This window comes from Tamandua tetradactyla, chromosome 7 (genome assembly GCF_023851605.1).
Source record: "Tamandua tetradactyla isolate mTamTet1 chromosome 7, mTamTet1.pri, whole genome shotgun sequence".
Classification (NCBI taxonomy): Eukaryota; Metazoa; Chordata; class Mammalia; order Pilosa; family Myrmecophagidae; genus Tamandua; species Tamandua tetradactyla.
Window position 1 is genome coordinate 113328621 of NC_135333.1, and position 139532 is coordinate 113468152.

Genomic DNA, 139532 nt, shown 5'->3' on the forward strand with positions numbered 1-139532 from the left:
GCTCAGAGAGGTTAAATGACATGTCTCAAATCACATAGCTAATAAGTAAGGGAGCTGAGATTTGACCTCGGATCTGTCTGAACCTAAAGCCTATGGTCTTTCCTCATATATTTCCTAAAAATAGATCTGAACTGTCCTATCTTCACGTGGATACATTTGCCCTGCAGCTGGTAGAGGCAGGAGTCCCGGTTGCTTAGGTTAGCTCTGGGAACGTGGGGGGCATGTCTCTCTGCCTGTCGCACTGTGCCAACCCTTTCCCAATACATGAATGCGTGCGTGCGCGCACACACACACACACACACGCGCACACACGCACACACGCACACATGCATGCAGGCGCACAGGTCCCAGCAGGCCGAGGCTGCCCTCCCGGCCCGGCTGGGCCCGCCCACTCCCCACAGCTCCACCGGCAGGTGAGCCTGCCCACACCTGCTGGCCTCATCCGGGAGGGGCTGCGACAAGTTCATCTTCCTACCCGACTCATTCTGCGTAACCAGGCTGGGCCTTCGCAAGGGAGAGAGAAACTTCCGGAGGTGTGTGAGGCCACTGGGACTTTTGGGGTATTTTTTTCCTAAACAGAGCAGGGTTTCTGAACTCCAGAGCCTGGAGCTTAGGCTGCACGGCGTAGGAAAGGTTCTGTTGCCCCTAAAGAACACTTCCCTATTGTTCTCCAGTGTTCTTTTTTTTAAACTTCATATATTTAATTATATGCCCCCGATTTCATTATTTTCTGGACAGTGACCTTTGATTTTTCAAAGTTCCCCATTCCCTGTGGTAAGTGCAGTGGGCTCTCTGTCTTTCTACCTTTCTATCTCATCTCTGACAGACTATACCATGATTCTCAGCCTTACCTCTAAGGTCTTGGAGTAAAATCACAACATTTGCATAAGATCAGCTGTCCCATGTGTGTGTGTATATTATATATATATATATATATAATTTTATTTTATTTTTTGTCCCATGTATATTGACCTTCTGCTCTCCTCCTCAATGCTTGAGTCTCCACGGAAAACTAGACGCATTTAGAGCCACCCCTCCCCATCTCTGCAGAGGGAAGGGAGGCCACAGAAGCCTCGGCTCAGCAGAGTTCCCTGTCGGAATGATGGGCTGGACGAGGGCGTGGACCTGAAGGCCTGGCTCGCAGCTGGAAGCTTGTACACATTTTGCCATTAGGAGCAGAGTTAAGGTCCTCTCCCCAGCTCCATCAGTCTGGGTGTCTGTCTCCCCTCTGAAGCACCCGCATGATGTCCTTGGGGGGGGACTTGGAAACCATCCTGGAGGCTTTGATGCCCAGCTATCTCCATCCAGCTGGTAGAACCCCACCATGCCTGGACAGAAACCTCCTTTCAGGTCCATACCAAACTGCGTGGATTGGAATAGAAGGTTTGACACTTTCCAGCTGGCTCCCAGTTTCTCACTTCTCTAAGAACTAGCCTTGAAGCCTTTCTTTAGAGGAGCCGCATATCCATCCGCAGGACAGTATGGGCTCCAAAGTGGAGGTGAGCAAGGAGTAGAAAGCCTTCGGACTTAGGGAGAAGGAGGGCAATGGAGGGCAGGAACAGAGGCTGATGGGAGAGAGCACAGCAGTAAGGAAGTGGGAGAGAGAGTGGGCAGGTCAGAGTGGGAGCCCACAGCCCAAACATGTGATTCCATGTTTGTTTTATCCTCTGGGGCGGGGGGTGGGTTGGGGGGAGGGGGCATCCCTGTGGTCTTGAGTACTGAGTACCTGTGCATCCCCTCCACCCCCAGCCCGGCCCAGGCATGCTGGGCATTTAGTAAGTGCATGCTAGGGCTGGTGGTTATGTTGATGAGATGATGGCACAGCACTCAGTCTGCAAAGTCCAGACTTCTGTCTCTCCCACCCCCTGGGAATTTCATAAATAAATCCCTGGACCTGTTCCAAGAAGAATTTCAAGGCTTCTCTGCGTGTGTGTGTTTCCAGAAACACAACAATTTTTCATGATGCCTGGTGTGCAAACTCCTAAGCAACTTGGGACAGGAACGGGGGCTGGGCATGGCAGAAAGGGGACGGCTGGGGTCAGGCCGGGCCGGGCCAGGAAACCAGCACGTTAAGAGAAGAGTGTAGGTTGTTGCTGAAGCTGTGCAGCTGGCGGCTGCTAACCTGGCTCCCCAGACGCCCAGTCTGCCCCGGGCTCAGATTGCTCAGCCGCTCCTCCCCCACCCTTTGGCTCTGGCGGTATCCTCCACCAGGTTTTTGCAAAGTGCTGGGGTCTTAAAATAGCATAAAGGCACACACACACACACACACACACACTCAGACTACAGTGTCAATTCCTGTACGACAGAGTAGTGATCAAAAAGGAGGGAGAGTGGAGGTATCTTCCAGAGCAGAGAAGTGTGAGGCCAGGCAGGAAATAGGGCTGAGCACTTGGTGAGGAAGGTGATGGAGGAATGGTGAGGAGAAAACGAGAGTGCCTGGATGTGTGTGTGTGTGTGTGTAACAGTGTGGCAGGGCCAATGGTCTGGAGTGTCTGTGTGTGTGTTTGCACATAGCTGGGATCATGAAATCAAAGACCATGTTAGTGTGACTACCATTTGGCAAGAACGAAGAACTTGACCTTAATCATTGCCAGGGTCTAGCAGGGTGTCTGACACATACATGCTCAATTCACGTTTCAAGGATAGATAAATGATGGATGGATGAATACACAGATTTGCAGAACATTTAATAGCAAAAAGGCTAGTCCACCTTCAAATGGCAAACTCAGAAATGGGCACCCCAAAGTTAGAAGATTCAATCAGTAATACGTATTTGCCAAATATTGGGAGAGACATGGAAGTGATTTCTGTCCTGGTGGGGTTTATAATCTGTCCAGGGAAGATGAGACTAATGCATATGGCACAATTTGAAGGCAATATATTACTGCATACGGTGGTGATCTTAATGGTGTGCTTTGGATTCTAAGTCCATGAAAGGTTTGACATGCAAAGAGAAATTGCTGGAAACCAGAAGCGGGAGGGAAGGGTTCTGGGAGGAGGTAGGCTGTGAACTGGTTTTGAAGGATGGGTAGAACTTCTGGAGCTGGTCTTCTGGCCAGTGCTCACAGGCCAAAATGATAAAGACCCACTCAAACCAGTGGAAGTGAAAAGAGGGTTTTCTGGAAAGATAGATGAGAATTTCATGGAACCCAGTATGGGAAAATGCTCGGTTAGGAGAGTAAATGTTAGCCTCTGTATGCCATTTTTATGTGTAGGGGAAGTAAGACTGGATAGATAGTAACTGCAAGTTTTATCTCTGTCTTGAACCAGTCACTTATCTTTTCTAGGCCTCAGTTTCCCCATCTGTAAAATAAAGGGGTCAGATTAAATAATTTCTAAAATCCCATCCAGGTTTTGAATGCCATGATTTTGACTTGGTGTTATAGAGAGTAGGGAGCCTGTATATTCTCAAGAAGGCATATGACAAAATGAAAGGGGTTTTTTTGGAAGCACAGGTTGGGCTGCAGTGTGCTGGTGGACTGGAGGGAAAGTGACCAAGAGGTCGGGAGGTTGCAGCACTAGCAGTACCAGAGGTGTGTGGTATGAAGTTCTGCTCATTGGAGTCACCAAGGGCATGGGGAAGAGGGGGCCGGCCAGCCGGGCACAAGCTCAGAGGTCCACACACAAGGAGGATGACTGGGTGAACAACCCCGCTTGCCCACTGGGCGTGCCCAGAGAGAAACAAAAATATGAATCATCAAGGCTGAGAGACCATGGAACCTGTTTATTGGGGGTGGAATGAGGACTGTATGAGGGTTAAAGAAAATTCTGGAGTGGAAGGTGAGAGGAAAAAGTCTAGGGAGGCTTCTCTTCAAGAGCACCACAGCTCGACACCAATCTATTGGACCACTGAGCACAAACTGTACTCTGCTGGCTGCATCAGACCCATGATACTGACCGGGCCTTTGGGCATCTCAGGCCCAGAGTGGTTTTCCCAACCAGCTGCTCATCTCCAGCCACCGGGCACCTTCCACCGTCTAAGCTGCCCTCCATCTCAACTCTTTTGCCCGTTTGTGCTTCGTCTAACTGCTATGTTCCCACCTCCCACACCTTCACTCTTTTTCTCTTTTGCTCCCATCTTTTTGCTCCTACCCAGGGCTGCTGGGCATTTCCAGAGGAAACTGTACCACCAAAGAGGCTTGTTACAAATTTATGTTCTGCAATCTTGGCTAGGACCCAGCATTCGTTTTCTGTTTTTCTATGTCCCTGGGCATCACTCTCATGCCCCACAGTGGATTTTATAAATCCTCATCACTCTCCTTAAGCACATGTACCATTATCTACCATATCGCCCCAACCTTGTTATAGCAAAACAGGCCATGAATGCAGCTTCACTGAGAACATCAGGATGAGCCTCCCAAGCCTAAACTTGTCTCTTTGTTCACTGAAACTCACCTCCTCCTGAGATGGTACTATTCTCCTCCAGGCCAAGACTAATCCCTAAATCTCTGGATCCTGATCCTGCATTCCCCTCTACCCTAGGTTCTTGCTCCATCACCGACTCTATTTTTCTTCCTGTGTCTTTGAATTCTTGGCTCCTTTCTTATAGTCTAAGCCCAAGTTGTAGCCTCTCCCTTCTCACTGAACAAACATAACAGGTGGGCTCTTCCAGATAGGATTTGTTCTTCTTTCTTCCAGGTACTACCAGGTGACATTGCCAGCCCTGAACTACATGAATCTACATTAATATGGGGTAGTTTTTAGACTATTTGGGTAGTATGAATTTGGAATGAAAATTAAATTATTAAGGCTGGCTTGTGATTATGAATTCTCAAGAAGATTTTTCCCTATTCTCACTCAGAATCAAGGTTCAATTCAGGCAATTTTCCTTGCAGTCGCTGGGAGGAACGAATTCCTTCTACTTCATCATTAGATTGAGTGTATTTTCCTTTGCGGGCCACTGTTTTACGCAAAGACCCTTTTACTAGACTCCCCACCTTGGGCAGGCCTGGATTTTGTCTTCTTTTCCCTGTATCCTTCTCACCTTTGAGAACCAAAGTTCAAATTCACCTGGTTCACAAATGCTGTCAGGGTGAAAGCCAGCTGGGTGTTGTGCTTCCCTCTTCTTGTTCCTTAGTTTTTGGCTTGTTAGCATATTCTTTTTATTGCTAGTTTGTAGAGCATTTTGAGTTATTTTCAGCAGGAGGTTGGGTCAGGAAATCTAGTCCTCAATGCTGAGGGAAATCCAAGCCTCCCCTTCCCATCACTGCCAAGTTCTTTTAAAGAATAGGTAGCACTCAGTCTTTCTAAAGCTTCACTTCATATCCACTTGTCAGGCCCTTAAAATTGGGTCTCTACGCCGTCCTCCACTGAATCTATTCAGGTAAATGTCATCAATGGCCATCACATTATCAATTCCAAGGGACTCCATTCTTCATTTTATTTGACTGCTTCTCAACATTAGATGCTGCTGACCTCTTGAAACCTTCTCCTGCATTGGTTTCCAAGGTTCTACTCTTTCCAGGTTCTCTTCCTATTTCTCTGACTTTTCATTCCCTGTCTCTTCTTTCTCTGCGGGTCGGTGTTGGTGTGTTTCCAGAGTTCTCTCACTCCCCTGAGCTGTTTGAACAGTCCTAATAGGCTGTTGATTTCCAAATCCACATCTCCATGGCTCCCGGTACCTACAAGAGGCCCCTCAAAGTCACTATGCCCCAGGGGAGCTTCACTATCTTTCTCTTAAAAATCTTGTTCCTATTTCACTGAATGACGCCACCAGGCAGTCAGTGACCCAAGTCAGATTATCCTGGAATCATATGAGGCCTCCCATTTTTCTCACTTCCCTTCCCCCCACCCAGTCAATCCTGTGGTTTCTACCTCCTTAAAAATCTCTTGAATCCATTTCTCTTTTCCACCTTCATTGACTTGGGTCAGGTCCTCCTCCTATCTTTTCTGGGCAACAGGAATTGCCTCCTCTTTGGTTTCCCTACTATCCTCTCAAAGTTCTAGTTCGCTTGGTTCTGCAAGTTAGTTTTTCTAAAACGCAAATATGACCACTTTACCCCCCTACTTAGAATCCTTCCAAATACTGGAGAAAGTCTCAACTCCTCCACTTCTGCCTTTCTCTCCAATATTACCTTTTGGCTGTCCTGTCCCCAGCCCTCTACAACTTGTACCCTCTGTATGTTCTGTGCTGCTGGCGTTTCCACTCAATGTTAGGCAATTTCACCTCATCTCTTGCTCATGTTGCTCCCTTAGCCAGGAACAGTCTTCTACAATTCCTGCCTCCAACAACCCTATCTACAAAGGAAACAATTTTTGATCCTCCTAGGGTGACCTGTAACATGGTCTCTTCATGAAACCTTTCCCAACTCCTTAGCTTGTTCCTGCAGAATTGAATCATCCATGCCTTCCTAAATGCCTCTGCTGTAAGAATCTGCTGACCCTTAACAAGCTTGTGTCATACCATATATAACACTTTGTTGCTCTTTTTCATATTTGTCTCTATTAAATTGTAAATTCCATGAGGCAAGGATCATGATTTAAATATGTTTATATGTTATTCCTAGATACTGAAGGTGCTAAATAAGTGCTTGTGAAATAGATGAATGAAGAGGACCTATTGCCTTATTGGGATTATGACTCTGCTGCTGACCAAGGCAAAGTCAAGGTTTAGGGAGGTAAATATCCTGCCAAAAGTCAAAAGCTATCAAGTGAGCTAATGCGGGTGGCATTTGGTCTGTAGATCCAGCAGTATGCATCCCTAGGCTGAAGACTTTAGGTATCTGGCTGACCTTGCTGTCTGGGAGGATGTTAGTCAGGGTTCTCTAGAGAAACAAAACCAATAGGAGAGATCAGTAAATATGAGATTTATAAAGGTGTTGCAGGCAACCGTTGGAATGGAAGAGTCCAAAGTCTATGGGGCAGGCTGTGAGGCTAGAGGCTCCTACAAAGGATCTGGACAAACTCCACAGGAGAGTCTCTCTTTTTACTTAAAAGTCTTCAAAGGATTGGATTATCTCATAAGGCGTGGGAGACACGCCTAAATTCATCTCAGATATAATCAGCCACAGATGCAATCAACTGGCTGATGATTTAATCAACCAGCCATGAACTATCCCTGTAGCAACAGTCAGGCCAGTGCTCGCCTAACCAAAGAACCAGGCATAATCATTTGGCCAAGTTGACACCAGAACCTAACCATCACAAAGAGTAAAGCAACAACGTCCCCTGGCCTTTGCTGTCAGAGTCGTGCTGCTCAGTGGTCAGCTTTCTTTTTCCAGCTGTACGGGTTGGTTCCCTAGTTCCATCCCCACCACAGCGAGGAGCTCTCAGGTTGGGTAGAGTATAGTTTGGGAAACCAGTTAGACGAACTAGAGTGGGGGCCCTATTGGCAGGGAGATGAGGGAGAGCAGAATAAAAATGAGGTGTTTACTCATCCACTACACTGACCTGTAGACAGTGCTTCTGCATGATTTTGCATGAGTGTGTGCGCAAGCGTATGTGTGTGTACTGTCTGTGGAGTATGTCTATAGTCTTGTTTTTTTCTGGATGTGAGCTCTTCAGGTTGGTGACAATGTCCAAGGTGAGGATTTCATTTAGGAAATTTCACCCCTACCCCAATGGCTATTCTTCCCACCTCTAGATCTTAAATGATGAAAACGTGCTTAGGTGAAAAAAACGTGTCCAAGATCTCAGAGCTGGTAAAGAAGAGAAGTAGATGTCAGATTTAGAGCTCTCTGCCTCCAAATACCCTTCCTTTTTGTGATCTCAAACGCTTTCTCAAGCTAAACATGTCTTTTCAAAAGACATTAGGTGACTCGGTTTACTTTTTTGTAAGCATTTTTCTAAATTTGAAAGTGACAACTGTTTATAAAATATTTAGAAAATATTGAAATGTTTGAAGATGTAAAAAATAATTCCTGGCAAAAACTACTGAAAATATTGGCAATTTCCTTCCAGTCTTTTTTCTGTGCATATACATGCAATCAATCAAAATAGAATAATGCTGTAAAATAGCTTTATGTTTTGCTTTTTCACTTACCTTTATCTCATGAACATTCTCCTGTATCAATAACTAGCGTTTGTAAATATGATTCTTATTTCATTTTGCTTTCTTAAATTTCAAAGTACATAATAACAAGTTGCTATAGAACAGATTTCAGAGTTTGGTATGGGTTACAGTTCCACAATTTTAGGTTGTTCGTTCTAGCTGCTCTAACACACTGGAGACTAAAACATCCATCGATATAATGACTCAGCAGTCATACTCTTTTGTTAAATCCTATCTTTGTCATAACTCCTCCTCTTCTTTGATCTTTCTCTCAATATTTGGGGGGTATTTGTGCTGTGCCCATTCTAACTTTTTCATGTTCAAAAGGGCTGTTGTTAATATGGGATGGGGGGATGGAACTAGTTGATGTTTTGGAGAGGCTGGCCCCTCTGCATTTCAGGACTTCTCTGACCTAGGAACCCATTAGGGGTTGTAGGTTTCTGGAAAGTAATCATAGTGCGTGAAACTTTTGTAGAATCTCCGACGGAGCCCTAGGTGTTCTTTAGGGTTGGCGTGAATGGTTTTGGTTGCGGTTTGGCCAACCATGGTAAATGGCAATATCTAGCTGAAACTTGAATAAGAGTGACCCCCAGAATAGCCTTTTGACTCTATTTGAACTGTCTCAGCCACTGATACTTTCTTTTGTTACAATTCTTTTCCCCCATTTGGTCAGGCAGGGATTGTTGATCCATGGTGCCAGGGCAGGCTCATCCCTGGGAGTCATATGCAATGTTGCCAGGGAGACTTTCATCCCTGGACGTCATGTCCCATGTAAGCAGGAGGGTAATGATTTTCCATGCAGAGTTGGGCTTTAGAGAGAGAAAGGCCACATCTGAGCAACTGAAGAGGTCCTCTGAAATTAACTCTTCGGCATAACTATAGGTAGGCTTATCTTCTTCCCTACATAAATAAGCTTCACAAGAGCAAGCCTCTAGATCAGGGGCTTGGGCTATTGGCTTGGGAGACCCTAGTGTTTGAGACAGTATCAGGGGTTTTCCTGGTGGTAAAGCTTAATACTTCCATATTTTTTTCTCCCATCCCTGAAGGGACTTTGCCAATACTTCTTAATTATCTGCTTAATATACTCTGGGATGTATCTGGGCATTACATTAAGCTATACAGAAATTACAAGCCCTCATTCCAATTATGGGGTCCATGTGTTTGGGTTGTTTAAATGATCTAACCAGTTGGATTGAGTTAGATTATGTGTTATAGACGATTTAGGTTTTGGACAAAATAAACCTTTCTTCCTTTGGTCTCAGTGGATAGGTAATGTTCTAAAATACAGGCAATATATTCTGAATTATGATTTACCTTAGTCCCAATACAATCGACTCCATTCTTATCTCTAAATGAAGCCTGATCTCTTTTTCAGCTTCTTTAACGTTGTTGTATGTGGCATTGCTGACTTTCAGACCTGTAGAATTCCCACTCTGAGTCTTAGGTGTCACCCAGTAACCCAAAATTCCAAGGAAATGCCAGATTTTACATATATAGTACAGCCTCTCAAAATCAAGAAATAACAATTACAGCTCTGGACTAAATATGACTGCTATAAGAGCTTACAATCTAGCCCCAATTTTCTTATACTTATTTCTAAAAGAGACCATACAAAATTTGCTCTTTTGTTTCTAGCTTATTTTGCATCACATAATGGCCCTCAGATTCATTCACCTCTTTGCATGCCTCACTACTTTGTTCCTTTCTGTACTGTATAATATTTGATTGTATGTATACACCACAATTCACCATTCTACTTTTCAACCATTGTATCCTTCATCTATCTCCATCCATTGGGCATCCTGTATAATCTCCAAAGTCAACAATCCATGCCTCACATTATCCTTACTTAGTTGCATAGTCATCATCACTTTCAATTTTAGACAATTTTCATTGCTCCCAAGAGAAAAATAACCAATAAACACACCCTCACCAAATAGAATATCTAAACCTCCCATTAATTCTGGCCCTTCCTCCCAATTATTTACCCCTGGTAGTGCTGTGGTGCTGTTGATGTCCTCCTGTTAAACCCACAACATGCAATAGTAGTTTTTCCCCTATACTCCAATATTATTTTTTCTTTGTACAAGATTCATACCTTTGAAGTAGTTCATACAAGAACTTATTTATATTTGTAGTGTTAATAGGTGGGATACATGGATCTATACAACCTCTTTCAATCATGTTCACCTTCAATATGGCAATATTACTTACAGACCCACTAATGAACTGCCTTCATGTCTATCCATTCCCTTACATTTAAGTTCAACTTCATTGACTAACTGTTTGCCCAATATAGCTTCTGTATATCTCTATGTCCCCTATATTCTATATTACAAGCCTCTGAGTTTACCTTTAACAAGGTCATTAAAATCATACAGTTTCTATCCTTTTGTGTCTGGCTTATTTCACCCAGAATTATGTCTTCAAGTTTCATCCATGTTGTCATTTACTTCAGGACCTCATTTCTTCTTACTTCATAATATCCCATTGTATGTATGTACCATATTTTGTTAATTCACTTGTCTGTTGATGGGTACTTGGATTGTTTACATCTTTTGGCAATTGTGAATAATGCCACTATGAACATGGGGTGCAGATGTCTGTTTGTGCCACTGCTGTGAGAACTTTTGGGGTATATAACGAGTATTGATATTGCTGGGACATAGGGCAATTTGATACTTAGTTTTCTAAGGGATCGCCAAACTGTATTCCATAGTGGCTCTACCATTATACATCATTGTACATTCCCACCAGCAGTGCATAAGTGTCTTAATTTCTCCACATCCTCTCCAATATTTGTAGTTTCCTGTTTGTTTAATAGCAGCCATCTTTATGGGTGGAGGTGATATCTCTTTGTAGTCTTGATCTGCATTTCCCTTACAGCTAATGAAAATGAGGTTCTTTTCATGTGCTTTTTAGCCATCTGTATTTGCTCTTTGGAAAAATATCTATTCATATCTTTAGCCCATTTTATTTTATTTTTTAGCCCATTTTAGAATTGAGCTGTTTATTCTTTTGTTGAGTTGTATGATTTCTTTATGTATACAGGATATCAAACCTTTAATCTGATATGTGATTTCCAAATATTTTCTCCCATTGAGTTGGCTGCCTCTTCACCTTTTTGACAAAGTCTTTTGAGGCACAAAAGCATTTCATTTTGAGGAGTTCTCATTTATCTATTTTTTCTTTTGCTGCTTGTGCTTTGGGTGTAAAGTTTAAAAAGCTAACTCCTAATACTAGATCTTGAAGATGTTTCCCTATATTTTCTTCTAGGAGTTTTATGGTACTGGTTCTTATATTTTGGTCTTTGATCTACTTTGAGTCAATTTTTAAACGTTTTTATTGTGAATATAACTTACAAATAAAAAGTAAAAAATAATTAAAATAAGGAGCAATAATTTTCAAAGTAAATTTTTTATCATTTTGATTTATTTTTATTAATATATATTACATATTCACATGTCATGTAATCACCAAAAGTGTACAATTAATGGTTCACAATATCATCATATAGCTGTGCATTTATCATCACAATTGACTTTTTTTTCTTTTTTGTGAAAAATAGTATATTTACAAAAAAAGCAATAAATTTCAAAGCACATTGCAACAATTAGCTGTAGAGCAGATTTCAGAGTTTGGCATAGGTTACAATTCCACAATTATAGGTTTTTATTTCTAGCTGCTCTAGGATAGTGGAGACTGAAAAAAAAAATCAATATAATGATTCAGCGATCGTACTCAGTTGTTAAACTCTACCTTCTCTGTATAACTCAACCATCACTTTTGATCTTTCTTCCACTCTTTAGGGGTATTTAGACTATGTACATTTTAACTTTTTCATGTTAGAAGGGACTGCTGATAATAGAAGATAAGGGGACAGAACTAGTTGATGTTCTGGAGAAGCTGGCCCCTCTGCATTTCAGGACTTACCTGGTCCAGGGACCCATCTGGAGGTTGTAGGTTTCTGGAAGTTTACCCTAGTGCATGGAACCTTATATAATGCTCTAGGTGTTCTTTAGGGTTGGCAGGAATGGTTTTGGTTGGGGGTTGGCAAGTTATGGTGGACAGCAATGTCTAACTGAAGCTTGTGTAAGTAAGAGTGACCTCCAGAGCAGCCTCTCAACTCTATTTGGACTCTGTCAGCCCCTGAAACCTTATTTGTTACACTCCTTTTCCCCTCTTTGGTCAGGACGGCATGTTGATTCCATGGCACCAGGGCCAGGCTCATCCCTGGGAGTCATCTCCCATGCCACCAGGGAGACATTCACTCCTGGATGTCATGTTTCACATAGTGGGGAAGGAAGTGGTTTCGCTTGCAGAGTTAAGTTTAGAGAGAATGAGGCCACATATGAGCAACAAAAGAGGTCCTCTGGAAGTAACTCTTAGGCGTACCATAGGTAGGCTAAGCTTCTCTGCTGCATACATAAGCTTCAAAAAAGTAAGCCTCAAGATCCAGGGCTTGGCCTATAGATTTGGGTGTCCCTAATATTTGACACAGCATCAAGGGTTTCCATGGTGGTAAAGTTTAATAATTCTCTATTTTTCTCTCCCATCCCTCAAGGGACTTTGTCAATACTTTTTGATCATCTGTTTAATATACTCTGGGATGTACCCAGGCATTAAATTAAGCTATACAGGATTATAGGCCCTCATTCTTATTCGGAGCTCCCTGTGTTTGAATTGTTTATATGATCTATCCAGAAAGGTTGAGTTGGATTATGTGCTACAGAAAATTTAGGTTCTGAACAAAATAAACCTTTCTTCCTTTGGTCCACTTTGAGTTAATTTTTGTATAGGCTGCTACGTAAGTGCCCTCGTTCATTCTTTTGGGTATTGATACCCAATTCTCCAATGTCCATTTATTGAAAAGACTGCTTTGTCTCAGTTCAAAGATCAATTGACCACAGATTTGGTGGTCTATTTCTGTACTCTCGATTTGATTCCATTGGTCAATACGTCTATCTTTGTGCCAGTACCATGCTGTTTTGACCACTGTGGCTTTATAATAACCTTTAAAATAAGGAACTGTCAATCCTCCAACTTCGTTCTTCTTTTTTTAAGGATATTTTTAGTTACTCAAGCTCTCTTTCCCTTCCAACTGAATTTGATAACTAGCTTTTCCAAATCTTCAAAGTAGGTTGTTGGAATTTTGATTTGCAATGCACTGAATCTGTAGATCAATTTGGGTAGAACTGATATCTTAACTGCATTTAAACTTCCTACCCATGAGTAGGGAATGTCTTTCCACCTATTTAGATCTTCTTTGATTTCCTTTAGCAATGTTATATAGTCTTCTGTGTACAGGTCCTTTACATCCCTGGTGAAGTTCATTCCTAGATCCTTGATTCTCTTAGTTGCTATTTTGAATGGATTTTTTTCCCCTTAATTGTCTCCTCAGTTAGGTCATCGCTTGTGTAGAAACATTACTGATTTTTGTACATTAATCTTGTGTCCTGCCACTTTGCCGAATTTATTAGCTCAAGAAGCCTTGTCATAGATTTTCCAAATACAGTATCATGTCACCTGCAAATAATGAAAGTTTTACTTCTTCCTTTCCAATTTGGATGTCTTTTATTTTTTATTTTTCCTGCCTGATTGCTGTAGCTAGAACTTCTAGTACAATGTTGAATAATAGTGGTGATCAAGGGCATCCTTGTCTCGTTCCCAATCTTGGGGGAGAAAGCTTTTAGTCTCTCACCATTGAGTATGATGCTGGCTATGGGTTTTTCATATATGCTCTTTATCATATTGGGGACATTTCCTTCAATTCCTACCTTTTGAAGTGTTTTTATCAGAAAAGGATGATGAATTTTTTAGAGTGCTTTTTCAGCATCATTGAGATGATCATGTGATTTTTCCCTTTCGATTCGTTAATGTGCGGAACTACATTGACTGATTTTCTTGTATTGAACAATCCTTGCATTTGTGGTATAAACCCCAATTGGTCATGGTGTATAATTCTTTTAATGTGTCATTGGATTTGATTTGCTAGTATTTTGTTGAGAATTCTTGCATCTATATTCAGTATGGAGATTGGCCTGTAGTTTTCCTTTCTTGCAGCATATTTACGCAGTTTTAGTATTAGAATGATGTCAACTTCATAAAATGTGTTAGATAAGTTTTCTTCTTTCCTCAATCTTTTGGAAGAGTTTGAGCAGGATTGGTATTAGTTTTGGACTTTTCTTTGTAGGAGTATTTTTGATGACTGACAGTCTCTTTACTTGTGATTGGTAATTTGTTGAGATCTATTTCTTCTTGAGTCAGTGTTCTAGTTTGCTAGTTGTCAGACTGCACTATACCAGAAATGGAATGGCTTTTTAAAAGGGGAATTTAATAAATTGCAAGTTTACAGTTCTAAGACCGAGAAGATGTCCCAATTATAAGTCTATAGAAATGTCCAATCAAAGGCATCCAGGGAAAGATACCTTGGTTCAAGAAGGCTGATGAAGTTCAAGGTTTCTCTCTCAAGTGAGAAGGCACATGGTGAAGACAGTCAGAGTTTCTCTCTCATCTGGAAAGGCACATGACGAACACAGTCAGGGTTTCTCTCTCATCTGGAAGGGCACATGGCAAGCACGGCGTCATCTGCTAGCTTCTTCTCCTGGCTTCCTGTTTCATGAAGCTCCCCAGGAGGCATTTTCCTTCTTCATCTCCAAAGGTCGCTGGCTGCTGGACTCTGCTTCTCGTGGCTATGTCGTTCTGCTCTGCTCTCTCTGAATCTCTTTCATTCTCCAAACTGTTTCCTCTTTTATAGGACTCCAGAAACTTATCAAGACCCACCCAAATGGGTGGAGACATGTCATCAGCTAATCCAGTTTAACAACCACTCTTGATTAAATCACATCTCCAGGGAGATTATTTGATTACACTTTCAAACATGCAGCATTGAATAGGGATTATTCTACCTTCATGAAATGGGATTTTGATTAAAACATGGCTTTTCTAGAGGACATACATCCTTTCAAACCAGTACAGTCAGTATATATAGTTAATGTATTTCTAGGAATTTGTCCATTTTCTCTAAATTGTAGCTTTTTGGCATATGATTGTTCATAGTATCCTCTTGTGCTCGTCTTTATTTCTTCAGGATCTATGGTAATGACCCCCCTCCCCGTTTCTGATTTTATTTGCATCCTCTCTCTTTTGTTCTCAGCCTAGCTAGGGGTTCATTGATTTATTGATTTTCTCAAAGAACCAACTTTTGGTTTTATTGATTCTTTCTATTGTTCTTTTGTTCTCCCATTCATTGAATTCTGCTTTAATCTTTGTTATTTCTCTTCTTCTATTAGTTTTGCAATTAGTTTGCTGTTCTTTCTCTACTTCCTCCTGGTGAGCCATTAAGTCCTCATTTTTTGCCCATTCTTTTTTAATATAGGCATTAGGGCAATAAATTTCCCCCTCAGTACAGCCTTTACTGCATTCCATAAGTTCTGATATGTTGCATTCTCATTTTCATTTGTCTCCAGATATTTACTGATTTCTGTAGCAATTTCTTCTTTGACCCACTGCTTGTTCAAGAGTAAGTTATTTAATCTCCATATATTTGTGAAAGTTTTGGTTCTTTGGTGGTTATTGATTTTCAGCTTCATTCCATTGTGATCAGAGAAAGTGCTTTGAATAATTTCAATCTTTTTAAATTGTAAAGACCTGTTTTACACCTCATCATGTGATCTATCCTGGCGAATGTTCTATGAGCACTAGAGAAGAATGTATATCCTGGTGTTTTGGGGTGTAATGATCAATATAGATCTGTTGGGTCTAATTCATTTATCAAATTTTTAAGTTCTCTATTTCTTTGTTGATCCTCTGTTTGGTTGTTCTATCTATAGAGGAGAGTGGTGTATTAAAGCCTCCCACTATTATTGCTGAAATGTCTATTTATTGCTCCCTTCAATTTTGCCAATGTTTGCCTCATGTACTTTGGAGCAACTTGATTGGGAGCATAAACATTTATGATTATTTCTTCTGGTGAATTGTCCCTTTTACTAATATGTAGCATCCTTCTTAGTCTCTTATGACATCTTTACATTTAAAGTCTATTTTGTCTAATATTAATGTAGCTACTCCTGCTTTCTTTTGGTTACAACTTGCATGGAACATCTTTTTCCTTACTTTCACTTTCAATCTATTTGTATACTTGGGTCTAAGATAAGTCTCTTGCATGTAAACATGATTTTTAATTAATAAATAATGTTCCATCACATGGATAAATCCATCATTTATTTAACAGTCTTCCATTATTGCCTGTTTAGTTTGTTTTCAGCTTTTTACAATAATAAATTTTCATCAGTTAACATTTTTCATAAATATTCATCCTCATCTTTATTATTTCTTTAGAACAGAAAGAGGATAATACTGAGTCAATGGCCATGAATGTGTTAAGATATTTAATACATCATGCCAAATTGTTTACCTAAAGAGTTCTACCTACCAACAGAACGAAAACGCCTCACACAACACCCTCATCGAGTGTCATTGAAAAATCTTGGTATGTTTTGAAAAGGAGCATCTCATAATTCAATTACACAGTCTAGTGGATTGCAGAGGGCAAGACCCGGCAGGAAGACCAGTTAGGAGACCCTTACGATGATCTAGGTGGGACGTGAAGAGGGCTTGAGGCTGGACAGTAGGAGTGGAGGGAACGGAAGCATTCACTGGACTCGTTGAATATTACATGGGAGTGGGATATGATACCGTGATGATGTGCCGCGTGGGATGCAAGAGAGGGAGGAGGATGCATGTCCTGCTCTGGCCTCCAGTGCTCACTGGGTACCTATCCTTGAGCTTGGCGGAGGCGCGGCCCCCTCCCACCCCTTTAAAGCGGACACTCCCCTTTAAGGCGGGCGCCCGCGCGCAGCTCCGGCCCCGCCCTTCGGGGACGCGCGCGACGGCCGCGGCGCCGGCTCCTCCGGGAGCGCACGTGCCGGCGCGGGGCGGAGGAGAGGGAGGCGGGAGCCCGGCCGCGCGAGGAGGGGAGGCGCCGGGGGCGCGCGCGCGCGCTCTGGGCGCTGCTGGGCTGCGGCGGCGGCGGCGGCGGCGGCGGCGGTTACTATGGCGGAGTCGGCCGGAGCCTCCTCCTTCTTCTCCCTTGTTGTCCTCCTGTTCGTGGGCAGCGGCGGGTCCGGGCCCCGGGGGATCCAGGGTGAGTCCCGGGGTGGAGGGCGGGGGCCGGGATGGAGAGGGCCTAGGGAGGGCGAGGCCAGTAACCGCGGCCCCTGAGCTACAGCGCGCCCCCTCCCCACGCACACAATATGGCCGGGCGGGGGACCCCGAGGAGTCGGGGTGACCCTCGGTCAGCTTCCCCCAATCTCAAGGCGCGGCCGCCCAGCTGGGACCGAGCTCACGCCAGGCCCCGGGGGACCCGTGCCCCCTTCTAGGCGTAGCTGGATTCGGGGAGCTCCCGGTGGTCGCGCGCTTTTGCGCCCCATCATGTTCCATGGAGAGGAATCCAAGCTTCCTTCCCCAGGATTTGGAGATTCATGGTTTCTGTCGCTCAGCATTTCCAGAGCCGGGGTGGGGGGAGGCTTTAGTCCCTCCAGATGCTTCGGGGGACTCCTTTTCTCCCGCCAAGATTGTGGGGTTCGGGCGATGGGGTCTTTGTTATTACGAGGTATTTTGATGTTGAGGGTCTTTGCGCACCTCAGAATATAGGGGAAGGCGTCTCTAACCTTTCTTTGAGATCCTACACTTGGGGTGTCTCTTCCCTTCCCTGCCCCTCCTCCCTAATGTTCTGGGAAAGGGAGTCACATTTCCCCTTCGCCCAGTCCCTTGAGTTCAGGGGGTCAAACCCTCCTACCCCCAGTACATATGCCCTGTGGAGGCTATTTGGAAGAAATGGAATGAAAAAGCCCCTTCCCCTTTCTAGCTTAGCTTTGGAATCTCTCTAACCTAATGAAATCTAGCTCCAGAACAGTTAATCCGAATCTAGGTGTATTTGCTTTCCTCCTCCTGCCCCTACCCCACCCAGCCCCACTGCACCCCAGGAGGCCCATTCTGTTAATTACTTTGTGGAAGCCTTTCAGGTGAAATCCTAGAACCTGCTTTCAACCCCCACTATTATTTAAAGATCCCACCACTGGGACGGCTCCCTGGCCCTTGGTCAGTGCTTATTTACCTCCCCACCACATCCCTCTTCCTAGCCCTCCCTCCCCACGCACTTCCCCACCCTCACACACCCCTTACCCCTCACCCCCAGCCTTCTGCTCGCCTGATAACCACCCCCACCCTTCCCACCACAGAGGTGGGTACCTTTCTGAGGGACGCTGCACACCCGGTTGTGTTGTTTATTAGGCTTTGAGGACTGAGAAGGGCCCATGAAATCCTAAAATATTTCATTGAAGAGAGCCCTCCCAAATGTGTTTCACGTTGGGGTAGCAGATGAAGGCTATATTTGGCAGTTGCACTGAAGTGATTATTGACCCACAGATGGATCTGGGAGAGACCATCAGGATTGTATTCACTCCCGAGGTGCAAAGCCTGCTGCTTGGACTTTTTAGCAACCCCTAACCTTCCAGCACTGGGAGATCAAGTGCATGTTCTGTGGCTCTCCTCTCTGCTAAAATAATGAATCTCAGGTGGTTTCAGGCTCCCTTAATAAAGTAGACAATCAAGAAGAGCCATCTTCCCACTTTGGAGTCTCAGAAAACAAGTTCGTTATCTCCAGCTTCAGTATTTGCTCCTAGTGGCGTCGCCTGTGCAGTGGGGTCTTTGTTCCCTTGGCTGACGCTTCTGCTCCGCACCTCGCGTGTGTTCCCTGGGCTCCCTGCTCCGGGGCGTGGGTGACTCTGCCCCGAGGACTGATAGACATGGTGAAGGTGTGTGAACTGAGCCTGACGTTTGTGGGGAGAGAATGGTTTTCACGAACGAGGGTGTTTGCTGGGCCTAATTTGGACTGTGTTTTTTGAATACATAGCATAATTGTTTCTTTCCCTAGAGGGCTGGTAAATAAGGAGACTCAGCCTTCATGTTTGTCATTTTATATGTGTATGAAGAAATCTTTAAATTCCTTCCTTAGGAATTTTTATCCTGCCCTAATAGATCTAAGATTTTTAACAGCCATTTCCCTGCTGATTTGGTGTAGTGTCGGTGGGGTTTTTCCTCTCGTTAGGATACCTAGTTAAAGATGTTTAATTGATAGCCAACTGTGCTGAATGGGCAGAGTTCATTTTTTGAAAACTTTCTAAGATGAATGTTTGTTGGGATGAGGATGGGTGGGCATAATAGGGAGTTAGTTTCTTTTTTTTGGGGGGGGGGGAGGTAAGTTGGAAATTAACTTGTGTCCAGCAAACATTCTCGAAGGCCTTTAAACTTCTTGGCCAGACAGTACAGTTTTTTCCCCGGACACATCTAGTTGCCAATAGTGCATGCTACAGAGACCACTGTTGCAAAAGGCTTAAAGTAAAATGTTGGTTCTGGGAAAATAGAGGCTGTGGGGGTAACGAGAAATAGTTTTTTTCCCCCTCCATGCATTTCCCCTATTTCATTCCCTTTCATGGGCTGGAGGAGAAGCAGAACCAGGCAGCTCTGGTACATGGTACTTGGAAACATCCAGTCAAGGATAGATCCTTCTATTAATTAATGAATTAATTAACTAGGACTTAGTAAAAGGCCAGCGATAAGGAGAATGAGTTTCAGGTTAGACGTGGCATCCAGTTGATAGGTGTACCATCTATTAAGGCCCCAGCTTTGGCATTTTTGCATTAGTATGTAAAAATGTAAAATGGATTTAGCAGCAGGAGAACATGACATTCACTTCTTAAGAAAGAAGCAACAAGAGAGACATTTTTGAAGCCTGACAAGAACATTGTGACTTTCTGTGAACAAGCTAAAAACTAATTTCTGATCAAATCTTGTCATTTTGTCAGTGGACATAGATTTGAAGAACAGTGAACGCGAACTGTTATACAGAAAACAGAGAATCTATGAGTAGTTTTGTTAAGACAGCTCCTGGAACGGATGTGATAAAAACATTAAAGTGGCTACTTGTGGTTAAAGGTGAGAGCCAGGTAGAGGCAGGAGGCCGGTTCACACCCCAGAACTTTGCTCTCTACGGGTTGTCCTTGAACACGTAAGTTAACCTTTCTGTGACTCTGCCTCAGTTTTCCCTCTGTCAAGTAAGAAAACAGCCCGTGTCATTCTTATTGGGACATTCGTGAGACTGACTTACTGATAGCCAGTTGGCTGGGAGGTATTTTTAGACACAGTTTTTTTTTCATCCGGGAACAAGCAATGTTGGGATACTTTTTATCTTTATAGGGCAGACTAACATACCCTCTGTGATTGCTAGAAACGCCACATGTCGCAGGGTGATTAATTTCTTCTTCTCTGTGCAATTTTTAGGCCCATTTCACGTTTCCTCGAGTGAAACCTGTCTTTGACAGGCTCTCACATCTGTAGACCTGGCAGTGTACCTGTGCTAATCAGAGAGAGTCCGGAGGGAGTGACCTGTTTGAGGCTTTATTGGTTTGGCAAGGGTTGATTCTTACGCAACTCTGGGGATGTTTATGGCACTATGTAAATGTTACATAAGCACACAGAGGCCGAGAGGTGGCCAGGATGGTGACTGAACACAGGAAGGTTAGACTGAGGACTTCATCTGAAGGGACCTTGGGGATCTGCAGTCAGTACAGGAAGAAGCTGCATTTCATTTTCCTCTGAAAACCTTTTTAGATGATTGTGTCTTTCAGGTGGACTGCTGTGTTATAAATAGTTTTATTCTCCACTGGTGAGCTAATTGTAACCTTGCTACCAAAATACGAATCAGTAAACCGAGGAGACGAGGAGACATGCTGCTGCTTCCAGCGTGTCCTGTTGAAGCTGCTTGTTGCATTTTGGAACATGAGTTGAATTGCGTTGCAGTCTGTTCTCATAATAACTCAGGAGTACAGGGTGTTGCGGTGAAATAAAACTCCCAGTTCATACAGTTCATACTCTTTAGATCTTCTTTTTTTGAAGGTTAAAGTAGAATACTAAAGTGGCTCTTTTAATTTTTGAGATCCTTATTGTTTACTGTTTAGTTTTTGCTCAGAGCAGCAGTGAACACTAATTCTGGAATCCTGTCTCTGTCTTGCATTCTTGTGTTATTTGTCAATTATAGTAGGAGTTGATGTAAGAAGGTCTTATCTCATTTTTCTCTCTGTATTTATAAAAAGAACATTCTAGAGTCCTCTTTCTCATCAGTCAGTCCTTCTGGTGCTTCAGGCATCTGTGGCCCATCAGTTTCACCTGCACTGAATGCTGAAACCTTTTAAGTAATCAGCGACTGTAGATCAGACGGTTTCCCTGAAGTTTAATTTGCATTTTTCTCCCTCTGCAGGAATTGCCTCCAGATCAGGTTTGAATACTTGCGCTCAGGTTTTGCTCTCAGTTTCTCCATCTCATGCATAGTTTAACCGAAGATTGGGCTTTAGAGGTACCATCTCTGCTCTTTCCTGCTGGCTTGTCCCTCATGGATAAACGATACACCATGCAAAAATACAATTCCAGAATGTATCTTTCTTTCCTTTACTTTGTAGAATTGCCAGAGTTTGGGTAGCTATGAAGTTTCATCCCAGGCAATCTTGGTTTCCGAGACAGTGCCACTTCAGGCAACCCTGGTGGTCTTTTCAATTTCCTTCTCACTCCATCCAGTCTCAGGCCTGCATTTGTCTTGCTAAATATTTTTAATTTAACATAATGAAAGTAAAAGCCTTTCCCTTTAAATAGTCAAATCACTCCTAGTATTCACACAGTTATAGAGGAGATTTCTTTATTCATTCTATTGGTTATGTGCCCAAAACAATTCTAGGCAGGGGAAATAGAGAACAAGATAGATGAAAACCTATAGATGAAAAGCTGTAGAACTTGCAATTGGAGGGGGGCTTAGACTACAAAGAAATAAGTAAGCAAGTACATTATCAGTCATGATTGCTGTGAAGGAAATAAAATGGGATGATATGCTAGAATTTGCCTGGAGCCACCATTTCATATCTCTCTCACCTTCATTGTTTTATCTGTAAAATAATTTGTTAGAACCAGATGAATAATTGTGGTACAGATAAAATTGCATTATATGGAATTCCAAGGACTGCCAAACAGTTTCACTGAACCAGAATTTTAATATTTAGTTAGAAGGCCTATTTCTAACTTGTAAATAAACAAATATATATATGAGTGCTTACTGTGGTGATCTAAAGATTCGTTTAATACATTTTTTTGGGTGCTTGCCATATGCCAGGTGGTGTTGAGGGTGCTAAGGAGATGGCAGTAGAAAAAAGAAGACAAAAATCCTCGCCCTTATGAAGGTTACCTGTTGGAAGGTGAGATAGACAGTAAACGAATAAATAAAATATAAGGTGATTTTGCCTATCATACCTTTTTGCCTCCCCCCAAGATTTCCGGCCCTTTTTCTCACAAGCATTCTCCCAGTTACTATATCAAATACTAAACTAATCTAGGTACCGCTATAAAGAGATTTTGCAGATGTAATTAAGATCTCCAAACAGTGGGCCTTAAGATAGGGAGATCCCAGGGTGGGCCTGACTTATTCGAATGGGCCCTTTAAAAGCAGGGAGTTTTCTCTGCTAATTGTGAAGAAGAGGAAGAAGAGATTTGGAAGAAAGCAGTGTTGTAAAATGCCTAAGGGGCCACATGGTAAGGAAATGTCGGCAGCCTGTAGGAGCTGAGAGTGGTCCTTGGCTGACAGGTAGGAGGAAAGTGGGGACCCCATTCCTGGAACTGCAAGGAAATGGATTTTTTTTGCCAATAGTCAGTGAGCTTGGTAGAGCCCCAAGTCCCAGATAAGAATGCAGTCCTGGCTAACATCTTCATTTTAGCTTGTTGAGACTCTGAGCAGAGAATCCAGTTATGTTGTGCCTGGACTTCTGACCTTCAGAGACTGTGAGGTAATTCATAGTTATTTGAAAAACAATATGTTTTTATATATACACACACATCTACATATATATGACATATATATTATGGAGAGTCAGATGGTGATGTGAGGAGAAGTAAAGGTAGGAAAGGGAGATAATGAGAAATATTCCAAGATGGGCTTGAGGATACTTGAGACCTGGTAGCCATCTCATCCATGAGCCTTTCATGTGGAAAGAAGTCCTTTGATCGCATCTTTCACCTACTGCACCTTTTTTCTAGATATTTGTGAGTATTTGGAGGGTGGAGGGGAGTATAAGTGCTTTGGAGAGAAGTTTTTTTCCAATGGTTAGGATGTTTGAGTTGAAGCATTTGTTTGCTTTGTTTTGTTTTTTAGTAGGTATTTGTGGAGAACCTGCCTTCCGCCAAAGTCTTATGTGCTGTCTTGGGGTGTGCTTGTATATTCCATTCTACATTTGTAGTAAAGCTGGAGTCAAATTAAATCAGGTTCGTTTCTGATACAGTATGTGCTTCTCCCCAAGCTGGGTTTTGAGAGGGATACGGAGCAGAAAGTCTGTCCTTGCCCTTTAGAAGTTTACACACAAATTTATTTTCTTCTTGTTGAACTATCACAAAATTGTGACCCTTCTCATTCACTAGAATGACAGTAGTTATAGAAACATCTGATTTGCTGAATGCCTACTATGTAGCCAAGCATTATGCTAAACACCTACATTCTGTCATTTCCTCTGTCCAGCTGTTTTCTGAGATCTTGTTGAAACCCCATTTTACAGAGGCAAAAACTGGGGCATAGAGAGGTTAAATAGTAGGTTTATGGCCTATCTAACCCCAGAGTAGGTGTTCTTAATACTGTATTCTATATACTGTGATTACTATTAAAATAATATAACCAAACTCCTGCCTCCACTCTCCCACTTGTCCTCAGTCCTACTGCTGCCTTAATTTTGGAAGCCATGTCTTCTCGGTCTGCTGGTTCCATCACTTTTATCTGGTTTGATAATCTACTCTAGGCCCCTTAGCCTGGAATCCCAATCAGTCTAATCTGGCTCTAGTCTTTCTTTCTTCTTTCGTCAATTGCTGGAACTTTAGCATTGTTGTCACATCTCTTAGTTTACTGTAGACCTGATATGCCACGTATTTTTCATGGACCTTTCCTGTTCCTTCTCTTTAGAGTGCTTTCTCCCCAGCTAAATCTAGCATTCATCAAGGTGGGACTTTCTTTGTCCTCCTGAATTCCCCCAGTCAGTGATTCCATCATCTCTGTTTTTCTCTTTGGTCCATATTAGTAGCTGGAAGTTCACTAGTTTTGTAATTACTGGATCCTCCCACTCTCCTGTACTCTACCTGCCCCCCTACCCTGAACCCGAAATTGATGCCGGGAATTGGCTTTAGCCTGTCACAGAGCCTTGAGTATTTTAAGTCCTTAATAAATCTGTTTAGCTTAATTTAATCATTCCTTTTCCTTCCCCTCAGCAAAATCTTAGGTAAATAATTCCAATTATGTCCTGCTATAATTTTATTATCTCTGTAGTTTTCATCCCAGTCACTCAAAAATACTGCAAACATTTGTGAATTACATGCAACATAATGATCTCTCTTCCTGCTTCACCTTTTTCATCTCTCTTTATTCTACCACCTACCCATTTTATTCCAGCCACATGAACTTGATCTCAACCTCATTTGTTTTATTCTCAGCCTTGGCTGTTTTTTTTTCTCCTTCATTGACCCAGTTGCCTGAAACAATCATTCCTAGCCTTCTAAACTGTGACATACGCTGTCTCTTCTCTACACGTCTGTAGTACAGTAAATAGGTCAGAAAGAAAATACTTCAAGTACCAGTGATAAATATCCTCCCCTGTCCTAATGAACCAGAGGTGTATCTGTTTAAAGACAAGGAAAATAGAAAGAATGGTTTTTACATGTCCATTATGAACTTTAAACAAAGAGGAAATACGAAGTTACTGGTGGAAGGTCTAAAAAGATGGTTGAGTGTGTCCACTTAGGTCCTAGGAATATTGGACACACTCATTGCAGTCTTCTCTTGACATTTTCTTAGGCAGCAGGTGAGCCCTTGCTAGATGCTCAGGTATTTACAGTCAGCCATAAATTAAGTTGCAATGACAGGTCTCCTTAGCATAAACATCAAACGTCTCTTTTGAGTGAGAACAAAGCTTTCATTCTCTAGACCTGAGGCTTAAGGTTGAACTTGTTTAAACAGCTCTCTAGGGTTGGGTTTGTCTCCAAGTAGAATGTCAGAAAGGCAGTTTGTAGAATGAATATAGTGTGGAGCTGGCTTTTCAAACACCTTTCTCTTATGCAAACTTCTTTCTGAGACCTTTTCCCAGGTTGGAATTAAATGCCAAGTTTATCAAGTGTTTTATTGTTAAATCTATGCTCTCCCCCCCATACAAATAGCTTCCTTTATTAAGTCTGTTCTGTTTTTTTCATAAGTGCTTTTTATCAGTACATTTTTTTTGTTTCTCTTGATGCTGCTGAACCCATAAAATTTGACTTCATTATAAAACAACTTGCAATAAGTTCTTGAGTACTTGAGATCTTTTCATTTTTTGTTTTAATGTACTTTAATAGACTTTTTTAGAGCAGTTTTAGGTTTACAGAAAAATTATGCAGAAAATACAGAGTTCCCATACTCCCGGCTCCCCCAGTTTTTCATATTAACATTTTGTATTAGTGTGGTATATTTGTTATAATTGTTGAATCAGTATTATTGGAATTTGACTGAAGTCCATAGTTTACATTAGGGTTCACACTTTGAGTTGTACTGCTCTATGTGTTTGGTTTTTTTTTTTTAAATTTTTCACATAATATATACCACATAAAATTTCCGTTTTAATCACTTTCTTTAACCACTGAATTATAAATAGGAATTGGTTACATTCACACATGAATTACATTAACCACCATCCCTTTCCAAAAGTTTTCTATCACCCCAAAACAGAAACTCTGTACCCATTGAGCAATAACTCCCAATTCCCCTTCCTACCACCCTTGCCCCTGGTAACCTATAATCTACCTCTGTCTCTATTAAATTTCATATTCTAGTTACTTTATATGATAAATCATAGAATATTTGTCCTGTTGTGTCTAGCTTATTTCAGGCAACCTGATGTCTTGAAGGTTGTAGCATGTATAAGAACTTCATTTTTTTTTAGGGCTGGCTAGTATTTCATAGTATGCGTATACACTTTGCTTATCCAGTCATCTGTTGATGGACACTTGGATTGCTTCCATCTTTTGGCTGTCATGAATAATACTGCTATGCTGTACAGGTATCTCATTAAGTCCTTACTTTGAATTCACCTAGAAGTGGGCTTGCCAGTCATGTGGCAGGTCTATGTGTAACTTTTTGAGGGACCACCAAACTGTTTTCCACTGTGGCCGTACCATTTTACCTTCCTGCCAGTAGTGTGTGAGGGTTCCTATTTCTCTGCATCCTTGCCAACATTTCTTTTCCATCTTTTCAGTAATAGTCCTAGTGGGTGTGAAGTGGTATCTCATTTTGGTTTTGATTTGCATTTCCCTAATGGTTAATGATGTTGAACATCTTTTCATGTGCTGTTGGCCTTCCCTGTATCTTTGGAGAAATGTTCAAGTCCTTTCATGTTTTATGATTGGATTGCTTAAACTATTTTTTAAATCTAATTTTTATGATTGTTTGTGAAAAGTAGAAAAAGTAACTTGAGTCTTTTCTACCACCAGCATCTGATTGCTTTACTTTATTGCTGCAAAATTTTTGTTCTCAGTTAGGGAGAACTTTGGCTGGTGGGCAATACCAGTTCCCAGTTATTACCCTCCACTCCACCCCCCCATACCAGCCCCCCATACACATTTTTCCCAGGAGAACCAATCATCCCTCTATTTTGTGGCAGTTTATTTAGTTCTAGACAGCTCCTTTTTTTTGAACCTGATTGAGGATTTTTATAAATATTGTCCTTATCAGTAGTTGGTGAATAACTTTGAACTTTTTTGTCTCTTTTTGGTGAATAACTTTTAATTTTTTCTTTGTCTTGTTTCTTTTTAATGCAGTGGAACCCTTTTTAAAATGAAAAATTTAGAAAGTTGTATAAAACAGATAAAAGGTGAGTAATTGGGCAGAGTCCCCCTCCTCATAAGCTATTAGACTAAAATTTATTTAGCACTTGGCACTGTGCCAGATACCATTAAGAAAATGATGAAGAAAAGGAGGGCAGTGGTTCTCTCCTTGTGGAATTCAAAGGTTCCTGGGACATCTTGGAAGAGCCTAGGCTCCAGGAAGAGCACAGGTTGAAAAACACTGTACCCCCAGGATTATTCTCCCTATTCATGTAGTATGGTTTTTGTGTGTTTGGGGGTGGGGGGTGGGCAATTGAAACTATGCATATTGTTTTGCAGAGTTTGTTTGCATTAACAGTAGCTCTTGGACATGGATCTACACTATTTTTTTGTGTGTGTGTATGTGTGGTGAAATACATGTAACATAAAATTTACCCTTTCAATCATTTTAAAGTACACAATTCATTTTCATTAAGTACATTCACAGTGTTTTGTAGCCATTGCTGCTATCCTAATTCTGTAACTTTTTTATCATCCCAAAAAGAGACCTCATACTCATGAACTGTTACTTCCCCTTTCCCTTCCCCTTAGCCCCTGACAACTATAATTTACTTTCTGTCTCTATGGACTTGCCTATTCTGGATGTTTCATGGAAATGGATTCATTCATCATTATTATTCATCAGCTCTTGGATCTGGCTTCCTTCGCTGAGCATGTTTTCAAGGTTCAACCGTATTGTAGCATGTAGCATATCAGCACTTCGTTCCTTTTTATGGCTGACTAATATTCCATTGTGTGGATAAACCACATTTTGTTTATCCATTCATGAGTTGATGGATATTTGGGTTATTTTCACCTTTGGCTGTTGTGAATGGTGCTGTTATGAACTTTTGTGTACAAGTTTTTATGTGGTCACAGGCTTTCATTTCTCTTGGGTATACCTAGTATGAAAGTTCTATGTTTAGATTATTGAGGAATTATCGTTCTGCTTTCCACAGTGGCTGCACCATTTTACATTTCCACCAACAATGCACGAAGGGGTTTAATTCCCCACAAAATACTTATTATTGTCCTTTTTTAAAATTACGGCCATCCTAGTGGGTGTGAAGTAATACCACAGTGGTTTTGATTTGCATTTCCCTAATGACTAATGATGTTTAGCATCTTTTCATGTGTGTTTTGGCCATTTGTATATCTTTGGAAAAAGGTCTAAGTCGTTTGCCCATTTTTAAATTAGGTTGTTTGTCTTTTTGTTGTTGAGCTGTAGGAGTTCTTTATATATTCTTATCAGACATGATTTTCAACTCTTTTCTCCATTATGTAAGAGGTTGTTTTTTCTTCTTGATACTTCCTTTAACGTGCAAATTATTTTTTTAATTTTGATGAAGTCCAACTTTTTTTTTGTTTGTTTTGTTTTTGCTCATGCTTTAATCATATCTAAAAAACTTGCCAAATTCATGGTCATACAGATTGACCTCCATGTTTTTTTCTAAGAGTTTTAGAGGTTTTAGAATGTAAGACTTAACTCTCATATTTATGTCTTTGGTTCATTTTGAGTTAATTTTTGTATATGAGATAACTTCATCCTTTTGCATGTGGCTATCCATTTGTCCCTGTTCCATTTGTTGAAGAGATTCTTCTTTTCACATTGCTTGTACTTGGTACCCTTGTTGAAAATCAACGGGCCGAAGCTGTGTGAATCTGTTTCAGGACTCTGAATTCTATTCCACCGGTCTATATGTTTGTCTTTTTGAGAGTACCACACTGTTTTAATTATCCTATCTTTGTAGTAAGTTTTTAAATCAGGGAGTTTGAGTCCTCCATCTTTGTTGTTCTTTTCAAAATTGTTTTTGCTATTCGGGACCTCTTGCAATTCCATATGAATCTGAGGACGGCTTTTCCATTTCTGCAAAAAGGCTGCCAAATTTTTCTTTTCTTTTTTTTAATTAGAGAAGTTGTAGGTTTACAAAAGGAGCATGCAGAAAATACAGAGGTCACATATTTCCCTCCCCCCCACAGTGTTCCTTGTTAACACTTTGCATTAGTGTAGTACCTCTGTTACAACTGAGGAAACAATATTATTATAATTATACTATTAACTATAGCCCATAGTTTACATTAGGGTTCACTGTTTGTGTTGTACAGTTCCATGTTGTTGTTTTAAATTTTCATTTAAAAATCTGTAGGTCATTTTGGGTATGGTATTCTTTTTAAAGACTACAAGCGCATCATTTCATAGATGACATATAGTTTAATTAACCTCATGTTAGTGAATAAGTTAGGTTCTCAACATTTCATTATAATATACAATGTTGCAGAAAACCCACGTGTAAAAAAAATAAATACGTTAGGGTGGCCACGGTGGCTCAGCAGGCAGAGTTCTTGCCTGCCATGCTGGAGACCCATGTTCTATTCCCGGTGCCTGCCCATGCAAAAAAAAAAAATAATAATAATAATAAATAAATAAATACATTAGTATACCTATGAAACCCTTGAGGAATGTGCATCAAACATGTAATAGTAATTATCTCTGGGGTAGGAATTAAGTGGGTTTTCAACTTCTACATTAATATATTTCTGTGATGTTTGAAATTTTTTAAAATAAGGAAGCATGAATTATTTTTGTAAGCAGAAGATCAAAACCCACTAAAGATAAAATTAAAAAACAAAACAAAACCGTAACTTGGTATGCATTCTTCATAATAGTGTAAATAATGTTTACAGTGATCGGGACCCTCAGTACCTAGTGGAATCCCCCAAAATGAAATGTTGGAATTAGAATGCTTATTATTAGCAAGTGAAGGCCTTAATCTATTTGTCTTACTCTCAGAAACTTGGTAGAAGGAGAACCAGTAGGTTTGGAAATGGTGGTCTAGAGACCCTGTGGGGAAAATGGGCTCACGTGTGAGGCAGACAACATGGGATGGAAACTTACTCGAAAAAGACAATACCCTGTATCTCTCAATGGGGTCTCTTCCTTTTATGATTTAATTGGACTAGTAGGGATCTGATGCAGACTTCCGAGCTAGGATAATGAGATCGGAGAAGCTACACAATTAAGGCAGATAGTAATGATTGGGAATTTGAATTACCCAAATGTGAATGAGAAATGTAACACAAAAGGTTTGGTTAAGAAACCACTTTAGAATTAGGAGGTTTTAGGAATACTAAAGAGTAACACTAAATCTGATCCTACATATTAAATAAAATCTAGAATAGGAGATAATTGTAAGTAATCTGGAAGACAAAATGCGCAGTTGTTCCTAGAAGGTGTGTGTGTCAGAGACTGTACGTGAGGGTGAGGGGGTGCCTGCATGTGAACTGGAAGGTAGAAGAGGAGAAAGCTTCCTTCAAAAAAAAAAAATTTTTTTTTTTTAATGAAGAATGAGTACTAACATCACAAAGAGAAACACCTGGATATTAGGTACCTTGTGAGGGAAGTACTTAGCACCTGTGAATATCCAATTCGAAAAATTGAACCTGAATCACATGAAGCCCCGGGGTCTAACACTAGTTCATAAAAATGCAGAAGAGAGAGGAGCATGTTAGATGATACCATAGAGGCTCAACCGACAAAATCCAGAAACAAGAAACTTTGGAAAACAGCCTGGTTTCTACAACAAATTACTCGCAAGAAGGAAAAGAACACTAGAAAGGAGAAACTTATAGATTTGATTTAAGAGACCTGTCAGCCAGGTGCATCAAAGGACCTTATTTGGATCTGGGTTTGAACAAACCAACTGTTAATTTTTTTTTTTTTTAGGCAATTGAAGATCACACATCAGTTGGATAGTTTATAATAAGGCTCTTGATAATTATTTTAGGTATGATGTCGGAAGCTGGACAGTGTGAAATATAGCTTTAAAAGATTCCAGTAATGAAAGATTAAGGGTATTTTTTAAAGCATCAAGAATGGGGCAGGGAAACTTCTAGAGAAATCAGTACCTGATTATAGTGGCAATAGCTAACATTTAATTGTACACTCAACATATAGGCATTGTGCTAACAGCTTTTTACACTGAGTATCGTTATTCTTTACCTTTGAAGTAAGTCCTATTGTTATCCCCTTTTAGTAATTGGGCAACTGAGGCTAGTGAGCTTAAGAAACTTTCTGTGTTACTCAGCTAGCAAATGATGGAGCCAGGAATTCAAACCCAGGGTGACAATCTCTGTGAAATTTTGTCCCCTAAAGGTGTTGTCAGTGACAGAGGATAAAGCAGAGAAACCAAAAGCATTTTTTACTTCCTTTTTAATTGAGGTGCATGCTATGGAAATACAACCCGCAACTCTCTTGAAATGGACAGGTTGTTAATACTGGCTTTCTCTCAAGGTGGTTAAAAAATTAAAAACCAATGTTGTCTTCATAGTTGGTGTCAATAAATGTTATTTCATTCTGGATTTAAATAGTGATAAAAGTACAGGGTGTTTTAGACCTGATTAAAGAACTAGATCTTTGTGACAGATTGTATTTTCCTAAATGACTGCGACAATTTTCTCTCATCCCACATGCTCTTCTTACAATGTGGCTTTGACATTCCTCCCATCCACAGGTGGGTATGCATTCCCTCCCCTTGAATTTGGGCAGGGATTTGACTTATAGGATATGGTGGAAGTGATGCCTTGTGACTCTTAAGGCTAGGCCACAAAATGAATACATTTTCTGCCTGGTTCAATCTTTTAGAGACCTTGTCTGGGGCAGCCAGCCACCCTGCTATGAGGAAGCCTAAACTAGCGCAAGGGAAGGATAGGTCCACATGAAGGAGAACCAAGCCCCCTAGCCAACAGCCAGCATCAACTGCCAGACGTGTGAGTGAAGGATTCCAGTCCCTTACCTTCAAGTCTTCCAGCTGAAGCCTCTGTCATTGTGGAGCAGGGACAGGCTTTCTCTGCTGTGCTCTGTCCAAATTCCTGATCCACAGAATCCATGCATATTGTAAATGGTGGTTTTATGACACCAAGTTTTGGGATAATTTGTTATGCAGCCTTAGTAATTAGAAGAATAATCCCTTTAAAGGACTCTAAGGTTAGCATTGTAAATGACCATATTTTGGACATACGTTTAGTATGAGCCTACTAGCATTCAGTCCTGGACATGCAAAGCTGAATGGGACTGTCAGTTTCTTCAAATGGCCGCTCAGCCTGAAGACCATCATTAGATTAGCTTATTCCTGTCTGTAGAGAGATTTCCAAGGAAATCCTGGTTGCTATGCTGGAGGGATCTATAATAAAATGTAGGGCCACTGAACCTAAGAAAACATTATCACCCAGCGTGGGGAAAAGATGGCAGTGTGGCGTTTCTAAGGCCTGGATAGTCTAGTGATTTGGAACTTTTTAGGAGGCAAAGGTGTATATGAATAAAGAGAACTAAGAGATATAATCTGGACTTTCAAAAGATCTTTAATAAGGGCCATACATGGTGGTTATTTCAAAGTCATGAAGGGACCAAGGAAACTGACGTTATGTATAAAGAGCTATCTTTAAATGAAAGAGGGATAAAGGGCCACTGCAGCAGTATCAGAGTTGCTCATATGAAATAAGGAGTCCATTGCAAAACCTTAAGGTTTTCAATAACAGTTATTTTTGGCTTAACACACTAAATCCCTGGAGAGTAACTACAGAAGATTGGTGAGGTTCTTTGAGTGAGCAGAAAACCAATGTAGTGCATTTGATGTGAGGGTAAGAATGCATTCAGGGTGACATTCCAGGGTGGTGGATCTAATCCCTGGAGATATGCTCAGTGCATTTGCAGTCATGAAGGCTGAGAGTCCTGGGTCTTGTCAGAAAGGACATTGTAGAAGCAGAGTGGTGGTGTGGAAAAGGTGTATGCTTGGGGTACACAGACCTGAGTTCGCAATGTGGCACCATTCTTTACCAGTTTACCCTCTGCAAGGCCCTTTAGTTTCCCTGGGACTTTTATTATCCCTAAAGTGGGGCAGCTATACCAGTCCCAATTGCCTCTTCCTTCTGAGTTCCTGTGGGGATCACATGAGAGAATGAATGTGAAAACACTTACTAAAATAACACAATATGACTATGCAGAGTGTTTTCTTAATGGAAATAAGTCTGAAAACATCATACCCTGGTATAAAACTGATGCCTCCGATCCTGATATCAGAGTTGTGTAGAGTCGTGGTCTGTGTTCTATCCTAAGGAAGCTGGGGAGGCTTGGAAAAGGTCCAGGAAAGGATAATTAAAATAATCGTGAGCTGTAATGGCTATTCTTATCAGTTTGGCCGGTATGACAGATGCTTTCATCTAGAAAGATGAAGGTTGAGGGGCAGTTTATGGTCAAGCTATAAAATCATGAAGAGTAAAGACAGCAGAGGCTGATTTAGTCACCAAATCTTAGAATAGAATAGAACTAGAAAGGTGCCCAGTGAAATTTGAAAGAGACAAGATTTGTGTAACTGAACAGTACAGTGCTCCACAGCTAGTACTAAATGTATGAAAGTTGTCCCCAAGGAACAATTATTAGAAGTTAAAAATCATAAATACTTAGCTTCATGAAAGTTTGATCCGTTTGTGGGCGTTTATCTGTTAGGACAAACTTGAGTGTTTTGAGGTGTGCCTCTGACTGTTTGAATGTTCTCCCGTGTTCTCTGCCCTGTCGACATGGGCTAGGCAGAATATTAGGCTGAATGGCCGAGAGTCGTACCCAGTTTGGCGGTTCAGGTGAGCTATGGCATTCCTGAGTTTCCTTGCAGTCTCTCACAGTGAGTAAGAGAGAGCTACCAACCCAAGTAGCCTTGTTTGCAGTTAGGTTATCTTTCTTGAGACCTCGCTGGGTTACATGCCTTTATAATATGCAGCTAAACAGAATTCTGCCCAACTTGAGACTTGTAAGCATTTTTCAAAACAAGACCTCTCTTTGCTGAACTCTAACCAGCACCACTCCTGTTGACTCTTGAGAACACTTTGGGCTCAAACTAAGACTCTATAAAGGTTTCATGCACTAAGTTTGCTTTCCTGGAATCTGTAATTCCTGGTGGGTTCCTAGGTCAGATAAATCCTGAAACCCTGAGGGACCAGCCTCTCCAAGATGATCAATTAATCACACCCCCTGTCCTTTAGTGTTGACACCCTTTCTTAACATGAAGAAGTCAGAAGGGGAATTGCTTAAAGATCCCTATAGATTGGGAGAGGGATCAAAGGAGAAGGAGAAGTTATAACAGAGAAAATAGGATTTAACAAATGAGTATGATTGCTGCATCACTGTATTAGTAGTCGTTCTAGCCTCCAGTGTTTAGGAGCAGCTAGAAGGAGAAAAATCTGAAGTGGTAGAATAATAGCCCAAGATAAGCTCTGGGATCTGTTCTTCAACTACTTGTTGAAGTGTGCTTTGAAAAGTATTGCTTTTTTCTTTGTTTTGTATATATGTTATATTTTACAATGAAAACATGAAAAACCACACAGCCTCGCTAATGAATCAAATTTGTACTTACATATACCACAGACTACTTTCTAATCACACATTGGAACCACATTCAAATCCTGCCAGGATGATTTTGTCTTTAGCTCAGGTTTAACTGACAATCCCAAAATGATCTACAGCTTCAGTGTAATCCTTTTTTTACAGAAATGGAAAAGTCAATTTTCAGATTCATTTGGAATTGCAAGGGGTCCCAAATAGCCAAAAATAATTGTGAAAAGGGATAACAAAGTTGGAGGGCTTACCTTCCCAATTTCGAAACTGCTTGCAGAGCGGTAGTGTCAAGCAGCACGGTACTCTCTCATAGTGCTGAGCGCACAGACTGCGGGAATAGAATTCAGAATCCTGAGACAGACCTCTTTATCTCAGGCCAGTTTATTTTCAACAAGGGTGCCAAGTACATGGAATGGGAAGAGTTTCTCCAACAAATGGTGCTGGGGCAACTGTATAGCCACATGCAAAGGAACGAAGTTATCTCGTATGCAAAAATTAACTCGAAAATTGATCAAAGACATAAATATAAGTGTTAAGACACATTCTAAAACTCTCAGAGGAAAAAATAGAGGTCAGTCTTTATGACCGTGGATTTGGCAATGGTTTCTTAGCTATGACATCAAAAGCATGAGCTACAAAAGAGAAAATAGATAAATTGGACTTCACCAAGTTAAATACTTTGTGCAAAGGACAATGAAATGAAAGAAAAGGAAATACACTGTACAGGTTGGGAGATAGTTGTTGCAAATCATATATTTGATAAGAATATATAAAGAACTGCTACAGCTCAACAACAAAAAAGACAAAACACCCAATTTAAAAAGGGCTAAGGACTTGAACAGATGTTTTTCTCAAGAAGAGAAACAAATGGCCAGCACGCACGTGAAAAGATGCTGAACAGCATTAGTCATTAGGGAGATGCAAATAAAAGCCAAAATATGGTACCACTTCACACCCACTAGGATGGCCATAATTTTTTAAAAGTTAAATATAGAATATACCATATGACCTGGCAATTCCACATTTAAGTATATACCCAAAGAAATTGAAAACAGAATCAGATATTTGTACTCCAGTGTTTTCACAGCAGCGTTATTCACAGTAGCCAAAAAGTTAAAACAACCCAAGTATCCATCAACAGGTGAATGGATAAACCAAACGTGATACATACATGCAAGAAAGTATTATTCAACCTTAACAAGGAATATGATGTTCCTTTCTACAACATGTATGAACTTTAAAAACTATGCTGAATAAAACAAGCAAAATGTATAAGATCAAATACTGTATGATTCCACTTATATGAGAATATCTAGAATAAACAGATTCACAGAGACAGAAAATAGATTAGAAGTTACCAGGGAAAGAGAAGGGGGGGGACAGGAATGTTGTTACTTGCTGGGTACAGAGGGTTTATAAATTTTAGAAATTGAAATAAAGAAATCTATGCGAGTGGGGCTTTCACTCTGGCCAGTTTGTAGCTTATTACAAACTGATTTGGTTTTCCAAGTTGTGTTTTTTCTACTATGTAACTCTTTGGCCATGGAATGAGGAGAGTTTTAGGTATGTATGTTGTTTATATATATGAATATAGACTGATTTAACCTGATACATTACTATGAGACAGATTATAAGGGATTGTATGTGTGTTCAGATTGAGCTTTCCAAAAATAATTGAATTTAGGGTTGCGATGTAGTGTATACTAAGTTTGTAGTGAATTCAGATATTTTAATAATTTTATTATCACTTATTTTGTTTCATTGAAAAATGAATATCAACAGAAGACTAGACAAAAGGTCTTGTCTTTGAAGTCCAGGAAAAGGTCTATACAACGCAGAGCAGAATTTCCAGTGTTGGGTCAGTTATCCAAGTGGTGTGAGTGAAAAAAAAACTAGACTGAGAGTTACAGCTGGAAAGGATTTTAAAGACTATCTTCAGTCTCTTCTTTTTGGTTAATCACGGGGAAAACAAGGTTCAGGGAGGTTAAATGACTTGCCCAAAGCCAAGCGACTAGTTACTGGCAGAGCTGAGTCTTGAGTTGGGATTTCGTGTTGTGTAACTTGTCTTCCTGTTCCAAACTAGGGTGTAATGAGACGCTTTTTTTTCTAACTTTAGGTTTTACACTGAGAAGAAATTCTTAATATGTATCGGATACCTACTATTTGCTATATGCTTTTTAATATAGTATTTCTTGAATTCTTACATATTTTGTGAAATAGTATTAACAGTCCCATCTTACAGCTTAAGAAACTGGGGTACAGGAAAAGGCATGTGGTTAATATCAGAGCTGGTGTTTGAACATAGACCTTTGTGTCCTGCCACAAAGCTCCACTGTGGCTCACAGGGACAGTAACTCAAAGAAACCTTTTCAGGGGGTGGGATGTTAGCGATGGTTATCTTAAAAAAAATATACCTTTTTCATACTTCTCACTTAGTCTGTAAAATATAGAGACATACCCAGATATGTGTGGGAAGCCTGTTTCAGAACACTCCCCGTACTCATCAGATGTTTGGCTGATCACCATACCACCTTTGTAAGATGAATGGTGTTTTCTGGTTGGGCAGTCAAGGCCCAGATAGGTTCGGGGACTTGCCATTTCCTTATCACAAAGCCGCATGGCTCAACTCCCAGTTCCGTTCTTCATCTCATCTAGCATAGATTTCACCACTTCTGTATTTTCCTGTCTTACATCAAGATTGTTTAAGTACTTCCCAAAAATAATGAGCCACGTGTGAGTGTGTTCATTCTCCAGAATGAATCACTGTGAAAAAAGGCCTTGAACCAGCCAAAGGAGCAGAAATATCTGGAATCAGACTCCTGACTATCCTGCCCCCAGTAATGGATGGATTCTCTTTTTAAAAAGGCCTCGTGTGTCTCACTGTGCTCAGAATAGTCCTCTCTTGAAGTTGTTAGTTTTCCCTTTCTTACTTCTCAAAATAGAGCAGATGCTGTTCTCGCAGCCGGACGTGACAACACATGCATTGAGAGGTGTGTTGTCCACAGGCAGCCTTTGTGCCTGAATGTCCCCACCACACACAAAGGGGAGTTGGAATTAGCTTTCTTAGATTCCAGGAAAAAGGGAGCAGTCAGCATTCCAGAGTGGCTTTGGTTTGGATTGAGTGTTCTGAGAGTTGAAGAAATAAATTAAAGTTAAAACTGCATTAAAAAAATTAAGTTAGCAAGAAAAATAAAAGAGAGAGCAAATGAAGGTATTTGAGAGGAATAGTCTTTCTTGTGTTTAGAGGGAATTTATGATTTGGATTCTACTCCAAAGGATAGCTACTTTAAACTTTCTGCCTTTAAAAAATAACACTGCCCAAATTCTCCAGCAGGTAGCTGCACGTTTTGGAATACCTCCCTGAAGAAAGGGATCTGATCACACTGAAAAACAAACAAACAAACTTGACAGTCCGTGCAGTGAAGGTTTATGCTGTTTACCTGTCAGTGCTGTGTCTCCTTTGTTTCCTTGGGTGGGAATAGCAAGGGATTGTTTCATTTATAGAAAGCCCGAGGAAGGAAGGATTGGGCACTGAGATATTTAAAATCTGGATTGGGACTCGAAAAACCAAGAGATGCCTTCCAGTATATTGGAGGAAGAGACAACATAGACTATTTACAGCTTAAAAGGGATGAATTATGATGGGGTAGTTTTCCAAGAGACTGGTCATAAATGTGTCTTCTCTAGGGGACTTAGTTGAATATGTTTATACTTGGCATTCAGATAATATTCACTTCTTGTCCAACCTGGGACTGGGGTGGGCCCTTCCACCTCCATCCCCTGATATTCTGAGTAGCCAGAGCCACACTCCTGCCCATGCCAAGAGGTCAGGCCTAGGTTAGGCTCATGGGAGACAGTGTTGGGGAGAACCAACTGCTGCTGTCTGTGCTATTCTTGTTAAATGGATAAATAAAGGATTTCAGATTCCAGGACTGCTGAACTAGCTTTCAGAGGCGCCAAATTCATTTACAGTAATTTCCTGTCAACAGTGCACGCTGAGGTATAATACACACCCAGCAAAACCCATTAGTCCCAGAGATCATTGCCGACACTGCCTATTTAAAATATATATACATATGTTTTTATTTTAAAGTGATACCCAGGGGCCTTTTGGGGTAGCTTAAATTTGTTGAGTGCTTTTTATGCATCATCTCATTTTATCCTCAGAACAAGCTTTATGAGGCAGCCACTAATATTATCTCCTTTGGAGTTAGATGGTACTGGAGGAGAGAAAAAAGCAGTAAAAAGTGAGTGAAACTGCTAAAGGAATGAACAGAAAAGGTTACTCACTTCTGCTTTTATCTTCGTTTCCTCCTCTCTTCTCTTTTTACCCCAAGCAGTATAGTCTGAAATAAAATGTTCAAGTTGTAACTGTTTTCTCCTGAATTGAGAGTGTATATATGATGCTTTTGGCATTTAGTAGTTGAATGGATGTGAGCTTCCCTTTCCTTTCCCGTGGAAAATATTCAAAACCACTCGGTGTTTGGATTTTGATCTGTGGTTCATTTTAGTGAAGTTACTGGGGTGGTGTGGTATGCTTAGGAGCTATGTTTTATAGTCAGGATGCTCAGGAATAAGTGCTCCCCAAGCAGGCCAGCTGAATGGAGACTTGCAAAGAACTGTGCTTTCGCCATGCTGGGTGCTGTGCCGGGTCTGGAGATAAAGAACAAGCAGAGACCCGCCCCTAAGTGCTGTGACAGAGGCTGTGGGCCCAGAGTCTCATGAGTGGGGCACTTAACACCAGGTACAGGGAGGGGGACAACAATGGAGTGGTTAGGAGAAGTTTACCAAGGTAGGTGATGTTTGGGTCGAATTTTGAAGTAATTGTTTGTAGCAATTAGCCAGGAAAAAAAAGAATTACAGTGGCAGAATTACCTGTGCAAAGGATTAAATGTGTGCAAGCAATCATATTACATTCCGGAAACTGTGGGCATACCAGGTACCCGAGAAAAGAGATTGGGAAGATGATGGCTCCAAAGAACTTAGGCGGTTTGGGGGAGGAGAGCCGAGCGGGGAGGAATCCTATATCTTCCAGAGGGATGATGACTTCCTCTCATCTATAGGTTATATAAATTTGAAGGAAAACCTCTTTCCCAGACGCATAATAGTTTGTAGTACATCTAAGGCAAAGTTTAAAAGGTAGTTTCTCTCCCCGATAAGCATAAAATAGAGCACTTATAGGAAAACAGTGAGGCTTAAAAAGCCTTGTTTGTGAGCTGAATAAACAAGCAGGTGTTGTGCCCCATTTGGGCCCTTCTATAAAAGCTCCCCATTTTGGAATATCAAGTATGCCAAGAGATGATATTCTATGTCTGGCAAAGGGCCTCTGATTAGATCCCACCACCAATGTTGACTCCCACATTTCCTGCAGCTCTGCTGTGTGCCTGCACTAGCTGCCTCCAGGCCAACTACACCTGTGAAACAGATGGGGCCTGCATGGTTTCCATCTTCAACCTGGATGGGATGGAGCACCATGTGCGCACCTGCATCCCCGAAGTGGAGCTGGTCCCCGCCGGGAAGCCCTTCTACTGCCTGAGCTCAGAGGACCTGCGCAACACCCATTGCTGCTATACCGACTTCTGCAACAAGATCGACCTCAGGGTGCCCAGTGGTGAGTGGACACCCTTGTTGGACTTTGGCTCATCTTGGAGGTAGGGCACCCCTGTCATTTCATCCTTCTCTACTCTTCCCCAATCCCTGTGTTTAATAATGGGTCAGGGTGTCTTTTTGATGTTCCCCTAGGTGACAACAGAGGGGATTCCTCCCAAGTCAGGTTTGCAGATTGAGGGGTCAAGGAGATGGGTGTTTTAAGGGGTTGAAAGCTGGGTTTTGGATAGTGGCTGAACAACTCTAGCCAACTCTGGTCAAGAATGAAAGAGCCAGGCTGGCCAATCACTTTAGAAGGGTGTGGGACTGACTCCTGAGCTGTGTGAAGGGGTGAGTGTGACAACCTGTGGCAAGGGACTAGAATTGGAAGAGAAGGACAGTGGTCAAGACTGGGTAATACTGCATACTACCCCATTTGCAAGTGTGCCATCAAGGGGTTCTAAGAAGGTGTTCCTGAGGAGATCAGTAGAGAGGGAGAGAGATTAGAGGGACTGTTATACCTGCAGAGTAGAAAGTGCAAGTTGAGGGAAGGGCGAGGGTTTGAGGTGGGAGTAGTGCCATGAAATGCTGTATAATTGCAAAGCCAGCTGTAGGTTTGACTGCTGATAGGCGCCCCTGAACTCAAGTTCCGTGTTTGTGAGTGTCTCAGCAGACAGATTACTCCAGTAAGACTGACTAGATCAAGGGAACGCTGAACACACTAATGGAAAGGGCCTTTTTTCACTTGTGGGGGAGGCTCTGGGGGTAAATAAAGCCACAGCTTCCTCTCGTTTTACTCTCTGTTCTTTCCCTTCCCTCTTGCTTGTCCCAGGTCACCTCAAGGAGCCCGAGCACCCTTCCATGTGGGGCCCCGTGGAGCTGGTGGGCATCATCGCTGGCCCAGTGTTCCTCCTGTTTCTCATCATTATCATTGTTTTCCTTGTCATTAACTATCATCAGCGGGTCTATCACAACCGCCAGAGACTAGACATGGAAGATCCCTCGTGCGAAATGTGTCTCTCCAAAGACAAGACGCTCCAGGACCTCGTCTATGATCTCTCCACGTCAGGGTCCGGCTCAGGTACTGAGTTCTTCAGGGCGTCGTGCCCGTCCTCGGCCTTCGCTGCCCTTTCCCCACAGGGCAGCGTGTGGATGGAGCAGGCCGGGCCCTGCATTTGTTTCTACCAGCATTGAGTCATTAGGTTTCATAATTCCCCTTCTTTTGGAGTCTGACGTGTAATAATATAAGATACTGTATTCACAGGAAACCTTTCCTTCCCTGAGGTTCCAAAGGTCAAATGCAAAGCTAGCTCTCTATTCCAGAAACCCTACCTCTCTCAGAGCCTCATACCTGTAGATCTATTAAAATTCAGCTGGTTCCACCTGAGCAGTAGAGTGCTCAATTTCAGGGCCCCTGTGTTGAAACAGGAGTGTGCCGGATTCCTGTGAGGTGGTGACAGCTAATCATTGATCTCTGGGCAACCACAAGGGGAGTTTAAGGTCATTGAATGAAGCTTAGAGTCGGAATTTGGTGAATCATTGACTTGTACCAGTTGTCCAAGGGTGTTTTGGTGGAGGTTAAAATACAGACAGCTTGGGCTCTTGTGTAGCATCAGCACCATTTCCTGTACCGCTCTTGTTAACTGAGTCTTACTTAGACGAAGGATTCAGAGCAAACACTTGATCATGAGGCCAGAATTTACAGTAAAGGGAATTGGGGTTGTTTAGGCCTCAGGGTATTAGATTGGCTAGTTACTGGATGTGACCATGATTGCAAAAGATTCTTTTCATGAAGCTAAACAATTATTTTGGTGACTGTTATTCCATTCTGTATTAAAGAAAAAAAAAAGAAAGAAATCATCCACAGAGATGACTGTTGCCATTCTAGCTAAAACATACAGGATCTTGTTTGTGAGGATTTTGTGTTTTTTATGTATAAAGTCTCCATGCCATGTGACAAGACTTGTTTTGTAGGGAAATTATGCCATCAGTCATGGCCAGACATTTCTCCTTGCAAACAAGGAATACTTTGAGCTGTGACATCTGAATTTCAGTGGTTTTGCCTTTATTAAGCTCTGCAGCAGAGAGCCAAAATGATGGATATATTTAAAAGCTGCATATTTTAAGAAAGAGAAAATGTATGGCTTGTTCTTTGCTGAAAGAGGTAGGGTAGTAGTTGGAACTGCCTAGATGACTCTGTGACTTGATTTGCTGCAAGCAGAGAGGGGCTCTGGTTTTTTGGAGTCTTTTTAAGATGAGGATTGGCTGATGCCAAGGAAAGACCATGGTGGTTGTGTAGTCATCTGGAGCAAAATAGCTAGTGACTATTCCTCTCTGGGTGGTGCAGTCTGTCCTCAGAGTAGGGTATGCAGATCTTCCAGGGTATTGGAGTTTTAATGATGTGGTTTTTAAAGTAATAAGTCCATGCTGCCTATGTGACTTTCCATTCATTTTAACAAATATCTGTTGAGTACCCTCCAGGTGATATAGGGCAAACAAAGATGATAAAGGGACTGGTCCAAGATTGGAGAGGAGAAATGGATGGTTGGTTGGGAAGAGACTCATAGAAGAGGACTCATTTGAAGGGGTCTTAAAGGATGAGTTGGAATTTTTGAGAGAGGTGAGGAGGCAGGAAACATTCTAGGCCAAGAAAAGTACCTTGAGTGAAAGGACAAGAAAGCCTGAAAGTTCATGATGTGTTTAGGAAATGAGAAGGAGGCCACCGTGGCGTGCTCGCTGGGAAAGGTAGGCTGAGCCAGGTGTGAAGGACCTTGAGTGATGTACTTCATCTTCGAGCTTAGAGAGAGCTACTGAAAATTCTTCTGTGAGCAAATGAATATGTATACTTTCCTTTGGTAGGAATTTTGACGGTGTGGAGGATGGATTCATTCATTTGCCAGCCTCCTGTTGGGGAGGGTGGGGTGTGGTAGGGCTGTGTGTGTGTGGGTGTGCGGGGCAGGAGCAGGGCACGCTGGGAGGCAGAAAAACCAGTTGGAAGCCTTTTAAAAGAAGGGCCTGAGCTAGGACAGGCTCAGAGAGGATGGAGAGGAGGGGTCTAATTTGAGAAACATTTTGGTGGTTCTATACAGCTGTAGTTAAAAGCACAAACTTTGCCACTTACTGCTTGTATGAATTTGAAAGAGTCACTTAACCTTCCTCTTTGAGCCTTAGTTTTCTCTTCTGTAAAATGGGTTAAATAATAATGTACCCACCTTATAGGGGGTATCTCATAGAGGAAATGCTATACTTCATGTAAAGCCCTTGGCATAGTGCCTGATAGCAAGCATGTAATGGTAGTTCACGTGCACAAGACTTAGGGATTAATAATAAATCTGTTTATCTGTTTATTTGGCCTGGGAGAAGGGAGTGAGTGTGTCAGTCAGTCATGATGTAAGGGTGATTGGATAGATAGGGAGACATTGTATGAACCAAATAAAGCAATAAATGAGGCCTATGAAGACAGTAAAATTAATCTTAGAATAAGCACAGATAGTACCCATTCTCCATCCAGAACTCAGAATCACCTGAGGAGAACTTTGATCTCTTTGGAGAGAGGTGGGATTTCTTGCAGTGTAAGGAAGCAATGATGGTTCTACTTTCTTGGGGTGCGCAGCACTGCCCTCTAGTGGGTAACGAGCAGAGCAGTCAGAAGGTGGCTCCAGCCCACAGGCCCTACTTGCATCTTCTGTGCTCTTTCCTCTTCCATCAGAATAAAGCACATGTGGGTGGATTGGCCCACAGGTGGCTGGCTGAAGAATTGGTAAATCTGGCCAAATGTTTACATTAAAATCTGTCATTCATACTAGCTGAGAGATGAAAGTGCTCAGATAAGGAACACGTGATCACGCATCTCTCTCTGTGTTCACTCCCATTCACCACCAGGCTTAGCCTAGCCAGGTTATCTAGAGGTGGTGCAGGGGCGCCTGCGACTCTCCGTGGTTAATGAACCATGTAGAATGGAGACACTGTGTTAAGGGCCTTTCCAACATAGCAATGAACAGTAGGCATTGCACAATTTAACAAATTTACAATGGCAGGTTTCTTTCTGTTCTTTTGCTCACAGGGCTGCCCCTTTTTGTCCAGCGCACAGTGGCCCGAACCATCGTTTTACAGGAGATTATTGGCAAGGGCCGTTTTGGGGAAGTATGGCGCGGCCGCTGGAGGGGTGGTGATGTAGCTGTGAAAATTTTCTCTTCTCGTGAAGAACGGTCTTGGTTCCGGGAAGCAGAGATATATCAGACAGTCATGCTGCGCCACGAAAACATCCTTGGATTTATTGCCGCTGATAATAAAGGTAAAGGTCTGGGTTTGGGTGCAGGTGTCCCATTGCCAGCAGCATTCCTAGATGCTGGGGTTACTGGAGAGATTGAATAGGATGTGTAGCAGCACAACTGTATTTGCCTTCATAGTTATTCTCATAGAAAGAGAATCTGAATAAGATAATGGTTTTCAAACTTTCTAAAGACATAAATGCCCTGCATTTGGGAAAAGCTTATACTGAAGCCCAATTTATTAAGCAAATAAACAAGATGAACCCCCTCATCCTACCTGGTCAGTTTTCCTTCTTTTATACTTGCCCAAAACCCCTGTGTCATATCTGCAGAGGTTCCAGTAAGGTTATTTTGAAAGCACTGGAATGAGGAATTGTAGCCTCAACTCCTGCCAGGAAAGGACAGCCCTGTAGGGCAGAAAGGCATGTCGCCCACATTCTGTGGCATGACCAGCATCATGCATGTGTTTCTAGTGCAGCAGGCACAGAGGTGGGATGGCCTGCTTCCTTTGGGAGTGCCAACCCAGTGGTCTCCAAGCTCAGCTTTGGGCCTGGCCTGTACTTGACGTCCCTTACTTCCTCCTTCTTCTCCCTTCTATTTTTGCTTTAGTTTTTGGGTCTCTCTTATGTGCCCAGGCACATCCCTTTTTTTTGCAGACCTCAGTACCTAGCAGAGACAAATAAAATAGCAATTGATACAGGAGGTAAGCACAAGCTATTCCAGTGAGCATGAACCTGGCTGGGGGTGGGCACCAGGGGAGGCCTTTCCAGGGAAGTCACACCCAAGCGTGATGGAAGCAAAGTGGCTGGCAAGAGTTGGCCAGGGGGAAAAAGCCCAGTGGGAAAGGCAAATCCAGACATGTGTGCAAAGGAAAAGTGTTGGGGGTGTGTGTGTGGAAGTATTGGGAATGGCTGCTGTGGCAAAAGATGTGGGCGTAGAGGCAGGGAGAGCCGGGTTATGATGGGCCTTTTTGAGAAGTTTGTATTTGATTCTGAAGATAATGGGAATAATTTAAATTTCTTTCATTAACTCAGCAACATTTATTGACTACTTGGGTTACACACACACACACAAAACAAGACACAGTCCTGCACACACACACACACACACACACACACACACGCACACAACAACAACAACAACAACAAGACACAGTCCCTGCCCTCACAGAGCTCCCAGGAAGAGGGAAAGACACTTGGGCAAGTAGTGTCCCTCAATTGAGAAAGGGCCTCGATGTGATTGTATTACATTCTAGAAGGATCTCTCTGGCAGTTTGGGCACAGTCTGCTCCGGTGACACAGAGGTTTTAGAAGTCGGTGTCTGTAAAGCCTCAGGAAGATGCATAGTATCTATTGTTCTTTCCTAAAACAGCAGCAGACTGCTCATTCCTTCACTGCTCCAGGGGTTTGTAATGGCCTCAGCTGCCCCCAAGCTGAAGATTCTTGGATTCAAATTCAAGGGAAAGGGGAAAGGGAGGATTTTTATTCCCTCTGAGTAAGCTATTCCTTTTTAAAGCAGCATCACCTTTTAATAAAATTTAAATCTTATGTATATTTTAGAGGATCAAAAGATGTCTTCCCTTTTAACTCAACTGCAGAGACTTCAAATCAGGCTGATTTGAATGTAAGGAGGGGTATGTTGGGAGGACCCCTGACTTGTAATTAAATGAAGCCAAGTGCTTTTCTAGGAGCCACTCCCTTTATTGATTCTGGCAACTTGTGTGAGTAGCGATCTGGCTGTTGAAATCCATAGTAGGGCCAAGGAAAGAAGGAAAAAAATCTCACTCCTTCATTCTTGCCTTTTTAACATGATACATTGTTTGGTGTCCTAGAAATAGCACCAACTTAGAATCTGGGAGGTATCCATTCAATTTCCAGTCTTCCTATTGACAGCAGCACAGCATAATTAGGTTACCAGCTTTTGGGTTTTTGTTTTCCCCCTCCCTCCCTCCCTCTGCCCTCCTCCTTCTCTCTACTCCACTGTGTTCCCTCTCCTCCAGTGTTTAAAAGAGAGAAGATAAAAATGTATTTTCTCCAACTTCCATTGTTCTTCTGAGGATAAGATGACCTCTCTGGAGTATGCTATTCATGAATTGACAAGAGTTTTTGTTTTTTTTTTTTTTACTGGGATATAAGAATGAGAGCTCATAAGCTGGTAAGCAATAGACTTGAAAAGAAACATTACAGATGAGACAGGCACGGTGGTTGGGTTGTGTTCAGTGTGTCGTTGGAGCACAGAGGAGAAACTGAAATGCCTTCCTGGGTGGAAATGCCTTCCTGGGTGATGGAAGTGGACACCACCACTTGTAGTTACCACCACTTGTAGTTGCTAGCATGGTGGTGATTATGTCTTGTCAGGATCAAACACGACGAGCAACCTAAACAGATGCCACTAGTTACTTTCCCTGTGTGCTTCCTAGTCTATGGGGGATAGCCCATGTTTTCACATTTGGTTTAAAAAAGGTAATACCGTCCAGAATCTTGCAGCTTACTTACAAGATATAAGGAGGCAGATCCAGGAAAGAAATATTCCTCTGTCCTTACTGGAGCTTAAAACCGATAGATCAGATGGGCATAGAGGGTGGCAGCAGGAGGTGTAGCGGTAAGAAATGTAAATTCAGGAGTCTGTCAGGATTTTGTGGTGTGCACATTTTCCTCCCTTCCTGCTTAATCATTTTGCTGACAGTTATGCCTTTTCTGGAGCTTGTCTGTGATTCTCTGCAGATAATGGCACCTGGACGCAGCTGTGGCTGGTTTCTGATTATCATGAGCATGGCTCCCTATTTGATTATCTTAACCGGTACACAGTGACCATCGAGGGAATGATTAAACTGGCTCTGTCTGCTGCCAGTGGGCTGGCACACCTGCACATGGAGATCGTAGGCACACAAGGTGAGTGGGTCCAGCCAAGGAGCAGCAGGTGAAGCTGGGTTTGCCCCTGATTTAGTCCCCAGAATTCTTTTTCACTGGGAAAGTCAGAGCTGAACCTCAGGAACTACAGTCTAACCAGAAGGAGAGAGGTTTGCACTTACTTGCATGAGAACAAGAACTCTCTAAAGGAGTTTGCTCTTTATCTTTTGTCTTTAGAACTCCCTCAAGGGACTCTATACTGTAAATGTTCAGTTATTTGTCATCCAGTTGCCTGACATAGTTGTTTATGGATGAGCTAGTGTTTATTGAGGAATAATTGTTTCAGAAGCCACAGTAATAATGTAAAATAATGGAACTAAGAAAATAAAACAAGCTAATGTGCACAGGAGTATCGGTTTGGTAATTTCGCAGGTTCATTGGTAGGGACAGCTGGGTTAAAGACAGCTTGGTGAATTAGACGCTGGGATTTCCTAATCTAGGAAGACTTTCCTGGTGGAAAAAGACATTTTGCTTTCCTTTTTGTTGACTGTGATCTCATCTGTTTAAGAGAGCCTTGGCAGGTGTGTTCCCCAATGCCTAGTTAACCAGGGAACAGCCTATCCTGGCCACAATAGAAAACAAACTATTAAAGTTTGTTCCTGTTTGTTGGCTAAGCAGTGATTATTAGCAGTCCTCATTTTCAGACCTGTTTGGTTGTGAACATAGCAAGTTTTCTTTGAATTCTTTGGTAGCTCTGTACCTGGGCATATTAGTATTAGTTCAGGGAAGACAAATAGAAGTGATAACATTACCTAATACACCTGCCCTCCTAACTGCTTACTACATTAATGCATTTAACCTTCACAACATGCCTGTGAAACATGAACAGTCAGCGTTCTCATTGGATGGCTGAAAAGACCAGAGTACAGATGGGTTGATTCTCTTTTACAGGGTCACTGGGCTAGTGGGAGGCAAAAGCCAGAATTTGAACCCATACTGTCTGGCTTCAGAGTCTATACTTTTAACCTTTATCCTGTATTTCTTTAAAGAGCCATGGTTTTGTTTTGTTTTTCTGCCAGGGAAGCCTGGAATTGCTCATCGAGACTTGAAGTCAAAGAACATCCTAGTAAAGAAAAATGGCATGTGTGCCATCGCAGACCTTGGCCTGGCTGTCCGTCATGATGCGGTCACAGACACCATTGACATTGCCCCAAATCAGAGGGTGGGAACAAAACGGTAGGAAGACCCTGGGCCTCTTTCCTAGTTTAGCAGCTGTACTGAGTAATGTGTGTCCTTTCCTATAAACACATGAGAAGGAGGGACAGGAAAAAAAGAGATGTGGTCCTTGCTTTTAGAAAGCGGAAGTCAAGTTAAACACCTTCTCCTGAGGCCAGAAAGCTACACAGGATGCATCTCATGGACACAAATGCCAAGAGCTTAGTTTCACAGGACTGTACACATGGTGAGGGGTGAGGAGGAGGATAAAAATTGAAGAAACAAAGCAAAATGTGCTTTGTTAATACCTAATGTAGGAAGAGACTCTGGAACAGGATTTGGAAGGGAGGTATGCACCAGGCTTCCCCAGGGGAAGAGGGAAAATGTTATAGTCCCAAGGAGCAGCTTGTACAGAGACCCCTAAGGATGCTGGGAGTGTGGTCTGCTTGGGGTTAGAGAGCAGGCCTGTCAGAGTTAGGAGCAGAGTTAATCTGGGGTGGAGATTGGGGCATCCATAAAGTTCATGAGCCTGTTTCCTGCTCCATCCAGAAGTGAAGTAAGAAGTAAGGAATTGTAATTGCAAGATTGACTTCATGAGTTAAAAACTGGAATGCCTTTTAAAAGGGTGGACAAAGGGGTTTGTTTACCCACTGAACCTAAGTGAATTTCACTAATTTGCACCACTGCTTTTTTCCTTCCTTCTTATCTGAATCATTGCAGCTACACAGTCCCCAAAGTGTGAGACCAGAGATGATCCCCTGATTTGCCTTACTGTAGCAGCTGGGGGTGGCTCTGGTAGTGGTAATTAAGGTTGACTTTGACAACTACCTAGAACTAATTTTCACATGTCTGCAATGGGGTAAGATATCAGAAGAAGTTCAGGATGAAATTTAAGCTCAGCCGATCACTGTGGCTACGTTCGACAAGGTGAAAGAGCTCAGTAGCAACCAGGTCATTTGGGCTATTGCTGCCACATCGCCCGTGGTGCAAGTACCTCTGCCAAGAAATCAAAACATGCTTAAAATAAACAAATCTTGATGGTTAAAAAAGTAGAGACATGAATAAGAATATAGCCAAATCTGCTGAAGTATTCAGATTTGAATCCAAAATATACGAGCAATTGCAGTGAAGAGAATTGATCCCTGCCCCCTCCCCAGGGGACTTTCTTAAGGTGATGCTCTGCCGCTGAGCTGAGGGGTGTCTAGTCCTACATGGAGAGGGCCCCTGAATCAAAACTTCGATATAAAGAGAGAAATCATTGCTTAAATCTACCTGTGCATGATCCTGTTTCCTTTGCTGTCACAGATACATGGCTCCTGAAGTACTTGATGAAACCATTAACATGAAACACTTCGACTCCTTTAAATGTGCTGATATCTATGCCCTTGGGCTCGTATATTGGGAGATTGCTCGAAGATGCAATTCTGGAGGTACCTTTCTTTTTTGTCTTCTCTTACTCCCTATCTCCCTTTGCAGAATGTGGGATCACCTGAGGGTGCTAGTGTTTTACTGCCTCCTTTCTTTTGTGGTGCATTGTGCCATTTTTTTAATTGGCCCATGGAGGTGGCAAGTGCCTGTTCCATTCCTAGAATTGGCCAACTTCTTCAAGATGAATGCAAGACCCCTTTACTCGAGGAAGTATATTCTAATACTCTGGTTCCTAGGCCATGTTCCTTGGAAACTCTGGTATTTCATTGCTGCAGTAATCATGGTAATTTCTCAGTTTGCAGGATAAAGTTTACTAATGTATAGAATTTTCTCAAAATGAGGTTTTTTTCCCTCCCATAATTCTTTCTTAAATCTTCGATACATGCAACTGCTTATCCATGTAAGAATTAGTAAAAGGTGGTATGTGATTTAGCAGAAAACAATTTTTTATCGTCAGCTTAGTATATCAACCTTTTTTGACATACTTCGCAAAGAGCACGGTGACTCCAGGTGTTCTACCATGTCAAGTTCAAGAACCACCTTCCTAGTATAACCCTGTCCTCAGCCGTTTATCTCTTATGTGAGAGATTCCAGGTTAGTGAAAGTGGTTGAATTAAAAACAACTGGTACAAAAACCAAACAACAACAACAAAATCCTGGTAAATCTTCCAGCAGAATCCTTTTATGTGTTACTATTCTTATTCCTCTATATACGTTTGGTAAGATCCAAATTATGGAGGTGCCTACAAGTATTATCCATGGAATTGTGAATCTTAATTTCTGACCAATATATACATATAAAACAGGATTAATAAGAATTTGGTTGCACACGTCTTAAATTGTGAATAAGTTAATCTTTTCTTTCTTATGCCACCTGGAAAATGGGGCTAAGTATATTTTATTAATAGATGACATTTATTCAGCACTTGATGTGTTATAAACTCACTTAATCTTGACTATAAACCCACAGGTACTATTGTTGTCACCATTTGGCAGAAGAAATATCACAGAGAGGTTAGGTGGTTGGTCCAAGGTCGCATAGCTAATAAAGCTTCAAGCTCCAGCAATGTGAAGTCAGATTTCAAGCTCTTAACTGCCCTTTAGATAATTAAAAAGTCAGACTCTGTTTAAAATTCTGTACCATTAGCTCAGGACAGTAGGGATTTTCCTAAGGAAAAAAAAAAGGCATGTAAAAAGTTTCATTGATTTTTTTTTTTTTTTTTTTTGCATGGGTGGGGTCCGGGAATCGAACCCGGGACTCTGGCATCTATGAATTTGTTTTTTGTTTTCTGTTTTTTTCTCTTTGGGGGTGGCAGTTGAACCTGGGACTCTGGAATGATTGAATTTGTTTTTTTTGTTTTTGTTTTTGTTTTGTTTTTGGGTGCATGGTCCAGGAATCGAACCCAGGTTCCCGCATGGAAGGTGAGCATTCTGCCGCTGAACCGCCTGTGCACCCATATCATTGAATTTTTTTAATTAACTTTTTATGATGGAAAATATTTCAACTTGTTACTATAAGATAAGGACTTACAAAGGCAATAGTGTTATCACATTTTTTTTTTAAATGAATGTTTATTTCTTATCATCCAATAGTCAGTGTTGAGATTTCCCTAACTGGCTCCTAATTTTTTAAAAAGTTTGTTCAATCAGGGTCCAGATAAGGTCCATCCATTGCCTTTGATTGATTGATAGTCTCTTCAGTCGCTTATAATCTAAAGGTTTTGTCTTCATTTTTTTTCTTTCTGCAGTTTGTATATTGGAGAATCTGGTTCATATGTCTTGTGAAGTTTCCTAGCCTAAATTTTGTTGATTGCTTCCCCATTGAATTAACATGGTCTCCTGTTTCTGGTATTCCCGCATATCTGTAGTTATATCTAGCAGCTAGAACCATGTTTGATTTTTTTTTTTTTTTGCAAAAGTCTAGGGGCTGTTCTTGTACTTCCATCACGAGTCACATAATGTTTGGTTATCTCTCTTTTGGTGATATTAGCGACCATCAGTGATCAACGTCAAATCCAAGTTCATTAGAGGTTGCAAATGTCAGTATTCTGATTTTATAAATCTTCATGTATTAACAGGATTCTTCTTTAAGGAGACACTTCATCTGATTAATCTATTTGGTTACCACATTGTATAGTTTGAATAGGAAAGGCAGGATAATGCTTGATTCTTTCTATTTATTTACCTCTTTATCATTTTTCAGAATGAATTTGTTCCCTAGCATTCTACGAAGATGATTGAGGGTTTTTTTTTAAGTATCAGTATGTTTTTAAAAATATTTGTTTCCATTTAAATTATTAGTCTTATTGTTGCTTAAATGTTCTCATTTTTGGCCACTTGGGGGCTTTTCAGATTGATACCTGAGTCCTTTTGTCCTGACCCAATAGTCTTTGTTTGCTTGCTTTTTGAAAGTTGTTCCTGGCTAAGCTTGTGTATTTCCTGTTCCGTTCCTAGAATTGACCAACTTCTTCAAGGAGCTTTGTTTCATTTCAGTGTGAAATGATATTTATAGACCGCAGTGTGGGTGTTGTCTTTGGCTTTTGAGTAATCTCTTCCTTTTGTTGGTAACTCAGGTAGACATATTCTTTTCTCCTAGGAGTTCATGAAGAATATCAGCTGCCATATTATGACCTAGTGCCCTCTGATCCTTCCATTGAGGAAATGCGAAAGGTCGTATGTGACCAAAAGCTACGGCCCAACATCCCCAACTGGTGGCAGAGCTATGAGGTAAGATGCTGCCTTCTCCGCTTTTCTGTCTGCCTGAGTTCTCTGCCTCATAAAAGGATTTCCCTACAGCTGGGCCAACCCTGACAGATACCCACTGAGTGTGTGTGTCAGTGGGCCTGTGCTCTCATTTATTGAGACCTTTGGGGCCACAGTCCCTTATCCTGGGCACTGTAGGGTGCTGTTTGAATTGAGGGCTAAAAGAAAAGGTTTTGTCCCCAGGACACAGATAAGGGAAGTTGTGAACTAGAGACCCAGGAGCTATGAGATCTATTGATCTACAAAAATAGCTCCAGTGCCCCAGGGGTGAGCTGAGTTTTGTGGAAGTGTTGCAAAGAGGCATCCACACAAAGAAGCTCCTCCGAGGGTTTGGAAGAATGAAGGAAGAGGACATGTTTGTGAGAGGAGTGGCCTTTCTAGAACCTCAGAAGACGGAAGGAAGAAAATGTGTGAAGGGGTTAGGATGGAGATCTTGAATTGGGGACAAATAGCAGTGGAGGTGAGGGGGGACATTTGATGGAAAGAATGGAAATGAGGATAAATTTATGACACATTCCTAATAAACGTGGAGTTCTGGGGGCTTAAGAATCTTCAGGGGAAAGACAAGTTTGCCTAGCTAAGTGCAGAAGCCTTTTCACTCTGTGACTGTTTTTGAAGACCATAACCACTAGAGGGCATTTCTGCATTTAAAAATAAAATTACTCAGTTGATGCTTTCCTGTTGCATAATAGGGCAGCTTTTTTCAAAATGTTCCTCCCAACTCTCAGGTTAGGGCTTATTACGTCTCAGGGCCTGAGGGTGAGGCTGAGAGACCTTGTCTTGAGCCCCACCCCGTCCCAGGTCATGCTGTTCTAGTTTTATATCTTGGGGCCCACACAGGAAAATGGGTTCAACTGCTAAAAATAATTTTGAAAAGCACTGGCCTAGGGCAGTAGGGGGTCAGGTTTGTAGCCCTCAGGAACCAGTAGTAGTCTGTAGTACCCTTTCCCTTTCCCCTCTTGGCCTGTCATGGTCTCCTTTGTTGTCTGGGAAATGGCAGAGTGCTTTTAAGCACTTCCCCCCTCCTCCTTCACTGCTTCCTTTCCCTGTATATGAATCATAGCTTTACAGGCTCTTTTTGGTTTTTTAAAAACATAATTAGTAAGCAGTCATTCTTACCAAAGTATTCTCTAACTTGAAGTGATTTTGAGGTGAGATCTGTTGCTGTTTGGGGGCATTTCTTTCAAGACAATCCAGATTATGGGAATGGCTGGCTGTACTTGCTTCCAGAAGGGTTTCCACTCTCCATTCTACAGCTTTGCCCTCTCACCTACACAACCTGTCCCTTAAGGCAGGAAGAGCCAGGGGGAGAGGAAAGCTTACAAAGTGTTTCCCTGACATCGGGGAGGGAAGGGGATTTGTAGTCCAGATCCTGGACTGCGGAAGAGGCAGCAGGGAAATGAGCAAGGGCCTAGAGATGAGAAAGGCTTTCACCAGGCACGGTTGGACTGACGCCCCGGGTCTCTCTGTGTAGGCCTTACGGGTGATGGGGAAGATGATGCGGGAGTGCTGGTATGCCAACGGTGCAGCCCGCCTGACCGCTCTGCGCATTAAGAAGACCCTCTCACAGCTCAGTGTGCAGGAAGATGTGAAGATCTAACCTGCGCCTTCCCCTTACATGCAACCCTGGGCAGCGAGAACCACACACAGCTGCCATGCTGAGCGTCCGATGGAGGCCTACCTCTCGTTTCTGCCCAGCCCTCTGTGGCCAGGACCCCTGGCCTGCAAGAGGGACAGAGCCCAGGAGACTCACTCATTCCCATGTTGGATGTGAGACACAGACAACTTTTCTTTTTACCTCCTAATGGCATGGAGACTCAGAGCAAATCATGTGGAGAACTCAATGCCACGACTTGAACTGGTTGTAATGAGAAGTCCTGCAAACTCCGGTGCCTGTGGCATACAGCCGGGAGTGGTGAAAGGGGTGGCCTCGGAGGAGCCAGAAGGAGCTGAGTTGCTGCCAGTGCTGAGCCGCACTAAGGGTTTCCCTTCAGGGACCAACCCACAGCACACTGAGGCAGCCCAGAGGAGCCAGAAGGAGAGCCCCTCTCTCAGGCAGCTCTGACCCAAGTGCTCCCCTCCTCCCCCACACGGTCATCTGCAGGGATTGCCAGTGGAGATGGACTCTGCTGCCTGTCTGTCCAGCTGTCCGTGCATGTGCCGAGGTGTGTCCCCTGTTGTGCCTGGTCCATGCCACACCCTTCCACGTGTGTGTGTGTGTATGTGTGTGTCTGTCGGTGTGCACTTACCTACTTGAGCTTTCTGTGCATGTGCAGGTCGGGGGTGTGGTTGTCATGCCGTCTCTGCGTGCTGGTGCCTCTGTGTTCAGTAGTGAACAGCATCTAGTTGCCCTGGTGCCCCTTCCTGGAGGTCTCCCCCTCTCCCTTTCCCCAAAGCCCCCATGCTACGGCAGTGCTCCCTTCCTAGAAGGCTGCTCTGCCCACTCCTGTGTCAACACAGCTCTTTTCCATTTCAGACTATGGAACCAAAGCTGGCCCAGTTATCTATGGCAGGAGAGATTTTGGGATCAAAATGTTAGGGAACCAGGTGGGGTGGGCAGAGAGTCTTGGCGGAAGTCTTGCATGCTGTGGTCAGCAGCAGCCGTGGGAAAGGAGCCAGCCCAAGGGTTTCATCCTCAGCGACAGCAAGGAAGGGCTGAGGAATTTGAAGTCCAGATCTTGGGACTCAGATTGGAATGTCACACTTGTCTTTTAGATCCCAGATTCTGGAAACAGCAGTGTATATTCTGGGTGGTGGTGGGTTGGGGGGGAGGGGAAACGGGGGAGGGCAGAGAGCGGGGAGGGACTCTGGGATGGGAGGGAGGCATCTGCATGGGTCTCATTTTACTGGATTATCTGATCAGGGTGGAGGGAAGATGGGAGATTTGATTCACTTCAGGGGCCCTACTGGGGAACAGCCTGAGCTGAACATGTTATTTTAATCTGAATATAGTATTTAATGAAGTCTAGGAGCACGGCAGTGGGTGGTGATTTGGTCAGCATATCTTAGGTATATAATAACTTTGAAGCCATAACTTTTAACTGGAGTGGTTTGATTATTATTATTATTTTTAATTTTATTGGAAGGGTCTGGATTTTAACTTTTTTTATTATTAAGTTTTTGTAAAAGGAAAACCATCTCTATGTGATGATTACCTCTCACTCTTTGTTTTTAAAGAAATCCCTATAAAATAACCACAGAGAAATTCTCCAATCAAACGCACACAGCTCAATCACACTGGAAATGTTTGTTCTTGTACCTGAGCCTGTCCCCAGGCAGCCTTGAGATTCCCTCTGTGCCCTGGGGGTCAGGCTCTCCTGTACTCTGTTCCTCCCCCTCCCCTGTCCCCAAACCCACAGAGAGGTTTTTGGCCCTGGGCCCTAAGCCTTTTCTGTGCATTGTCCGGCTGGTTATGCCTTCCCCTCCAGGCATTTATTCAACAAATGTTTACTGTGTGCCTGGTGGGTGCCAGACACTGTGCTAAGCGCTGGCAATACGGCTGTGAACAAGACAGGCTTGCGTCCTCCTCTTGGAGCCCTGAAGAAGGAGGTGATTCAAGTAAGTGGACCCCTGCTTTGAGACCAGAAGATTTCACAGTTGGTTTTGAGAGCCTTTTGAGCCTGGAATTAATAGCTCTCCTGTGAGCCCACCGTGGAGAAAGGATGCCCTCCACAAAAGACTGGTTGGTGGGCAGCGGGAACTGAGGTTCAGAGCCCCAGATGAGACCCCAAATCACTGCATTCATTCTGAGCCCCCTTCCTGCCCCCAAGGGAGGCACATTGTGTGTGCGACCTAAAGCATCCCTGCCTCTTCAGCCCAGCGATTCTCTGCCAAAGCCTATGGAGGAGGGAAGAGCCCTCTCCCAACTGACCTCGGTCTCCCCGATGCACCTGGCATTTCTATTTATTTTCCTGATGTATTACTTCTTTTGTTGCATTAAAGGAGATCTACCCCTGATCCTTTAGGCCAATTTACTGGCCAGTGACTAATTTTCCTTGAATACTAATTGTGTCATTAGGGGGACCTTTCCCCACCCCTGCTGGTCCACAACCAGTCTGCCCTGCAGCAGAAACCTGGCACGTTACAGGTGGTGATGGGACTTAGACTCAGTCCCAGTCTCAACTAGGCCTCTGGGATCTGCCAACTCTTGCTGACCCAGGGACTCCCAGGCCACTAGTCCACTCCGTAGGGCTAGTGCTCACCAAATGTGCTCCAGCTTCTCCAACTCTGGGGAAGACTGAGCAGTTTTTTGGGGTCTCTTCTCCACCCCCACCCCCTTTAACACCAAGCAAGAGTTGGGGAGAAACTAAAACTCTGAGTGAGGCCTCCCTGAAGCTAACCATGATTCATGGGTCTACCTGCACCTCTGGAGTCACAGACCAAGTCCAAGCCCGTTCTATGCCGCCGTCAAGGCCCCCGAACGGCATCCTCGGTACTTCTGTTTGTTTTTGTACATTTTATTAGAAAGGACTGTAAAATAGCCACTTAGACACTTTACCTCTTCAGTATGCAAATGTAAATACATTGTAATATAGGAAATCTTTTGTTTTAATATAAGAATGAGCCTGTCCAATTTCTGCTGTACATTATTAAAAGTTTTATTCACAGAGCTGTTCTGGTGCCATCTGTCTTACATATGTGGAGTGACCACCCAGCTTTTGTCAGAGCAGTTGGGAATGGGGCAAGTGGGTCAAAGGTAATATTTCTGCCCTTCAGCTTGCCCAGTGTATTATGTTTTATGTTTACACCGGTTGCAACGGACCACCTTCAGAAGAGGGGCTGATCTGAATATCTATTTTGGGTCTTGAGATTATTCTTTGTGTTTCCTAGAGGGAGGTCCTGGCATGTAAGATGCATCAGTAGATAGAAACTGAACACACTTTTCTTGGACTTTGTGCCTTTTAGCATTTTTCTCTATACAAAAGAGGGTCTTGATCCTTATTAGTCGGCACACGAACTAGTCTCAAAGGCAGCATAAAAGCTCTCCTAAGTTTTTGTTTTCCCTCTCCTCAATTAGAGTACACATGTGTATTTGTTGATGTTTAGGTGACTTTGAGGGGGTAGTCTTCATTGGGTACTTGTATATTTCAGTCCTTGCAAGTCCTAGAATCACAGAATCTTTAGTTTAGATGGGACCTTACAGGTCAACTAGTTGACTGTCCATCAAGCACTTGGCTTCCCTGCAGCAAGTAATTTACCTGTAGGAATTTGCCGTAAGTTTGGCATGTATCCCAATAACCCTTGTCTCCTGGCCGTAATTATTCTATCTACAGATATGGTAGCAGAAGCACAAGTACCTTGCTGAAGTGGCAAGATTGATGGCTGCTGCATTCTTTGATCTACCTATCCATCAGAAGGACAGGTGTGATTTGTAGTGAATTCCAACCCAGTTCAAATGAAAGGACCTTATAATAGTTTGCAAACCATCCTCTGAATAGTCAGTCATCTTGCTGGGCAGGGACCTAAAATTCTCTAGGCTATGGATTGCAGGTTTCCACTTTTTAACGGTTTGAAATCAGAATGGCAACCATTCTGGTGCGTCTCCATGTGCTCTGGAGAGCTACTGACCGTATTTTACCTTTGTCAGTCCTGTTGCACAAAAGACCTGAATTCATTTGAATGATTAGCTCTTGGTAAATTTCTGTTCTCCCAAACCAGTGTGTCTTCTGATATTTACAGTCCAGAAAACATGCTTGTTAAATACAACCAAAACAAAATTAGGGGGAGAATTCACCAAGACAAACCCGGGCATGTTGGAGGGATATACGAGGAGGTTGGTGTTGCAAAAGCTTCTGGTCAAGCTTGGAGCGGACAGGAAAGTATTTTCTCATAGCTCAAGTTTGTTTGGAATGCAGTCATGCAAGTTGTTAGGAGTCCCGTGGCCAGACATTATGGGATTTAAGGAATATGGCAGATAGCACTGAATCCATCTGGTAATACTCCATGGAAGCTAAGGATGGGGATTAATGGTGTGAGAAGGTTTAAGGAACAATCGACTAGGCTGGACCTTATTTAATAAGCATTTTTAAAGGCAATTTCAGTGCTTAAAGCTTTAGGTGTAATACAAAGATGAACAGTTCATGAACTTTGCTCTTCAACGACCTTAATGGTGAAGAGAAACTTAATAACAAGGCAGTTATTGGCAAGACCCATTACAGAGTAATACACAAGGTGTTAGGGAAGCACAGATGTGGCTTGGGACAGAAAGGAGGTGGGCCCTGTCTGCAGGGACTCCAGTCTTGTGGAGCAGACTAGTAAACAGATAATCACAATAGGATGAGCTAAGTGCCATGAATGAGGCAGACAGAATGCTGTGGGAACCGAGGCGAGACAAGGGTTCAGGGGCAAGAGTGGTAACATCTATTTTGGAGTAGGCATTGGCCTACAGAATGCGGAGGGTGGTGTAGTAAGGAAGAGTAAGTGGCCATAAAGGGACCATGGATGTTCAGTATGGAGCACGGGAGCCAAAGATGCAATGAGGGAGTCTGGAATTCTTCATGGGCTGAGATGTGCCACTGCTTTCCTCTGACAACCCAACTCAGACTATGGTAATCCAGCAGGAATTTCTTCCTCTTGAGACTGGACTTGGCCTCCAAATTCTTCTTAGCAGCATGCTTATGTGGAGGCGTCCCGTAAGTTAAAGACTATTTGTCATTCCAGATGTAGGGAATAAGCCACTGAAGGGTTTTGAGCAAGGAAGTGGTGTTCTCCTATTTGTGTTCTGAGAAGATTTCACTGCTAACTAGGAGTGGCCCAGGAGAGCGGGAAATGGGATTATAGGGCTGGTAGAGCAGGGAATGGAGAGACAGGGAGACAATCTACAAGTTTGGGGCAGGATCAGATGTGAACAGTGAGGGAAAGATGGGAACTGCCTTGGGTTTGGAGTAGATGGGAGAATCTTAGTCTGGTGGTTTTGTGTATGTGTTTGGAGGCTGGAAACATTGGGGCACAACACTGTCCCCTGGGAGAATGAATCTGGAAGGACACAATGGAACAGACATATTTGCCAAGAGAGAAGACAGGAGGGAAGAAATGTGGGGAGTCGGGGGCCATGAGAGCTGTCATTCTCTCTTAGCTATCTGTACCAGTTCTGACAGGAGGCAGGGTAAAATAAATACCCTATGCATGAATGCTGTGGGAAATGGTGGAGAGTTAACTCTTCCTTCTGCCACTCTGGTCTGTTCAAGCCAGAGACACCCTGTTAGCCCCACCCAATAGAGGCAGAATGGGTCCCTAATCCACTTACGACCCATATCTGACATAAATTGCCACGTTTACCCTGTGCTTACTCTCAGACCCCCTAATTCAGGTCTAGGGAGAATGTTTTTAAGCTATGCTGGATCAAGCCTGATGCTGGGCCCCTTCCCCTGGGCTCCAACACACACAGACAAAATCCCACTGAAGTTGGGCAATGGGAGCTATTGGGAAAAACAGCCACCCCCTGCCCAGTCAGCTGCCCACGTCTCCCTTGAGAGGTGGTTTCATACAACTAGGGGCCCAGTGTTTCATTCCCAGCAAACAGCCAGCTGAGCCCCAGGTCCTCTCCCTTCTACTTCCCCAGCTCAGAAACAGTAGCAGTTCCCAGAGAGTGGCCCCCAGTTCAGATCCCTGAAATGACCATGTTAGACCTCTGTAAGACTTGAGTTAGACTCCAGAGGGCCCTGAGCCTGATGATCTCGTCTCCTAAATGGTACCGTATAAGCTTGGGCAGGTCATTGAAGACAAGATTCAGCTCTTCCCCCATTTCCTCCATGGTGTGTGTGGAGGGCTGTTGATTGTCATATCTGGGCAAGGGTTTGCCCCAAGGAGGAGAGGTGTTACACAGACCTGTCTTAGCCAGGCCCCTACTGTTTACTTCTTCCCCCCTCTACCCAGGCCAACCCCAATCCTGAGTGCTAGGAGCCAGGGAAGGGGAGGGGGTTTCAAAAGGAAGGAAAAACCTGCAGAGCTCATTCTGAAAGAGAGAATCTTGCTCAGGAATAAGGTACAGAATGAGCACAGATGTCTGAGGAGCCAGAGGGATGGGGTTTTGCACAGAGGCTTCCTGGAGGGAGGAGTAAGGAGGGGGAGGTATCTGGTAGGAAACTGCAGGCAGTGTGCAGACTGCATCCCACCCCCGCCCCCGCCCCCAGGCTTTAAGGGGCTGCAGAGAGTAGGATGAGAAGAACAGATGCTAGACAAGAGACTCAGGCCCGGGAGGAAGTTGTTGACTTGGAAAAGGCAAAGCTTCAAGGGGCTCATATGTTCTGTCATGTGTGAGGTTGCTGCACCCTGAAGGCCCACCAGCTGGCTGCCTTCTCCTTGATGAAATTCACCTGCATTTGGGCAGCCACAACTTAGATGGAAAACCCCAACTTCCTAACTGTGACAGGTGTGAGATTCCAGAACTTGTCTTCGAGTGGAACTTGGCATCTCCACCAAGCCTATATCTTCTCGGTAGGGAGAGGGGCTGAGGGGTATTCGCAAACTTGACTGGGATTCCCAGCAGTCTGGGCTGGGCCACGTGGAGCCTGGCACCGGCAACCAGACAACCTTTCAAAGTCTGGTTTGAAGATTTTACACTGAGAGACTCATGACCACCAAAGAGCATCATCACCCGAGTGTGGTATCCTGGGCTCCCCATCACCACTCCAGAGAAACTGGGGAGATTGGGAGAAGCAAGCAGCTACGGATTTCAGAGCTCTCAGAGGGGCCCCCAGCACAGGTGGGAAAACATGCACTTTGAGTCAGGAGACCTGGGTTCTACTGAGTTCCACTGTCCATTCTGCCTCCACCTTTCCCTCCCCGGCGTCAGTTGGCTCCTTGGATCACATGGTATCCAAGACCCTTTCTGACTCTGAAATTCCAGGATATGAGGAAATCATGCAACAGGCCTGACAAATTCCATCTCCAGGGTCCACCCTCACCCTGGGGCTCTCTGGGGCTCTCCGCCTGGCAGGAGGAAACCTGAGGTATGAACTTCACTTCTCTGGTGGTCTCTCGCTTGGAGCAGGGTGACAGACTGACCTGTATAAACTGAGGGGACATCCCTGCCTCTGTGCCAGCCTGAAAGGGGAATGTCTCAACAAGGCTGTTAGACACAGGTGTTGTGTGACTCAGGTTTCAGGCAGAGAAGCATCTTTAATCCTCTGGGGTGGGTGGGATGGTGGTCCTTCCCAGAGGAGGCGGCACAAGATGCCCTTGTGGGGTTCCTTGAAAAATAAGCACTGGAGTGGATAGAATAAAAACCACTGCCCCTCCTGCCTTTGCTTGTTTACCCACCCCCACACCCACCCCCACACCCACCCCAGATGCCTTCTGTCAGGAGCAGGCAACAGACGGTCCAGGGGTCCATCTGTGCTAATGCTTCACAATAGAGTCCCATGTTTCCCCACCACCACCGCCTCGGCCCCTCAGCTGATGGCCACTTGATGGTGCCAAGGGGGGGAGGTGAGAGGAGGGAGACAAGGCACTAAGGGAGTTAGCTCTTGGCTCCCTGCAGTCTCCAATCCACCCTTTGCCCCCCCATCCAACCGGCATGCAGCCATCTGGACTTGTCTAACTACTGAGGGAGGGGTGGAGAAGCACCCCCAATATCCACACGTCCTGCAGGGGCTGGGGGCCCAGGGGCCTTAGGGTGGGGAAGAGACAGATATAAGGAGCTGAGGAGACTGAGACAAACCAATGAACTGAGATGGCAGGAGACAGGAGACCCAGAAAGCCATTCCTGGCCTCCCATGGTAGATGTGGCCACTTGCCTCTCTGTTCTGCCCATGCCATGTGTGTAACACAACAACGTACTCCTCCCTACCAGACCGAGAGCCTCTGGAACCCCTGTGCCCAGTCAGTGCCTGGGATGGAGCAAGACTTGACTGCTTTAAGAAGGAAGAATTGAAGAAGACAGTATCACAGTGGTTAAGATTTCAGCCTCCAGAGCCAGGCTTCCTGGGTTTCAATCCCAGCCCTTCCACTGAGGGACTTACAGGGCTGGTACTCAACCTCTCTGGGCCTCAGTTTCCTCATTGAGACTTATTGTAGAGGGTTGTTCTGAGGACTGAATAAGTTAATACACATATGTAAAAGCACACACAACAGTCTGTGTGGTCCCTGGTAAACGCTCAGCAAATGTGAGCTATAAAGGCATGGCACAGACGTGGGAAGACTGGAGGGGGAGGAGACAGACGGGGACAGTGCACCCCCACGCTACTGCCTCTGTTCAGTGGTAAACGTCGTGATGCGGAGCCCCCAGCTTGTGGTGCTGGCGCCCTGTGGTGGCTAGCTGCTCTTTAGACGCCAGGCGTGTCCTTCCACTTCCTCTTCTCACTTCTTATTTGGGCGCCTCTGACGACAGAGACTTTGGCTGGGCCATTCCCATCTTTCCTTTGGCCTGGTACAAAGCCCAGGGGATGGTCCCTAAAACAGGGTCAGAAAATGACAAAGGACCCCAACCCCAATACCTGCTCAGCTCAGACATCTCCTGCCTCATGGTCAATCCTATAGTAAGGCCCTGTCTGCTGGGAAAGGGGTATCTGAGCTTCACCATCAGGGGCTGAGAACAGGTTTGTTCAGGAGGGGCCGCTCCTGTCCCTCTGAGGGACTGGATGAGGGCTGGGCCAGAATTGAGCCTACTTTCTGGGTTTCCACCTAGTCCTTTTTCCCTACATGTGGTTAGAGAGGCAGCCTCATCAACTCTGCCACCAGTTAGCAGGTCCAAGCGGGAATGCCTATGCCCCCTCAGTTCGGGGTGGGGTGGGGTTCTTTCAGGAGCATGTCCTCCCTCCTCTCACAGGGACCACAACCTCAACCCCTCACCCCCTCCGCACAGCTCTTGCTGCCTTTCTCCCCTTACCTAAAAGTCTCCTGCGGGTCCCTGGATCTCCTCGAATCTTCCCCCGGGGCCCCCAAACCTAACTGCCTGGCCCAGGTCCTCAAAGGTTTTCTAAAACCATCCATTCCCAAATTTCAAATCTCACCTAATGCCCGATTTTCCGTTATCACAGACACCCCTAGCCCCAGCCCGGGACGGCCTGGGTCTTCCCTCCCCTCAGCGACGGGACTCCCACCTCCACCCCACTGAGTGCCCGGGTGCACCAAGAGTGCTCTCGAATCCGGCTCGCCTTCGAGCACCGTGGGCGGGACCGGGCACTCGGCGGGCGGGGCTCGGGGACAGCGAGGCCCCCTCGGGGGGCGGGGCCTGCCGCGCTGGGGGCCAGGCGACAGGGAAGCCGCTCCCCACCACCCTCGAGGAGCCTATAAAGGGAGGCGACCCACGGCCCGCCCGGCTGGCATCCCCGAGCCGCTGCCAGCGTCGCCAAGCGGAGAGAGCGCCGCCACCGAGGGGCGCCCCGCGCCACAGCCATGACCCTCCGCAGACTCAGGAAGCTGCAGCAGAAAGAGGAGGCGGCAGCTGCCCGGGACCCCGCCGCCTCGGGTCCGGACTCGGAAGTCGCTCCGGCCCCGACCCGAGCCTCGGGCCCCCCAGCTGCAGCCGCGGCCCCTGGCTCCCCCGGGGACGAGCTGTACGCGGCGCTGGAGGACTATCACCCTGCCGAGCTGTACCGCGCGCTCGCTGTGTCCGGGGGCACCCTGCCCCGCCGAAAGGTGCGTCCCCCCACCCCACCAAGCCCCGCGGCTCGAGTCCCTTCCTCCGAACCTGCGAAACCCAACATTCCCCCATCAGTGCCTGCTAACCCCCAACATTCCCCTTTGAGCCCCCGAAAAGATCAGTCCCTCCTCGGGGCCCACGGAGCCCCCCTTTTTCTCCCCCAGCCCGCTGACCCCCTCCCCCACACCCTCGGCACGTTCAGAACCTGGTAACTCCCCTTGGCTCTCCCCTCAAAAGGCACAAACCGCTCCTGCTCACCGTCCTGCCGCTCTGAAGGCTGTGTCCCCCGCCTCCATATCCCCCCAATCTCTGTGGCTCTGACTCCGCTCCCCCCTCCCCCCACAGCCACCTCGCCTAGCTCCCTCTTTCCCTTACTCGCTCCATCTGGCTCTCACCCCCCACCCCGCCCCAAGCCGCCCCTCCCCGGGTCCAGGTGTCTCAGCCTCCGGGACACCCTCGCCCCGGCTGGGCTTTTCCTCCAGCCGCGGCGCGAGAGCTAGGGTTAGAGTCGCGCCGCCCGCCCCAAACAAGTTGCAGGTCCGAGAGCCCCGGCGCGGAGGGAGGGCCGGTGGCCGCGCCGCGTGCGTTCTCACGCCGAGGAAGTGCGTGCGGCGCCGCCGTCTCCGGGAGCACACCCTTCCCGAGGGGGCGCCCGGACTCCTGGGCCTGGGGCCTGCCGCTTTGCCTGGCATCTGAGGTGCGCGGGCCACCGCTTCCTGGATTTCGGCCAGGACCGGACGCGGTGGGAGGGGTCGTAGGGCGCCCTCGGGGCAGGAAGGATGCCGGCCGCGCCCGCACTTGAGTCTCCCCCTCCGCGAGCCTCTTCCTCTGGCCGGAGGGGATCTGAGCTCTGTGAAGGAGGGACTTAAGACCCAGGTTAAGGAGGGAGGGGGGCTGGTGGCCTTTCCCCACTCAGCCCCCTCCTCCGTCCCTGGCCCCTGGCTCTCCCCCACCCCCCCACCCCCAAACACAATGAACAGCTTGTTGAGGATTTGCATTTTATGAAAATCGGGTGGAGAGACAAAGGGGTCTCTCTATGTTGCCTAGTCCTTTTCCTTGGCCCATTTGGGGACTGCCCCCACCCCTGACATTAATCGGAAAAAGAGGGCTCCCTTTCCTTCCTTTCCTTGGGGAAACTTGGTGGGTGGGGGGAGGGTTGCCAAGAGCACAGACCAGGAAGGTCCTGGGCTGCTTGAAGCTTATGGGGAAAGGGTTGTTCTGGGACAGGGCTTCCACCAAGGACCATTAATTTAGGAAGGGACATTCACTGCTTAGGTTTCTCAAGGGCTCTAAACAAGCAGGAACCTTCAGCTGTCACCCCTCCCCTCAAAAAGAATTCCCAATCTTTCTCCTTAACGTGAGACTTAAAAATAAGTTTGAGGGTGGCTCAGTGGTAGAAAGCTTGCCTTCCATGCAGGAGACCCGGGTTCGATTCCCGGGTTGGGCACCTAAAAAATAAGTGTGAGAGCTGATATTTTTTGTCCCTGAAAGCAACAAAATATATGACAATGTCAAGAGACCCAGGTAGAGCTGGGCACATCTGTCCACCTGCAGCTGGGACCCACTGCTGGTCCTTGAAGTGGCCTGTCCTGTCGGGGAGGAAGCTTGGCGCCGGTCTCCTGCCCTTCCACATCCAGGCTGCTCGCCAGGTCTGGGCCTCTGGTTCCAGCTCTCCCTAGTCATTGCAGAGTATCTGATTGCAAGGGGTCCCAGTGTGCCTTGATGGTTGAGCCCAGGAGCCTCCTGCCTTTCTTTGAATCCCATCTGGGAAGATCCCCTGCCTCAGGTTGCAGGGTCTGGGAAGCCTGAATCCTACATGCAACCTGGGGGTGGAGATCATTCTAGAGTGATGAAGACTGAAGACCACCACCCCATCCCTCCCCCATACTCTCAGGATGGAAACCAGCTGGGGAGTGGGGGCAGGAGCAGGAGCAGGAGGCGGAGCTAGAAATCCATGCATCCGAAACCCTGGAGGACTGTTGTACTCCCCCACCTCCCCCTACCCCCACCCTGGTCCCCAGCATACAGGCTAAAACCTGAGGAGAAAGCTACGGAGTAATACAAATAGCGGCACTCAAATAATGACTCCAGCACCAAGGCCAACAGGAACCAAGGAGCCAGGTCCACAGGCCAGGTGGGACCTCCCAGAGTAGGGCTCAGCATCTCCTCAAGGACAACTCTCTTCTCGCTGTTTATCCCTGACGCTCCCTCTTCCTGCCCAGGGATCTGGATTCCGCTGGAAGAATATCAGCCAGAGCCCTGAGCAGCAGCGGTGAGTCCCCACCACTCCAGCCCTCTGCCCTGGTCCAACAGGTTAGATGCTGGGGGTGGGGGGAGCACAACAGCAGCCGCTCAACCTAGCCAGGGGGAGTCATTCGCCCACTTCCCACTGGGAGTGAGGGGCAGGTGGGGGCGTAGGCTGTGTGAAGAAGGTGGTAGAGAAAGGAGGTGGGGACTTTTGAGTCATCGGGTGCTCCTCAACCCACCCCCAGTCTCTGCCAGTTCCCCCTCCCTGAAAGTTCTGGATCAACGGGAAATGGGAGGTGGGGGAGTAAGAAGTCTGCCAGGGAATGTCCTAACCCAGGCCTCCCGGGCGTCCCTGGAACCCTCCCCTCCCCAGCAAACCCTGAGGGCCCCAGCCAAGGCCAAGCCATGACCAGGCCATGGCCGGCTGCCCCCTGTGCTGATTGCAGTATGGTGGCCCTCTCAGGAGGGGTCTGAGGTGTGGGCAGAAGTGCTGACCCCAGCCCCACGTACTCCAGTTCCCCTTCTCTGACCAAGTCCCATTCCTGATTTGGGCCTGGCTTCTTCAAAAACATACCAGCAAACTACTGCCAGATTGGCCTGTTTGGCCTTGAGCTGAGTGGGCTTTACATTTTTAAAGAGTTGTAAAGATAAAAACAAAGAACAATATATGACGGAGACCATACATGAGAGGTATACACGTGGCCTGCAAAGTCTAAAATATTTACTCTCTGGCCCTTAACAAAAAAAGTCTGCTGATCCCTTCAGAGAACCAGAGAGGACTGGGGTAGACACAGAACTTCCAGTTACGCAGACTCCCACCCTGTCCCACCACTCCATAAAAACAGAGGGAAAAGGCCTGGCGGTCAGCCGTGGGGAGGGCTCCAGTTAGAGCTGGGAGCTGCCGCTTTCAGCTTTTGGGAGAGGGTTATCTAGGTCAGGCTGGGAGCTGAGGGGCTGCGTCTTCAGGGCATTTCTGAGGCTGTGAGACTTGAAGGGACCAGGGCCCTCTGGCCACCTCTGTAACCCTGCCTCTGGCTGGGTGGGAAGGAAGGGGGTGGGGGTGGGCAGAGGAAGCTCTGGGCTCCCCTAGCAGGCGAGGGTCTGGAGTGGCTCCAGGCCATTGTGTCCAGCCGGCCTGGCAGGCCTTCAGTGCGGGAAGGGGCGGCCTGGCGCCTCCCCTCCCCCCAGCCCTCACATCTGGTGGGCTGGCCCCGCCGCAGCTGGGAGGAGCAGCTGTGGTCTGGGCTGAGCCTCGTGACTGGCCTCTGGGGGTGGAGCCAGCCCTCTCCCCAAGGCTGTGTTGCGGACCAGGCTGGGGCCTGAATTCGGGGCTTCGGCTAGCCAGTAAATGGTACTCCCTGACTAACTTTTTTGCTTGGGGTATGGCTAACTCAGCTAGCCCACCCTCTTTGGGGGCCCCAGGCAACCCCAGTACCTCCCCCCACTGTGAGGCTGGATTGAGTCTGTAGCTCTACCAGGCTGATGTGAGTTGGATATGGGGAAGGACTTTCCAACAATCTGATGGGAATGACTTGTTCACTGGAGACAGTGAGCCACGCCTAGATGTTCTAGACCTAATGCCAGCATCCTCAGAGGGTCAAGCTATGGAACTGCCAAGCTCCTTCTAGCAGTCTTAAAACAATGCCCCTATAATCTCCCACAGGAAAGTGCTGACATTGAAGAAAGAGGATAACCAGACCTTTGGCTTTGAGCTGCAGGTAGGGGAGGCCAAGTACAGAGGTGGTAAGGGGTTGGGAGGCCAGTTTGAAGGATGGATGGACCTGTCCCACCCCTGGGCTGAGGGTCCCCTTGCCTGTTACAGACCTATGGCCTTCACCACCGGGAGGAGCAGCGTGTGGAGATGGTGACATTTGTCTGCCGAGTTCACGAGTCCAGCCCTGCCCAGCTGGCTGGGCTCACACCGGGTGAGTCCTGAGCGCAGGACTCAGGGTTCTGGGAAAGGGTTTGCTCTTACTTCCATGTAGGGGGGTGAGAAATCTCTCCTGAAACCAGTTCCCCTTCCCCCTCTTATTTTTTGGAGACCAGAAAAGAGAATGGATGGAATCTGGGCTTTGGCTTCTGAGAAATTTGCCACTTACTGTGTGACCCTGTGCAATTCCATTTGTAAAATGGGATGGATAATACATCCTTATATCACAGTGTGTGAGGGGATTCCCTGTGCACTGAGCTGGTGCCTGGAAAAGGGTAGCTTCTGCTGTCCTGCCTCCTCCTGGCAGTCCTGCAAACCAGAATGGGCAGGAGTTGGGGAAGGGGCAGGATTCCATTAGATCTGCTTGACATTGGGGATCAGGGCCTGCCCTACCCCCTGCCTGGCCCGAACTGAGCTACCTCTCCTTCGAGTAAACCACCACTGGGATTGGTAAAATGTAGTATTCCAAAGTCCCAGGAAGAGGCACAAACTAACCCCCCCCACTCTCCGATTCCACCACCGTTTTTCCCCCTAAGACCTCCCCTCCTTGCCCATTTATTGACAGTCCCTGGTAGCCAAGTAGTAAGCTGCAACTTTGCAAAGTAGTTTCACACGGGATCCATACCGCCTTTTTACAGGAAGGAAATGAGACCTTAGAGATGTAGCATGTGCTGCCCAGGGTCAGGAGGCTTTGCAGTTGCAGAGGGTATCCGAATCCAAGGCCTGTCATGTTAGGAGCTGGTGTTAGTTCCCAGCTTAGTGCTACTGCCCCTGCCCCTCTCTGGCTTAACTGGATCTCATGACAATCTGTGGGCTGGACAGAAATAATCAGCTCTGGGGATAGCTAAGTGGGGTCTGGGAAGGGTCAGCCTGTGGGGACAGAGCTGTCTGAGGGTGGAGTGAGGGTGTGGGTATTTGAAGGCCCAGCTCCCCTGAGGCCCCTGCCCCCAGGGGTGCTGGGCCTGCACAAGCTGGGAGTCATCCAGACTAGAGGCAATGGAGGATGGCTGTGGTTTTGTGAGTGTGTTTTGGATGGGGAAGAAAGAGATGTCAGAAGTTTCCCCAGAATCGTGAGGAGTCGGGGTTTAGGAGTAACTTGGAGGGACCTATTATATACCCTATCCTTTTTGACGAAGGTAGGGGGCTGGCATTCTTCTGCCATGCCCCATGGAGCAGATGCTGACTCCCTCTCTGCCTCGCAGGGGACACCATCGCCAGTGTCAATGGCCTGAACGTGGAGGGCATCCGGCATCGAGAGATCGTCGACATCATTAAGGCATCGGGCAATGTTCTCAGGTATGTCCAGGCCATGGTCCCTGGTCCCTGAGGTTTCTGGGCTTCCTCACCCTGCACACTCATTCAGCCTTTGATACCCCAACCTCCGCAGACTGGAAACTCTGTATGGAACATCGATTCGGAAGGCGGAGCTGGAGGCCCGTCTGCAGTATCTGAAGGTAAGGCTGCCCGGTCGCGTTTAGCCTCCACCTTTCTTTTGGCAGACCCCTGCAGGCCCCTGTTGGGAGCATTTCTCCACATGTCCCTCTTTTTCACCTTAAAGTTTCTTTTGTCTACTGCCTGGTTCCCTCCGCATCTGTCCACCTGTGGCTGATTGCTTGCTAGCTCCTGACAGCGGGCTGGGGTTGGGGGTGTCTTGCAGCAAACCCTGTATGAGAAGTGGGGAGAATACAGGTCTCTCATGGTGCAGGAGCAGCGGCTAGTGCATGGTGAGTAGTTGGGGTTCTGAAGGCCATTTGCTCCCCTACACACACCCTCACCCATGTTTCCCCCCTCAGATATAGTGGGTAACTCCTCTCTCTGAAGGGAGGAAAGGTTTGTTGAGCTACTACTTTGGATAGGATACTGCCCTGGGCTTAGGCACACACACTTCTAGTTTATTCTCATAATAGCACCCTGAAGTTAAATATTAGAGTATCATCCCCATTTCACAGATGGGAAAACCAAGGCTCAGAGCTTGTTTCAAATCCCTCCCAATACCGGCCTAACAAACACCATTGTATCTTAAGTGGTCCTCATAAGAATATAATTCCCGTTTTACAGATTAGGAAAATGGGGCTCAGGGGTTGGGACTTGCCCAGGGCCACACAGATGGTCAACAGGAAGCAGCTGGGGTACTCCCACCCGTGCCCCCTGGCCCTCTGCCTAGGCCACATCTGGCCCCAGGCCTGACACCCTCCGTCTCCCGTTCTCCCCGGCAGGCATCGTGGTGAAGGACCCGAGCATTTACGACACGCTGGAGTCGGTGCGCTCCTGTCTGTACGGTGCGGGCCTGCTCCCGGGCTCGCTGCCCTTTGGGCCCCTGCTCGCAGCACCTGGGGGTCCCCGCGGGGGCGCTCGGCAGGCCGGGGTCGACACCGACGATGCCGTCTACCACACCTGCTTCTTCAGGGCCGCCGAGCCGCCCGCGCTGCCGCTCCCTCCGCCCCCCGCCCGCAACCCCGGCCCCGCCGAGGCCCTGGCCTCGGGGCTGTCCCCTGTCCCGCGTGCTGGGCTGAGTCGCAGCGCCAGCGTGCGGTGCGCGGGCCCCGGCGGGGGCGGCGGCGGGGGCGCGCCGGGCACGCTCTGGACTGAGGCCCGCGAGCAGGCCCTGTGCGGCCCCGGCCTGCGCAAAACCAAGTACCGCAGCTTCCGCCGGCGGCTGCTCAAGTTCATCCCCGGACTCAACCGCTCCCTGGAGGAGGAGGAGAGCCAGCTGTAGGGACAGGGGGCGGGCGGGGGAAGGTATTTATTTATTTATTCGTGCCAGCCAGTGCAAAAAAGGAATGGGGGACGTGGGGGACCGCAGGAGCCCAGAGAAGGCGGAGAGGGGCCTTGCCCAGCCCCTTGCGTCAACCTGGTTAGTTCCTGGCTTGTCTCTGCCAAGCCGGGAGTCCAGTCTTATTCCCTCTCCCGAACCCCAAACCACAGTGGGAGCTGGGGCAGAGGAGAACCGGGCCAGTTCCGGGCTGGGAGAGGTCCAGGGGCCAAAGCTGGGATGGGGCTTGCTCTCCAACGCCTGGGACAGTAGTGCCTTGTGGGGTGTGCAGGGAACTGCCCCCACGGAGGGGTGGGGGTGGGGCCTGCCCCACGAAGCCCTCTCCTCAGCTTTACTCGCTCCCCCACCCTCAGCCTTGACTGTAAGAAATAGTCTCTGGTGGGTCATTCCTCCATTCCCATAGATCCACCGTTCCAGTTAGCCAGCAGACTCCTAACATGCTGGCCCCCGCCCCCCACCCCTTTTCCTGGGCTTGGCCCCTAAGGGCTCGGCCCCTCCTAGGGGTCTGTGACTAAGTCGGGGTCCTGCAAGGGGGCGGGGGTCCTAGGTTCTCGCCCCTGGGGGATGGTAGTGGGCACATCCAACAGGTGGTTCCACCGTTTTGCATATTGTTGCTTCTCAACCACAAACTATAAAAAGTGGCGGTTTTTTTTGCATCTGTGTCAGTGTGGTGACTGCCTGCCGACTCCACCGTGCCCCTCCACGCCCAGCCCTCCAAAACACACACACACACCACACACACGCGCGCACACACACACACACACACACACACACACACACACACACACACACACACACACACACACACACACACACACACACACACACGGTATTTCATTTCCCAGTTGCTTGGAGCCTGCAGCCAGGCAGAGTCCGGGAGATTTTAACTTGTCTGGGCCTGAGTCATGGCCCCACACCCTCTTCATAAGTGGGCCTCTTGTTTGAGTGCATCTTGGGTGTCCTTCCACAAATACCCGCAACAGGTGATGCCTGAGGCTTGTCTGAAGTCCTTAACTACCCATCCTTGGCACCCCTCTTTTCCCACAATTTGTGTGCTCTCTTGAGGGGCCGAAGCCAGGTCTGCAGGGGGTCTTAATCTGACAGAACACTCCATTGTTCTAAAACTGCTCAGTGGTTTCCTAGTACTTCTAGAATAAGACTAACTCCTTATGCTGCAGGAGCTCATGGGCGCCCCCTCCCCATCCCGCTTTGCACTGGCCACCCTGCTGCACCTGGAACGCTTCAGACCCCACTGCCCACCACCCACCCTGGGCCTCTGCACTTGCTTGTCCCACAGGTGGCTTCTTCAGAACTCAGTTCTGAGTTCAAAAGGCCTTCCACCCCGACTAAAATACAGCCACACCTTCCTCTGCTACGTGTGCATCACAGGGCCCGGTTTTATTTCCATCGTACTACTCATGCTCTGGAACTCTCTTCACTTTAATCCTCTTTCCTTTTTTTTCTGCCTCCCTATCCATGAGGTAGGGCTCAGGGACCTTTTTTAGTCTTACCCGCTGCTTTATCTTTTTGCCCAATACTAACATATGAGACCCTCAATATATACAGTATGTGCTCAAAGCCTCTCCAAGAGTTAGGCACCACCTTCGAGGTGAGAGAGAGTGAACTTCCAGGGTCACACAACAAGATAGTGTCTGAGCTGGGATAGGGAATCCTGTCCTGAGACTCCTGCTCCAGTGCTCCTCCCTGTCAGGAACCAGCGTACAAGGGTGATTTTAAGAGACGTCTAAATGACATCCACTCCCAGCCAGGCCACCACTCCATTTGCCTCCTGAATAGGTTCCCTGCTTCCTTTACTATCACTTCATGCAATAGTCAGGGCTGTCTTCAAATAGGAAATCTGGTCACAACCCATATTTGCTTAAATTCAGCATGGTCGCCCCATGGCTTATCCATAACATGTCCCACTGGGCAGACAAATTACAGAAAGGCATGCCTTCCTCTGGGTTGGCATCAGCCACATAGGACCAACAATTTGGTAACTGGGAGCCCCTGGGCAGTGCACAGCCCCTGCAATTACACATGGGTACGCTGCAGGCGGCCTTCCAGAAGCTGGTCCCTGCCGCTCTTCAATCTCAAATGTTTCTGCTCTCTCACTTACATTTAAGCCACACCATTCTTTCTGTTGGTATTCCTCAGACGTGTCAAGCTCTTTCCCGCCTCTACCCATGCTGTCCTCTCTGCCTGAAGTACTCTTATTCTTTGTGAGATTGGTTTCTCCATCCTCAGGTCTCAGCTGGACCATCGCCTCCTTAAAGGGGCTCATGTATCTCCAGATTGGAAGTAGGTCCCTCTCCCCCAGGATTCTTTACTTTTTATAGCACCTTCCCCCAACTGGCAATTGCCCTGACTTTTTTGGTATCAGTCTTTTGCCTCCATGAGGGCAGGAACCCCAGTCTTGCTCACAGTTGCACCTGGCTCACAGCAGGTACTCAATAAATACATGCCGAATGACTGAATGTCCCCTCGGGGCCAGCCTGGATAGGGGTGGCCAACATCCTCCCAGCTCTTAGCCTCAGGGGTTAGGGTGAGACGGCCCCTCCCCTCCTCCATCTGTAACAGGCATCTGTGGGCCCTTCTCGCAAAATCCCTTCGGGGCTGGGAAGGGGTTTAGCCAGGGCACCTGCACCTGGCCGCCCTGCCCTCCCCAGGCCTTGGGAGGGAGGACATTTGATTAAGAAAATGGAGTTTCCCTAAGCTCTGTGTTTGATCAGCTGCTCTGCAGCGATGACAGCCGACAGCTCCCAGGTCTAGGGGAGGAGCCCTCTCGTACCTTTGTTCTGGGAGCCCAGAGCTGCGGGGAGACCAGCTGCCTGGGCAGAGCCTAGCACCTTACTGGGCGTGGGGGCCTGGAGGGACCCTGCCTGGCTTTCTCCTCCCGGAATAGATTCCCACCTCCTCTCTTGGCACCCTGTTCCCCTCCCTACATGCAGCTGGTTTGGGGAGTGATGTCAGTACCCCTCACCCAGCCTGGGTCAGTCAGGCTGCAGGGGGCTTCTGGCTGATGTGTGCACCCAGAGGAGGGTGAGGGGCTGCCCAGGGTGGGGCTGGATCCCAACTCTCAACTGATGCGATGAAGGCACCAGCACAGCAGCCTCCTGCCGTGTAGGTGGGTGACAGGGAGTGACTAATGTGTGAGTTGCGATGCTAAAAATTAACCCAGGGAGCGTGTTTGGCGGAGGGGGTGGGGGTGGATGAGGAAAGGAGCAGGGACTCGGAATACTGTGTGGTTGGTATTCCCCCTGCCCTGCCTGCCCTGCCTCCTCTCCTTCACCTCCCACCAGTCTTCTGCTCCTCTCAAAACCTCAGGGGACTCTTTGGAAGCCCTTCCCCCACCTCAGGCCAAAAGAGGCCCCCAGTACAGGTTTCCTTCTCCTCTCATCCTATAGTTCCAAAGGAGGAGGAGGAGAGTGGCCTCCATTTCAGCCCTGTGCATCCCACCCCCATCGCCCCAGCAAGGTGGCTGCATGCCTCCAAATCCCCTGCCCCCTCCACTCTGCTCAAAGGCAGCGGGAGATACATAAGCAGCCAAGACACAGGGACAAGGGTAGGTTCCCATCAGCAGGACGGAGTTGGGGGCAGTAGAGGTGGCGGTGGCAACTATTCCAGAAAGAAAGGACAGGGGACTACCTCCCCATGCTCCTCCTCTGCACCCCAGACTGTGCTAAGCGTTTTAACACCTATCACCTCATGTGAGCCATGCACTATTGTTTCCATTTTACAGATGAAGAAATGGAGAATCAGAGAGGTTCAGTTGGCACAGCTGGTAGCCAGCAGAACCAGGATTCTCTCGTATCTATTTGGTTCTAGAGTCTAGACCGAGAAGAGGGAAGGAAGGCTTCCTGGAGGAAGGGGTGTGAGAATAGGGACAGGGAAATGATGAGGAGCTGAGCCTCTTAAGACTGTAGGACTTATTTATGGGGAGGGAAGGTGGGCGTGTGGAAGGTATACAAAAGATGAGACCTGAAGGAACAGTCTAAGATAGGCCAATAGCAAAAGGAGGAGTTCAGGCTTAGAGGGATCAAGGTTCCATGGGTGTGGGTGCTGTCCTGGGGGAGGCGAGAACATTACCATTAACTAGTGGCTCTGGGACTTGGTTCTGGGGTGCACAAAAGGGGCTTGGACTTGGAAAAGGGCTTCACTGGCACATGTAAGAAAGCCTCTTAGAAGGGATGAACCTGCAAATGTTCCCATTTCGCCTGCAAACCGAACCAGAGGACTTGTGCTGAATGGCAGCAGGAGGAGAAGAGGAAAGGCAGTAGAGGGCACTTTCTGTCACCAGTCACTCACGATGGGGGGTGGGGGGAAGGCCGTAGAGCTGTCAGGCTGTATAGTTGAGAGGATGCCCGGTCCTGCACTAATGGGTGGATGGAATGATCCTAAAGAGGGAGTCATGGACTCAGAGAAGTGGCAGGAAGGAACGGGACCATAGAGAGGGCAGGAGGACCTCAACCGGGTAAAATAGCCAAAACAGACGAAAAAGACACTAGAGAAAAGATGAGGTGCGTCTGACCCCTGGTGTTGACCTTAGGACACTGCACCTCCCTCAGCCCTGCCCCAGACCGCCCTCTGCACCAGGGAAGTGGCATAGGTGGGCAGAAGTAAGGTTCTCCATTCCTCTAACATGTCATGAACACCCACTCTCCCTCCTCAGAGCCATATCTTCAGCCTTCCCTCAGCCGTGCCCCATACTCTTAAAAAGTGGAACCTCCTCCAAACTCCACAGCGCTTTGTCTGATGCACTCTCTGACACCCCCACATCGCATCTGGTCCCCATTGCCTCTCCCAGCCCCTACTGTGAGCTCCCAAGGGAGTGAGCCCCGTCCCATTCACCACCATGACCCCGCTGGGACTGGCACTAAGTGGGCACTCAAACAGGGTTGATTGAAGGCAGGTATGTCTGCATGAATGAATGAACGAACGAATGAGCACTGAGTGCAGAATATCCAACCAACAAGTCTTCTCTGCTTGGAACCCTTCCTGCTCTGAAAGCTTGTAGACTGCGGGGATGTGGGCAGGGTTGGGGGTGGGGAACAAGACAAGTATACTCACTAAATTGAAAGACAGGAAAATTTTTACTGTAAGAGAGACCTAAATCTCAGTGAATTTTCCATTCTTGGAATTTGGTCTTTGAGGACAGAGCATATAAATGTATGCAAGAAGGAAAAATTATGCAAATAATGGCCCTCTAGGGCCTCTTCCCCCACTACTCCTCTTCAGAGTTACATAGCAAGCCCGCCTCACAGCTGGTCAGCACCTCCAGCCCCACCCCCTGCAGTGACAGACCACCCACATCCCTGCACACAGAGCACTCTTTCTGAGCCCTCCGAATCGCACTCTGATTGAAAGCCCAGCTCAGACCTCACTTTCTTTGGGAAATGTGGTCTCTGGTTGAGTGTAGGGGCCCAGCAGTTAACAACCACAGCAACCGATCACCCAGGGACATTTCACCCTCACTGGGTGCCCTATCCCTACCCTTAGGAGTTCTGGGGTGGAGGCGGGCATCCATATTTTTAAAAAGCACTCCAAATGCTCGACAGGGATTGACTGAATGAATGTTGAATGAAGATGATTCTAGAGACTTCTGAACTCCCTCCTACCTAAAGACCTTGGGGCTCCAAGTACCTTTGGGAACCTCAGCCTGCCAGAGGTCTGAGGTCTTGTACTACTCAGGGAGCTGATGGCCTGCCCCCCATCCTCTACCCCACCTCTGTCCCCCACCAACCCAGAATCCTTTCCTGCCCGGCAGTGTCAGCTTTGGTGTATTGATCTCTGTCTCCCCCACAGAATGGGAGCTCTCAGAGGGCAGGGATTCCATCAGACACATCTGTATCCCCATCTTCGGTGGAATGGGTGATGGGACAGCACCCAGGCACCCAGGACCTGCTGACTGACGGGGTGTGGCTAATGCTTAGGGATGAGGGGAGGGGGAAGGAGGCTGGGGCCCCACGCAGGTTAGGGTTTCCCCACGGGCCACTGCTCCACAGGGATTCATATCCTAGATCGGCCATGGGGAGTCAGGAGTGGGGATCAGACTTGCTTTGGTGCTGAGAAGGCCCCATGACCTGCCCTGGGGGACTGCAGGGTAAATTTTCAAATTCTGGGGCCCCTGAAGTGGGGGTGGGGATAGGGGTGAGGTGCCAGTGCAGGGTGCAAACTGGGGGCTGCTGAGCACCAACCCCCATCCCCTCCTCATTCGCCCTGGGTCGAGGGCTTGAGGGCTAAATTGCAGTAGCATCTTCCAGCCTGGGGGTGCAGCTGCCTTTAGCTGGGGTGGGGGTGGAGGTGGGGATTCTGAGTTGTGTTTGGCTGGGAGCTGGGAGGAAAGCAGGTGGCAGAGCCTGGGTGAGTAACCGCTTCCCCGGAGCAGCAAATCTTGCGCCTCAGGAAGTCCCACAGACATTCGGCACCCCCTCCCCCCGCCTACGCCGGGACCTTCTCCTTGCACACGCCCACCCCCGCATGTCCACGCCCGCTCCGCGCCTCCAGCTGGCTCGCGCGCTCCCTCTCCCTACGGCCTACACACGGCGCCCCAGCACGATGGGCTCCATCACAGACGCCGACCCCATCCCCCTGGGCAAACCTCCCCTGCACAGTCCAATCTCCCCTGGCCCCACTTCATCAGCCGCCCCTCCGTTTCCACGTCCGTGCAGCAATCGCCACGGCGGCAAAAGGGCCCCGCCTCGCTCCTGCCCACGCGGCTCTCGGGAGGGGCCAGTCCCGGCAGGGGCGGGGCGCGGGGTGGGCGGGGCCCCGGCAGGTTTGCAGGACTTCGCCGCGGCGGCGCCCTCTGCTGGCCAGAGTTGGGAACTGCTTCCCCTTCTTCGTGGGCGCGTTCCTTCCCGGAGTATCCTTGGCCGCCTAGACTCAGACTCGCCTTGACCTCTCAGTCGCTTTCTTCTCTCCTTGGCATGACCTTGGAGGACTCGGACTATGTCGATGAGAGTCCCGGTCCCAGCTGCGTCATAGACTATCTGCAGAAGAATCGCGGTCTCCCCTAGGCTCAGTTTCCTTCCGTGGGAAGTGCCTGAAGAGCACATGCAGGACAGTGAGGAAAGACGCTTTGTAAACCAAAATGGATAATTTGAGGATGAGGTGTCTTCGCCTTTCTTCTTGGGAAAAAAACACACATCTTCCTCCCTAATTCTGGCCCAATGTGGAGGGAGAGGAATAATTAACCTGCCACCGAGCATCACGTTTTAATGAAGTGCTCTTCAGACTTTTTCCTACATATATAAACATATAAACGTATCTTAATACAATTGTGGTCACACCCTATCTGCTCTTTAATGCCTTGAGTTTTTCCCCCCAAGTAACGAGCCCATGTTTAAAAGCCTGCATGCTGGAGCCAGACCAGCCTGGGTTCAAGTCTTTGCTCAGTGACTTTATATTTCCGTCATTGGACAAGCCGTCTAGCATTCCTATTTCTCAACCTCAATTTCCCCATCTGCAAACTGGAGATAATGCCGGGAATACCCATTTCACAGGTTCGTGGTAAAGCCCTGCATATAGTAAGCTCAGGACCTGTTAGCTGATGTTATTATTATATGGGGGTCTTTTGAGCCTGACTATCCCTCAGCCACATGATTCTGAACCTGTGTTCAGAACCATACGGTATTTTGCCTCCTACATGGGCCACAGTGCTGAGAAAGGGTGAGAACTCGGAGCCCTCGCTGGAGGCCGTTGCTTCTTCGCCCTTGCGCCCTCTCCTGCAGTGCTCTCGCCCACATGGGCCTCATTCCGCCAGCACATCCAGAACTTTCCCGTCTCAGGGCCTTCCACTTCTTCCTGTGCCTCAAAGGCCTTCCTTCCAGATATTCACAGAGCTTTCTGTCACTTCCTTCAAGACCCAGCTGCATTGCTGCCTCCTCCGAGAAGCCTTCTCTGACCATGCCTTTCCAATTAACACCCTTAGTCCTTCTCTAACCGTTTACCCAGCTTTATTTTCCTTTATTACTCTTGTTTTTACATAGCATTATGTTATATATGTTTTTATCTGTGCCCCTCCCTAGAATGTTTCTCCGTGGAAGGCTAGGACCTTTAGAGGCTGCATTTACCTCTGTGGTTCCTAGAAAAGTGTCTGGCACGTAGTAGGCCCTTCACAGATTTCCGTGTGAAGATGAATAGGTATAGATGGGCTGCTCACCTTTCTCCCCTCAAAGAGGCAGCAATACCGCTTCTGTCCAGTAGAGGGCGCCATCACACAGCAGTTTGGGGTCCAGTGGGTCAGGTGCTAACACATGAGATATTTATAAAGCCCACAGGTTTCTCTCCTCCCACTCTGCGGGCTCTCCGACAGCTGGGACCGGAAACAGGAGCCCCCCCCCACTCCCGTGCTAATCTGCCCTGGCAGCGCGGGGCTGGCACGCCCTGGGCACATCATCCGGTGTGCTCTGGTGCCTGGCGTCGGAATACCCAGCCCGGTGTTCTGGACACACCCCTTAGCAGCTGATACTTCTGGCAGATCACACCTTGTCCTGGGTGTTGCAAAATGAGAGCAATGACATGAGCTGCACTGCTGTGAAGCCCAGACAGCGGTGCATGTGAAATGTTTGTGAACGCAAACAGGAGACAAATATAATCTACACACACCTTTATCGTTAGACAGATTGGTAACAAAAGACGGCAGGCTGGAGGGTGTTTAAAGGGAGTGAGGAGGCTAAAGGAAGGTGGGTTTTTGAAAGGGTTTAAGAGAGTGAAGGAGAAAGAAGTTAAAAATAACAACTACCTTTCACCAAGGGCATATTAGGAGCCAAGGCTGAGGAAAGTGCTTCTCCAAACATCTTCTAATTATAGCCAACACTTACATGGTGCTGACCACGTGCCAGGAACTGTTTAAGTGCTTTATGCATGGAAACTGGTAGGATCCTCACAGCAACTCAAGGAGGTGGGTAGTATCACCAAACCCGTTCTACACATGAGGAAACTGAGGCACACAAGAACTTAAGTAACTCGCTCCCGGTCTCCCAGCTAGACAGAGTTGGGATTCAAACACAGTGTCTGGGTTCCTGAATATACTCTTAATCCCTCCTGGCCAAGCTGCATGGCCGCACGGCAAAGAACCATCCCCACTCCCATTTCCCGGATGAGAAACTCGGGTTCTGCAAGCTTACAAAGGCTGTGTCTGAGTCCATCTTAACCACCAGCTCCCAGCCCCCTCAGAGTCAAGGGAGAGGGGCTGCAGGGACAGGGTTCACACTGAGGGTGGAGGAAGGGGAGAGACCAGGGGTTGAGCAGGGCTGAGTGGGCTGAGCTGCTTGCAGACCTCAACTTTACCGAAGAAAGGAGACTTGGCCATCTTCAGGGCTAAACTGGGAAGGAGGAAGCGAAAAGTGCGCTCTGAGGCAGCGGGCTATCCACAGTGGTCCCACCCAACCCTGTGGTCCCCCACCCTCACCCCCACCCCCACCCCCACCCCCAGCAAATGCAATATCTCTGTAGGTAGAACAGTGGGAAGTGGGAGCAGCTCCATCCCTTGCCATGTTCCCCCACCCCCCAGGCCAGCCCCAGGCTTCCAGCCTGTTACATAAACCGCTCTGCTCCTCCATACCCAGCGACTGGAAATAGCCATGGCTGTGTGCAGGGTTGGGCGGGGGGCATGATGAATGGCCCCCAGGAGCATCAGCTGACTGCCCTGTGCTCCTCAAGTGACCTGACCGCTGGTGGCTCAGGTTACCCAGCGCTCCCTGAGAGGCAGCTCTGCCTGGCCTGCAGAAGACGGGTCCAAATGGCTCAGTGTCTGGACATTTATGGTGCTAGCGACTGAGGGCTCCTCGCACTCACAAGCCTGAGCCGAGGCAGCTCCCGGCCCCACCGTGCCCTCTCAGGAGCGCCCCTGGGTGCTGGGAGCCAGAGGCCTTGCCTGCAGCAAGCACCCTGGGATCCCTGCAGCTGACCTGGGGGAGAGCTGGGGGCTCGGCTCCTCTGGGTCTTCTACCGAGGGCTCCTGAGCAGAGAGGAGGAGAGCCTGAGCAGATGGGGGTGGGGTGCTGGCAGGTGCGAAGGGGCCCAGGCTGCAGGCTCCATCATTCCAGGGTTACATTCTACTCTTATCCCCAGTCCCCATGTTTTACAGCCCTCTCTTTCTCTCTCTCGCTGCACCCACGGCACCTGGGTCCAAAGAAGCACCCACACGCTATGATGCCACATGCTCTCCTCCCCAGGGACGAGACACACACGCCTCTACGCAGAGCCCCTTGGCCAGATCTTCACAGACTACCTGGGGTGAGGGGTGTGTTTCTGGTGACTTACCGTGATATTTTACTGAAAGTTTTTTTTTCTTCTTTAAACATTGTTTTACTTGTTTTTTTATCTTTTCAATGAAATAAATCTTATATGAAAAATGTAACAGCATTAATAATATTGCTATGATATAAAATTAATACTTTACAGCAGATGATGAGCACAATTAAATTTATGTAAACATAAAATACATCAAGCAGTACTATATAAGTAAGAGAAGGAATGGACGGTAAATTGAAAATATACACTGTGGGGTGGGAAGTCAGTGGGATTGGACATGGGGGATAACAGGAAAAAATAATAACATGAAATAAATAGGTGTCGAGTCTGGCTGTATGATGATTTAGGGTCACTTGATTCTGTGCCTTTAGGATCCCTACCCCTCCAAAAGCAAAAAAAAACCCAAACTCTTAAACCAATGCTTTAAATTTCCTAATAGTGAAATCACCTACTTATTCTTAACCCCCCAAATTCTTCAGGACAACGGGTACTCCCAAGAGCGAGGGCCTGTTTACTGCATGGCTCTGGGACCCTCTGACAGGGAGCAAGCCCCCAGCTTGAGAAGTCTGGGGGGCATTTTCTAAAAGAGCAATGGGAGGTCGGTGGGTTGCCCTCAATTTCTGACCACAAATTCCTGCACCCCCCAGTGATCAGATGATTCTCTCTCTCTGTCTCTCTCCATCATTCTTGGTCCTCAGATTTGGGAGCCCTGATCCCCTCCCAGCCTCCTACAGTTCCACACCCTGGAAGGCACACCTGTGCCTGGGCAGTGCCAGGACGCTGCCACCCTCTTGGGTATCCACCCTGAGTTCTGAGCCCATGATGGGAGACACAAAAGAGACAGCCCCAAAGGCAGGGCAAGGAGCCGGGGGTGCCCAGCCCACCTCCTGGTAAACCTGCATGGGGAACAGCTTGCCTCCTCTGGTGCCCTCCTGCTCCCCTCCATGTCTCCCTAGACACTCTCCCTGGGGAGTTGTCACTGGCAACCAGAGCTGGCTCAGCTGGTGAGAGCAAGAGGAGCAGTGTCGCTTGGCAACAGGGACAGCACACAAGATCCAGCTAATCCGGGCTACCCCGGCAGGGCCAGCCCCCGTAGCCGCCAGGGCAGCCGTCTGCTGGCCAGCAACGACTCCCAGAGACAGATGCCTAAAGGCTTCAGTCTCTCCACTCCAGCAAACTCCCAAGTTCTACTCTCGAGACCCTTTTTCTCCCCCACCCTCTCTCTGTCCCTCTCCCCTTTCTTGAGTCCTGTCTCCTTTCACAGCAGTGACATAGGCAGAACAAAAACCCACAGACTTATGCAGGGGTCCCAGCTCTGCGGGCCCTCTAAACCTCAGACTCCTCTCCAGTGGGCAAAAACACGGCTGCTCAATGTATAGACTTTGAGGTCACATTAGCCTGAGTACAAATCCAGGCTGTGCTGTTTCTCAGCTGTGTGACCTTGGGCACGTTGCATGACTCCTCGGAGCTTCAATTTCCTCAGTGCTAAAATCATAACCACCTTGAAGGGCTGTTGAAAGAAGAAAAATGGGACAAAGCAAGGAAAGTGCTTAGCACAGTGCCCGGGGCCAGGCCCTTCCTTCTGGGGCCCCTGTCCCCTCTCCAGCCTCACCTGTTAATACTCTGCCCCTGAACTCGCTGAACTCTAATCACTCCCTTTGGTTCTCCTCTTCTAAGGAACCAACACTTATCCCACCATTGGGCTCTCCCCCATACCCTTTCCTCTCAGTGGAACACTCACTTGTCTCTCCTCCATCCTCCCCTCTGCATGGCAAATCCTACCCTTCCTTCTGGCCTCAATTAAAACAAACTACTACCTCGGAGAAGCATTCACTGCCTACCAGCACTCCCCCCACCCCCTTTCTAAATTACAGCTCTCTATTAAATATCTCATTCACATCTTGCGTTACATTTTCTCTTTAAGGCACTTATTACTTATCTGTAACATAGTTTAACATTAGTCTCCCCAACTGGGCTGTAAGCACAGGGACAGGGGCTGTGTCTGTTTTGTTTGCTGCTGGGTTCCCAGTGAGGGTGGGCCTAGATATTCTCCCAGGTACAGCCCAGTTTTCTGTATCTCTTTATTTTATTTCTTCTTTCCTCTCGTTTTCAAGTTGACCTAAAAATTTTTTTTATTGTGGTAAAATTTACCGTTGTAACTATTTGAAAGTGTACACTTCAGTGGCTGTTGTGCAACCATCACGATGCACTCTTTAGTTCCAGAAGTTCTTCTTCATTACTCCAACTGAAATCCCATACCGATTAGCAGTAGCTCCTCATTTCCTCTTGCCGGAGGCCCCGGTACCCACTAATCTGCTTTCTGTCTCTATGAATTTGCCTATTCTGGGATATTTCTTATTCATGGAATCCTATGGTATGTGGCCTGACCTAGATTATTTTTGTATCACTTCTCAGGTTCACTGAATCTCCAGGCAACGGGATCTAACTGGAAAGACAGCTCAGGAGAATCAAGGGTCTCTACTGGCTGGACCAGATCTACAATGGCAAGTCCCCAAATCAGTCCCTTTTCCTCTTCCCGGGAGCCCCCATCCTCGCAATGACGTCTATTTGCAAACTCCAGATCCAAGAGAAGCAATCGCTCAATGATTAATTTGCATACCCTCGTGCTATTGGTTGGGAGGGCGGAATGGTAGCCAATGGTTTGCTGCAGTGTTTACCGAACCGCGGCTCCGCGCCGCCGCCGGGTGAGGTAAAGGAATCCTGGCTGGACCCGGCGCGGGCTCCCTCCGGACCGCCTCGTGACGTAACGGCTTCCCCCGGCCCCACCCGGCTGGGCCTGGAGCGGGACGGCGCGGCCGCCCCCGGGAGCGCTGCATGGGGCAAGGCGGGGGCTGCTGCGGCGTTCCTTGCGTGGGTTCCTTCGCGTCCGGAGGTCGGGACCCGAGCTCCTTGCAGGACCCGCTGGGCCAGAGCCGACCTCAGGCTACGTTAAAAGGAACCTGGAAGCGACACCAGAGGATTACCAAACTCTGCTCCTTTGGGACTGGGATTACCGGCCTCTCACTTCGTAAATCACGCTGTTCTGTAACGTTTGCATTTGTTTACAACGAGCATGTATGACTCTGTGATAAATATAATACAAATAAAGTTACAGAGGATTTTTATTTGTTTTGGATAAAGAGCCCTGGTTTGGATTTAAGCCCTGGTTTGGACTCCCGGCCTGGTGGCTTTGGCCACTTCCATGGCAACCAGGGAAGAGCAAACGTGAGGGAACTTCAGAAGGGCCCAGGCCAGAATCCTCAGTCTTATTGGAGGCATGTAACCCCATTTAGGCAGTGTCTGAAACAGGTGGCCCCTGCCATCTGGGGCAGTTCCAGGAAGACTTTGCCTTCGTACCCCAATTTTTTGCCCTTTAGTTGCTCTCAAGACTGGGGAGGAGTGGGGGAATCTATAGTTGGTTTTTGATCCTCAGGATGAGGAAGGGAACCATGTTGGGAATCCCCTCCACAGCCCTTCTCTTCATTGAGGGCCAGGGCATGGGCAGGGGAGCCCCTTAGGGGGTCTGCTGGGCCGGAAAACCCCCTTGACATCCTTTTATGCCTCCACGCCCCCCTACACAAACCAGTGGGGCTGGGCCCAGGTAGGATGGAATGGTGTGTCTCCAATTGGGTGGATTTGGATCAAGGGTTTCTGACATTGACATGGAGGAACCATATGGGAAGACTCCTAAAGGACCAGCTAATTGTCCTGGGTCCTGCAGCTCACCAGTCCCCAACCCCAGAATCTTGACCATGTCCCCCAGTATCTGTGAACTCTGGGGTCACCTTTTTGGCACCATGGGATGCTCTTCCTTTTCTTTGCCCTGCCTAGTCCCTTCCCTCCTTTCACACTGTGCTCTGTGTTCTCCTCCTCCAGGAAGGCCTCTGAGGCTAACCCTCTAGCTTTCACCCCAATGCGAGCTTGGGCCTCTTGGAAGCTGCTTCCTGGGTCTTCATTGTCTTCTGGCAATGTTTTCATATTCTGTGTTCTTTCTGCATCTGACCAGGAACCAGCATTCAGGAGGACCTTGTCCCCCTGCCTTAGTAATTTTACACAATGTGGTACAGCACAGGCTAGGGTGCCTAATTGCCTGCGTAGGTCACCTTCTCATTCCTCAGCTTCCCCATCGGAATTTTGGGTTCTGTAGTAGTTCCTGGTACTTGTGAAGCTAGAGAAGGGGCTTAGGTATGAAGGAACAAGGTGGTGAGTAGAAAGAGCACTGGGCTGGAGGTCAGAAGACCTTGGCTGGTCCTGGCTTGGCCAGGGTCAAGGAGACAACAAGGGTGCTGGAATTTACTGGATGACACTAATAGCACTAACAGGTAGCATGGTCCCATCTGCATAGGCCCCCAAATAAACAGCTGGGCTAAGCTAGGGTGAGCTCTTTGTATGTACCACTTCAAGACAAGGCCCCCAGCTCTGCTTTACTGCCAGGTGGCCTGCCCTGGTCCTCCCACATGGAAATGACAGGTCTGCCAGTATGTGCTAGAGTTCTTGCTGTATACTTAAGATCGGTATGCTCTCATTCTCATGTTTCAGCTGAAGAAACCAAAGTCCAGACAGGGTCAGTAACTTCCTTGAAGTCACACAGCTACCAAGAGTTGGAGCCAGGGTCAATCCCAGGCCTCTTGAGCCTATGGTCCTCTTACCACCTAATGCTGCCACCACAAGCCACACAAGTATGTGCTTTAGCATTACATATTTTAATATGTCTTATTTGACTAGAAAACAGGAGAATATATAATAAAGACAAGTTGTGCTCAAGTATTTATAGAAGGGAGAGACCTCTGTGGGCTGTAAAGTCTTCCTGGAAAATCTGGTAACTGAGCCTTACTTATTTTTTAGTTCTTCCTGTCCAAATAAATGTATTTCTCCTACACAGGCAAATATTTTTAAATGTATTCAAAAAGTTAGATATCTGAAAAAAGAAAAAGAGAGGGTGGGGTAGCAGCTTGAGAAACCCATTAGGAAGAGCTGCTGGGGTTGGAAGGAGAACAAATTGGGCCGGGAGGAAAAAGCCCAATCCACGGCTTCCCTTGGGCTCCGCCATTAATGAAGTTCCAGTTCCTTTCTCTGTAAATTTACCCAACAACTAAATCTGGGAGGAAAATGTAAAAATTTTGAGGAGGTGATTTTGAGACAAACCAGAGGTTCTTGGGATCATTATGAAGAAGGAGGGCTGCACCGGCAGCAGGCAACAGCAAAGGATTTCCGAGGTGGGCAGTGGGGTGGAAGAGGAACGTAGCCCCTGGAATGAGGGCTGAGTGGGGATAGGGGGCCTCCTTTGGATATCTCTGAATGCAGAAAAGAGTCTTTGCTGCGTGGGGCCTGGCCTGGGTGCTGGGGTTTGGATTGCATGCTCATAATTTAAGGTCGCTCCCAAAATGAGCAGGGGCTGGTGGCTGGTACAGCAGAGTATAGGACTGGTTCTTCCCTAATGGGTGTTCCCCAGTGACCTTACCCGCCTGGAAGTACAGAAGCAGGTACTGCAAGTGTTAACCCAACCCACTGCCAGGCACAGCCCCACCGCTCCAGCCTTTAACCTGGTCTCCCTGACCAGCCATTCCTGAGCAGGCCCCCGATGGGAGGAAAGGCTTTGCACAGGATGAGACAGCTCTCCCATTTCCAAAAAGTGCTCCAGTCAGGTGGGAGAGAGAAACCTTCCAAGCACCTCCACCCTGAGAAAGGTTCTTATTGGAAGTGACTGTGCCTGGAGACTATGGTCAGTGGAGGTGGGCTTCCCAGCCCTTTTGTCAGGGTACTCTGTGCATTTCCTGCACTGAACACTCCTGTGCTTTGTGGGAAGTCAGATGCCAAGGGGACAGCAAGGAGGGAGTAGCTAACCCTGAGTACTTACCATGTAAAAAGCATCTATCTCTGCAGTTGTTCAATCCTCCCAGTAACCAGAAAAGGTGGATAATATTATCATCCCCATTTCATGGGTAAGGAGACTGAGTGAGGCTCAGAGAAGTTAAGGGACTTGCTCTACTTACAGACAGTAGGAGAAGCCAGATCAGTGACTTCACCTCCTAGGCCTTGCCCTTACTAGCGTTCCCACATCTGGGACTACTTCTGTTAAGGGGAAATTTCGCCTTCCCAGGAAGTCCCCTTTTTCTTTAGCTACCTTCTTGCCTGGGAGCTGGGTGCCCTGCTAGCTGGGTTCTTTGCTCTTGGGGTGACAGGCAGGCTAAGAGACATTGGTGGGTGTGCCCAGGGCTCAGAGGTTGAGGTTCTATCCTCTCAAGCCAGTCAATTTGCTGTGTGACTTTGGGCCGCCGCGGAGCTTCTCTGGGACTCATTTTTTCCACTTCTTCCTCAGGGGACGCCCCAGGTAAGTTTATTTGGGTAACTTTATTTATACCCCGGCTCGGCTCGGGGTTCAGCTGCCTCGGGAGATGTTAGCAAGGCCTCAGAACCCTCACTTGAAAAACAGCCTCCCCTACCCCGCCCCCCGGCCGCAGCGAGCCGGGTTATGTAACAGCGTGTGCAATGTGTGTGTGTTGGGGTGGGGGGTGCCGCGGGGCGGGGCGCTCGCGGCTATTCCGGGCGCCTCTATTTTTAGCCCCATTGATGAGGCTGCGTCGGCCGCCGCCGCCGGGATTCCGGAGACGTCAATGGGCGCGCGTCACGGTCCCCGCCCGCCCGCCCGCCGGGGGGAAGGCGCGCCGAGGCTGGGACTGCGGCGCGGGCGGCCGCCGGCTGCGGGGGCGGGGAGCGCGGCGGCGGCCGGAACTGCTGGGCGGGGGGCTTCCCGGGGGCGGGGGGCGCCGAGAGGCTGCGGCGCGGTTGTAGGAGCGCCAAGCGGCGGCAGCGGAACTGGTGGGGGCCCCAGCGTGGTGCGCGCGACCCCCGGCCTCCCGGGATGGGCGCCCCTGCAGTGCAGAGCAGCTCCCGGCAAGCTGGTGCGCGACCCCGGAAAGCGGGGGTGGAGAGGCGAGCGGAGCTCGCCCTGCAAGGTGAGGGGGACAGCTTGGAAAGGGATAAAGTGGTAGCAGAGGGAGCATCGGGAGGTCTGTGCGGATGCGCCGGGGTGGGCTTGGGGCCACGCTGGGAGTCTTGCTTGGAAGCCGGGAACCGGGGCTGCACTGGGGGGCTGGATTCCCAGCGGAACTTGCTGGCTCCGAGTCAGTTCTCAAGTGCGACGGCCAAGGCTTTCTCTCCCTAGCCCGCCAAGGGTGGGGTTTGGCTCACGAGGGGCGCTGGAGATGGCCAGGCGGGAGAAATTCCTTCCATTTCCCCGTCGGCCGTGGAGAACGGGTTCCAGGAGGTCGGGAGCTCGGCTGCCAGGAGGCCGAGACGGGAGGGACCGGAATTGTCCCGGACAGCTCCTTCGTGGGACTGAGTCAGGACACCCAGGCTGAAGAGGGTCTTATGGAGTCAGGAGCGAATTTGGGATTCGGACTCGGGTCCGGCATCTCCCAGGGCAGCGCTTTTTTCTGCAGCAACCTCCCTCCCGACCTATACTTGGGGGTTCGAGCGGCGCTTCTAGGCAAAGGTTGCAGTGTGTTGAGGCAAAGGCACCGGTCCTTGACTTCAAATCCCCGTTACGCCTCCGTTTTTAATAGGTGGCTTGGTGGGCAGAGAGAAATGTTGCAGAAGAGGCACGTCCCGTTTACAGTGGAGTGTTAATCTGGGTTTGGGGGCTGGTATTATGGGCATGTTGGGAAAATGCAGACTGGGCAGAGGTGGGTAGATTCAGATCAGTTATAAGCTAAGGATGCTGATGGATTAGGAGACTGAAATCAACCTGAACAGGGTGGCCACAGGCTTGGTCCTAGACCCACTACAAGTGAATATTTAGATCAGTGACTTGGGGTAAGAGGTCTTAGGAAGCCAGCCAACTTTTGTATGACCCAGAGCTGAGAGGAATGACGAGTGTACAGTAGGATAAAATCAAGATTCTGAATTACCGCATGAAAATGGGCCAGAATTAACAAGATGAATGTGACTGATGCTAAATATTTGGGCCTGGGCAGGAGTTCAGAAAATCAGCTCAGGAGTGCAGGCCTGATGGGAGGCCTGGCTCAACTGTTCAGCACCGCAGGGCCCGAGTTCCTACCAGTTCCGTGGGTGGGCACTATCAAACTGAAGCCTCTACTGGGTACACTGGTGGTGGTGGTGGCCGGGCAGTACCTGGCCCTGGCATCCTCTGTCGGGCTCCCTGGGTTCTAATCCCAGCTTTGCCAGTTCCTAGCTATGTGACGTCAGGCAAGTTGCTTAACATTTCTGTGCCTTAGTTTCCTCATCGATAAAATGTGTATAATGATAATCCATTCCTCAACATTGTGAGACTGAAATGAAAAAAATGCATGTAAAGTGCTTAGCATTGTTTCTAGCACATGGTATTTGACAATATCAGCTGCTGTTATAATTGTTCATAATAATAGTATTGTCATTTCTAGGTGGGGACATTGACCAATGCAGAGATCGTGTCCAGAAGTCCACCAGGGCTGCAGAAGGTCTACCCTGTTGTGAGTGGGAGTTGGAGTTTAGATAAGAAAAGACTCAAATAAGTTCTTGATAGGAAGAAAATGAAGGAGGTTCTGGCTGGGCCCATGCAGGGGGCAAAACTGGGATTTGGGGCTGGGGGCTTTGGAATTGGGGCTGTGACCCAGCAGAGGGAAGAACCCTCCGATCTGCCCCAAAGTGGAAAGGACAGCTTTGTGAGCTGTGCACAGGAGGTTTCTTAGTGGGAATGACTTCCCCACCACTTTGCAGATGGCTGGCCAACTGTCCTCCCAGCCTGGCTCCAGTACAGGTGTTTGTGGCTCCTGCCCCCATTTACACTGCTATTGACTGAGCACCTATCCATCCTGAGCTCTCCTTTAGAGACCAAAGACTCCGTGGTGATTGAGACAGACAGGTTCTTATTTACCTTCTAGTTCAGGAGACAGAGGATAAATAAGTGAACAAATAAACATTAGTCCTATGGGAAAAATAAAAATGATTAATAGGGTAGGAGGTAAGGCTTCTTAATATAGTGAAATGGGAATAGGAACCTGATGGAGCCAGTCATGCAGACATTGGAACAGTGGTTTTCTTGGCAGAGGGAAGAGCTTGTGCAAAGGTCCTGAGGTAGGAAAAAAAGCCCATGTGACTAGAGCACAGTGAGTGGAGAGGAGATAAGGTGATGAGGGGACTCTCATCCCATTTTGGGGGCATCGCTTTCTCCTCCTCCAGTTTTCAGTCTACCCTCTGTACAGTATTGATTATAACTGATCTTGGTTTATTCTATGCCTGTCCCCCCTAGGGTAGAGGTAATTTGATCTTCTTAGATTTCCTACTGTTCATGGCACCCTGCCTGGTTCACAGTAGGTTCTCAATAAATGCTTGTGGAATGACTGTTGGGAAGGAAATTTTGATCTGTGGCAGGAGATGGTATCAGGTGGTCGTGCTAAGAGGTTTTGAATCACTTTCTAGGCACTGTTCTCAGATACACATGATGGAGACCTGAGCTCTCAGGTTGGGTCTGGCTGTCCCCGACCTGCTCCCTTCTCCTCCAGCTGCAGGCAGGCAGGGAGGAAAGGGAAGGTTTGGGGAACCCCTAGGCCTGATTGGGATGGGGAAGAATGATATTGTCATTCTGGGAAGGAAGGGCAGCCCATGGGCTGGGGCAGGTCTGAAATGTGATTTCGATTTCAGTTTGGATTGGAAGCCCTCTAGATGTTCTAGACTGCCCTCTGCTCCCTCTTCTCTGGTGGCCTTTACTCCCTGCTCCCCACTGCATCCACAGGGACATGGAGGGTGAGGGGAAAAGTATGGGCACTGCGGGCCAGAGGAGTCCCCCTTAGCCTGTGGACCCTGGAGCAGAGGTAGGGAGGGGGTGGAAGCCCATTGCTTGCCCTCTGCCCTCTGGGTCCCTCAGCCTTGCTCCCTCTTCTTCCCATCGTGGAAACACCTACTTCCCTTGTCACAAACTTCATCTTGGCTTGAAAGGCAACTTGATAACAGTGAGGGCCAATCCTGGGCCTACCCTGCTCTCACTCTGGGCCCCATCTGGAAGAGGAGAGGGCTAAATGAGGTTGGGAAGAGGGGAAGGGAGGTAGGGCGCCTGTGGGGTTGGCTGGTGAGCAGAAGGTGGGGGTGGGACACACAGTTGGCATCAAGCGTGATGGAGAGGCCAGGTGTCCAGGAGTGGCTGGCAGTGGGAGCCTGGGTCTGGTGGTGTAGCTTTTGTGTGTCCTTATTTAATTTATACTAATCACGAAGCTAATATTTATATAGCACATATGTGTACTCAGTACTGTTCTCACTCTTTTACACATATTAACTCACTTTAGGACTGACGACAGTTCTCTGATTGTCATTTTGACACACGAGGAACCTAGACACAGCGTGGTTATATAACTTGTCCAAGGTTACAGGAGATGGAGCTGGGATTTCAACCCAGGCAGTCAGGGATCCAGCATCTGTGCTCTTAACCACTCTGCTCTCAGTTAGGCCTTCCCATTGGGGACTGGAGTCCATCACAGAGGTTAGAAGGCTGGGCTGCCAGGAGACAGGGGCATGGAGCTGTGCCCTTTGGAGGCCCTGAGGCTTTGGGGGCCAAGCTAAAGCCCCTGAAGGAGAGAGGGATGTGTCCTGTTCTGTCGTCACACTGTCACCATTTTCTCTGCCTACAGAAGGCCCTTTTGTGCATGCCACGGGGCTGGGAGCTAGATTGAGGCACCCTCACTCAGGAGTGGGGTAAGAGGCTGAGGGGCTGCGCACTGGCAAGGATCTATGGCTCTGAGGTACCCCAGGTGCCATCAGCAGCAGCTGGTCACACCTCATATCCCGGGAGCGCTTTTCCCAGAGTGTGGGCCCCCAGCCCCTGACAACTAGCCCAGGCGGGGACCTCGGGCTGGCTTGTCTGCCCCTGTGGCTGAGTCCTGCTGCTGTACCCGCTCCTGTGCTTCCTGGCTGGGCTGTCTCCAGGGAATGCGCCTGCTGGATGGGTGGTTTTTCCTTTCTGACATTGACTCTTCCGTAGGCCTCCACCATGCACAGGGGCTAGCCCCGGCTCCTCCCTGGTGTCCTGAATCTGCCTGCCAGGCCCCGAAGGGATGGTTTGAGTGTTGGCCAAGGCCTGTTGGTCCACTGAGGGTGGTAAGTGCTCTACTGTTGTCATTTGTACACCCTTGGGCCCCCTGTGCAGTTGGGTTTGGGGGGCAGGGGTGGGTGTGGAGCTGCCTGAGGTGGATGTGGTTTGGGGGGTGGAGGGGGAAGCCCTGCAGAGGTGGCAGGCACGGTGCTAAACAGCATCAGGAGATCTGATTTCTTCTGTGGTGGGAGTGCATGGGGGCGAGAAAAGGGGAAGCCTGATTTTCTCAGCAGGATAGGCTGGGAGGACTCTGGGGCCAGGTGCCACAGACGGGTGGTAGGGAGGAGCCTGACAGGTGCCCCCAGCATAGCACCTGCCTGGTTCCAAGAAGCTGATGGGATGGGGTTGAGGAACTTGGGTCTGGGCTGGGAGTGTAGTAGGGCAAAGCTGGCAGAGGTGGGGGTGGGGTGGGGGCATCTGGCCTGTTTCCATGTTGTAGACCTCATTCCAGAGGGAGTGCATGAAGGGAAGGCTGAGATTCCCCTCCCCAGAAAGATTGCCGACTGTCCCCCCTTCCCATCATGGCAGGACTATAGGGCCTGCAGAGTCCGTGGTATGAGGAAGTGGCCTCATGGATGGGGGGAATCTTGGTGGGATCATAGCTGCTAACAAAGGGCAGGCACAAACCCTCCACTATTCATCCGACATCCCTGAGAGGGAAAATCCCAGACTTGTGGCTATGGCTAGAGGAATCCTTGGCTCTCTTGCTCACCCCCTCCTCTTACAGATGAAGAAACTGAATTACAGAGGGGAGAAGGGACTTTTCAAGGTCCCACAGGGCATATGTATAGAGCGCAGCCTAGAATCCAGGTGTCCTGGGTCTCAGGGCCAGCCTGAAAGCCCGGTGTAATGGTGGAGGACACATCTTTATTGCTGAGGGTGCTTCCAGAGAAGGAGCAAGCTAGTCTGTCGGTGAGGGTGAGGGTGAGGGTGAGACAGTCCACCTGCTGTTTCCTTGGGGGATCTGAGATGCTGAGATGGGGCTAAAGGAACTGAGTCTTGACGGCCACCTGAGGGAGCTGGGAATTCAACCTGGCACAGGGACAGGGACTCTGGACAGGGTCCTTGTGGTCCCTTTCCTCCTTCCCCTGTACTGAAGAGCATCACTGAGCAACAGAGCCCTCAGGACTGAGAGCCCTCCAGATGAAGCAGGAGCTGGCTCAATATCTCCTCCCCCAACCCCTCCAAACACTGTTGCTTCGTGTGAACTTGGTGTTCAATGTGCAGAGGGAGGAAGACAGGGTGTCCGGTCTGAGCCTAGGTGGAAGCGGGGAGGCAGGGTCTCCTGTTCCAGGGGCTGGGCTGGGTGTGCACCTGGCCTCTGGCTGGCAGCAGGTTCTGCACCAGCCACCTCAGGCCAGGGCGGAGAGAGGAATTACGGTCAGTGGGAGAGGCAGGTGTCTCTGGTCAGCCAGAGATGTGGCCTTGGGGAGCACGTGAGGGAGGATGACAGCAGTGGCCAGGCACTTTCCCTCCGCTGGCCCCCACCTCTGCCCCCAGGCCTGACCTGGATTCCCAAGCTCCTGGCTTTCCCTCCGGCTACACAGAAGCACTGGGTGGGCAGAACTTCTTGTGTTTACCCTGTTGTCTGGGTGATGGTGGTGATTGGATGGAACTCCCGTGCTGGATACTCTGCCAAGGCCACCCCAAGGGGCTGCTCGCAGGGGCCCTGGGAGTGTTTGAGCCGCTGGTCTTGTGACGTGGGCACCTGTCTGCCAGGCCTGGGCATGGGCCCAGGGTCACGCTCACACCGGGGCTCCCGTCAGCTGACTATTTTGAGTTCTTGCTGACCTGGGCCAAAGTTAGGCCCTAGCCAAGAGGGCCCCGCGTTGGCTCCCCCCCATCCCCAGAGGCCGGCTCTGGTTTCTGCTATATAAACAGAAGAGGACATACTGGCTTGGAGAGAGCTCCACGTCCAGACACTTCTCAGCTGGTACAGGGCAGCTGGGGAGGGCAGTCACGTCTCTCTCCACAGGGCTCCCCGAGGCCACCAGGAAGGGCCCCCAACCGAAACCAGGATTCTCCTTTCCTGTGGTTGCCCAGGATCTCTGAAGGTCAAATTGTGAGGAGGAAGCTGGTGAGTCTTGGAATGGGGAAACTGAGGCACGGGAGCTGGGCTGATTGGATTTTTTCTATTTTGACTGCTATGCCAAACTTTGAGAGGTGAGGGAAGAAGAGGGAGCAAGGGTGGCTCCAGGAATGAACCCGGGAATGAAAGTGAGTAGGCTTGACCTCAGTTGGAAGGTGGACTTGGACTTGGGAACACTTGGTGACTGAGAGCTAGGAGACATGGAGATAGACAGGTGATGCCATGCATCGCCTTCCTTAGAGATTTCCAACAGGCTCTCAGTCCTCCTCGCCCATCGCGTGGCCTGGCCCGGCCCTGGAGGGAGGGACGCTGCAGTGAGTTTTGTGTCTATCAGGGTACCTCAGGACTGGCCTCTGAGTTTTCTAGCTGGTCTAGAGACTTGGGGGCCAGATTGGGGCTCGCAGACCCTTCCCCACTGTCCTTGCCTGGCTTTTCAGTTGCTTACAGTGCCTGAGAAGCAGGGTTGAAGAGAGGTCTGACAAGTCTGCCAACCTATTTGCCACAAACACGCTCCCTGGGAGCAGGGCCAGGGGCTTCGTCCCGACATGGAATCTGCTGTGGCTCTTACGTGGGAGGCTCTTGTGCTCTCCTTCTCAGTTCTCAGAAAATTTTCCCTTTCTGAACGTGAGTCTCTAAATGAATCCAGAGCCTGTGACTAAAAATACTTTAACAATAGGAAAGTGCATCACTCTTTCCGGCTGGAGCTTGTTATCAGAGGGTTTTTATTTTGGAATTTGAAATTTTGCCCACAGAGGTTGGGTGGAGGCCTTAGGCAGGGGTAGGGGAATTTGGTGAGTGTTCTGCAAGGTGGTGGGAGACCCTCCAAGGAGGGTGGGGAGAGGAACTGGCCAGGAGCTGAGCACACTGAGAGAGGCGTGGAGTGAGATTTGAGGAGAGTGCAAATGAGGCTTGGGCTGACCTTTTCCGAAAGACCTTCCTGATCCTGTCTGTGTTTTCTGGCTCTGTCTGGATGTCCTCCTTGAAGTCTGATCTTAGTCTTTTATGCTGTAGGTTAGTTCATTTCTTCTGGCCTGGAGGGGGTGGGGTGGAGAAATCACTGTCCTGAAGATGGCCTCTATGGAGAGAGGCCTGACTTCCTTAATTAACCAGCTTTCTCCCGAGTATTAATTGGACACTTGCTGCATAAAGAATTTTCCTGGTGATGGGTGGAGCCACGTCTCTGGGCACACTCTCATTTCCTGTCCCGCAGCCCTGAAGGGGGAGAGCTGTTCTTCTCTAGGTCACAGAGAAGGGAACTGCTGGTGCTGGCTCCCTAGGCGGGCTAAGGACCCTGGTGTCCCCCTTCCCTGCCCCCTGCCAGCCCCAGATTCTGCTGCAGCTCCCTAGAGTCCAGGCCTCCAGACAGTGCCCCGTCTGGCTGTTGAGCCCCTCCCTTCCTTTAGTGACTTGAATTTTCACAGTACCAGGACTTGGGATGTTGTCTGCATTGGGCAGATGAGGAAAACAGTGGTGAGCAGGGCAAGAAACTGTCCCTGGTCGCACACCAGGCCTGCTGGCTCCTGATCAAGGACACCTCTGATGGCTTCTCTATGTTTTGCCCCTTGCTGGGTGCTGGGGCAGGGGTCAGTGGTTGACCTGACCGAGCCCTTGGGTGTCTGTTTGGGGGTGGGGGGTAAGGACATTTGTGGTCATGTCAGGGACAGGGCAAGGGCCAGGAAATCAGAGCCAGAGGCTTGGGTCTGACCCTTCACCCCAGTTCCCAGAGCTGCCCATGGGAAGCCCCCCAGGGCAGTAGGCAGTGCTTCCCTGCCCACAGCATAAATCCCCCTGCCCACTGTCAAGGCAGGAAGAGGAAGTGGCTGGGTCTGGGCTGGTGATAGGCTCTGGGGCTGAGGAGGGGAAGCTCCCAGCGCCACTTCTAAGCAGCTTCATCCCCCTGACCTACCCCACGGGAAGGGTGTGGAGGGCTGTGGGTGGGGATAGTCTTGGTGAAAGTAGGGCAAGTTCCTGCCCTCTGCTCAGCAGGGGTCGAGCTAGTGGAGCCCAAGGTGGGGCAGGGGGAGAGGGTGCAGTGGGCAGCCTGGGAAAGAGGCTGTGCAATTCAACTTCTTCCATCCTCTGTTTACCCAACTCATGCCCTCCCTCTCAGCTGGGGAACAGTGGTGGATGTTGGCTGCCCATTTTGACCGTGCCCTGAGCTACTTATTGTTGGGGATGCAGGAAGAGCACCCCCTCCCAGGTAGGGGAGACAGTGCCTTATCCTCGTGGAGGTCACATACTGGTAGGGGGTGCAGTTCCGAGCACATGATAAGATCCCATAAGATTTGATTAGGAGCAGGGAAAGGCCTGGCAAATGGTTCAGAAGCATACTACGTTGACAGCATGAGGACCCCTTTCAAATGTCAGATGCTGTGGTTCCTACTTGTGTACCTGTTGATAGAAAAAGTGCAAAATGAGAAACAGCCATCACGATTTCAGGAACACCCTCTTAAATGAATTTGTGCTCAGTAAATTTCAGTGGCATCTGCATCCATTTGAATGAATATGTCCCTCTTATCAAGGCATGGCTATTTTTTAAGTAAATTTTTTTTTAAGTATAACATACTGTACAGAAAAGTGCATACGTGATAGGTGTAATATCTTAAGATTGGAGTTCAATGAAATTTCCAGAGTGAATATCCCTGGATCAGGTACTAGAATGTTACCAATCCCACCAAAGACCCTTTCTTAGGTACCACTGTTTTCAGTTTACAGGCTGTGTGTGTGTGTTCGTGGCATACTTGTGAGAGCTCAAGGCCCACTCGGCCATAAGCCACAGCTTTGGGAGTTCAGAGTTGAGGGCAGTGGGTCCAGCACAGAACTGGGAGTTAGGGAACCTGGGTTTGAGTACTGCTCTGAATGTCACCCCATTTCCTCATTTATAAAATGTGGACAGTGATTCCAAATCTGGGAATGTTGGGGAGAAGGCTAAGTGGAAGGATCTGTGTGATGCATCCTGGCCCAAGGACTGACACTTGACTGGTACTTGGAAAGGTTATGCCTTGCCCTGTTCCCCTATCTTCCACTCTCCACTACCCTCCCCCAGTGAGAAGGAGTTTGTTAGTAAGAGTTGGGCTGGCTCAGAGGGTGACATTTGAGTTGAAGTCTTGGAGGATCAGTAGAATTAGAGCAGAAGGGAGGAAAAGGAACAGTGTGCCCAGTGGGTGGAACAGCATGTGCAAAAGTAGGTGGTGGGAAGGTGTAGTCTAAGGTACTTATAAGGGTTATCAGCTCTCTTATCATTACCTACCCTTCCCTCAGTTCCCCAGTGAGCTCTCGAAGGCTGGGCTCGAGGTCCATTGGGGGTTTCTGTCCAGCCTGGCACTAGCTTATGTTCTGGGCCTTCCAAAACGTCTTTATCAATTATGCTTGTCCCCAGAGTTCTACCTTAACTGGCCTCCACCCCCTGGGAATCCCAGGCTACCCTCCCTTTTCTCCTCTCTGTCCTGAGCTGGGTGTTCCACACCGGGATCTGACTGGGAGGCTCCAGCTTTGTTTCCACTGTCGGCTCTGCCTCTTTCTCCTGGTGCCTTATTGTTTTCAGAGCATGGTGGGTTCAGACAGCACTACCCCCTCCCTCTTGCCCCCAGTATCCCTGCCTGCACGAGCATGGCCAGGTGGCAGCCGCAGTTGCCTCACCTTCCCTCTGGTTCGGGGCAGAAGACTGAAGCCTTTACATTCTGTGGCAGTCTGGGAAGGTGGAGCCTGGTTTGGGCTGGAGGCTGGAGGCTGAGATTTACACTAGGGACCTGGACAGCTCTTCATGCACTTGAGCTCTCTGGGGCTCATGGGTGGTCTCAGCCCACAGGAGGGTCTGTGCTACTTTTTACAATAGGAAGGTGGTGGTGAAAGGAGGAAGATGCTAGGGTTCAGGGCTGCCTCAACTTTCAGAGAGTTTGGCCTTGAGCACAGATTGCACAAGCAACAGAGAATACACTCGTCTTTATTGGTCAGATCGGATGGAGGGAAGAACATGAAACTTTGGCTGAAGTGGGGTGGGGATCCTAGATGGGTCCCGTGCACACTGCCCTGCCCAGGCTTTAGCCTCAACCAGGGGACCTTGAATGTCCTTGGAAGATGATTGGGAAAACCCAGAGCTGTGTGAACCCGGGTTCATGTTGAAATTTTATGCTGGGATCAAGGAGTTGTGGTAAGTTCTGGCTAGATCACTTCATGAAACTGGTATTATATGCTCCATCTATGGTGGACTGAGTGGAGTTAAAGCGAGGGGACAAGCTGGATAAGGGCTTTTTTTTTAAAAGCAGTTTTATTCCCACCATACAGTTTATTCAATGTGTATAATCAGTGGCTGTCAGTGTAATCACAGAGTTGTGCTTTTATCACCACAATCAATTTTAGACATTTTCATTGCTCCAAAAAGAAAAACCCTATACCCCCCTATTATTGACACTTATTTGGTATCTTTTTTACAATTGATGGAAGAATATTATCATATTACTGTTAACTATAGTCCTAATGCAAACTATACATCAGATATATTTCCCCCTGTATACCACCTTATTTTTTGGGGGGAGGGGTGCATGGGCCAAGAATTGAACCCAGGTCTCCTGCATGGCAAGTGAGCATTCAACCACTGAATGACACCACTGCATTTTTTTTTTTTTTTTTTTTTTTAAAGAGGGAGGAAGGGAAGGAAAGACAGAGAGAAGGAAGGAAGGAAGGAAGAAAGGGAAACATCTTCTTGTTTTTTATTGTATTTTGTTTGTTTGTTTGTTTTTTACATGGGCTGGGGCCGGGAATCGAACCGAGGTCCTCCGGCATGGCAGGCAAGCACTTTGCCCGCTGAGCCACCGCGGCCCGCCCACCACTGCATTTTTAACATCTTGTTAACAGTGACATACATTTGTTCTAGTTCATGGATGAACATTCTTATATTTGTACTTACAACCACCTTCATCGTCCAAGATCAAGTTTACAATGTTATACAGTCCCATGTTTCATCCTCTAGCTTTCTGTATAGTGACATACACAACCCTAAACTTCCCCGTTCAACCACAATCAGACACACGATTCAGCGCTGTTAATTTCACTCACAATAACCTGCTACCATCATCTCTATCCATTCCCAAACATTTACAGTCAACCTTATTAAAAATTATGTACAAATTAAGCATCAGCTCCCCAATCTCTTCCCTCATTCTATCTCCTGGTAATCTATATTCTAGATGTTCACTCCATGAGTTTTGCTTATTATGTTTAGTTCATATTAGTGAGAGCATATAATATTTTTCCTTTTGTGTCTGGCATATTTCACTCAACATAATGTCCTAAAGCCTCATGCATTGAGTGGAGGGCTTCTTAACAGACATGGTGAGGAGGAGGAGAGGTCATTGGGCCCATCAAGTGGGTCCGCTGCCCTCAGGTACCAGTGAGGTGTGGTCAGTGGCTGGCAGTAGGATCCAAGAAGTGTTTCAAAAGAGAATTTCAGGACAAAAGGAAAAGATGCACATGGGGCATGAGGAGCAGAGGTGAAAGTAGTGGGTGGGGAGTGGGGAGATGACAAGTTGTGTCTGGAATGGATGAAGTTTGAGGTGCTTGAGTAGGCAGAAGTAGGAGCCGGAGACATGGGTGTGGGAAACCTTTGGTGGGAGATGAGGGTAGAAATGCGGAACAGGAAGTGTTTCTTGGGTGGAGGGAGGCAGGTAGGATGACCAGATGAGGTGAGAGCAGGTGTTGTGGGTGCAGGTTCAGTGGAAGCAGAAACTCCTACGGGGAGAAGGTGTGGAGCCCAGTGGGATGGGGAAGAGTTCCCATCTCCTTGAAAATATTAGCCCTCTTTCCTTTCTCTCTTTTATCTAGTGGGCCAGGGCTCTCCAGGTGTAGGGTGGGATGGAGTGGAGGGGTAACAGCTGGGCCAGGGAAGCCTCCGGGTGGGTACAGTTTGGTCTCTGCCCAGATCCAGCCCTGGCAGGCTATAAAGCAGAACTGCTCGCCCCACAGGTGCGGGAGGTAGGGAGAGATGGGAGTGCGGGTGCTCCCTGGTCATAGTGGGGCTTGGCGGTATGGGTAAGAGCGCTTGAAAAGATTCCCTAGAGACGCGGGTTCCACCTGTGTGATCTCGAGCAAGGGCCATTGTTTCTCTGAACCTGTTTATTTATAAAATGGAGTTTGAAAAGATTTTTCAGGCCCCACCTGGCTCAGAAATTTAGCAATTTCCCAGTTAGGGTGCTTTCACCCTGTAAGGGGCTGCGGAGGGGACCGGTAAGAAATGAAGTTAACTTAGCCTGAGGAGCCGAACCCGCTGACTGAGCTTGGGCCTGGCAAAACCGTGCCCTGGGGAAGGTGCTTCTGCCGTCGTTACCTGGGAATCTCGGGGGAAGGAAGTAAGCGGGACTTTCTGGGGCTGCGTCTCTGCCTAAGACTGCTGAGGAAAACCGGTCAAGCTGAGGTGGGGGTGAGGGCTCCCCAAGGTGTTCCCTGAGTTGGCCGCCCCAGCCCTCGGCCTGCCCTGGCCGTCCGGCGGCAGCAGAGAGCGACGGCCCAGGCCTGCGAGAACCCGCGGGGAGGCTGCAAAGGCGGGGCCGGGCACTGAGGGAGCAGCCGCGGGGTGAGGAGATCCTCGTCCGGGGAAGCCCCGCGGTCGCAGCTCTAGCGCGCCCTCTTCTCGGGCCCTGACCCTCCCGGTCTGTTATTTCGGACGTGGGGGCCCGGGCCTGGGTCCTGGGTTCGGGTAGGGGGGAGCCTCGCGAGTCCGGGAGGTGCTATTTTTAGCCGGCGCGGCAGGCGCGAGGGGACTATTTATAGATCAAACCATCCGCGCTCCCTGCGTCAATGGAACCCCGCGTGCGTCACGCGCGCAGACATTCCAGGCCCCCCCTTCGCCCCGCCCCCTCGGGCTCCCCGTCCCCGCGCCTCCCCCTGTCCGCCTCCCGCCGGAACCGCGCCGCCCCCCGCGCCCTTGTATGGCCAAAGCTCGCCGGGCCTTGTGCGTCAGTGGCGCCCCCGCCCCTCCCCGTGCGTCACGGAGCCTTTAAGAGGAGGGTCCGGCCGGGCCGGGGAGCCCCAGTGGCAGAGGCAGCGAAACTTGGGGGAGTGCACGCGGGGACCGCGGGAGCGCTTACGAGACCAGACTGCGACTCGGGGACCAGCCCCGGACGGGGGGAGCCGGAGCCGGCTGGGTAGGTGTCCCCGCCGGGAGCGTGCAAATGAGCGGGTGTCTGTGTTTTGGTTTTCTGGGGTGATTGCATGCAGAACATACGGTGTACGCGCGGGCAGAAGGGATGTGGTGGGGTCGGGGTGCGGGAGGTCGAGGGTACTGTGCAGTTGTGAGATTAGGGGTGGCGATGGGAGCGGGATGTGGACCAGAGTTCCGATGGACGCCAGGGGACGGGGGTGGGGAGGGGTGGGGGAGCGTCTGTGCAAGGTGAAAGCCACAGGAGTTGGGGTTAGTGCCGGGAGAGAGGACTTGTCCAGCAGGCGGCTGGCCTTAGTTCAATCTCTCAGGGTGCCCAAGTCGGCACACGGTGCTCTGGACATGGGTGCTCACGGGGAAGGGGGGCTGTCTCTGTTCTTGGGATTTGAAAAGGCACGCTGAGCTTGGGTGATGCTGGGATCCATCAGACTCCAGCCAGGCTTGGATTTCGAAAAGGGTCTTTTTTCTTCCAGTCTCGCAGGCCCCTCTCCCCACCCCCACCCCCATGCTCCTAGTTGCTTTCTTAACATTTTAGAGGTTGTAGCTTAGTTTGCAGGGATCTCCACCCTGAAGTTGCTTTCTATCTGGGCTCTTTTAGTAGACCTCTGGACTACAGAAGGAAATGGCTAGGGCTGGTGGCTGAACTATGAAGGGGTGCTGGCTGTGTACTGGAATAAGTGAGTCTTCTTAGGGTCAAGGCAGGGTCTCTCTTGGAAGCATGGCAGGGAGGGGGTTTTAGCTGCAGCTTGACTCCTCTGTGTGCGTTTGGAAACCCTAGTCCTTGGGGATCCTGATAGAAGTTGCCAGTGTTGGAGCCTCTGGTATGGAGCTACCTGGAGGATAGGGCCCCTCGCACCACACCAGCTTCTCATGGTGATCACCTCTGCTGTCCTTCCCTCAGTAGTCCCTGTAGGATCTCTCAGGTAGGGTGCAGCCTGAGGCTGGTTCGCATAACAGGTGCAAACCACACTGCTGCCAGGACCTGCCTGAAGCCGGATTCTCCCCACTCCCTCCTCCAGCCCCGCCTCTTCCTCCTCCCTGTTGGACTGCTTCCCCCACCCCACCCCCATGGGGCTGGATGTAGGTCCTGGCTTGTGGTGTTTAGTACCTGTACTGTCTGGAAGCTGGGGGGGGTGGGGGAGGCATAGGTTGGTGGGGGTTGATCCGGATGTGGGACGTCCAAGTGGAGAAACAGGATTTGAATAAGGCTGGAACGCCCAGCCCCTGCGTGGCTGCTGCCTTTCTTCCTCCACCCCCAACCCATCCCTGCCCGGGCTGTCCTAGTGCAAGGAGACGTGGCCACCCTTATCTCAAGCAGGTGCCCAGGGCTGTATGCTTGTGGACGGGTGCCACCGGGCAGGTGGGGCCAGAGCCCTGAGGGTCGGTGAAATGAGTTTCAGGCCGGGGTAGAGCTGCCCATGGAGGTGGTTGAAGGGCTAGAACAGAGGACTCCCTGGGCTGTAGGCCTGGGAGTGGGAACAGCTTTTGCCCCCATCCACTGTACCCCTTTTTTCTTGGTACTCTCTGTTCTAGCTTGATTTCTTACCCACCTCCCCTCCCTGACTGTGAGGCCAGATTCATGCCGACCCGGGAAGGGAGGTGAGGAGGGAGATTGTCCTTGGAATAATTTTTTGAACTGTCTCTGTGAATTTAATGATCTCCCTGTTCCTCCAGGCTCCTTAGGGTTGAAGGTGTGCACTTCCCTTTGCCTGAGCTCTGGATTTTTCAGGGCACAAGCGCTGTTTTAATGGAAGAACCCAGGTAGGGGCAGGACATCTTTCATCTATCTAGCACCAGGCTCCTTCTCCTTGCTACAGAATCACCCTTATGTCCTTGGCTGGACTCTGAGAGTTCTCTTATAAAAATAACAGGGAGAAATGCTTTGGGATAGCAGCGAAATTCCTCTCGGGGACTGTTCATTCTCCTGGCGGTCCGAGGGCTGTTCTATCCTCCCTCTTGCTTCATCCCTCGGCTCTCCCCACTGCTGCCCCCCAGCCTCCCTCTAGCATATGGCCTTTAAAGGTCTGGAGCCAGGTTACCTGGTCCCCTGGGGAACTGGGGACTTGGTGATGAGGTCTGGGGTCCCTTCCTCTTTGCTTCTGGGAGCATCCCAGCCAGTGTAGAGAGCTGGTGCCCAGCCCCAGATGGCAAGATGGTGGTGTGTGTGAGATCTGCAGCCTTTGCTCAGTGTGCAGGGTGGGGGTAGAGGAGGGGGTAGGGACAGGCTCAGGAGCGGCTGTGTTGTTTCTTAGGTAGGGGTAGGCTCTGGGCCTTCACTCCCAGCTCCTCTTCCATTTCTAGAAGGAGTTTTGCAGAGAGGGATGGGGTATACCCGGGAATATTCCCAGCAAGTGCCTAGTTGAAGAAACAATCTGTCTACTCCTGGTGACTGGTTAAGGCCCTGCCTACTCCTTACCCAGTGGGGGAGGGGGAGGGGGTTGAAGGAACACAGCTTCCCCCTGTTCCAGCAGAGAGCTGCTGGCTGGATGCCTTTCCCTAGGGTTCCCAGGCTGGCTGGGGTGTGGCTGGCCTTCTGACTGAGCCCACTCTTGCTGGGCCACTGCCCAGCGGCTTTGTGGCATGTAGGTTTAGATGATGCTATGGCCAGGAGACAGGAATCCTGGGTTCTGTGGTGGGCTGTAACCCTAACGTCTTGGTGTCCCATCTCTAGTCTGGAATTCCTGCCACCTGGCTGCCTTTGGGGCATATTCTTTGAGATCAGGCTTCTCCCACTGACTCCTCCCCTCCTCTCCCTTGTGTCTCCTTCCTCTCCAGAGATGCCCTGTATCCAAGCCCAGTATGGGACACCAGCACCGAGCCCAGGACCCCATGACCACCTGGCCAGTGACCCCCTGACTCCTGAGCTCAGCAAGCCCACCATGGACCTGGCCAGCCCTGAGGCGGCCCCAACTGCCCCCACTGCCTTGCCCAGCTTCAGTACCTTCATGGACGGCTACACAGGAGAGTTTGACACCTTCCTCTACCAGCTGCCAGGAACAGCCCAGCCTTGCTCCTCAGCCTCCTCCACGTCCTCCTCCACGTCCTCCTCCTCAGCCACCTCCCCTGCCTCTGCTTCCTTCAAGTTCGAGGACTTCCAGGTGTATGGCTGTTACCCAGGCACCCTGAGCGGCCCACTAGATGAGACCCTGTCCTCCAGCGGCTCTGACTACTATGGAAGTCCCTGCTCAGCCCCATCACCATCCACACCCAGCTTCCAGCCACCCCAGCTCTCTCCCTGGGATGGCTCATTTGGCCACTTTTCACCCAGCCAGACTTATGAAGGCCTGCGGGCATGGACAGAGCAGCTGCCCAAGGCCTCTGGGCCCCCTCAACCACCAGCCTTCTTCTCCTTCAGCTCCCCAACCGGTCCTAGCTCCAACCTGGCTCAAAGCCCCCTGAAGCTGTTCCCTTCACAGGCCACCCACCAGCTGGGGGAGGGGGAGGGCTATTCCATGCCAATGGCTTTCCCAGGCCTGGCCCCAACTTCCCCACACCTTGAAAGCTCAGGGATGCTGGATGCACCTGTGACCCCGGCCAAGGCCCGGAGTGGGGCTCCAGGCGGGAGTGAGGGCCGCTGTGCTGTGTGTGGGGACAATGCTTCGTGTCAGCATTATGGCGTCCGCACCTGTGAGGGCTGCAAAGGCTTCTTCAAGGTACTGCACTATCCTAGGTGGGACTCTGTGTAGGAAGTGGGGAACGATTGGTTTGTCTTCTTCCGACAGGGGTCTGTTGCAGTCTCCCTTGAGTTCCTTTCCCAAATACTTGTGTGAACGGGCTGTGGGAAAGGGCTAGCTTGCCAGGTGGGCTCTTTCCTGGGAGCTCAAAGACGGCAGGGACATGGCACCTTTCATTTGCCAGGGTGCCTGGGCACCAGTGAGACTGCAGGGCAATGGAGGGAGGAGTTGGATGTGGGCATATGGTGCAGGCTGCAGGACTAGCCAGAGGAGGAAGTTCTGATGGCCATCCTCTGGTTTTCCTCTGCCCGTCCTCCCCCCTCAAGGTCCTAGTGGGAAGGGGGGCCCCAGGCACTTGTGTTCCTGGCAAGAGATGAAAGGATCTGGGAAGAGGGCTTGGTGCTTGAGGGCTGGGGGTGGACTCGGGAACAGGCTGTGTGTTTGTCCCAGCGCTGGATGCCTGCTTTAGCTTCCCGTTCCCGCCCCCAGCCCCTCCGCAGTCTTCTCTTGTCTACCCCAAGGAAGGGGTGGGTGGACACAGGCATATTGAAAAGCACAGGTGTCAGGACTGCCAAGGAGCCCCTAGCCCTTAATTTTAGGTCCAGGGTCCTCCTTGTGAGGCAGAAACCTACCCCAATGCCCCCAAGACTTTCTCCTTCCTCCTCATCCCTCCATCTCTCCCTCCCCTGCCACCCAAATGTTAGAAAAATAGCTGTGAACAGAGAGAGCTTTTGTCCGTGATGGCAGCAGGATCTGGACGGTCCCCTCCCCTGGGCTTCACCCCCTCCCCACCCCATACTCTGACAGCCTGTTCCGTGGTGCCCCTCCCCCCAGCGCACAGTACAGAAAAACGCCAAGTACATCTGCCTGGCCAACAAGGACTGCCCAGTGGACAAGAGGCGACGAAACCGCTGCCAGTTCTGCCGTTTCCAGAAGTGCCTGGCTGTGGGCATGGTGAAGGAAGGTGGGTGGCTGTGAAGGGGCCCAGCAGGACATACGCGTGCCTGGGCCAGGTGGGGACCTGGCAGAGACCCTCAGACATCTGCCCTGGTGGGCCCCAGGGGCAGGCATGTCTGAACTTTATTTCTGCCCCAGCTTCATTCCCCTGAGCTTAAGAATGAGAGGCAGCTTCTGTCTCCCTGGTTTGTGAGGAATGGGAAGGAGGTCATGGTAGGGTCCCCTGGGGCTCAGGGCTTCACGGTCTTTGGGGCTCAGAGGGGTGCTGTCCAGAAGTAGTGTGCACAGCTTGGGATAAGAGTGCCTGGAGTGTCTTCCTCCCTTCACCCCTGCCCATTTTTCTGTAGTTGTTCGGACAGACAGTCTGAAGGGGCGGCGAGGCCGGCTCCCTTCGAAACCCAAGCAGCCCCCAGATGCCTCCCCTGCCAATCTCCTCACCTCTCTGGTCCGGGCGCATCTGGACTCAGGGCCCAGCGCTGCCAAACTGGACTACTCCAAGGTGAGGCCCCACCCCACCCCACCCTGCTCTGGGGCAGGCTGCTGCGAGCACATTCAGTGCCTTTTTGCACATTAGAAGAGGAACCCCTCCAGTTTGACAAACTAAAAAAAGAGGCACCTGCTTGGTGCTGACAGATGGGAAAATGCACCCCTAGGCTGGCCGATTAGAAAAACATGCCCTTCCTGCAGCTGAAGCTGCTGGATTTCAGTTGCAGTCTTACTCCCATAACCTGGCATCCAAGTGTAGGACACGGTAGCACATGGTGGCCCTGGGATGGCACCCTTCATGGGGTGCTGACCCCACTGGACCCCCTCTTAGTTCCAGGAACTGGTGCTGCCCCGCTTTGGGAAGGAGGATGCTGGGGACGTGCAGCAGTTCTATGATCTGCTCTCGGGTTCCCTGGAGGTGATCCGCAAGTGGGCCGAGAAGATCCCTGGCTTTGTCGAGCTGTCGCCAGGTGACCAGGACCTGCTGCTAGAGTCTGCCTTCCTGGAGCTCTTCATCCTTCGCCTCGCCTACCGGTGAGCTGCCCGCTGTCTGCCTGGCCCCTTCCTCTGCCGCCCCTGCCATTGACCCACCCTGACCGCTGTCTGTGCCTACCTCCCTCCAGGTCTAAGCCTGGCGAGGGGAAGCTCATCTTCTGCTCAGGCCTGGTGCTGCACCGGCTGCAGTGCACCCGTGGCTTCGGGGACTGGATCGACAGCATCCTGGCCTTCTCTCGGTCCCTGCACAGCTTGGTCCTCGATGTCCCTGCCTTCGCCTGTCTCTCTGCTCTTGTCCTCATCACTGGTGAGTGGCTAGCATTAAGCTGGGTCCAAGGGAGTGGGGGTGAGGAAATCCATTGTTTCTCTGGAGGGCACTTGTGCAAGAATTGGGGAGGGCCTGAGTGGGCTGGCTTCTAGCACTTCCTGGGCCCCTGCATACCCCATGCTCTTCCCCACTGGTGAAGTAAGGATGACAAGGGTCAGAGAGGGGCAGGCACTTGCTCACAGCGGCACAGCTGGTAGGTGGCAGAGCAGGGATTCAGGATCAGCTGCATCTGCCTCCAATACTGAAGTGGGTTTTTGAGTTATTCCACACTTCCCAGGGTCCGGACTGTGTAGGTGTCGTGTATGTGGCCTAGGGTTTTTGTTTGCTTTTATGCATACAGAAAAGTACACAGACCGAAGTATTCACTAACTAGACACCCTTCTGTAACAAGCCCCTGATTAAAAAAACCAATATGACAAGGCCCCCCGAGCCCCTGGCAGTCATCTCCCCCCAGGGTACCCTCTCCTGACTTCTAACTGGAGATCAGTTGGGCCTGTTTTGTACTTTACATACACGTAGTTTGCAGGATGGACTCTGGTGTTAAGTGTAGGGGTTGCCAGACATCTTTTTAAGTGTCAGACCTCGACCTCCCCTCACCTTTTTTCCCTCCTTAATTTCCACCTGAGACCCAACTATATAAAATAAAACCAGAGGTTCTCTGGGCTGCTGAGGGTGTGGTGCTGACCTCTGGGGCTTCTCAGAACAATCTGGGGGAAAATTCACTGGCCCAGCCAGAAAATACATAACCCTGGACCAGTCATTAACCTCTCTGGGCCTCAGTTTCTCACTTGGAACCTGAGTATGATGAGCATTACTGGCCTCTTAGACTTCTGGTGAAGTGCACGGCTGCAGTGCACCCGTGGCTTCGGGGACTGGATCGACAGCATCCTGCCTGGCAAATGGGCTTGTGTGTGGATGTGCTTTTGCAGAGTGCAAGGGGAGCCAGTGGCAGGAGTTTTAGAGGCCTGGGGGAGGCTGGCTTTTCAGGGGTCTGGTCCCAAGCTGTGTGGTGAATCCCGCACCCTGTTTGCAGACCGGCACGGGCTGCAGGAGCCACGACGGGTGGAGGAGCTGCAGAACCGTATCGCTAGCTGCCTGAAAGAGCACGTCTCGGCCGTGGCGGGCGAGCCCCAGCCAGCCAGCTGCCTGTCCCGCCTGCTGGGCAAGCTGCCTGAGCTGCGGACCCTGTGCACCCAGGGCCTGCAGCGCATCTTCTACCTCAAGCTGGAGGACCTGGTGCCCCCTCCGCCCATTGTTGACAAGATCTTTATGGACACACTGCCCTTCTGACCCCAGCCCAGGAACACACGCGCGTGCATGTGCAGATGCACGCTCACACTCCACCCCACGTGCCTTCAGCCCATGGCCCCACGGACCCCCAAAGCACCCCCCCCACCACCAGGGCTTGAGCTGCAGACTGAACCCTTCCCTTGCTCTGGGAGGTTGGAAGGGAGCTCAAGCCCTGAGGGAGGGGAATGCGTTCACGGGGGTGACCCCCACTATTTGTCTTACTCCCCACCCATTCCCTCAAGCCCAGCCTTGGCCTTCGTGTTTTTGTAAGATAAACCGTTTTTAACACACACCTCTATGCTGTAAATAAGCCAAATGCTGCTGTAAATACAGGAAGGAAGAGGTTGAGGTGGGAATGGGGGGTGGGAGGAAAGGACGGGGCTCCCCATCAGCCTGGGCAAGTCTTCTCCAGCCTCCTTCTTGCTCTCTCTTCCCACCCTCCTTCCATGTGTACATAAACTGTCACTCTAGAAAGAAGACAAATGACAGATTCTGACATTTATATTTGTGTACTTTCCTGGATTTATAGTATGTGACTTTTCTGATTAATATATTTAATATATTGAATAAAAAATAGTCATGTAGCTGAATCTGGGGTTCTGTCTCTCTCTGACACCCTGTCTCCATGCCACAGGCTCACCTGTAATTATATAAGTAAGAGAGACGGGTGGCTCAGGAGAAATCTTGGATTTTACCAACCTGAGCTGACAGGCCTCAGTTTACTCGTTTGTAAAAGGCTGAGGGCAGGGAAGGGGCAATAATGATTCCTGCTTCCTGGGGTTGCTATGCAAAGCACTTAAAATAGTTTCTACCACATTTACAGTACCTGTGGTGGAGGCGGAAGACTGAGGAATTAAGAACACCAGCTCTAGCAAAAAGACCTGGCTTCTGATCTCAGGTGGTCACTTATTGTTCCTAAGCTGGGCAAATTAGTCCATGACTCTGATCCTTGATTTTCACAGCTGTAAAGGAGGAAAAGGAATAGACCTGATTTCATAGAGCTTTTAGGATTAGAGGAGTGTGTTTGTGTAGAGCTTAGCACAGGGCTGGGGATAGGTAAGCCAAAAATGGGAGGAGTTCTTATTATTGAGTAAAGATTTTTTTTTTACCACCCCATTCTCAACATTCCTCCCCATTTCTTCACCACCCCCAGCATCAGCATCCAAGGAGCTCGTGACCTTTGTGTTCTTGGCAAGAAGATTGTTCTGAGATCCCTTCTTGTGCCCAGGGGCTCCAGCGTAGGTTCTCATAATACCGAAGCTCATCATTTGGCTTAGGCAGCTGACTTAAAATGCAGATGCCTGGGCCCACCTCCCAGTGATTCAGGTTTGGTGAGTGGTGGGGCCTGTGAGTCTACTTTTAGTAAGCGTTCAGGTGATTCTGATGCTGGAAAAACAAGCTGAGGTTAACCCCCCCCCCAGGGTTCAGGGTAGCTGGCATGCAGGGTTTAGCCTTCTTCCCTACACTCAGTGTTCACCCTGACTCATCACTGCCTTCTCAGGGAAGGTAGTGCCCCTCACACCTTTGGGGCAGGACCTCCAGGGCTCCTCTTGGGAATTGGCTGCATGAGGGGCAGCTCCCATTGGATGGGGACTGGACAAACTAGAGCTCTGCTTGGGAGCAGGGGGAAGCAAAGGCATTCTGGGCTGTTCTCAGAGCCTGCCTTTCCCAGTGCTCCAGCCACTGACTGCAGGCCCCCTAAGGAGCCTCTAGCGAGATGCCCTCACTTGAGTTCTTGAAAGCCAGTCCTGTCTCGGGCCTTCTGTGAGTCCATGTGTGGGGTGGGGTGGGGCTCCTGCACACATGACTGCTGCCCCCAGTAGTGTTGTGGCTATCTCGACTGAGCCTTTGTCAGCAGCACCTGCACCTGGCAAGGGACCGGGCAAGTGCCTTGGATGGGGGAGTCAGGAGACCTGGTTCTGTCCTCAGTTCTGTTTCCACCTGCAGGCTGCTCTCTGCAAAGCCCTCTTGCTCACTGAGTCTTCGTTTCCTCATCTGTTCACTGAGCAGGTGAGGCTGGTGGTGGTGCCCTTGCTAGGAGCACAGCTTGCTATCTCTCTTCTCTGTGGGTCACTGCCCTCCATATCCCTGCCTCTAGACCAGACAGATGTGGGGCAGGTCCCTGGGGGGAGGCAAAAGGATTAGCTGGATACTCAGGGAGGGGCCAGGGACTGGGAGCAGGGCGGGGGTAACTGAGAACCTTAGTGATGATAACTGCTGTCACATATCATGTCCCCCCACAGGCTAGGTAAGCTCCTCTCCCATCTTCTAGCTCTCGCTTAGACCCTATGAGGAAGGCGTTATTATCCCCACATTAAAGGCAGTCAACAGAGTAGAGTGGAAAGAGCAAGAACTCTGGAGCCAGATTGCCAGGCCTGCAATGTTGGTCCCAGCACTTACTAGCTGTGGAGTTTGGTGCAATTTATTTAACCTTTCTGTGCCTCGGTATGTTCATCTATAAATGGGAAAAATAATTGTACCTATTCTGTAAAGTTGCTATAATGATTAAATGAGTTGAATACATAAATAGTTCTTCAAACAGTGCCTGGCACACTGTGAGCACCCAAGAAATATTGGCTATTGCTCTTACAAAAGAGAACTGATTTCTGAAAAAAAAAAAAAAAAGATGACTTTCCCAAGGTCACATAGCCTGTGAGTAACAGAGTTGGACGAGTCTGAGACTTAACCCCTAGGCCTCCCTGCCCAAGGTCTAAAGAGTAAAAGGAGCTCCGCTAATGGTGGGTCTTCAGTTCCTTCCCAGGACGCTGGCAATTGGGGTACATACAGGGTAGGGAGCCAATTCCTCTGGCCCCGCCCTGCCCCACCCTGCCCTACCCAAGGGCTGGAGCCTGGAGGCAGGCTCTTTCTCTCCACTGAGCAACTGGAAGAACTGGCCTCCGAGTCTTGCTAGGGGCCTGGAGGGTGAACAAGGGGGCATTGAGCTTGGTGGGGCCTCACAATGGTCGCTCTGTCCCAGCTGGCCGGGGGCTGGGCCCATTTCCGACGGGGACAATAGTCAAAGGGCAGTGACGCCGGCAGGGCCTGGAATCCCGGGCAGGATTTTCCGAGGCCTCAAAGCCTGCTGTTTATCCTCACACGGAGACCCAGGAAGCCTGCCTCCTTGTCTCCCCTTACCACACCCACGCTGGGCCCTGGGCCCAAATGCCTTGGCCCCCTCCCCAGCCTTGAGGTGGTACTTTGACAGGATCAGAGATGGAGTGGCGCTGGGGTCTGAGTGGGAGGGCCACATCCCAGGGGTTTGTGCCTGATGGCCCTTTCTGGGTGCTGGGGTAGAGGAATCTGTCCTACACCTGAGCTCTGGCTACCAGGATATAGTTATGGAAGGAGATGGTTAGCCTTGAGGAAGTCAAAAAGCTTCTGAAGATCATGGGCATATGCTCATGTGTGTGGCAGCAGGGGATAGCCCCTGCAGAGGCAAGAACATGCGAGAGGCCGTCAGAGGTGGGAGGGGCTGTGTGGTAACTGGATGGTCAGCAGCCATGAGGCAGTTGTGTTGGGCATGTCAGAGCTGGTCCTGACTGAGCTGTAGTCATGTGAGAGCTACACCTGAGGATTTCCAGGGAGTTTTAGGTAGGAAATCCCAAGGAGACCCAGCCCCATGTTCCCACCCCAAGCCCCTGACTGTGGCTGCTGGGCCCCTTCAGAGGATAAGGCTGAAGGGGTGAGCTCCTCCATCCAGCTGACTTCCAGCCCTGCCCAGGCCTGGTCTTTGGGCCCCACAGCCTCAGGCAGCAGCTCCTCGGTCCTCCACAGAGCAGCTCCGGCCTGGCCCCCAGCTACAGTCTCTGTCCAGGACCTCTGCCTCCACCCCTGCTCCAATCTCAGGCTCCTATCCAGGCCCTTCCTTGGTCCCAGGCCGAAGGTGCTATCTGGTTAAGGCCGAGGCTGGCTAGTGGGCTTTTGTTTGAAACAACAGGAAGGAGTTAATGTGGGGTTGAGGAAAAGTCCTCTTCACCCCCCCAAAATTCTCCTTCCCCACACAAGCCAGGGACATTCTGAGGGCAGGAGGCACATTCCAGGGTCCCTGGCTGGACGCAGCGTTGGCCTGAGGGTATAGGGTCCTGGAGTCTCCAGCCTTGGCTTCTGCTTTCCACCCCTGACCCTTAGGGCCATGATCAGCTCATCCTCCTCACCAGTCTGGACTTCCCCTCACCTCCTTCTGGATCCTGGCCCCCCCACAAGGCCTGGGGGCCATTTGAGGTCTCCTCAAGGTCTGATTCAGCCGCTGTCACAGTCCAGCCCCTCCTTAGGACCATAAATCAGGCCCTGTGTGGCCTCTGGGCTGGAGGTGGCAGTTGGGCCAGGGAGGGGAGTGTGTGGGGGGCCCAGTCCCGGTACATGCTGCGTTAGCAGGGAGCATTGCCCAGCTGCCAGGCAGGCAGGCGGGGTGCTGACTATTGCTGCCTGCCTGGCCCAGGCACACCAGTGGGAAGTGGCCCTCACCCAGTGAGCCCTGGCTTCCAAGCAGGAAAACCTGGACCCATTTCAGGGTCCCAGATAACTAGGATATCGTCAGGATAGATAGAGAGGTGCCCCCCTACCCATAAGAAACCAGGGACAGAAAAGCAGCCCCCCCAGATGTAGATACAGAGACTCCCCTCCCAGGGGTATAAACAGCTCTCCCCTTTTGCAAGGGAAGTTACACAGTCTCTTCTCCCCCAAAGAACAACAGATAAACATATGCCTTCCAAAGGAGCAGATGCACAGACCCTGCAGGAAGGACTGACAACCCCTTGCTCCACAAGATAGACTCATGGAAATAAAGCCCCACCCCCGACCCCAATCTGGTTAGAGAGACAAACACATAGATTTTAACAGAGAAAGAGACAAACAACCCTTCCCCACACAGAAAGACAGATCCTCAGATCCCCCAGGAAATAGACAGCAGACATGCCCTCCTCCCCACCTCCCTGCCTGGGGCCTGTCCAGGTCTAGGAGCTGCCTGATGAGGCTGGGGATGGGGTGGCGCCTCTTTCTCACGCTCTCTTCTGCTCTCTCGCTCTCTTTCCTCCGCCTAGCCATTTCCTCTGTCATGGAGGGGGAAGGAGGGGGGCGCTGGGACTGACATCCCAGAGATGGTGGGGGTGGAGGAGTCCCTTTCCAGCATCCCAGAGGGCAGATGTCAGAAGAGGACAGCTGGTCCTCTTCACTACCCCCAGGGCTGAAGGGTCAGCAAGTAGGGTGCTGGCTGCCCATCGGGCAGGCCACCGTCAGAAGCCCCCAGCCTGACGTCAGTCCCACTCATTGTTGTTGCTGGGGCTTGAGTCACTCCCTGTGACGCCACTGGGGTCAGCTCTAGAGCGGCTAGGGGTGGCCTATAGGGCTAGCTTTGGGGCTCGGCTCTCCCCAGGGCACACACCAGGATGAGAGGGGCCATCCGGGGCCATGCTCACCATGCAAAGTCAGCTGCCTTAATCCCAAGGTCTTGGGTTGGCCTTCAAGTTCGCTCCACAGGCCTGTGCTGCAGGCATGGCTCATAGGGCCCTGGCTGCCTGGCTCTGGGCTCTGGCCTTGCCTCTTCCACCTCTGACCCCTCAACTCCTACTCTCAGCCCTCAGCGAGGCCTCCCCTGGACTTTTTTCTTTCGTCCTCTCCAGGAAATTTCTCCAGAATAATTCCCTGGAGCCTTCCTTCCTTTAATCGCCAACTCCATCTTTCCTGCCCATTTCTTCAAGTTGCTGTCCCGTGTGCTCTGCAGCCTTTCCAGCTCCCTTCTGGTGCCCAGTCACCTCCAAGCTTGCTGAGAGCAGGGCTTGGGACTCTTCTGCACCCTGAATCTGTCACTTTCTTTTCCCTGCTGCCACCATCTTTGGGATGACGGCATTTGTCTTTATGTTGGCCCCTCCGGCCCCTGCAAAACTTGCTGCTGTTTCTGTCAGGCCACTTGACATATCTTCTGGCCCAAGTGCACCTCCTAGTTCATCTCCTCTTAGACCCCAGAGGGCCAGAGTTGTGACTTGTCCGCCTTGGTATTACATGAGCTGGGCATGTGGACGGTAACATATATGTGACATAAATAAATGACAATATCTTAATCATCTGGGTTAGGGGCATAGGATGGCAAAATTTACCCCACACAGTACCAATGTTTTGGCTAAGACCCTCCCTCCTTGACAGGTTCCCTCAAACAGAGGTGTGACTCAGTGTCTGAACTAAGAGAATTGCCTTTAGGGAGGCCTGGAGAGGCAAGGGTTGCCTGAGATGAGAGGTGAGAGGGCTTAGCCTCAGCCTCAGGCAGAAAGGCTCCAGGGAGAGAATGAGTTTTGGAATAGATAAAAGAATGGGTAAAAAGACTGGTGGGATAAAGAAAGAGCATTTGTGTGGTCCTGGCAAGTCACTACCCATCCCTGAGCCTCAGTTTCCATACCTGTAAGTTGGAGGGAAGTATAGTATTTACCTTGGAAGGTTGTTGGAAGAATTATTGTAGTAGTACATGTGAAGTGCTGGCATCGTGCCTCACGAGGCTCAGTGATGGGTAGCAGCAATGATGATGACGTTAGGATAGTTGCAGCAAAGGGCCCTGAGAGCAAGTATGTCAACAGGCGTAGAGCGAGGCCAGTCATTCCCCTCAATCACTGGCTGCCTCTGAGAGTTAGGCCCTGGTCCCTCCCCCACCGCAGGGCTGGTTCCAGTCTTCCTGGGACCTTGGTTCCTTTCCTTTGGCCCCTCCCAGACTCTCTCCTCTCAATATTTTTACCTGACTTCTTCCTGATTTCATCCAGGCTCCAGAAGAAATTGCTGGTCTGTAAACCTCCTATCAGAGAAGATGCATCCACAACTAGGGCAGAGAGGAGGTCTGCCCAAAGGCAGATCCAAGGGGAAGATGGAAAGGGATAAGGAGCAGATAATTGGGGAGAGAGCCCGTCAGAGGAGGGGGTTGTGCAGCTGTGCCTGAAAGGACAGGGCTTGGGGGCAGCCTAAGGGATGGGTGGGTGACAGGGGTGTGCTGGAGCCAGCTGGTACCTGTGCCTGAGAACTGATTGTACCCCTTATATAATTGATCATTCATCCCTGGCTCCTCATTCAGCAATGTCCAGTAGCTTGAAATCCACCATGGTAGGAAATTGGTAAATGCTACAAATCAGGGCAGCCCTCTCCCACCCCACCCCCAAGCCCCCAACAGGTCAGATGTTAAACATTTACCAGCATACTGCTGGTGAGTGGTGTGTATTGGAGAGTGGTGGTGCACGGGAAGGGTCAGGAGGAGAAGCCAGAAAACGCGCTTCTGCAGTGGTATAGAGCCCTGGATTTGAATCCCAGGCGCTGTCACTTATTGAGTGATCTTCATCTACCTCATAGGATTGGTTGGTATAAGGTTTAAATAGATTAATATATGTAAAGCTCTTAGAATTGCGTCTTTTCCAGAGGACTCAGTAGATGTCACCTCTTATTATTTGGGAGAGAAAGTGTATGTTAGCAAAATGAGCATCTTAATCCCCAAGGGTGGAGAGCATGCCAGGCCCTGCCGGCATTAACAGAACAACAAATTCCTTTCTGCTCTGGGCTTACCATGTACACGGAGAACCAAACACACTTCCAGGAAGTTCCACGGTCCTAAAAATGCACCCATGTTCATACAATACCTACAGTTCACAGAAGCTTTTCCTAGGTGTTACCTCTTGTGATTCTCACCAGAGGAAAGCAGCACGGATGAGTGATGTGAAGGGAGGTCATGGCAGAATGACATGCCTCACAAGAGCTGTCACCAGAATGGTCCTGGGAGAGTACCAACTGGTGCACAGCTATGAAAATCACACAGTAAGATTAAGCTCCATTCTCCAGCATCTTTGTGTGAGTTGAGGGCTAGGAATCCTGACCGTAACGCATATTGGACAAAGTTTTGTCAGCTGCTCAGAATCATGCAGCACATTGGCCTGGGCTCATCTCCAGGGCCCTTCTCCAAATGACATGCTTCTTATTTAGTGGTCCATTATCTAGTGGCTCCTTATCTTGTGAACTCAGTCCAGAGTAGAGAACCATGTTTCCGCTCCAGGAGATTCACAGTGTATGATTCCTCTCAGCCGAGGGAGGCGGCGTAGAGCCCACGCAGCCCTTCTCTCCTTCCCCGTCTCTCATCTCTATGGCGGAAGTGAGTCGTTCCAGCTGACGCACAATAACATTCTCTGTGGTGGGAGTGAATAGACTCGTCCAAGAGAGGGGAAAACTTCTCACCTTAAAAATAGCTAAAGCTAAAATATAGTAAACAAAGTATAAAATTAAAAATTGAAGACAAGTAGTAGGATATATTTATCTGCATCTGAGGATAATGGAAACGATTTGAGCAGCTGCATTCGTGTCAAAGATTGGGTGAGTTATGCACGTCCCCCCCACCGGAGGCCGATGGAAGAGGTAGAATCCACCTGGCACGCAGTGGGAAGGGACAGGACAGTCTTCCGGTCCCGGCTCCTCTCCAGTTGAGGTACTCTGTATCTTGCGGTTAGTGGGGGCTGCGTGACCGCTGGGTCTGGTGGGGGGAGTTTGGGGAGGTGGGGGATCGCTCTACCCGTCTGCTGTGCAAGCGAGGGCGCTCCTCGTAGCGGCGAGGGTGAGGGCGCGCCTCGAACTGTCGTGTCTGTCGAGGTTTGGCGCGGGGTGCGCCCCCGAGGCATCTGAGCGACTAGTTCCTCTCCTCATCTCTGGACTGCGGAGGTTCCCGCGTAGTGGCTGTAGAAGAAATGGGACCTAGGCGGGAAGCCTTTCTGCATCCCTTCTGAGGCCTTGATGCGGAGCCAAATAGTCTTTATTTTTGTCTTTTTAGTGTTTCTCTTGCGCTCGTCGCCCACGCGGAGGTTGGGGCATACCTGCCTGTGAGAAGGAGAAGGGGGCATGGTCGGAGCCTGAGAGGCCCGCACTGCAGCCTATATACACGTAAGTTAGGGGTGGGAGTGGAGGTGTCCTGGCTCTGAGAAGGCGTTTGTCAACTTCTTCCCCTATGCCATACAGACCCGGGTCTTCGGGAAACCAGAGGGAGGAGTTTTCCCAGGTGCTGCCCTGGGGATCTTCTCTGCACATGGGGGTGGTTGGGGAAGGGTCAGGCAAGCGTATCACAGACAAAAGGTTGCTGCTGTGGGAAGTAGACTCGCTGGTCAGAATGGACGTCCTGGAGGAGTAGAACCTAGAATAGTACTGAGAATGAGGGAAGAAAGAGTAACTGGACCAGAATTGGGAGTTTCCAGATGGGATACTGCTGGATGAAATTAAACCAGAGGGTAGAAATGAGCAGGAGAACCCTCATTCTTAATTTGAGAGTGTAGGAGAAGCTGATTTAGCAATCCCTGGAAAGACTTTGAATTCCTGAATGAGAATGAATTGACCAGCTACTTTGTCCTAGGTTCTGAATTTACAGTGTTGAATAGGATGCAATCTCTTCCCTAAAGGAACTGTTTGCTTAGTGGGAGAGACAAGAGTGACACCTGTGAAAACATGACATAGAACAGGTAGACTTCTTATTGTCAGGTAAGGAGCAGAGCCAGCCTGATCTTTTATTTTGTCAAAGTCTCCTACCCAGTGTTCAATGGTGAGTGCCACTGTTTAAGAGGGACAAAGATAAACTAGGACATATTTAGAGAAAAGAGGTCACAGCCCTGAGAAGATGTGATGTTAAGCAGGTATGTTTATGGGGACAGGGAGCTTTTAACCTGTAAAAGAGATGAGTAGGGTGTTAGGAGAGGTTCTTTGAGATATCTGAAAGGCACATTTGTGGGAAAAGAGTGAGACTTATTCTATGTGATTCCAGCTATAAAGACTAAGATCAGTGGTTTGAAGCAATAAGATGCATTCCTTCAGTAGAAGGAATAGTTCAATAGAGCTATCTAAAGATGGAATGATCTGTGAGAGGTAGTGATTTTCCTGTCAGTGTAGGTTTTTTCAAGGTGAGAAATCTGAGCTGAAAAACTTGACTGTCCCTTCTCACTCCAGGCTCATATTCAGTTACTTACTAAGTTTTGGCTGTCAAGTCTGTTTTGTCCACTCCCTTTACCACTGCTGTAGTGTAGCCTTATATCAATTCTCAGCCATAATGATATAATAATTCATTATAGTAGCTAGCCCTTATTGAGTGATATTACTTGCCAGGTAATGTTCTGAGTGCTTTACAGTTCTTAACTCTTTAAATTCTGGAGACAACCCTTTCAAAGTAGTGATATCTTTTTTTGTTTGTTTGTTTTAATATATTGGGAGATGGAGACATATATTGGGAGATGGAGACACATGAAATTTAAGCAGCTTGCCCAAGATCACACAGCGAACAGGTGGCAGAGCTGGAATTCCAACCAGGCTGTCTGGCTTTAGAGTCATTGTTCTTAACCAATATTCTGCAGGTGTTCTCTCTCTCTCTCTCTTTTTTAATTAAAAATTTTTTTATTAAGGGAGATGAGGGTTTACAGAACAAGCAGGCATAAAATACAGGATTCCCATACCCTACCCCACCACCACTACTTGCCTTGGTGTGGAAAATTTGGAACAATTGAAGGTAATACTTTTTTTTGCAATTCTATTTTTTAACGGTAGTTAATTTGTTACAATCGATGAAAGGTTATTAAAGTAGTACTATAACTACTGTTCTTAGTTTACATAGGGTATTTTTTCCCCTATTTTCCCAACCTGTTATTATTATTTTCATGCATGTCTTTATTTTATCACTCATTGTAGGTGTTATCTTAACCCTCACAACAGTTCCAACTTATGGATAAGGAAATTGTGGCTCAGTGAAGTTGAATAAATTGATTAAGGTTACAGAGCAGAATGTACCCAGGATTGTTGGATATAAAAACCCTTGCATTCTGCACTTCCCTTATCCACACATCAGTGTGCTGTCTTTGTAACTAACACTACTGTGGTGGCCCTAACTCCTCTTTCTACCCAGCCTTTCTGTCCTTATACAACTACAGGATTTTACCCTGCAGTCTGTAGATGGCCATGGAAATCATATATGAGATGTGGTATATATGTGCACCTGCCAGTCAGGTTTTAAATCCCAGTCAGGTTTTAAAGCCCAAAATTTTTAGCTTTCATTGACTTCTCAAAGCAGTCTATGACCCTAAAATAATTGAATCATTCATTGCCCTTCAGCCATAGTTAACTTTCTGATGCACAAATTTGATCTTGGCACAGTGATGCATTGACTCTTCACTGCCCTCAGGACAGTCCAAGTGCCTTCACAAAGTCCCAGGAAATCAAATTCCAATTTTCCTTTTTCTCTTCTCCTACCTTGTACTCTCATCACTGTGGTGAGACTTACACGTCTTTCTCTCCAGTCTAGCAGCTTCTCAAGGACAGGAGCTCTGCTTGCCTTTTAATGGCCAGGACCTGACAGATGCTGCCCAGTAAGCTTTGCTGTAAACTGCACTGAGTCATAAAGGGAATTCAGGCCTTGGCCAGTTGTTAGGATTGGTAACTTGGAAGCTCTTCTCCTTTCTGCTCCTGAGAATTTGATTCTCTGATAGTATGTGCTGCAGAAATACAGAGACATGCCAGTGAAAGCAAGGGCTGGGCTGGGCCTGGAGGGAAGTAAACGAGTAACATACAGGTCATTCATTTGTTATCAGCATTCTGACGTGGACTCCTCTTACAGGGTGGCCCCAGAGTAGGGCGAACCTCCCCCGTTTTCATCCTTGTTTCCCACCCTGGTGTTGGCCATTGGTGCAGGATGAACTGCCGCTCAGAGGTGCTGGAGGTGTCGGTGGAGGGGCGGCAGGTGGAGGAAGCCATGCTGGCTGTGCTGCACACGGTGCTCCTGCACCGCAGCACAGGCAAGTTCCACTACAAGAAGGAGGGCACCTACTCCATCGGCACTGTGGGCACCCAGGACATCGACTGTGACTTCATCGACTTTACCTACGTGCGTGTCTCCTCTGAGGAGCTCGACCGTGCCCTTCGCAAGGTTGTTGGGGAATTCAAGGTAGGGGTGTTGCCCGGTGGATGGTGGGTGGACCTCTACTGCTCCTGTACCCTGGCTTGCCATTGGACCAGCTCACCCTTCCCCAGTGTGTGTACTGTGCACTTTTACTTCTAAGGAACAGGCATGTTCAGACCTCCTCTGGGGACAGAGGGCATGTACGGGGAGTAGAGTTTGCAAGAATAGCCAAAGGAGAAGAGAGAGCAGGAAGCCTTCACGGCCTTGGTAGTCAGATACCTTTGGAAGCTGGAGATAATTGTTCCTGTGGCCTTGGCTCTTCTCTGACACCACGGCTATCTCCCAGCACCTCTGTGCTTTTGCCTCCACTTCCCCTTTCACCATTCTCTGGGTCTTCCCATATGAAACTGAGAGAGAGAATCTGCTTGGCACAGGCAGTTGCCATCCAACATTGAGTGTCACTTGGTCATTGTGGCAGGTGTCTGTACATGCCTTTGTGGGCACAGAATAAGTAGTGGGAGGGACACACTAGGCTTCTCAGGAGGGTGAGACTGGGTGATTTTAAACTTTTCTTCATTGAGAGTTACAGTGTTTCCTATTTGAATGAGTGAATATTTTTTCATTTTAAAAAGTAACAAAGGGAATCTTTTTTTAAAGGCATAAGCTCTGGGGTCAGAGGAAGAGGATTGTCTACCTGACTTCTTTTCCATACATTTTTGGAGAGCCCTTGCCCCATGCCAGGCACTGTGTGCTGACTGCCAGGACTTGCCTTACTGTTGGGTGAAACCCTCTTCTGAGCCACAGCATGCAGAAAGCCACCCTACCCTGTCCCTCCAAACCCAGAAGGGTTTGCCAATTACCCTTCAAGAGAGATGGATACCTAACCGTCTTTTCTCCAGATGTCTACGGGAGGCACATAGAGCAGTAGTGGTCAAGAGCCAGGCTCTGCCACCTAACAAGTCTTTGACCTTGGGCAAGTGGCTCTGCTCCTCTGGGGCTCAGTTTCCCTATATAAAAAATTAGAATAATATCAGTACTGGCCTCATAGGGTGTGCTCTGAGGGTTAAGTGAGTCAAGTGGGTAAAGTGCTTGGAGCACAGAGTAGGCATTATAGAAGTATTAGCCATTATTACTATTAGTCAAGGTCATGTGACCTGTTCACGAAGGAGAGACTAATTCCCTAATGGGCAATTCAGGATTTGAGGAGGGCATCCATTCCCTCTGGATTGGAAATTACTCACGTGGAAGGGTGCTTCATGGTCGTCATTACCATAGGAGGAGGAATTGGAGACTACTCGTACCCCATGGCGTGTCATAGGCAGAATTATAGGACCACATGGTAGAAGGGTGAAGAGAAGCAGCCAAGTCTGGTCTGTCCTTCACCTTTCCTTCCCCATTCCATTCCTTTTTTCTTTTTAAACAAGGATCGCTAGACCTCACATCTCCTTCCTCTACTTTTTCTAAAAGAGACTATGTATTTGGGCTGTCATATATGAATAAGGTAGAAAGACTATTTAATTGGTAGTTGAGAAGGCAAATAGGGTTTGCCTGAGGAGTCGAAGAGGTTGGAGAGAAGGTGATTTTGGAGAACATTTTGAAGGATGGGGGTGAAAGGGGTCGGAGAAAGAGGGCCCTTCATATAAAAGTGAAACACATGGATTTTGAAATCAAACAACCTGGATTCACATCCTGGCTCTGCTGTTCACTGGCAGTGTGACTTTTGACAATTTACGTTACTTTGAGCCTTGTTTTGCCTCAGTAAAATGACATACCTCACAGAATTGTTGAGAAGAACCAGTGAGACTGTGTGTAAAGTGCCTGGCCAGACTAAGTGCTTAAAGAGCAGTAGTGCTGTAACATCAATTCCTATCCAAACTGGAGAAGTTGGGACAGGAGACAGATCTTTATTAGTTTGATTGAGCCACTCAGTTTCAGGCTGTCATTTTGCTGTCACATCACACAAATGCTTTACTCTCTCTGGGCCTCTGTTCCCTGCCATGCCTAGAGGACTAAAATAGACAGGGAGTTTACTTCCCTGGGATGTGGAAAGCAGGACCTCACAGGGTGAGAACCATCCAGAGCCTTAGCCTGCTCTCTGTCACTCTTCTTCCTCAGGATGCCCTGCGCAACTCCGGTGGTGATGGGCTAGGACAGATGTCCTTGGAATTCTACCAGAAGAAGAAGTCTCGTTGGCCTTTCTCGGATGAGTGCATCCCATGGGAAGTGTGGACAGTCAAGGTTCATGTGGTAGCCCTGGCCACAGAGCAGGAGCGGCAGATCTGCCGGGAGAAGGTGGGTGAGAAGCTCTGCGAGAAGATTATCAACATCGTGGAGGTGATGAACCGGCATGAGTACCTGCCCAAGATGCCCACACAGTCGGAGGTGGACAACGTGTTTGACACGGGCTTGCGGGACGTGCAGCCCTACCTCTACAAGATCTCCTTCCAGATCACTGATGCCCTGGGCACATCGGTCACCACCACCATGCGCAGGCTCATCAAAGACACCCTTGCCCTCTAGGCCTGGCTGAGGCCTGGGAGCCCCTCAGCAGCTCCACACTTTGGCTCCTGGGGATTGTACTGTTGAGGCCCTTTGGGTCCTGAAAACCTGCTCCAGGTCCTTGGGTGAGACCTAGAAGGGGCAGCCCCTTCTTTCCTTTTATTGTGGTTACCAGCCTCTGGTCATCCTTTTAACCTTTGCTGATGGTCAAGTCTAGCTTTATGCTCTCTCTCCACACCCCTTGGTGAGAGTTCCCCTTCCCTCTCCATTCATTGTACAGAAGAGTCACTACTAAAGATAGTGAATAAAGTTGAGAATGGGAGTTCGGGTTGAACCATCTCTTCTTTGGCTTGTGTTCTACCCTGAACACAAGACCTGTGTGAACACTTTCTGGCAACCTGTGAGAATACAGATGTGTGTTGAGGGTACCCTTCCAAGATGAGTGGGTGGGTGGAATTAAATACAGATTATAACAGAGATTTTGCACTTTTTTGGACATCATGCAGTCAGGAGTTACCCACCCTGACTTGATCACGGCCAGCCCCGTGAAAGGGGATGTGGGGTCAGGTCTGTTGCTTTTGAATGTGATTGAGCTCTTTCTTCTTCCTTCCCAAGGAAGCTGTAATGTCCTTGATGTTTTTATTATCTGGTAATGCCTCATGATGGCTCCAACTAATATTTTCTCTTTTTCGTAGAGCACATACAGGTTCCTGAATGCACTGGATAACTAATTTGATTTGGGGTTTTTCTCTCTGGAGAGAGATTGGCCATCTTGAGACTGTCTGGCGACTCTTCTAAGTTGTACTGGCTCTGGCGAGTTGCTAGGACATTGCTTTGGTAATTCATCCTCACATTTCCACACAAGCATATTCAGATTCAGTGAATGTCCATTTTGCTATGCTTTTTATAGTGATTTCCATATTTTGTAGTGCTTTTGGGTACCACGTGGGGCAGATTTATCCAGGCTAAATGAATCAAGTGGATGGGAGCATGGGAAGGAGAAGGGGGTTGTTTTTCTCATGGTCCTGAGCAGGGTATGTAGCCAGAATGCCTAGGAAGTGTTTGCACATTTTTCCCATTCCAAGCCACCCTTGGCCACATGTTATTTCGTGACTGTGAAGTTTGGGGATGTCCTACCTTTGATCTCTTAGGCATCTGAGAACTCGGTGTGGGTGTGGGTGGGTGGGTTTGGAGGTGGGGAAGGCCTATTCCCAGCAAGTCCTTGATCGCATGTGACCCTTCCTGGCCTGCTGCAGTCTGGAGGGCCTTCCTCATTATTCCTCCAAGCTGGCCATCAGTTATTCCCTAATGAGGGCTTGATTGGTAAAGGTGTTGACTGGTAGTGATTTAGTTTTTTTAAAAGAGTTCAAGACTTGCAGGATTTTTCAGGAGGCCTAGGCAGGAGGGTCTTCTTTCCATCCCCGCTTGCCCAGACGTCCTGCCTTTCTGCAGCTGGTCTCCGCTCCTCTCTCCCACCCTGGCTTGGCTGAAGAACACTTAGCTGGCAGCAGGCTGCCTTTGGTGCACAGGACACTAAAAGGATATCCCTAATCCTTTTGACATTGTGATTTCTACCCTGGGACAGGAGCCTTGGTGACTCAAATCTGTGCTCTTGCTTTGGTCTGTAAGTATGACTGTTCCTGGCCTATGGGCCTAAGAAAAGGAGTCTGGTAAGCCTTGGAATGCTGATATCCTGCTCTATCCTCCATGCTTCCCCTTTACGGAGTCTGAAGGAGGCACAGGTCTGCTTATCCAGCCTCAGAAGACTTCTAAGGGGGATGACAGAAGAGGAATGACATGAAGCCCTCGGGTTCTGGAGACTGCCTATCACCTGTCCTAGTGGCCACCTGGGCCACTTAGCAGTATTGCACTTTGATCTGGGGACAAGATGTGGATGGCCATTGCTTGTCCTGCCTCCTGTTCAGCCTGGGCAGCACCCTGGAGGATGTTTTTAGGCTTGAGGGAGTTGCTACCTCTTGGCCTCCTTTTGCCAAGGGAGAGGGAGAGTCTTGGGGGCAGGGTTCCCCAGTTTGGCTGGCTGGGTGCAGGAAGCAAACCCAGTTCACATGGATGGGAATGAGAAGAAACACCCCAGTCCCAGGAGTCTGTCTGTTGGGAAGAAGCCTTAGTCCACACTGGAGGACTTTGAAGAGTCTGAGTGCTCTGGGCAAGGGGTGGGGGTGTAGGGTTCCGGGGATCCGCCCCTTGGGTTCCTCCCTCCCGCCCCGAGGCGGCCGGCCATCCTGCCGGCGCCCTCCCGCGCACCCGCACATTTGGTGATCCCGCGCACATCTGGGCAGCGGGCGCTGGAGCATGAACCGTTCACAGGCAGGTTCCGCGGCCCTAGCCGCCTGGCTAAGCTCCTGCTGCAACCAGTCGGGGGCGCCACCAGAGCCCCCCGAGGGCCCGCGGGTGGTGCAGGCGGCGGTGTTGGGCGTGCTGTCGCTGCTAGTGCTCTGCGGGATCCTTTTCTTGGGCGGAGGCCTGCTCCTCCGCGCCCAGGGCCTGACAGCGCTGCTGGCCCGCGAGCGGCGCGCGTCCCGCGAGGCCGAGCCCGGCGGCACAGCGGAGGCGACTACGACACTCAGGCGCCCGGCTGCGCTTGAGGGTCGCGGCCTCCAGGCCGCCCTCGGATTCCGCGCCGGACTCCGAGGGAGCAGCCCTCAGGCTCCCTGCGCCGCCAGGAGCGCATCCGACGGCCGCTGGGGAGCAGAGGCTGCCGGTCCCTTCCCCTGAAGCTAGCACCTCCCGCACAGGTGAGAGAGCCGGGAGCGCAGCGGGGGTGGAGAGAGGAGCCCGGAGCGCAGGGGCCGGTAATCTCTGTATTTAGGGGGGGCCTCTCTGCTCCCAGCCAGGGAAGCCGTCTCTAGAGAATCAGTGTTTCAGTCACCCTGGTTCCTGGCTCTGTATATTCCAAGAGGTGGTGGCTGCAGCTACTCCAGGTGTAAGGAGGGTGGGGTTCGGGATGGGCAGGCAGGAAGAGGCTCTCCTCCCTCCCTCTGGATTGTCTCTCCTGCAGCGGCAGCAGCAGCTCCCCCTCCTCGCATGTCCCCCTTCCTAATGGTGACCGCAGGCCTGGTGCTCTTAGAACTGGGGTGAGGAGGATGACGGTGGATCACAGAGGAAGGAGGCTCCATTTGCAGAGGGGCCACAGCGTGCAGCCCTCTTTCCTTGCTATCCAAGCTTATCCCATCCCCACCTCCACTTTCCTCATCTGCCCCTACCCTACCAGGTACTAAGGCCCAACTCAGCCATGCCCCAGATAGCCCATTCCACCCTGAGGCTGAGGACAGCTGGCAGAAAATCTCAGACAGTCCAGACCTTTGGCTTCAACTTCCTCCCCTCCTCTCCCAGGAGTATAAGATTCCTCAGCCGTTGCTCCCTCTTGAGGGAGGGTTTGGGTTGTGGAGTGTGTGCGAAGGCAGAGCCAGCCAGGGGCTTGGATGACCCTCGGGAACGGGGGAGGTGAGTTGAGCCCCAGACTTTCCTGCCCCCACTTAGGTTGGAGGTTGGATGTAGCCTGGAATGAGCAGCCTTGTGGTGTTTCTGTCTGTCTGTCTGTGTGTGGGGAGATGGCAAGGTTCCCAGCAGCTGAGGGGCCTCAGGAGCACATTACTCCAGGAAGCTGGTGCTGACGGTTCCCAGCTGTGGGGGCTCCATCTGGGTCTCCTGCCTCTATCTTTCCAAGGACAGAGACCATCTGGAGAGAGGGGCCTGGGTGGCTCAAAGCTAACTCCAGCCAAGGCCACCTGGGGCAGAACCACAGGGGCTGAGGAGGGGAAACCTTCACCGTCCCTGTCCTCTCCCTCTGTTCACCTTTGTACCTAGGAGCTCCTCGGGGGTTTCTGTGGGTGGGAGTGTTTGTTGGGGTGACTTTGACCCCTCTTGCTCCTCCCACTCTCGGCCCCTCCCCTGCTTGTCAAGGTCAGAGGCAGGGTCTTTCATCTCTTTCTCAGGTTGGGTGCAAGTGAGGAGGGGCTTGTGAGGGGTGAGGGGTGAGGGGAGGCTGTGGGCAGGGTGCAGCTAAGCAGCTGTGAAGCTGACGACGTGTGATCCCTGCACCAAGCAGTCCAGGATTTGGCGCTAATCCCAGACAGCCATGCCACGCTGGCCTTGCTGAGCTGCGGACTTCTCACCTCAGGGACGCTGTCCCCACCCCCTTGAAGAGAGGGCTGTCCAGGCAGTGAGGAGTGTGTGTGTGTGTGTGTGTGTGTGTGTGTGTGTGTGTGTGTGTGTGTGTGTGTGTGTGTGTGTGTGTGAGTTCCTGGCACAGGGTGGCCGGGCTGGGCCCACAGAACATTCTCCACTTCACTTTACTGTGTCCTGGGGGAGGGGGTGGGTGGGGCAGTACACCCCCTTCTTTGTGTCCAGATTCTTTGATCCCTCTCCTTGCCTGATAAATTCTGCTCCTTTCCAGCCCTTTCTTCTAGCTTGACACTGTGCTCTCCTCTCCTTCCCCATGTGGCACAGAGGAGTTTCTAGATGTAGTGTGGACCTCTTCAGTTTGCAAAAGGGGAAGCTAAACTCGGAGAAGCAAGTAACATGCTGGAGTAAAAGACAGAGAGGAATTGAACCCTGGGGTTCCTGATCTCAATCAAGCTTGGGGCTCCCCCACCCAACCCCCGCCTCTCTTGCTCCTGGCTGCTCCCCATACTCCACCCCGCACTTTCTCACCGTTCTGTGAGATGCTGATGAAAAATGTGACCTCTCTCCCCAAAGAATGAACCTGTGTCACATGTATGTACTTGGCAATTTCAAGGTCTCAGCCAAAACTCCCCACATTACTGTCTCCTACCCCTCCCCTCCTCCCCAGTGGCCTTATTAGATACCTGCTTGCTGCTGGGAATAGTCTCCCAGCCAGCTGGGCTCAGCTTTCCTGGCCCGAACCAGAGGGGTGGGGATGGGCTCAGAGGGTCAACTGGAATATGCATCTGTGAAAAAAAAAATATCCAAGCTGTCAGGACAGAGGAAACAGAGCTAAAGGGTGATGGCTTTGGGTTTGGCCTTTGGGTTCAAGTCTGGGCAGTGTTAGGGGTGTAGAAAGATTTGATGGTAGTAGGGGCAGTGCCTCCAGCATCATCGTGTCTTTTCACACCCACAACAGGGCTGAGGTGAGGGTCGGGAGCTGGTGGAGTAGGGAAAGGCTTTTTCCATCCAACTTCCTGCCCCTGCTCTCCCCTCAGTTCAGTGCTTGGAGAGCTGGGTTTAGGGTTGCAGGGGACCTCGGTGTTCCTGGAGGAAGATACTGACATGTTTTCTGTGGACCTCTGAGCCTGGTCAAGGCTGACAGACCGAATGGAGTAGAAAAGAATTTTAAAAATTGGGAACCGGATGCTGTTCTCACCCTATCTCTCAGGCTCCAGCTGGGAGTGAGGGATGGGGGGAATGGATGCAGGTCTCAGCGTTGTGGGGAGAAGCCAGGCATTTGGACTCCAGTAAGACTCGGGGGTGGGGACCCAAGGTTGTCCGTGGGGGAAGGGGCTGCACAACTGATGGGTGGGGATCTTGCCTTGCCCTTCCTCCATCCCAAGTGAGTTTCACCCTGAACTGGAAAAGGCTGTCTGGGGGTGGGGGTGGTATCCAGTCAATTCCTCGGCCTCTCCAGAGGACAGCTCCTTTCTCAGCAAAAACTGAGGGTGGCTCTCTCTTACAGATTCCTGAGCCTTGCATGGCCTGCCTTCCAGACAGCTCTCCCTTCAGCCTGCTGTACTGGGCGGCCTCTACCCCCTTGGACCCATTCTTGGTGCAGATGACAGATGGGGAGAAACCTGGATTGTGGTGAGACCTCACCCGGGATCCTTGTGCTCAGCTGCTGCTCCGAACTGCTGCACTCTAGCCTGTCTGAAGTTCTCATGGGTGTGGGTCTGGGAGGCCAGCTCTCCAGGAACAGATGCGCTCCCTTGGCACCCGCTGTGCGTCCTGGGGCACTGAAGTGGCCACCCTCCCGGATGCCCTGGGCAGCTCACGCTGGCTGTGCCCTCTGCCTGCTGGGGCTCTGAGCACGTGAGCACAGGCCCTGTCCTGCCCCCAGTGCAGGGTAGCAATGGTCTGACAGGCCAGGTGACCTGAACCTGCTGAGGGCGGGTAATCAGTGTCACTCTTCACTTTCCGAGGTGCCGGTAATACAAGTTTGGGGTAGACAGGTTTGTTTCCAGCCCCAGATTATTGGAATTAGTCCCCTATACCCACTGTAAATTTTAACCGTTTCTGGCAGATTTTGAAATAGCAACCTCCAGACAGACCCCCCCTCTGCTCCGTGGTGGCCACTGCCCCTCAGCGATCAGATCCAGATCTTTCTGTGAAGTGGGATGTGGGAGGGGCTGACTGGCGACCCTCACGCCAGCGCTTGGCTGCCCCCTTGTGGCTAATATGGGCAAGAGCCGTCGCTGTTGAGGGCCTGGTCAGAGCCCAGCCTGAGCCAAGGGCTTTTGGATGAGAGTGGATTTTGTGAGAGCGTCCCCTGAGTTCTGGATTGTCAACCTTCCTGAACCTCAGTCTCATCCTCTATAAAATGGAGGCAACAATGTCATTGTGAGACTCAAATAGATAATGCGCTTGACTCTAGATAAACTATAACTATCATGGGGCATTGTTGTTATTTTCCTGGACCCTGACCATCTTCAGGGCAGAAACCACTCACCTGTGTCTGGGAACACTTCATTTATTCATGTTTTCCATGTTTATTTATCAAGTGTCTGCTCTGCCAGGCATGCCCTGGGGACTGGGGCTGAGGAGATGAATGAGACTGAGCCTCTGCTCTCGAGGAGACAGTCTAGGAAAGAGTGGCACCCACAGAACTGAGGCTAAAATGGACAACAAAAGGTGCATGGCGCCAACAGAGCAGAGTGGCGAACTCTGCCGGGCAGTTGGCAAAGAACAAATGGAGGAGGTGGCATAAGGGATGGCATTCGCCTGGTGGAGGAGGGGAGGGACACAGTCCAGCGGCTGCCCCGTGGGGCTCGGATCAGAGGGTGCTTTAGAAGCAGATCAGTCAGAGGGGGAAGAGTGAAGAGACTGGAGGGGGCCGATAGGGAACAGCCTGGAGAGAAGCTGGAATCTGTCCTGGGAGCAGTGAGGTTTCTGGACGGTTTGAAGTAGGAAAGTCACATGATGAGATCTGGGTCTTAGAGAACTGAGGGGAAGGTTGGGGGGTGGGGAAGGTGTGGTAAAGAGACAGCAAGGAGGGTGCTGTCAAAAAATTAGCAAAAATGTTTGTTTCCTGGACCATGCACCGCCCCCCCCCCCCCCCAATTAGCAAAAATGGTAGTGGCATTGCCTACCATAGGGTGAGGGGAAAGGGAAGAGAGCCAAGCGGTCTTCAAGCAGTCTTTCGGATATAGCCTTTGGTCACTGGTTGGATGTAAATGATGGGGGAGTGGGAGGAGGTGAGGACAATGTCCTGGTTCCTGGCTGGATGACTGAATGAATGGTGGTACCTCCCACTGAGATGACATATTATCAGTCAGGACATTTTTGATCTTAAGTTACAGAAAACCCAACCTATATTTGGCTTAAGCAGAAGATAATTTTTTTTTTTTTGATGATGAAAAACATTTATTGTGTTCACCATTTTCAGGCTAAAAAAAAATCAAATATGGAAAAGGCAGTCTTTGACCATAAAACGTGTGTAGTTGTTCCACGCATTTCCTTCAAGAAAAGACACATTTTTTATTTGGAGTTTGACAGTGACATTTGTTATTTCTCTCAATTAGGGGTACAGTCTCATGGTCTGAGATGGAGGATGCAGGGTCTAAACTGAGGCTCTTCTAAAATCCTACCCAGCAGTGGTGAAGAAAACATGGAGCTGCAGAAAGGCATTGCTTGTGCAGTGTTCACATGTGACAGAGAGAAGGCAAATCTGTTCTAATATATAGGAAATTATTTCAAAATAAAAAGGTGAAAAAATACATGTTGCCACAAGTATCAAGGAAAAGGGATGTTGCAACATCTGCCCTCAAGAGCAAAAGTTCACAATGACCTAAAGGCACTACAGATACTGAAAAATAATTCAAAGTATGTACAGTAAAATGTACAAGTTTCACTTCATCAACCCCCTTACCTATATTCGCAATCTAACACCCATCAAGCAGAAGATAATTTATTGGTTCTAGGTGTAGTTCTGGCCCTAGGCCTGGTGCAATTCGAAGTTCAGATGGTGGGAACAGGCCTCAGTTTCTGTCGTCTCTGGTGTGGGGTGCTTGCCTCTGTGTCAGCTGTTGGTCATAGCGCATAGCAGTCCAGGGTAAGGGCTCTGGAATCAAACCGCCTGGGTTTGAATTCTGGCACCACATTTACTAGCAGTGTGATCTGAGCAAGGTATTTAACCTCTCTGAGTCTCGATTCCCTCATTTGTAGAGTGGGATGAAATAGGGCCTGACTCGTGCAATTTTTTGCCAGGATGAAATGAGTTTCACAAAGGGAGGGTGCTTAGCACTGCTTCTGGCACAGAACATTTGCACAGTAAGTGTTTAGTTCTTCACCTCAGTCTTCATGCAAAGCAGAGTGCTGGCTTTATGGCCTTTTGGGTTCAGATCTACCAGGGAGGAGGTCATCTCAAGTCACTCAGGCCAACGCCCGGGATCAGCCATGGCTGAGCCCGTTGACTTTGTGCTGACCCTGAAGCAGTGCTGTGCTACAGGTGTGAAATGTTCTAGGCCCTGGTCACATGGCCCACCCTGGGTGTGGGTGATGGGGGCACCCCAAACTGCAGGGCCCAAAGGAGGAGGGTGTTTCCTTGCCAGATATGGCCCCATTTCAGTTCTGGGGTGAACAGAAGCTGGGTGGCCATAAACCAACCTAAGACTGCTGTAGACCGAGGGGAGGGGTGAAGGGGGGGAGTGAGGCCCAGGCGGAGTGGGCCTGGTGAGTTTGGTTCTGGCAGGCTGACCTTGAGGCACATCGGGGACATGCAAGGGGAGCTGTCAGGTGGGTACTGAGAATATGGGGTGGAGCTCAGGAGAGAGAGTTTGGGGCCATGATGCTGCTAGAGACAGAAAACGAAACTGTGGGAATGGATCAGGTTGGGATGGTGTAGATGGGGTGAGAAGGGAGACTGAGCATGCAGTGGTGGTGGTGGGCGCCATTTAAAGGTGGGGAGGAGAAGCCGGAGAGGTGGTAAGACAGCCAAGAAGTAGGCCATCTTGGGCGTCAGAGAAGAAAGTATTTCAGAAACACAGGGCAGGCGGGTGTGTGGCAGTGCCTACAGCACCAGACCTTGAAGGGGGCAAGCGGAAATACTTCTTGCCAGACCACACAGCCCACTTGAGCTACCCCCTCCAGACACCCATGACCTGAGAAGAAAGGAGCCCCAACAGAAGAAAGTGGTGATATGGTTTTCTCTGGACCAGCAAGCTTGGGGTGGGGGGAACCCATTGTCAGGAGATGGCGTTATTTTTATAATATATTCCTCTGTACTGTGTGAATGCTTTACCATGCACATGTATCACCTATGTAAAATAAAACAATAAAAATAAATCGAACACAAAAAGGAACCTCGTTTGTTTGACTCCACAGCTGCTGGCTTTCCTTTCTAAGCTGCAGCTGATTTCTGGGATGCCTGAGCCCTGCGTCCTATTGGGAGGGCTGAGACTTCAGCTGTGTACCCCATATACACGATTCCCCTGTCTTTAGACTCCCCACAGCTCTCTTCTTCTCTGCTTCTTCTCTCTTCCTTCCCCTTGGATCCTCCGTGGCTGCCCCCCAGGATCTCTGGCCTCCTGTGCCCAGCCTCTTCCCTCCAGCTGCCCCCTCTAAGAGAGAACAGAGATGGGCTCAAGGGCCTTCACTTCGCCATCCCACCCCCTCTTGCTCATTTGGGGCACCAGCTGTCTGGGTGTACCCCATATTGTTTTCATCACTGCCAACCTACCGTCCCTCCCCGTGGTTTAAGTTTGTTGAAGAATTTGCACCTGGCTTGCACTCGTCCTCGCTACCCCGGGTCTGGCCTTCATCCTGAGTGCCTGGCACTTGTGGGCCACCCGGTCCCCTGCTGGCTTCTTGTTCTTTGTTTTTGGCCACCCTCTCCCATGGCCTCTGCAGGTTCTACCTTGTCACCTTAGAACCACTCTGCCTCTGAGATCCCTAATTCAGATGCTGGGCTTTATGGCCACACCTTCTGCTCTTTCAACTGCTCATTTGGTCATTTTCCCGATGGCCTCTTGGCCTCCCCCACCTCTCCTTCCCTCAGTGCCCTCCAACTCCACTTCCTTCCCCTTCCAGTTCAGATTCCATGGTTCATAACTCAATCACTCTCTTGCCTGTATCTGCACACAACTCTGTTCTTTACGTTGGCACCCGCGTTGCTCAGTGCCCCCAGAGAATATCAGCCCGCTGGGTAGCAGGCACTGGGAGAATGACCAGCCCCCTCATGACACCCTAGCCACCTCCTGCCCATCGCTTCAGTCAGCTCCCTCTCCTTCCACCCTTCTTTTGAACCTATGACCCTCGCACCTCCCCTGCACTCTGCTCAGATGCCCTCACCAGCTACTTCTTACAGATAAGAGAAGCTGCAGACAAGGTCTCCCTGCACCTCTGGTCCCAGACCCACAAGTCCACCTTCTTGGGAGCCAAGCCCCACCCCCCCACCCCCCAACCATGGTTGCCTGGAAGAGGACCATCTCCTCCCTCTGGAGGCTGCATCCTCCACCTCTGCACCCCTCCTTCTGCATCCCAGTGTCTTTAATTGCTCCTTCCCTACAAGCTACAGCATTGAAACATGCTCAAGTTTCTTCCACCTTAAAATAACCCGCTGTTGCACCCACTGCCTCCTCCAGTTCCTATCCTACGTCCCTCTTCCCCTTTTCAACCAAACTTATCAAAGAGTTCCCCACACTCACCAGCCTCACTTCCTGGCCACCCCCTCCTCCCTCGCTGCTCTCCAGCCTGGCTTTCTGCCCCTCTGCCCTCTCCGCTGACCCGCAAGGCGAGCAGCCCTGAGGTGGTTTGCTCGTGTCTCATTAGCTCTGCTGACCGCTGAGCACATTGCTGACCCCTTTCTCCTTCTCACAGGTCTCAGCTTCCTTGTCAGGGAGCTGCAGGGAAGAGTGGCCGAGACTGTGGGCTTCAGAACAGCTCAACTCAACTCTGGGTTCGAGCCTTGGGTCTGCCACTTACTGTGTAAAATTCTCACCCTCCTTAGTAAAATGGGATGACAATAATTCTCATTTTGCGGGATTCCAGCGAGATGATGGAGTTTGGGAGCCTGGGCTCTGGAGTGCCTGCTGGAGTTGAACTCCGGCTCCCCTGCTCCCAGGTCTATGCCCTTGGGAAGTCTTGGTCTGCCCTGTTCCCCCTGTCTCTTTGAGAGCCCTTTGCCCGTCTTTCCTGCACGTGGTATCCCTCAGGACTCTGTGAGACCTTTTTCCTCCCCTGCTCTCTTCCCCTGGGTAATCTCACCCTCTCCTGGGGGTTGAATTGCCATCTCTATGTCCGTGGCTCTGAAATCTTCAGCCCCAGCATAACTTGGCTCCTGACCTCCACATTAATTCATTCACTTGGTAAGTAATTCTTCCATGCCAGAAATATTCAAGGGCAGCCGTAACCACTGTTCAAGGCACTGGAGAATAATGGTAAACAAGACAGAGAGGTCCCTGTTCTCATAGAGCCTACATTCTGGTGGGAAAGGGAGATTTGATAAACATGTCAGCAAATAAATGAGGTAATTTCAGATAGTGATTGTGCTATGTAGAAAATTAAGAGAGAATGATGGGGTAGAGATGATTTGTGGAGTGACTATAAGTTTAAGGTGGTTAGGGAAAGGCTCTCTGAGGGGGTGACATTTGAGTCAAAACCTGACCCATGGGAAGGAAACAGCCAGGAGAAGATCCAGGGCAGAGTGTTCCTGTCAGGGGGACAGCAGGTGCAAAGGCTCTGCGGTGGGAATGAGCTTGGCGTGTTGAAGGAACCCACACGGGGCAGAGTTGCCGGAGCCTAGTAAGCGAGAGGAGGTGGCAAGAGATGATATCAGGGAGGAAAGCTGGGCCAGAGCAAAGAAGCTCACATCGAGGAGTGGCTATTCTTCCAAATGCATCATCTTCCCTCTAGAACGGTCTCTCTTGCCATGTTCTTGCTCTCTGTGAATGGTAACACCTCCTTCTAACAGTTGTCCTTGTTCTGCCCCCTGCCCCCCAGCTAGTGTCCAGTCCATTCCGTCTCCCGCCCCATCCTCACGGAGACACCTTCATGGCACACCTGCCCTGTGTGCATTGGAGCGTCTTGGCCCACCTGTTCTCCCAAAGTAGTCTTTGAGGAAGGATTATCTTTTCTAGCCACTTGCCTACTTAAACCTTCCCCCATCCCCGGCCTCCCACTGTTCAGAGAATAGAGTCCGAAACTCTTCCCATGGCCCCATGCCATTACCCCCTGGGGCCTGCTCCTCCTCTGGCGTGTCTCCTGCACCCCTTTCCCCCACACCCTCTACCATTCCACAGTCTTCTCACCTCTGGGCCTTTGAGAAATATTGTGGCCGCTCCCCCTGCCCAGTGCCCCCTGTCCTTCTCCTCCTCTGGTCTAAGAGGTCACTTCCTCAGGGAAGCCTCTCCTGACCACTGCCACCGGACCAGCTGGGGTCCCTGTCAGCATCCCCACAGCGCCCTGGAGTTGCATCTTTGGGTCTCCCTTCACACGTTCAGCTTTGTGCTTAAGTCTGTCCTCTGCATTATGTAAGCTCTGTGAGAACAGCGCCCGTGGCCGCGTTTGCTGGCTGGGGTCCATCGTAGTGTCCATCGTAGTGTCCGCACATGATGTGTGCTTGACAAACATGTGTTGACTGAAAGAAGGGTCAGATTCTATGGGGGCCCTGGGAGGGGAGGGCGGAGGTGAAACTCTCCGGCCTGCCCCTGCCTGTGACAGCCGCAGACGCTCCCACAATCAGCCCCACCCAACCAGACGATACCTGGACAGACGGCTGGACGCCATCGCAGTCCTTGGCTGTGCGCTCTGCCCGCCCTCCGGCCCTGCCCCCGCCCTGCTCCCGGCCCCTCCCCGCCTCACCGGCCTCCTTCCCGTGGGGGAGCAAAGCAGCATCCCTGACATTGGCCTTCCTTGACAACCATCCATTTTCCCCTTCTTGGATTCCTACTGCTTCCACTAGGAGATGTCTGCACCCAAGATACTCAGGTCCTGTCAGCCCCAGGGTTGATCCGGATGGGTTCTGGTGGTGGTGGTGGGAGGTGTGTGGGGTGCTCAGGTGGGGTGGGGTGGATGGCCACTGTAACTGCCCTCACTGGCACCATGCTGTGTCCCTCCTTTACGGACGGTACCCAGGAGTGGGAGGGAGAGGGAGACTAGCAGCCAGCACTGAGTTCTGGGGATGTAGAAGCAAGATACATTGCATTTTTATTCATTCCTCATTCATTTATTAGGCCAGTGTTTATAAAGCCATTACCCTGTGCCAGGCTCTACTGTAGGCCTGAGATCACAGCCGTGGACCAAGCAGAAAGCAATTCCTGCCCCTATGCAGCTTGTACTCTTGTGAAGTGAGACAGAAGATATATTGTACACATAATTTAACAACAGGGATTACTGGATGTTAATGAATGCTATGGAGAAAAACAGAGCAGGGAGGGGGCAGGGCAAAGGGGGGGGAAGGGGGAAAGTTTAAAGGGCTTCATCAGGGGAGGTGTCACCAAGAAGATGACATCTGAGCAAGAATCTGAACGAGAGAGCAGTAGACGCACCTGGGGGAGAAGCATTCTCGGCAGTGCTCGGCCCATGAACTAGGAGTGTGCTGGTGTGCCGAGGCGGCGCTGGGAGCTGGGATGGAGTGACGGGGATGCTGTGGTGAGAGCGCTGAGTTCAGGGAGCTCAGAAGAGGAGCCTGGGCCCAGCAGTGAGGAGCTCAGAGAACAGAGACCCAGAATAAGGCTCCCCGTCCTGGCGGGGGACAGTGAGTGGCCTCCAAGGGAGAAGCTGCAGCAGAAGCAGGGTCCCTGAGCGCACGAGGGGAGTGGAGAGACTGAGTCAGTCTCTTCTCCAAGAATCCAGGCGGCAAGCATGTGGAGAGCTTCTTGAGTCCTGTCCCCACCCCTGGTTGCCATCTTTCCCTGGTCCTATGTGCCGTGAACTTCACTGGCGGGCCAAGATGTACTTGAATGAAGGGTCAAAAAAAGGTTCCAAAGTCGTGCAGGGCGACTTGTCTCAGCTAACTCACTCCTTTGAGTCGCATCAGGCTCCCTCGTGTTTTTCTTCACTGTCCCTTCTGTGTTCCTCTCAGTCACCCTGCCTCGTGTGGGTCTCCAGCCCCAGGCTCCAGCTGGTCTGGGTCTCTGCTGTCTCCATTGGGAGAGATCCTGGGGCTTCCTGGGCTGTGCTGTTGCTCAGGTGGGCTGCAACTCCAGCATTCTCTTCCCGTGTTTCTCTCGAACAACCTGAAGGCACACCCCTTCACTCTGTGAGAACTACTTTTTATTCAAAGTTGACAGTTTGAGTTCTCCGATTTTCATGCCATTAAGCCTCTTTCTTGCAAAATAGCAAACACCCAGCTAAAGGTGGGTTTGCCTGCTTCTTGGAATGGTTTCCATTATAATAGCTACCATATTAGCTGGAACTGTCAGCGTCACATGCTCAAATGTCTGCTCCTTCAAGATATGGATCTTTGCTGTTTTGTTCACTACACACAGAGGGTCGTTAGAAAATATATTTTTGAATGAATGGCATCAAACCCTAAGTCTCTTCTATGATTACAGTTAGGGGAGGAGAAAGAAACTGTAAACATATTACAGCCTTTCACTTTCCCAATTAAGACATGATCATTCCCAGAAATGTGCTAGACTCTAACTGAGGTGCATTGGAGTTGACCATAGGATATGCTGCTGGTGTGAACAGCAGATTTAGAGAATGGGAGCAAAGTTTCAGGAGGACAGTGGAGAGATTTATAAGCATTGTTATGCTCATTGGTAAGACTTAGTGGCAATGAAATTTTGTGAGGAAATCAAAGAACCCCCAAATGCTTTCAATACTGTCAGTTGTTTAAATACCACTCTTCATGGATTTGCAAAAAAAAGATCAGCAAATTTTCCAATGTGTAAGCTGGGTGAAGAGGAGGAGGGACACCAGCTGTGCAGTTGTTTGAAAATTTAATTTCACGCTGCTGTGAATAGGTTCCAGAGTTTGTGGAAGTGTTAGAGGCAAGAGTGGCTGCTTCTGCCGGTGTACATGTGGCTGGAAAATGGGGCCACTTGCTGCCATTGGCTCCCAATTTTGAATGTATCATTTTATTTAAAATGTCTTTATCACATAACAAGTATTACAGGAATGGTAGGGAACTGAGTTGAAGGTAGAGATAATAATTCAGCCTTTGTCAATTGAGAGAAATGATGATGAATATTTCAAAACCATTTGGCAGAGAGCAAGGGATTAGATTTCACTTCCTCTCCCCTCGCCATTAAGGCTGTGTTTCTTAAAGTGACTATCCCCAAGGGATTTCGATGGTGTTCCTTGAGAAAAGGGCTCCTTGGACTAATAAATTTGGGAATTATGTTAAGCAAAGTTAAGCAGACTTGTTTATTGCAGTCTTTCTAATAGGCATTACCAATATTATGATGCATTTAAAAGAGAGGGTATTAGTAGGGGTTCTGCAGAGAAACAAAACCAGTAGTGCATATACATATATATTTAGTAAGGAGTTGGTTCCCATGACTGTGGGGGCTGGTACGTGACTCCATAGGGCAGGCTGCAAGCTGGAAACTCTGATAAAGGTGTGGCAGAAGTCCTTAGTCTGAATTCCATGGGGAAACAGGTTAACTGGAAATTCCAGCCGGAGCCAATGCTAAAAGTTGAGGCAGAAATTCTTCTGACTTCTGAAATCCCAAGTTCTGAATTTTAAGACCTACAACTGATTGGATGAGGAGACACCTCACGTTGTTGAAAGTAATATCTATTGTTGATTGTAGATGCAATGAGCTGATGGTAGATGCAACCAACAGATTACAGATGCAGAACCCATCTACGAAATACTCTCACAGTAACAAGCAGGTCAGTGCTTGACCAAACAGTTGGACACCATTAACCAGCCAAGTGGACACATGAGGGATAGAGGATTTCCAAGCAGATTTGACCAAGGACTTCTTTTTACCTCCTCCTCTTTTTTTTTTTTTTTTTTTTTTAAAGGAGCATCTCATGGGACTACAATTCCAACAAACATGCTTTGGGAAATGTTGTTTTAAAACCTTTCTTTTGGAAGAGAAGAAAACTTTGGGAAAGAAAATTAGTTCATGACATTTCAGATAATGCGTTTTCCTGCTTTCTCAGATCAACAGTATAAAATTAATTTTATTTCCAAGGATTGTAATGCCACATTGCTATATTTAAATTTACTTTTTTTCCCCAAAGAGTGATTAAAAAAATATATTTTGGAACT

The 139532-nt window shown here is 49.0% G+C and overlaps 5 protein-coding genes and 1 long non-coding RNA gene across 19 annotated transcripts; all 6 read left to right on the top strand.

Moving 5' to 3' along the window:
• Positions 1-17007: 17007 nt before the first annotated feature.
• ACVR1B (activin A receptor type 1B) lies at positions 17008-55889 on the top strand. Of its 3 annotated transcripts, XM_077110732.1 has the most exons (9): positions 17008-17135; positions 39712-39951; positions 40759-41007; positions 43990-44220; positions 46921-47088; positions 48126-48282; positions 49567-49691; positions 52286-52416; positions 53927-55889. In XM_077110732.1, the coding sequence occupies exons 1-9, from the start codon at positions 17045-17047 to the stop codon at positions 54050-54052; spliced, it is 1518 nt and encodes a 505-aa protein (XP_076966847.1). In that variant the 5' UTR covers positions 17008-17044; the 3' UTR covers positions 54053-55889. The 3 variants fall into 3 exon arrangements, with proteins under 3 accessions (XP_076966847.1, XP_076966849.1, XP_076966848.1); XM_077110734.1 differs by lacking the exon at positions 17008-17135 and having other exon boundaries at positions 39903-39951; positions 40887-41007; XM_077110733.1 differs by lacking the exon at positions 17008-17135 and having other exon boundaries at positions 39904-39991.
• Positions 55890-63700: 7811 nt separating this feature from the next.
• On the top strand, positions 63701-71640 carry TAMALIN (trafficking regulator and scaffold protein tamalin). Of its 2 annotated transcripts, none has more exons than XM_077110735.1 (8): positions 63701-64032; positions 66259-66308; positions 67947-68001; positions 68106-68208; positions 69416-69509; positions 69601-69667; positions 69871-69937; positions 70430-71640. In XM_077110735.1, exons 1-8 carry the CDS (start codon positions 63790-63792, stop codon positions 70927-70929), a joined length of 1179 nt encoding a protein of 392 aa, XP_076966850.1. In that variant the 5' UTR covers positions 63701-63789; the 3' UTR covers positions 70930-71640. The 2 variants fall into 2 exon arrangements, with proteins under 2 accessions (XP_076966850.1, XP_076966851.1); XM_077110736.1 differs by lacking the exon at positions 63701-64032 and adding an exon at positions 64449-66170.
• A 19776-nt stretch (positions 71641-91416) lies between these two features.
• NR4A1 (nuclear receptor subfamily 4 group A member 1) lies at positions 91417-109391 on the top strand. 5 transcript variants are annotated; one of them, XM_077110739.1, is made up of 8 exons: positions 91417-92334; positions 94305-94406; positions 104347-105224; positions 106080-106209; positions 106550-106701; positions 107020-107222; positions 107312-107490; positions 108545-109391. In XM_077110739.1, exons 3-8 carry the CDS (start codon positions 104349-104351, stop codon positions 108799-108801), a joined length of 1797 nt encoding a protein of 598 aa, XP_076966854.1. In that variant the 5' UTR covers positions 91417-92334; positions 94305-94406; positions 104347-104348; the 3' UTR covers positions 108802-109391. The 5 variants fall into 5 exon arrangements, with proteins under 5 accessions (XP_076966854.1, XP_076966853.1, XP_076966855.1 ...); XM_077110740.1 differs by lacking the exons at positions 91417-92334; positions 94305-94406 and adding exons at positions 101419-101557; positions 103246-103332; XM_077110741.1 differs by lacking the exons at positions 91417-92334; positions 94305-94406 and adding exons at positions 101585-102931; positions 103246-103332.
• Positions 109392-115740: 6349 nt separating this feature from the next.
• On the top strand, positions 115741-124271 carry ATG101 (autophagy related 101). Of its 7 annotated transcripts, XM_077110743.1 has the most exons (7): positions 115916-117258; positions 117581-117690; positions 118200-118278; positions 119190-119293; positions 120078-120146; positions 120395-120721; positions 122792-124269. In XM_077110743.1, the coding sequence occupies exons 6-7, from the start codon at positions 120470-120472 to the stop codon at positions 123194-123196; spliced, it is 657 nt and encodes a 218-aa protein (XP_076966858.1). In that variant the 5' UTR covers positions 115916-117258; positions 117581-117690; positions 118200-118278; positions 119190-119293; positions 120078-120146; positions 120395-120469; the 3' UTR covers positions 123197-124269. The 7 variants fall into 7 exon arrangements, with proteins under 7 accessions (XP_076966860.1, XP_076966863.1, XP_076966861.1 ...); XM_077110745.1 differs by lacking the exon at positions 120078-120146 and having other exon boundaries at positions 115741-117258; positions 120469-120721; positions 122792-124271; XM_077110744.1 differs by lacking the exon at positions 120078-120146.
• Positions 124272-125403: 1132 nt separating this feature from the next.
• Positions 125404-125911, top strand: SMIM41 (small integral membrane protein 41). Its single transcript, XM_077168243.1, has one exon. It carries the CDS (start codon positions 125489-125491, stop codon positions 125909-125911), a length of 423 nt encoding a protein of 140 aa, XP_077024358.1. The 5' UTR covers positions 125404-125488.
• A 137-nt stretch (positions 125912-126048) lies between these two features.
• LOC143642402 (uncharacterized) lies at positions 126049-132651 on the top strand. Its single transcript, XR_013155654.1, has 3 exons — positions 126049-126640; positions 128829-128953; positions 130888-132651. It is a non-coding gene; the product is annotated as an uncharacterized LOC143642402 (long non-coding RNA).
• The last annotated feature ends 6881 nt before the right edge of the window (positions 132652-139532 follow it).

Bases quoted from the DNA above. Each gene is read 5' to 3' on its own strand.
- ACVR1B (XM_077110732.1), top strand. From the start codon at position 17,045: ATGGCGGAGTCGGCCGGAGCCTCCTCCTTCTTCTCCCTTGTTGTCCTC. The intron at 47,089-48,125 runs GTGAGTGGGTCC...TTTTTCTGCCAG, and splicing joins GGAGATCGTAGGCACACAAG to GGAAGCCTGGAATTGCTCAT. The intron at 49,692-52,285 runs GTACCTTTCTTT...CTTTTCTCCTAG, and splicing joins TCGAAGATGCAATTCTGGAG to GAGTTCATGAAGAATATCAG.
- TAMALIN (XM_077110735.1), top strand. From the start codon at position 63,790: ATGACCCTCCGCAGACTCAGGAAGCTGCAGCAGAAAGAGGAGGCGGCA. The intron at 68,002-68,105 runs GTAGGGGAGGCC...TGCCTGTTACAG, and splicing joins CCTTTGGCTTTGAGCTGCAG to ACCTATGGCCTTCACCACCG. The intron at 69,510-69,600 runs GTATGTCCAGGC...CAACCTCCGCAG, and splicing joins GCATCGGGCAATGTTCTCAG to ACTGGAAACTCTGTATGGAA.
- NR4A1 (XM_077110739.1), top strand. From the start codon at position 104,349: ATGCCCTGTATCCAAGCCCAGTATGGGACACCAGCACCGAGCCCAGGA. The intron at 105,225-106,079 runs GTACTGCACTAT...CCCTCCCCCCAG, and splicing joins GCTGCAAAGGCTTCTTCAAG to CGCACAGTACAGAAAAACGC. The intron at 106,210-106,549 runs GTGGGTGGCTGT...ATTTTTCTGTAG, and splicing joins TGTGGGCATGGTGAAGGAAG to TTGTTCGGACAGACAGTCTG.
- ATG101 (XM_077110745.1), top strand. From the start codon at position 120,470: ATGAACTGCCGCTCAGAGGTGCTGGAGGTGTCGGTGGAGGGGCGGCAG. The intron at 120,722-122,791 runs GTAGGGGTGTTG...CTTCTTCCTCAG, and splicing joins AGGTTGTTGGGGAATTCAAG to GATGCCCTGCGCAACTCCGG.
- SMIM41 (XM_077168243.1), top strand. From the start codon at position 125,489: ATGAACCGTTCACAGGCAGGTTCCGCGGCCCTAGCCGCCTGGCTAAGC.